This window comes from Osmerus mordax, chromosome 2 (genome assembly GCF_038355195.1).
Source record: "Osmerus mordax isolate fOsmMor3 chromosome 2, fOsmMor3.pri, whole genome shotgun sequence".
Classification (NCBI taxonomy): domain Eukaryota; kingdom Metazoa; phylum Chordata; class Actinopteri; order Osmeriformes; family Osmeridae; genus Osmerus; species Osmerus mordax.
In genome coordinates, this window is record NC_090051.1 from 7,470,921 (window position 1) to 7,592,816 (window position 121,896).

At 41.4% G+C, this 121,896-nt stretch overlaps 2 protein-coding genes across 18 annotated transcripts; both read right to left on the reverse strand.

Moving 5' to 3' along the window:
- Positions 1-5,617: 5,617 nt before the first annotated feature.
- lss (lanosterol synthase (2,3-oxidosqualene-lanosterol cyclase)) lies at positions 5,618-85,413 on the reverse strand. Of its 6 annotated transcripts, none has more exons than XM_067262018.1 (22): positions 85,277-85,413; positions 75,362-75,527; positions 54,464-54,602; positions 54,044-54,152; positions 53,757-53,878; positions 53,456-53,552; positions 48,327-48,462; positions 45,920-46,028; positions 45,688-45,806; positions 40,196-40,293; positions 39,234-39,261; positions 39,044-39,100; positions 38,777-38,848; positions 30,718-30,768; positions 30,397-30,549; positions 29,272-29,368; positions 25,787-25,892; positions 25,466-25,531; positions 23,922-24,002; positions 23,606-23,776; positions 6,677-6,755; positions 5,618-6,572 (listed from the first exon to the last, which is right to left on the reverse strand). In XM_067262018.1, the coding sequence occupies exons 1-22, from the start codon at positions 85,288-85,290 to the stop codon at positions 6,414-6,416; spliced, it is 2,229 nt and encodes a 742-aa protein (XP_067118119.1). In that variant the 5' UTR covers positions 85,291-85,413; the 3' UTR covers positions 5,618-6,413. The 6 variants fall into 6 exon arrangements, with proteins under 6 accessions (XP_067118119.1, XP_067118118.1, XP_067118117.1 ...); XM_067262017.1 differs by lacking the exon at positions 85,277-85,413 and adding an exon at positions 84,480-84,524 and having other exon boundaries at positions 23,606-23,773; XM_067262016.1 differs by lacking the exon at positions 85,277-85,413 and adding an exon at positions 84,480-84,524.
- Positions 85,414-85,704: 291 nt separating this feature from the next.
- Positions 85,705-120,992, reverse strand: mcm3ap (minichromosome maintenance complex component 3 associated protein). 12 transcript variants are annotated; one of them, XM_067255064.1, is made up of 30 exons: positions 120,850-120,992; positions 120,231-120,298; positions 118,489-120,022; positions 117,816-118,063; positions 117,544-117,625; positions 117,254-117,398; positions 116,950-117,143; positions 116,465-116,604; positions 116,091-116,288; positions 115,398-115,666; positions 115,135-115,297; positions 114,524-114,684; positions 112,159-112,403; positions 111,567-111,838; positions 111,385-111,485; positions 110,981-111,112; positions 110,631-110,744; positions 110,256-110,408; positions 109,918-110,142; positions 108,264-108,332; positions 100,791-100,925; positions 100,399-100,552; positions 100,040-100,304; positions 91,997-92,094; positions 91,305-91,695; positions 87,642-87,923; positions 87,163-87,292; positions 86,842-87,030; positions 86,500-86,653; positions 85,705-86,311 (listed from the first exon to the last, which is right to left on the reverse strand). In XM_067255064.1, the coding sequence occupies exons 3-30, from the start codon at positions 119,894-119,896 to the stop codon at positions 86,141-86,143; spliced, it is 6,288 nt and encodes a 2,095-aa protein (XP_067111165.1). In that variant the 5' UTR covers positions 119,897-120,022; positions 120,231-120,298; positions 120,850-120,992; the 3' UTR covers positions 85,705-86,140. The 12 variants fall into 12 exon arrangements, with proteins under 12 accessions (XP_067111165.1, XP_067111124.1, XP_067111151.1 ...); XM_067255023.1 differs by having other exon boundaries at positions 118,489-120,083; XM_067255050.1 differs by having other exon boundaries at positions 118,489-119,566; positions 119,699-120,298.
- Between the last annotated feature and the right edge of the window lie 904 nt (positions 120,993-121,896).

Here is a 121,896-nt window from a genome sequence, read left to right on the forward strand (position 1 = left end):
CCAACAACCGTTGCAACAGCATCCCATTCCCAACATAACGTGGCAATGTTTGGCTTTTGTTGCCGTAGTCTTTGTAAAATACGTGCTGTGGGGCATACAACTCCATGTAGGACTAAGCTACATTTCATCTTCGATGATTAACTTTGTGTCGTCAATCTTCACAAATTTCTCTTCTGCTTGATTGGGGGCTATGACAGATCGTCTATCTCGCTCTTGCACACAGGACAAAAATGTTGGTTTGACAATCAACAATCAGGATTTAGTATTTTTAAATGTTTACATTTTGAGAATTGATCGGATATCGTTTTTATCGGGGTAAACACATGGTTGGCCGGTCAGCGTAGTGAAGTTGGGTGTTAAGTGATACCCCACAACTAACGTAGTCAATTCTTTATAACATGTTTGTTTATCCAAATATCATATGGTGAATTAAATCTTTGTTTTCAACGAGGTCGGCCAGCCTGGCCATGTAGGCTATGTTGTCCATAAAAACGATATCCGCTTCGCAGCCAGTGTGTCACGGAGCGCACGGCGACGGTGCGCCGGTCTGCGTCACCGGAGTTCTAGTGCGCACCTGTTTTATGTTGGGACTAATTAGGACGGCTATATAAGCCGAGATGTTTTCCACTTCGTTGTGGAGTCTTATTCTTTCATGTTATGGCCGTGTGGCGTCTGACCTTTGTTTCCTGACCCTTGTTTTTGTTAAACCTTGTTTATTCCAAGTAAAGACGGAAGTGTGTCCCAGGCGTTAGCTAGATTGAATCTATGGCTCTGGATTGATTGCAATGTCTGAACGTCAGTTTCCACGCCTACTGGCCTCCTCTCATTATCATATTGGGAATAATGAATGAATAAATAAATGAATAAATGAATAAATCAATGAATATATCAATCAATCAATAAAAAATAAATAAAAAAAAAGAATAAATAAATGAATAAATAAATGAATACATACATAAATGTAAAATATATGTAACTATTGATTGACAATTGTGCATTAATTAATACATATATTCGTTTATTTCTGTCTAAATGCATGGATGTGGAAATGTATTTATTCATTCATTCATTTGTAAATATGGCAGGTTTGGTCCTCCATAGATGATGTGGTTGACGAATTTGTTACATTTCGTAGGCTACTATGTACCGTGAGCTGAGCATGGAAAAACATGAACTAAACACACACAGCATCCTACCGTTTCTCATTGACAATGACATGGACCGTGCTTTCCCCAACCTTTCCATTCTCTATCGCATTTACTTGACAATTCCGATAAGCAGTTCTATGGCAGAGAGGACGTTCAGCCGTCTGAAAATAGTTTCTTGCGATCAAGCATGGGAGAGGAACGGCTGTCCAACTTAGCACTGCTGTGCATCGAGAGGGACGTCGAGATTGACATTAACAAAGTAATCGCCAGATTTGCTAACGATAAGAACAGACAGATGATGATTTAAATAGGCAACAAGGGCATTTGTTGTGGCCTATGTTTCATGTCTGCATAGCCTATATTCTGCCTTTGTAAAATAAAGTTAAATAATGTGTTTGTGTTTTGACCTGTGTGTAGGCTATGAGTTTGCTGGTTTTGAATATCCCAATACATGTCAGTTCGGAAAAGAAAATGATTATAGTCTAATGGAATTTGAGTTCAATTGTAGCATGCTGGCTGTAGGTGGCCTACTGCAGTGTGCGTCACGCGTGTGTGTTTTCTTTTCATGGGAGCTTGGTTCGCGTGTGTAGCTCGACCCAAATTATTGCTGAAAGAATTGTTATATAGGCCTATGTTTGTTTTTTATAAGTTGTCACTGTTAGGATGACTATAGGCTACTGTCTTTAACTTCATTTTGGGGGGCTTATGACCTCTTCGTTAAATTTGAATATAATGTATTTGGTAAATGGACAGATCATTAAACCCATTTTATGCATGGATTTGTGTAGGCCTACAGTATACTGTGTGTGAGAGATTCTAATGAATGCTGAATGCGAGCCTACTGGCCTACATTTTGTTCGCACATTATGGGCTATGATGACTGAACACATTTATTATTGGCTAATATGTGCTGTTCACAATAGAGGTTGCTATTGGTTACTTTTTATTGTTATATTTTATTGCACTGCAAAATATTAATAACAGGGGGCCCCCCAATCAGTTTCCGCCCCCCCTGAGACACATCCCTTGCTCCGCCCCTGGCCTATTGTACTGAACGAGAGGCAGATTTGCGTACCCCTCCTGGACCTCGCGCCCCCACATAACCGTGGGAGACATGACCGGTAGAGACGGATGCAGTCGGCTTGTCGTTTGGAAAACAGGGGATGAAAAATAAATAAAAAAAGGGGGGGGGGGGGAGCCTGTATTTCTGTAGACTTCTGTGAGTCCGTAAGGCTTGACAGAGAAATGAACCACTGAGAACCTGAAAAAACAGGAAATAAAGTGGGGCTGTCAGGGAACGAAGCCTGGAAAAATCTGTAAAAAAGTCACGCCGTCCCCAGTCAACTCGTCTCATTGAAAGACTAAGAGCACTACTACATAACTACTACCACTACTAGTGCTGCTATTACTACTGCACCTGCTGCTACACCGTACAAGTTACATTTAAAAACAGCAAAAATAAAGAATACAACAACATTAAAAACAGCAGAAATAGGCAGAGTAATTGACATTTAAATGGAATATGCAGTTTTAAACAGATGAGTTTTGAGTTCCGATTTGAAATGGGGGAATGAGTCAATATTTCTGAGTTGGGGTGGTAGTGCATTCCAGAGACGGGGAGCAGAGCAGCTGAATGCTCTACTCCACATGGTAGTGAGGCGGGCAGAGGGTACAGACAGGTGTATGGAAGAAGAGGATCTGAGGGAGTGGGAGGTAGTGGGACCCTGGAGGAGATTAGACAAGTACTACTAAAACTAATATTATATGATGTATTATAATATGTTTACTGCTTCTTCAAGTACTTCTAAAGTTTAACAGTGCAGCTTATGGCTTCTTTTGCATTGTATTTAAGCTCTTAGCTTTGTTAAATGCTGCAGTTCATCTTCCACACTGCCACTTTTATGTTTTCCTGCTGTGCTGGTCTTGACTTTTTGGCATTAACACTTTTTCAGCAAAGCCATTGGAATATTCAATATTTTCTGCAATTTAACTTAATTTCATCTTTGCGCTTGCTGGTACTTTGTCATTTCTGTATTATGAGCTTTTTAAAATTCATTTAAGTTTTTCGGCTTGCTGGTACGTTTTCGGATTTCTGTATTTTCAGCATTAAAAAAAAATATTTTCAGCTTATTACTTCTGTATTTTCAGCAATTTTCTGAAATTAATTTCAGCTTTTAGCATTCCAACGCATTTTCAGCAGGAAATGCATTTTCTAGTTGGTAAATGTTAGTGTGATAATAAATGACAATTTTAAATCATACAAACTGTCATGATGCATTATTTTAATGCAGGAACTTCTTTTAAAATAGTATCTGCTGGTTTACATGCAGTAACCTACATGAGAATATGATAAACGTTTTATAGCCAGGGAATTGGCTATACATTTTTTAGCAACCCCCCCCCCTCCGTTGAAATGAACGAATTACTTGAAAAAAGATTTTTCCTTTTAATGAACGAGATTCCAAGAACCGAGTCCGTAAAAGGATCCGAACTTCCCATCACTGCTAGCCAGTAGAACAAAAGTAACAATGCCATGGACCGGTGCAGTAGAGTGCCACCTAATGCATTGGAATCACAAAGCATGCAATTGACACTATCAATTGCATACATAACACTAATCATTTACAAAACATCAATATACATTTGTAGTTGATCAATAAGTGCTATGTAAATATATCACAAATGCATTGTAAGTCATCGATAAAACTTGAGTAAATCATGAAATGATCATAAAACATCTATAATAAATGATTTGTAAATAATTAGTAGATATATCATGAATCACTTGTAAGTCATTCTATGATATTAGGTTTAGTCTGTAGTATCAGTAACTCAAATTGGTTAATCATGAAGAAATGATGAACAATAAGAAAACAATCAGAATAATTATAAGTTATAAATAATAACTCGAGAGGCCCGAAGCTGAAGACCTTTAACACAGTGTTCAAATGCCTTAAGCAATGAGCCTGATCTTTTGTCAGAGGTTGAGAATTTGAAAACTAATTCAAAGCTTCTTCCCCTAATTAAAAGGAAGTAAAAGGTGGGGCAGGTTGCCAGTTCTGGCAGTTCCGAATTATTAGGTGCCACAGTGTGTTCTAATGTTACATTTGAACTGAAACTAATACTGTTCAAAAAAAACGAATTTCATTTTGGCACATATCCTTTTGTAAGTTTTGAAAGATGTCATTTGCACATGACAAGTAAAGGTTTAATTTACATTTCCTTTGTAACAGGTGAGGAACAGCATAAATTCTATACTACACGTGTAAACAGTGAACAGTTTACACTTTAGATTAGGGGATGAATAAAGGTTTGTAAATGACTTTGTGAATGTACACATATACACAATTTGTAACAGGAAAGGAAGATGTACAAATAATATGTAAAACATTTTCATGTGATGAAGTTTTGAACACTTTAGATTAGGGGATGCAGAAAGCTTTGTAAATTAGTTGTAAATGTTTTAGCTATATGTTTACACATACATTATAAAGAGTGAGGAATACTTGTCAATTTGTACTGCAGTGCTTGTAAGGGCTGACTGCTTCTGTGGGTGGGTGTAGACAACTGTATTCTCTGACATAAATGGAGTTGTTAGCCCCTGTTCACCTGCATGTGAGGAGCTTCACTGGTAAGTCATACCTGGTTCAGACGTTCACATTATTGCCAAATCCTACCCACTCCACACAGAACCCAAATCTTTGTTGTGGCTAGTTTATGACGTGATAAAACCAGCATTTTCAAAACCGAGCGTTTTAGCTTTCATTTTCTCAAAGGCGGAGAAGAATACCCAGGGCTTGGTTTACACCTATCAAAATTTCTAGCCACTGGGGGACCAAAGGCAGGCTAGGGGAACTCATATTAATGTTAAATAACCTCCTAAAGTGAACATTTCATGTCATGGAACCTTTAAATCAGAGCTAGAATGGTGAGAGTACGGTTAAATTAAATAGATATGCTAACCCTGCAAATAAATTAAATCAATTACAAGGCAAACATGTTACAAATGAAGATTTTAACTCTTACCTACAACCTACATAGAAAATGAGACAGGGAAAAAAAGGAGTGAAGACACTCCCTTATGGATAGTAACATACAGACAACACAGAGGAGTTGGGGTTGGTGGAGGGTGGCAGCAGCACAATACAACAACCGGGGGTGAGTGTACATTGTGGCAACCCCAAAGAGAAGGGGCTGCCATGGCCCGAGTAGCACCACGGACTGCTTGAGAGGGCGCGTCATCAGAGGTGTCTACATGCATTTCCCCACACGTTCAGCGAGCACGAAATGCGGCTAGACCTACTCAGCTAACGAGGGAGCTGGCCAAGGAATAAAATAGGCCAGCTCTCTCATAACAGGGAACTAGGCAACTAGGTGAAGGTGAGAACAGGACTCCGGCAAATCAGTTCTACTACTGATTCACAGTTCCCGTCTAGGTACGAGAACTGATATTCCCGATGCCCACGAGAAGAAAATCCTGAGATAACTTATTTTTTGCTTTTTCTGTTAAACTTTTCTTTGTGGATAATATAACTAAAACTGCCGCCGACTGCACTGTTTAACTTTACTTACATGCGTACTTTCACAGTAGCTGTCTTTGGTTGCCACAACGTGTATCTGTGTGGTATTTCTACTACTGCCATATCAGACATGGACCTATGGGCTTGAAGTTACACAGGTGTAGTTGATGAGTGAGATGATGTGTGCTGTCCGACTGCTATGCCTGAATTAGGCTTTGCTTATATGGCGTTTGTGTTTCCTCTGAGTGTGAGTACGTGGTGTAGTATTGATATATTGGTCCTAGTCTTGAGTAAGTCGGTGGTCAGTCCTAGATTTATTGCACGTTATAGTCATTGCATGTTGGACAACATTGTTTCTAAAAGGGACAATCTCCAAAGACAATGTGGCATTTAAAATGTCAAGTTGTGACTTTCCTAAATTCTGTGATAAGTCAGTATTTTCTCATTTCGCTATCTAAGTTTCACTAAGACATTAGAAATGTGAAAGGAAATAAACAAGTTGAATTTCACCATACCAGAATTTTCTCATTCTGCATTAAATATTGTCAAATAACAATTAAATTACAATACCAAATGTGTTCTCTTTGGTGGAGGAACCATGACATATTTATATTTCTCAGATGATTCTCAGATGATTCAATCAGTCAATGTCAATAAGTGTACATCATAAACAGCAGTTCAGAAGTGTGAAACAGATGTTTCTTTTAAATTGCATAATTTTACATCGAATTTAGGAAATCTCTTTTCAGTTAACTGTTTCAACCCTCTTTGAGCTTGATTTTCCAGTGAGGGGACTGTAGGGGTATAGGTTTGAAAAGCGTCCTAGTGTCCAAATCGGGAAGATATTCCTGTAGGAAGTGTAGCTAATAGCACAGCTCTTATTGAACACCCCTGAAATGTTCTCCTGAAAGAAAAGAGAGACAAAAAAGAAAATTTTAATTAAATATTTTAAATTGTATTTAAAGTTGTTTTATCAAACTAACTAACTATATAATGAAGAGGACTCACTTGTGGCCAGTCTCCATTTGGAAGTTGCTTGTCAATCAGCAACTGAACTCCTTTCTCAATTGCCTGGCCATCTGGATGCCTGTCAGGTACAATAACAGAAGAAACTATCACTCGACCAGTGGCGGCTGGTGGCAAATTATTTTGGTGAGGACAGGAGGAAAACCAACCAATGGCGTGAGGTTTGTAGCAATAGAGCAATAATCGACTAGCAATCAAATGGAAATTTACTATATAATTAGGGTAGTAATGAACATTCTATCATCATACTTTATAGCCTATCAATCGTATTAAAACACAAAGGATGAATATAAAAAATCTAATCACTGTGGGCTCTATGTATGGGAATGACATGAACAACACATTTTACACAACAGCACCCTCTGTTTAAAAAAAAGAAACGAAGAAAATAACTATTTATTCATCACCAGGTAGGCAAATTTAGTCTATGGGGTTTTTCATCAGAAACTTGAATCTTATGTCGACATTTACTGTATGTTCCCTGCTTTTGTGATGCTGATGTTCCTAAGGTAACATTATGCTACAGTACCCCTCGAACCTTCGTACTTATAACACTTATAACGTTGTTAACTGTGTCATCCAGAAACTAAAGAGGTTCTTCATGAACAAATCCACAATATTTTCAGCAGGGTTAGTTATTCTGGTTGCTAAAATGCTTGCTCTCGGACACTCTGCTAACTACTAGTATCTAGCTAGCTACTAGCTGCTACTGATGATGGCAAGGCAAATTTAATAAATTACAGTAACTGAACATAATAATAAAAAAGTAATATATATATTATTATTATTGTTATTATTATTACATATAATATATATAATAATTAGTGTTGTTAAACGATAAAAATATTTAATTGCGATTAATCGCATTAATGGCATAGTTAACTCACGATTATTCGCAATTAATCGCACATTTTTATCTATTCTAAATGTCCCTTGATTTATTTTTGTCCAATAATTTTTTCTCATTTTAATGCTCTTATCAACATGGAAAAGTGGATCGGATTGCTTGGTGCAAATGTTTTTTTAAATTGAAAACAACATCAATCGCCTGGCTTTGACGAGGGGGCGGAGAATTTGCATCAGCTGTGTGCTTGGCCATCAAGTGGTATTTCAGACTGGACGTGCTGCGATGGTAGCTCAGTTCACAACGACAAAACACACAGATCACTTTGGTCTTGTCAATGTAACCATTTGGCAACTTTTTAAAAGTAAACTTTCCATTCAGAATCTTATTGGCATCCATTTCGGCGTCTCGCGCTCGCCATCCACTCAAAACGTAACGTTAGCCTACTACTCTTTAGCCGGCTCGCAAGCCCAAACAAGTGAGTGCGGCGTGCCTGTTGTTTTGTTTCCGGTCTAGCTAGATCCGGTGTGGTGTTGTAGTTTTTCTAACGTCAGTAGTTGTTGCAACAGCATGTGAAAAAAACGACAACGTTTGCTAGGCCAAAAAGAACGTTAATCGCGCAATAAAAAAATTGACGCCGTTAAAATGGGTTTCTTATATACTAGTGTAATAATTGGACCAATACGCTGTTCCTATTGGTCTAGAAGACGTTCTCAAAAGTTAATAAATCCGTTTATATACCTCCTGAAAGTTCGCAGAGGTAAATAAACGTTTTACGGACCTAGCAACAAGCAGTTGCTTGGAGATGTAGCCATTGACCTTAACAACATTGCATCTGCTCGGCAACAAAGTAGCCTAAAAAGCCAAAAAAAAAAAGCATAAAACAACCAAATAAGTTTTTTGCACAGGTCCGCAAACGCCCCACAATCGCTTCCCGTTTTAAAGAAGCATCTGAAGCAGACAGAAGACGAATTGATGTTGATATGTTGCGTTGGAGATGTAGTGACGTCACCAGTGCAAGTGCAGCTGATTGCTCTGACAATTTGGCGTCTACTCCAGATTCGACGTGTTTGATTTGGGATCTTCCCACGTATTGTGGGAAGATCCCAAAGATCCCTCGACCTACGGTCTCGGTTAACAAACGTTTTAACAAATCTCGGTTTACAAAGGCGTTTGCAGACCTGTCGAGGAGTAAACATTTGCTGTTTGCGTTAACGCCGTTAATAACGCGTTAAACTGACAGCACTAATAATAATATATATACTGTATTTATATATGTAGCTGGAAAAACCTCATTTGAATCGAATATTACTAAAATGCTCAACCATCCCTTTCAGTCTCTATCCAACAACAAATGTCACAACATTTCTGAACACATACAGAACACCCCAGAGCCATTGAAGAGTTTTTCTCCCCCAATAATGCTCTGTGAATAGTATTTCATGATTGGATGAACAGCATGTCAGGCAATACTGCAAAAACTTTGATTGGTGGGAGGACGTCCTCTGGAAGTAGTATTAAATACCATGCATGGTATTTCTTGTTTTGTTGAGAATTCACCCCCTTCCCTGGTCCCTGGACTCATAGGTAGGTATCATGGTAGGTATCGATTCTTCCATAAGTTAAATGCCTAATTTATCCCATGCCCAGGGTTGACAAGCTCATGGAATGACTGGGCCCAGCCCGATTCATCTCCACACAACTTGACGAAGAGCTACTGGCAGGTGCCCTTCACCCCCCAAGCTAGGGGTGGGCGGTATGAACGGTATGGAAATATACCGGTATGAATTTGGCCTAGGATATGGATTTTGACTATACCGTGCAACCACGGTAGAGCCTTCCAGAAATAAGATTTGTCACAGCCCCATTCAAATATGCAATCAATATACACAAACATAGCAAGCAATCTTCCGCATACTCATAAACAGTAGGCCTATTGCACAGAAGAAGTAGAGTATTGTTTTCGGCCTTTAACGTATACATGACACAAATTCCTATGTTTACAAAGACTTAAATGCAAAAATGTGGCATGGAATAGTGTAGCCATGCAAGCATTGATGCCAGGTTGATTAGAATTGTGAAATGTTTATTGTAGGCCAGGGCTGGACTGGGACAAAAAATCGGCCCTGGCATTTTTGGCCCAGGCGGCCCACACCCATCGTGACTGGTCAGACACATTCCCTGCAGACAGTCCTTAAAATATGCGTGTATTCTATAATACGAGTTGCCTAGTGTTCTGCGTTCATGTGATGGTTTTGGATCCTTCAAGAAGGGTCTCAAGGCTTATCTTTTGATCTGACACTTAAATAATTAATTGTTGGAATGCTGCTTCAGCATTCCAAGTATTGTTCTTTGAATCTTTAATCAACTTATTATTTTTCTTCTATTTCTTCCGTGGCACCTTTCAGGGCCTTCAAATCTTCAGCTATTAAAACCGTTCAGCTATCAAAAAATTCAGCTGTTTCAGGCCATGGGTGCTATGACTTTTCAGCTTTGTACCTCTTATGCTTGAATTAATATAAATCAATATTCATAATATTTTTAACATGGGTTTCCAATGGAGTTGTCTTTCAAATCCTCTCAAACTTCTTTAAACTTCTTCAACTTCCAAATCCTTCTTCTTCCTCAATCTTTCAGCTAGAGCCACCATTTAAACTTTTAAATGTTGACAAAACCCTAAACTATTTTTAAATAATTCAGCTTTTTGATATTTATTCAACTTTTTTCAATATCACTGATTATGTTTCATGACTTTTTCAAGCCGTTTCTGAGATTTACATGGGTGTGTACGTGAAACCCTAGAGTGCAGACTGAAACGCTTAGAGTGGAGGGGAGCTTCGGATGTCGTTGAAAAAATATTTCTAGTTTGCCAGCATTGCCACAATTTTTGCTCTTCATGCTTCATTTTTGGATCAATAGATAGCTAATTTTGTGCTGGTCATAGACAGTTGAATCCAACAGACGTACACATTTGTTCAGAGCCCCACGAAAGCGAGACAAAGTCCAACTCTCGCCCCATAGAGACCAATGCAAATCTGGTGACAAAATCGTCAGAGAAAGCAAAAAGAACAAGATTTTGAAACTGCCGGTAGAGTCGTATTTCTGACCGCACAGACATATAAAGGACATCTCTGGTTTCGGCAGAGTCTTGGTCTCGGAAAATATCCTTTTTTATTTTCTTTTTTTATTGGACGTATAGTTTTGCGTCTAGGTTAACTTGTTTGAGGTGTGGATTCTAGCTACATTTCTGTTATTCTCTGCCCTCAGCGCGTTAGCAATCATAGCTGCACCATCACCGTGGCAACACCGTGGCCACTCAGTCTCTCACACAGGTGATTGGTGCGTTTACTTGACCATGAGAAACCCGATTACTAGCAATTGTCGGTTTATGCCAATAATACGATTACTCCGTTTACATGTGTAATTAGTTATGCGATTACTCAATAAGCGCGTCTACATGATTCTTTTTATTAAAGATCCTGTAAAGTGGACCTGGAAACGAGTTTTAAGTTTGCCACACCACATAATAATGTGTTATTAACTACCCATCCAAATTCGAATGAAAAAATAACACCGACAAGTCTGTTAAATTAGGCTTTAAAATTGTGAAAAAATCAGCAGTCTTCTCTGCTTGAGACTGGGGGGGCGTGTCGCCTGACGCAGCTGAAGCTCCACCCCTCGCTGCCTAGTGCCTACCTCCGACCCAGATAATGGACGCTATGTCAAGCCGAACAAAACCGTATAGAATTAGAATTTATTAGTTCAATGAGTGAAACATACAGATGCATACAGTTAGGTCCATAAATATTTGGACATTGACACAATTTTCATCATTTTGGCTCTGTATACCACCACAATGGATTTGAAATGAAAAAAAAGATGTGCTTTAAGTGCAGACTTTCAGCTTTAATTTCAGGGTATTTACATCCAAATCAGGTGAACGGTGTAGGAATTACAACACATTTGATATGTGGCCCCCCCCCCCTTTTTAAGGGACCAAAAGTAATTGGACAATTGGCTGCTCAGCTGTTCCATGGCCAGGTGTATGTTATTCCCTCATGGGAGTTCGTTATTTCATTGACAAGGAGCAGATAAAAGGTCTAGAGTTCATTTCAAGTATGGTATTTGTGTTTGGAATCTGTTGCTGTCAACTCTCAATATGAAGTCCAAAGAGCTGTCACCATCAGTGAAGCAAGCCATCGTTAGGCTGAAAAATCAAAACAAACCTATCAGAGAGATAGCAAAAACATTAGGTGTGGCCAAATCAACTGTTTGGTACATTCTTAAAAAGAAAGAACGCACTGGTGAGCTCAGCAACACCAAAAGACCCGGAAGACCACGGAAAACAACTGTGGTGGATGACAGAAGAAGGTGAAGAAAAACCCATTCACATCAGTTGGCCAGATCAAGAACACTCTCCAGGAGGTAGGCGTATCTGTGTCAAAGTCAACAATTAAGAGAAGACTTCACCAGAGTAAATACAGAGGGTTCACCACAAGATGTAAACCATTGGTGAGTCTCAAAAACAGGAAGACCAGATTAGAGTTTGCCAAAAAACATCTAAAAGAGCCTGTACAGTTCTGGAACAACATCCTATGGACAGATGAGACCAAGATCAACTTGTACCAGAATGATGGGAAGAGAAGAGTATGGAGAAGGGAAGGAACTGCTCATGATCCAAAGCATACCACCTCATCAGTGAAGCATGGTGGAGGTAGTGTTATGGCGTGGGCATGTATGGCTGCCAATGGAACTGGTTCCCTTGTATTTATCGATGATGTGACTGCTGACAAAAGCAGTAGGATGAATTCTGAAGTGTTTCGGGCAATATTATCTGCTCAGATTCAGCCAAATGCTTCAGAACTCATAGGACGGCGCATCACAGTGCAGATGGACAATGACCCGAAGCATACTGCGAAAGCAACCAAAGAGTTTTTTAAGGCAAAGAAGTGGAATGTTCTGCAATGGCCAAGTCAATCACCTGACCTAAATCCAATTGAGCATGCATTTCACTTGCTAAAGGCAAAACTGAAGGGAAAATGCCCCAAGAACAAGCAGGAACTGAAGACAGTTGCAGTAGAGGCCTGGCAGAGCATCACCAGGGACGAAACCCAGCGTCTGGTGATGTCTATGGGTTCCAGACTTCAGGCTGTCATTGACTGCAAAGGATTTGCAACCAAGTATTAAAAGTGACAATTAGATTTATGATTATGTTAGTTTGTCCAATTATTTTTGGTCCCTTAAAAAGGGGGAGGGGGGGCACATATAAAATGCGTTGTAATTCCTCCACCGTTCACCTGATTTGGATGTAAATACCCTGAAATTAAAGCTGAAAGTCTGCACTTAAAGCACATCTTGATTGTTTCATTTCAAATCCATTGTGGTGGTATACAGAGCCAAAATGATGAAAATTGTGTCAATGTCCAAATATTTATGGACCTAACTGTATATAATGCTTCACAACGTTCAAACGTATTTTGTTTTTATGTTGTAGCTATTCGCACCGGTGTTCATGTAGGGTCGCAACTGCACTCTTGGTTTTCAGCATTGCTTGTGGCAGGACAGAAGGGGACTCAGTTGGGGGTTAATTTTGTTGACGGAAGCATTGTTTAAGTTTCTATTGTTGAACTCGTTTTATATGTGTAGTGTTGGATGTTAGTTTGGTTAGTTTGATTGTTCACAATCAAACTAACCTTCAACTAATCTTGTTGAAATCTCAGAAAAAATAAATGTTTCCCGTTGCAAGTAATGGTTTGTGTCAAGGCCCCACCCCCCTGAGCTTGTTTCCATTACACACCTGCTCCTGATCATCGTTACCACTACTTAACCTGTGGCCTGACATCCAGTCCCTGCCGGATCGTTAGACGTACCAGTACGTTGCGCTTTAGTGCCTGTATTTAAAGTATACCACTAGTCATCCTGTTCGCTTTGCAAATTTTTCCTTATTTTTCTGACCGGACTCCTGCTCCTCTGTTTCAGCCTCTGCACCCTGGAGACCTATTCACTCCCGCCTAGCCACCCTCACCACCGACCTGCACGTTTGTTACCACCATCACCAATAAATACCTTTTTTTTCACCACCTACCAGTCCCGGTCTGCATTTGGACGCTGTGCTCCATGCCGTCTCCCAACAAGGCAATATGTTGGGCCAACACAGCACGGCTTTGCAGGAGATAATGGCATTAGTACAAAACCTCTCTACCAGCGTGTCCAGTATCCGGGACCAGCTTAGTGCTCCAGCGGACCCGCAACCACCTGCACCTTCCCCCGCACCTGCCGAAGCAGGACCTGCTTCCATGTCTGTTCTGGAGCCCAAGGTTCCTACACCTGAGAGGTATGAGGGGGATTTGGGAAAGTGTCGCTCGTTTCTCATGCAGTGTGGATTGGTGTTTGACCTGCAGCCCCGTACCTACGTATCGGACAAGGCCAAGATAGCCTGTCTAATTGGGCTGCTCCGGGGAAAGGCCCTGGAGTGGGCGTCAGCTGTTTGGGAGCGACAGGACCCCTGCAGTGCCTCATACCAGGAGTTCACGGCTGAGAGGAGGAAACTATTCGACCACCCCGTACGAGGAAAGGACACTGCTAAGCGTTTGTTTGCTATTCGTCAGGGAACCCGCAGCGTAGCAGAATACGTGATCGAATTCAGAACACTGTCTGTGGAGAGTGGATGGAACGAGGAGTCCCTACAGGCAGTATTCTACCAGGGTTGACCGACCAACTCAAGGACGAGTTGATTTCTTATCCTGAGCCTCAGGGTCTGGACGACCTGGTAGCCTTGTCCATCCGGGTGGATAACAGGTGCCGGGAGAGAAGGAGGGAGAGACGATGGGGGTCTCCTAACCAGCCGCCACACCTGAGACCGACCAAGCCTGTAGAAGGAACAGAGCACCCTGTTCGTTCAACACCCCAAGAATCCAGAAGAGAGGTGAGGCTGCCTGACCCTGAACCCATGCAGGTGGGAAGACACGGGTTGTCCACTGAGGAGCGCCTGCGTAGACGGGAGACCAACAGCTGCCTCTACTGCGGACGCACGGGCCATTACATCTCCTCCTGTCCTCAGCGCCCGGAAAACTCCCAGGCTCGCTAGGTATGGGGGGTCTTCTAGCGAGCCACCTTCCTCAGTCTCCCTCACCCCGAGCCAGAACCCTTTTTTCTGCCACCCTCATCAGGGAGGACCAGTCAGTAGAGGTTAATGCCCTCGTTGACTCTGGAGCGGATGACAGCTTTATGGATGCTGACCTGGTGGAACAGCTGGGGCTCTCCAAGGACCAACTCCCGGAGGCCATAGAAGCAACTACCCTAGATGGCAGACTGCTGGCACGTTTGACCATGAGAACGGAACCATTTATGATGCTGTTATCAGGCAACCACTTTGAAGTCATCTCCTTCTACATCCTGTCCTCACTACGCGTTCCCCTGGTTCTTGGTTACCCCTGGCTGAGGAAACACAACCCCACCTTCGATTGGGTGACAGGCAAGGTAACCAGTTGGAGTGTTGAATGTCATGCTAACTGCCTCAAATCTGCCTGTTCCCTGTATGTTCCCAGCCAGAGTAAGCCCTCTGCCCCCCCGGATTTGTCCCTGGTGCCGGAGGTCTATCACAGCTTGGGTGAGGTGTTCAGTAAACAACAGGCACTGTCACTTCCCCCTCACCGACCTTACGACTGTGCAATCAACCTGATTCCTGGGGCCGCCTTTCACAAGGGATGCCTTTATAGCATCTCTCGACCGGAACGTGAGGCCATGGAAGCCTACATCAAGGATTCCTTGGCGGCAGGCCTCATTCGTCCCTCGTCATCCCCCCTGGGTGCAGGATTCTTTTTTGTTGGTAAAAAGGATGGGTCCTTGCGGCCTTGTATCGATTACCGGGGGCTAAACGACATAACCATCAAAAACAAATACCCTCTGCCATTGATGAATTCTGCCTTTGACTCCCTGCAGGGTGCCACTGTGTTCACCAAGCTCGATCTACGCAATGCCTACCATCTCGTCCGTATAAGAGAGGGGGACGAATGGCTAACCGGATTCAACACACCCATGGGCCACTTCGAGTACCTGGTCATGCCGTTTGGCCTCACCAACACCCCTGCAGTATTCCAGAGTATGGTAAACGATGTTCTTGGAGACATGATTGGTCGCTTTGTGTTTGTCTACCTGGATGATATTCTCGTGTTCTCTGAGAACATTCTTGTCCACACCCAGCATGTCCGGCAGGTCCTCCAGCGTTTTTTGGAGAACCGCCTTTTTGTGAAAGCAGAGAAGTGTGACTTCCACGCACACACCACCTCTTTTCTCTGATACATTATTACGGGGGGACAGGTGAAGATGGATCCGGAGAAGGTGAGGGCGGTTCTGGACTGGCCTCAGCCTGGTACTAGACTGCAGCTCCAGAGGTTCCTGGGGTTCGCAAATTTCTATCGACGGTTTATCCGAGACTACAGCCGGGTGGCCTCCCCTTTGACAGCCCTGACGTCTAGTGTCAGGCCCTTCTGCTGGAATTCCGAGGCAAACAGAGCATTCCTGGATTTGAGGAACCGGTTCACAGATGCACCCATCCTCACCCAGCCGGACCCCTCTCTACAGTTTGTGGTGGAGGTGGATGCCTCGGATGTGGGAGTTGGCGCCGTCCTGTCCCAGCGAAGCCCCGCTGATGGTAAGCTCCACCCGTGTGCTTTATTTTCACGTCGTCTTTCCCCAGCCGAAAGGAACTATGACGTAGGGAACCGGGAACTACTTGCCGTGAAGCTCGCCATGGAGGAGTGGCGCCACTGGCTGGAGGGAGCGGAGCAACCGTTTATCGTATGGACCGACCACAAGAACCTTGCATACGTGCAGTCGGCCAGGCGACTCAACTCCCGTCAGGCCAGGTGGTCTTTGTTTTTTGGGCGCTTTAACTTTACCCTCACTTATCGACCAGGCTCTCGGAATGGCAAGGCAGACGCCCTATCTCGTGTGTTCTCTAGGACAGAGGAGACAGGAGCCAAACCCGAGGCCATCCTGCCCCAGGACATCGTAGTGGGGGCAGTTGTCTGGAAGATCGAGGAAGAGGTTAAAACGGCCCTTCTAGATCAGCCTGGTCCAGGTAACGGCCCACCGGGCCGCTTGTATGTGCCCAACTGTGTCCGTTCTGCTGTGCTCCAGTGGGCACACACTGCTAAGATTGCTTGTCACCCGGGCGTTGCCCGTACCATGGCTCTATTGCGCAGACGCTTCTGGTGGCCTGACATGGGAAGAGATACCCGGGTTTTTGTTTCTGCCTGTCCTGTCTGTGCTCAGAACAAGGGAACCAACCGACCCAGTGCAGGACTTCTACACCCTCTACCGATTCCCCGGCGGCCCTGGTCTCACCTGGCTCTGGACTTTGTAACCGGTCTGCCCCCGTCCGAAGGTAACGCTGTTGTTCTAACCGTGGTTGAGAGATTCAGCAAGTTTGCACACTTTCTGCCCCTCCCGAAGCTTCCTTCGGCTACGGAGACTGCTGCGGTCCTTGTCAAGGAGGTTTTTCGGATCCACGGTCTTCCTGGAGACATCGTATCAGACCGAGGTCCCCAGTTCACATCGGCGGTATGGAAGTCCTTCTGTACAGCCATTGGAGCTACTGTCAGCCTCTCGTCTGGATTCCACCCCCAGTCTAATGGCCAAGCTGAAAGGGCCAACCAGAAGATGGAGACGACGCTTCGCTGCCTTGTCTCCTCAAACCCCACCTCCTTGACCTCCCTTTTGCCTTGGGTGGAATACGCCCACAATACGCTTCCTACCTCCGCCACCGGTATGTCCCCTTTCCAATGCCTTTACGGTTATCAACTCCCCTTGTTCCCCTCACAGGAGAAGGATCTCGCTGTTCCCTCTGTCCAAGCCCACGTCCGCCGCTGCCACCTGACCTGGCAGCGTGCCAGGGCTTCCCTGTTGAAGGCCTCCGGTCGATATCAAGTCCAGGCCAACCGTCGCCGTACTCCTGCACCCTCCTATGCTGTGGGGGACAAGGTCTGGCTGGCTACCCGGGACCTTCCACTGCAAACGTAGTCTAGGAATCTGAATCCCAGATCGGCCCGTTCGTGGTGGAGAGGATCATCAATCCCGCAGTCGTCCGGCTAAAGTTGCCCAAGGCCCTCAAGGTACATCCTGCCTTTCATATTTCCTGCTTCAAGCCTGTCCTCCTCAGTCCCCTGCTTCCTCCTCCCCCTCGGCCTCCCCCTCCTCGGATGATCGGCGGTGGTCCTGTTTACACGATGCGCCGCATCATGGACTCCCGTCTGCGGGGCCGGGGATTCCAGTTCCTCGTGGACTGGGAGGGCTATGGGCCGGAAGAGAGGTGCTGGATCCCTCGGCGTCAGGTCCTGGACGCTGGCCTGCTGCGGGACTTCTACCGTCTCCATCCAGGTGCGCCGGGTGGTCCGCCCGGAGGCGTCCGTCGGAGGGGGGGTACTGTCACGGCCCCACCCCCCTGAGCTTGTTTCCATTACACACCTGCTCCTGATCATCGTTACCACTACTTAACCTGTGGCCTGACATCCAGTCCCTGCCGGATCATTAGACGTACCAGTACGTTGCGCTTTAGTGCTTGTATTTAAAGTATACCACTAGTCATCCTGTTCGCTTTGCAAATTTTTCCTTATTTTTCTGACCGGACTCCTGCTCCTCTGTTTCAGCCTCTGCACCCTGGAGACCCATTCACTCCCGCCTAGCCACCCTCACCACCTCCCTGCACGTTTGTTACTACCATCACCTGTACCCACCTGTCACCAATAAATACCTTTTTTTCACCACCTACCAGTCCCAGTCTGCATTTGGGTCCCATCACTGGGATTTGTGACAGTTTGAGCCTTTTCGGGTTCTATAATTTATTTTCACGTAGCCTAACTGACAGCTGCAATATGTTCAAAACATAGTCTGTATGTCTATGGTTAAAACTCGGTCGCTCCCGTGCGCCCTAATACTTTTCCATGCTCGCACACATGGACGCACTGTAGAGCCCTGCCTTTTTGCTCTTAAATGGACACAATATGCTTATTTTATTGGTGCAATGATCACCCATCTGTTGATTATTATATGTTTTCACTTTTTAATGATACAACACAATTCTACAATTTTATAATTTATGGCAAATTATTTCGCGGACCCCCTGGCTATGGCTCGCGGACCCCTACTTTGAGGTCCGCTGCATTAGCCAACAGCTCGTGTCTCAGGGCCTGCGGGAGGCGATATTATGAATCAGGGGAAGGGGGTTCCTGGATTTGATTGGGTCAGGCCAGTGCCAATAAATAAAATTAACCAATGGGCCGCTGTCAGTTCTCTTTGGGCCGGCCCAACCGAAACATTTTTTACCAATGGGCTGCTGTCAGTTCTTTATGGGCCGGCCCGACCACAAAAAAAAAAAAAGCTAAATTCTATCGGCGATTCGCCCTAAAAATGTGTCGGCCCACCGGGCAAATGCCCGGTATGCCAGATGGCCAGTCCAGCCCTGTTGTAGGCCAACAGGATCGAGTATTCCTCCATGTAACAATTTGCTAGAGCTAGTTCACTACAAATATTGAACAAAGTTTTTTTGCGATCCCATAAACATATGCTACTGTTGAAAGTTACATAGTAGCTCTTCTGTGGCAAAGCATAGCAAAATGAGTTGGATAATTCAACTCATGCGACACACAGGAGTTGCCCAATCCAAATCCAGCCGAGTGCAGTAGATTAGCAGCGGTAGTGCGGATTGCATTTTCAAAATTTACAAAAAAATACTATATTGTGATATATACCGTTAGCCAGTAGCGGCTGGTGATAATTTTAGGGGGGGGGGCAATAAACAGAAAGCAGCACTTCGAAACTGGGCAAAACAACCACCACTACTTTATTTAAACAACTATGTATTTAAGAAGAGCAAGACAATACGATACAAAATTCAAGTTACAAACATAACAAGATAGTGAGGATATCGTTTTTTTTTTTTTACTATATCCTCCCATCCACTACCAAAAAGCACGTTAACTAGCTACTTGAACATCCAACCAACTCCGTTTCGCATAAAGAGCAGGTAAGAAGCCCTGGTTGTACTAGTAGTAGCTTCGTCCCCGGTCTCTAGCCTGCTGCTTCGTCCTCGGTCACTGGCTTGCTGCTGAATTTGTAAATCGTGTTGGTCCTCTTTTTTTCTTCCAGCGAACGTCTTGTGAAAGGGTTTTTTGTAAATCAATGACAGAATTTGTTTTGACGCACCGCCACTGATTCACAAAACCAAAGTTTCTGCTAGCAATGCTGCTCTCGTAGATGCTTGTTCTGGTAACTAGGGGAATTTTAAAGGTCGCTGATGGTCACCGAATCATTCCAATCGCGTTGAAGTAAGAACGATAGGAAACCATGTCATTGGTTAGGGCGCAAAGATTTTCGCCCCAGAATCGAACTTTCAATCCGCCAATGAAAAGCTATTCCTGCTGAAATGACAGCAAAAAGTTAACTAGCTTCCATAGACTTTGCTGTTACCGGCGCCCTTCACCTGAAGGAGGAGCTTTTCTCAGTAATGACGAATGGCAATATATTGTGTTTGGTCACATTTAAGTGGTTGTTGTCAGGGCTTACGGTCTCCCACACACATTTAACGCGTAAACACGGTACATTTCTTATTTTTATTATTTTGTATTTAAAGTTTTTGGACATGACTTTTGACATATTTTCATCTCCACATTTTAAGTGGGGCGGCGCACTTGCGCCCACTATTGATGCACCGCCACTGCCGTTACCGCCAGTGCTTCAGAATTGTACCGCAATGTACATTTTAGGCCATTCCGCCCAGCCCTACCCTGAGCAAAAGAGAAAACCGCCTTTGTAACTCTGGACGGATTGTACCACTGCACTGTACTCCCCCCATGCCGGCTGTCCCTTTTAAACAGACGTTCAACCGCAGCAGGCAAGCCAGCACCACCAAAGAGAGGGTGCATTGTGCGAGGTATGTGGCTTTGCCTTGTGCCTGTCTGCCGGGAGCGGACACACCTGTAGCGAACTGGACAATTAGAACACAGATAAGAAGGGCCAGCTCCAAACAGAGAGGCAGAGTTTGATGTGCAGTAGCGGAGCCAGAGGGGTGTCCGGGGTGGCACTGGACACCCCTGACATCTGATTGGCCACCCCGGGTGCCACCCCAAAATGTAATTCGCTACTGGAAATTTGATGCTGATTGACATCTCATCTCAAGAAGCATTTATTTTGCTGCGTTGCGGTGCATTATTCAAATCTTTTGCGATTGAGAAAGGCATAATATTTGAAGAAAGTTTTAAGGTTTGCATTGGGTTTAGGTTTCCTGATTTTTTTTTTTACGAATGTTGATTAGCCTACAGTAGCTGTGTAAGTTAATGTTAGAACTTCGACTCCAATAACAGACAAACTGAGACAGTCAGTAGGCTTGTACTCCGATTTTACAGTTTTCTTGTGCTTGTGCGGCTTATATTTCGAAGCAGTTTATAATCCGGTTTTAGAACAAAAAAGTGGCTTTGTCTCAAGATCTCTACAGACCGTGCAGCTAATTTAATGCTCAACACTTGAACGGGGGCTTATTACTTGAAAGATAAATTATTTAGGCTACCTCAGTAACACTATCAGGGCTTGGAAATACAGTGACTTGCTAAAGTAGGCAAATGGCTAGTAGAACATAACATTTCATAATAATTTCAGTTAATCAAACAGCTGCAAGACCCAGTGAAATGTTATAGGCTAGCTAGCTCTAGCAAAATAACGCTAGCATCGCTAACAACATTACTAATTCATTTTTGGTAGTGTAACCGAGCTCTTTGTAAGTTCGTTTTAGATCTAATTGTATATGATCCTGTGGACAAAAAGACACAGACTCTTTTCATAACTTGTATTTTACCACTGCTCTTCTTGACATCGCTATTCGAACAGCCCTCACTGATTTCACAAATGCGTTTCTCATCAAGCCTACGGCAATTCCCGAGGGACTAAACACCCTTGTCCGTTGTCACGTAGAAAGGTCTGCTACAGTAGGCTATCCTCAGGATTTGCAAGTTAGCTAAACTTATACTATATCTAAAATAATTTTGTAAACAACAATGGATTCTGCCACTAAATGAGTGACTTGGCTTTATTTCTGGACATACTATCCACAACCGAAGTGTGTTACACAATGCTGTAGATCGCCTATACTCGTGCATTGCTCTTGGTACCCAGAATGCCCTGTGGCAAGCTGAAACGCTACTAAGTTAAGGGCATTAGCTTAGTTAAATAAGCATTGTTTGGAGTTCTATAGTTGTGTTCGTTCTGTTTTGAAATGTGTAATGCTATGGTCTTTAGATCATTTGAGTGTTCACCCTGATTGGGAATGTTGTCTAGTTAGATGGCAAGTAATCAATCGTGAGCAATGGCCCGCTCAAAGTTAACCGGCGCAACGGTAACATTGTTTGCTTTCGAAGTGCGTCTTATATTCCAGTGCAGTTTATACTCCGATTTACAAACAGAAAGTGCTCATTCTGGGGGGGTGCACCTTATACACGATGCGGCTTATTTTCCGAAAAATACGGTAATCAGATTGACGAGAGATCGGTTCCCAATTTAGCCTAACATTGTGTTTACATCTGTGTTAGTAGGTATAATAAATAATACCTGCACTGTGTACTAGCTTGTACACTGACATTCTAAAATTATACATCCAAAGGGTTTCTTATCACACAGATTTAATTTGGTCTTGTTTAGGCCAATTCCAAAACTTTTCTTTGCTATTAGTTAACATAATATATATGAACATAAATATTATACTGTAAATTTGTAATGTGGTTGGGCACCAAGTTATTTATATTTTTCAAGTCCATTTCTGCTTGATTTCTGCTACCTGTCAAGTCAAATTGCAGTGTTTTTTGGGGTGTGTAAATTCACTTTGTTTTGTAAATAAACTATGCACTGTGTTATTTCTGTAACACAGAAATGCTATTATAAGTCCCTGGTGCTTGAGCTTTTTTTCCAAAAAATATTTAGGATGTTCCAGCACTTATAGACCCAGATTATACTGTATATATTAATGAAAACAGTGACCCAAGACTCTGGACTATGGACCCCCTGAAGTAGCCTTGGCCACCCCATGTATTAAACTCTAGTTTCGCCACTGTTGATGTAGTGACTGAAGCAAGGAGAGGTGAGCACCAAAGTTTGGCAAAGCAGCTAACCTGTATTGCTAATTGTGCTGTGCCTGCTCCACTAGGCTGAAGGCTTGCCGGTGTAAGAAATGAGATAAGTGACGGCTTTCCCTTTGAGAGGACAGGCTTTAGTTACATTTTGCCATTCAAGAGGAAGCTATTTTTGTCTGCTGTTGTTTCTTTTTTACAGAGACCTGTTTGTTTGTCAAAATTGCATCATTTAACTTTTTAGAGAATATAATTACTTATCTAACTAAGTATTGCGCATAACAAAAAACAATGTATAGAATGTACATTCAGTCTAAAGCAGGGGTGTCAAACTCATTTTAGGTAAGGGGCCACATACTGCCCACTTTGATGTCAAGTGGGCCAGACCAGTAAAATCATAGAATAATAACGCATACATAACCACAATATTTCTTGTTTAAATCATTGGTGAAGTTTTTTGATGATAAACCCTATTTTAAGGTCTTTCTACAATAAACTAGAAACATATAAAGACCAAAAACTCAGTGTTAATCTGCCTGGGCTCTCCTCTACTGATTCCCTTGCTTTGTGACGCGTTTGACGTCAAATGCGTCACAAAGCGAGCAGCGAGCGCTGCTGCCTGTGGCAATGAGCGCTTCTGCCTCCGGAGCAGACATCGCATTTACGCTGTTTTTGAAGCAATTACTGGATCGCAAAAAAAAATTACTAAATGTTTCTACTGATAAACCTGCATATTCTTAATAGACATTTGGATTTGGAATATTAGTTACTTTTATAGAAATGCGATTTATGTCTTTCTGTAATTTTCAAACTTAGCAAAGACATCTGACGGGCAGAGCTGGACGCCCTGGCGGCCCGCCAGGGCCGTATGTTTGACACCCCTGGTCTAAAGCCTACATGAAAGCCCCATGAATATTTAACAATCAATTGTTACATTTGCCTTGAGTTCTTTACCTGGCAGCCATAAGGCCTAGCAAGGCCCAGCATGTGTTGTGGATCTGACTGTTAGGACTCTGGATATAGCAGCGTTGCTCACACGACTCAAAGTCCTCTCCCCAGCCTCCGTCTTCCATCTGCTTGGCCAACAGGAACTCACATGCCTTCTGTACCTCCCCGCACACACTACTGGGGGTGACAAGATCAGCAACCGACAATTATGCTTAAAACTATGATGTTCACTACATGTCTGTTGTAATTGGTCTAAAGTTAAAGAGAAAAAGGTTGTGTATATGCATGTGCACGTGGCACTTGTTTTGAGAGGGGTCCTTACCCATGTTTGTAAGTATGACCCATACAGGCAAAGGCCTCAATCCCAAACCAAGTTCCATATGTGAAACACACTCCCCAAGACCTGAGGAGATACAGAATGTTTGTAACACTAGAAGCGTCGCCCATGTAAGAGAAAACTAATTCTATCTTCGAACTCAATACATTTCCTGGACCCTGCTTTCTTGACTTTTCCTAGATTGTTTCATCACCCAGTATTTTTTTATGTTAAAATTAACACCTGGGAAAGCTAATTTAAGGCGAAACTGTTTTGGTTTAATTGTGCTTTCTGCCATTTCTTCCACTCCCTTTCAAGGCTGCAATTCACCTTTCTATCAGCAGATGTCGTAAGGGTTCCCTGGCACAATTACTCTGTAATTCAGACAACAGTCATATAGCGTAAATAAGATATGTCTAGCAAAATATGTAAAGTTTATATATAGTCTATAATTATGTTCAAAATGATGACAAAAATGTAACTGAATTCTATGCATTAGCTTCACATGGGCGTGTGTGTGTTGACTGGTAGGCGCAATTCTTATGTCATGAACAATGTCAGGAACAATAACTGTAATCATAAAAGGCAAATATGTTTTGTAAAGCGGATAAACATAACTAAGAAATGAGTAAGCTAGACAACAGAAAGGAGCTGTTGAATCAAATGCATTGATTCACTACGCGATCAATCATTAGAAGGGGGGAATGATATCGCTCCTTTAAAACAGCCTGAAATATGCATTCACGGTTTACCAGCTCAAAAAAACAGAAATTCTGAGCACAAAGCAATACCCGAGATGAGCCAATTTATTCAATTTAGTCCGTAGATGTAAAGGGAACAAAACATAGGCTATTCTAAAGTATCTGTCAGGCTAGTTGTAGTAGATAGGTGGCTACTTGATTTATCAAATGAAACTTTTGTTGCGCTACTGCCCTTGCATAACCTACCATCCACACTTCAAACTGGAGAATAAAATAAAAAAATATATATACAATGTTGGGCTATTATAGACCAACTGCAGTGTAACCCACAACGTGTTTGACATTACATTACATTTAGTAAGTACAGGGACATTCCCCCTGAGGCAAGTAGGGTGAAGTGCCTTGCCCAAGGACACAACGTCATTTTGCACGGCCGGGAATCGAACCAACAACCTTCTGATTAATAGCCCGACTCCCTAACCACTCAGCCATCTGACATCCTTTAGCCAATCAATTACATTTAGCTGAATCATTGAAGGGCTCGACAACAAACGCTCTAATAAAATAAACAACCAACTAACAACACGAAAATAAATGACAGATTTACAAAGGCACGTTCATTCTTCGATCGTGCCTTTGCTCCGTGCAAGAAGCGCCATCAGGCGACCATTACGTGTCAGTAACAATGTCTCTGTCTGAAGATCCAGGGGTAATTTAACCCCTAACTGCACTTATAGTAGGTAAAATTGGCTTTGCGCTTCTAGTGTTGAGAGACAAAGGAGACCATTTTCTTAACAGCATAAAGCATTGTCTTTGTGAACTATGAATACCAAGATCACTGAGACTTACCCTTCCCATGATCCATCAGGCCGTTGCACCTTTCTGCAATACTCAAGTCCTTTTCTCAGTGTGGACCTGTGTGCAAAGGTTACAACCAAGTATGACATTAGCTTTGTATAGGTACAAAAGAAAAGTACTAATGAGCCCTGTGGTTGTCGTTATATTACGTGCCTATGATTTGTATTGCTGCAATTAGGCGGATTGTAAAAAGGATGTAATTAAGAATCTAAAACACTGGATGTGTAGATACAATAGCAGTTACTTTACTGTGACTAATTGCACAAATGACTGCACCCTTTTCAGAGAATTCTCCTGACTGGTTAAAATTACCGGATTTCTTCAACACGATGGCTTGGGTATGCCGTCTGGAAGTGTTTCAGAGACTGCATGACTGCAGAGGTGCATTCCACATAGGTGTAGTCTATCATAATGTCACCTGAAAAGGGGAGAAAGATCATTTGAACGTTGCCATTTTGAGTACATAAAAGACGGAGTGAGGAATAAAGCCATCCTCATTATTTAGTTAACCTCCTCTTATTGCCTTCCCTCTTCCATGCCTGGTGCTGCAGAGGCTGTAATCAGAGGGTGCTACACTGCAATGTTAGGTAGTGGTAACACAATTTGTAACACAAGTCAAACTTTCAACACGATGATAAGCATTATATGATGCCTCATACAATGCCTCTCTGGAGGAGCTTCAGAGGGTTGATACGAGACCCTCTGTCTCACTCTCCACAGGGGGAAAGGGGTGGGCAGCCCACTGGCCAACCTTCCTCAACCTTTCCTTACTCATACTGTGGAAGAAATTGTGATTTCCTGTGTGCTTACATTATTCACTAATCAATAGAACTAGTCATTGGATACTAGTTAGTATGTTCTCATGTAAGCTTGCTATTAATAAGAGTATATTGTGTCTATGTGTCAGGGTTAATAGATGTTCGGGGTCAAGAGAAAGTACTGGCTAAACGTTCCTTGTCATGACTACAAGGAGAGCTCCAACTATGAACTCTCTAGTCTGAGAGTTGTCATGTGTTGGGAGCAGTGAATCTCTTTCTCTGAGACTGTTGATCATTACTGCCTGACTGTCACAATCTATGTTTAAATTCTTGTGCCCTATAAAAGATGGTCCTCCGGCTTTCAGAGCTGAGAGAGACATGATTGAGACCTACGCCTGGTGTCGTGTTGTCATTTTATTGTCAGGGGTCTGGTTTTCTCTCCCAATCTGCAGATTGATAATACTTATTAAAATCCAGAACTCAACTGAACTTAGTCACTCTGTTTATGAAGAGACGGACAAAACACTTTCTTCATCAATACCTGCAAACTCAGAAGGGCTGAAAAAGGTGACACATTTTATACAGCCCCCCCCCCCCCAAAAATAAAATTAAAAAAACATTTATTAACACCACTGAACACAAAACAACCGTAAAACTGGTCGAGTTCTCTTATATACTTAAATACTCTTTTAACCTGGGCAGGTGTTTCGATCTAGCCTGGCTCTGCCCTCCTACGTACTTCCGCTCAATTTTCATTGTGCTTCTGTACTGTGTCTGGGCTTGAGGTATATTGGTATCCGGTAAACTTTTTACCGGTCAAATCAGCAAACAGAGGGAGTGGCTGAGAACGACGTTGATGTTGTGCGCTAGTTTGAGTTGTAGTTACGTAATGGCGGCGGAGAAAGATGCGAAGCCTTTCGGTCCGTTGTGGCAACGCTGCCGAATATCCAGAAGTTAAAGCCGGAGCAAGAACAATCCTTGCTGAGTTTTGTTGGTGGCCATGATGTTGTGGCCCTCCTCCCCACGGGGTTCGGGAAAAGTTTGATTTTCCAGCTACGGCAGCTAGCTCCGTTACAGTAGTGGTGAAGGAGTTGGCAAAGGCGAACGCTAGCGATTGGTTATGGCAGATCAGAGTGGCTCTGGGCAGATCCAATAGTTTTAAACTTAAGAGTACCCGCCTTCAAGGAAGTCAACGCTTGTCAATGGAGCAATGCCAGACCCTTGTTCATGACCCTACAAATGAAATGTATGAGGGTCTGGTTAGGACCAGGCTAATGTACGGTGTCCCTGAAGTGCAAATCACAACAGCAAATTAAAAAACGCAACAGCAAATCATAAAACACAACGGCAAATAGGAAAACAAAACGGCAAATAGGAAAACATGACAGCAAATAGGAAAACACGACAGCAAATATAAAAACACTTCAACAAATCATCAAACACAACAACATTAACTTCTACCGGAAAAGGTAGGGCCTATCTAGAAGAGGACGGACCCTCCTGATTGGACAGACGGACTGTCTCGTAGGAAGTAGAGCTATGAGCTAGCTACATGTAAGGTGGCTCAGACAGAACGGCCGATTAAAAAGGACACACTCCCATCGTAAATGTAGCGAACATACCATTGCCTATAGTTAACATAATGTCCCTGGCAAAAAAAAGTTGGGTTGCTGGAGTAACATTTAAGTGGAAATGGCCTGTTGGTAGAATCATTATCGTTTTGGCTGTTAATTTGAAAATGTGATCAACCCTAGTGGACTGTCTGTTTGGGATCTATTAGGTATCGAGTATCGAATCAGTATCATTTCAGTTTCAAGTATCGTTTCGGTATCGAGTATTGTGATACTAAACTTGGTATTGGTATCAAAGTCAACATTTTGGTATCGTGACTCTATTGTAATCTACTAACAAAACAATGTATTAATGTGGTGTAGATACATTATGAAGTATATGCAAGGTATAGACTCCGCTTCGACCCACAACTTCAACACACCGGCAAAAGTATATGCGACTAGCTATATTTATTACTTAAATTGGCATGAAGTGATATTGTGTGTTTGATTAGACTAAACATAAAACAAACTATTGTTAGTTTACCACTAGAACCTTCCAGTTTAGACAAGGCCGGATTATTTCCCCCTCTTCCTGCTTCTTTCACCTTTCCATTGTTCCAATTGTTAAATTTGTTATCCAACTCTAATTCTAAAACAATAACATATCCAGTAGTGTTCATTATATGTCCATTTACTTCAATAGATCATTGTGTATAATCTTTGAAACTACGTAATTTGTTCCCTCATGTTATCTGATATGGTCTACTCTTACAACAAATTCATTCCTTCAGAATACTGATTATTACATATTACCCATAAGGTTTCCTTGGTTCCTAAACCAAATATCAAGGTGATGCCCCGATAACTCAATACTTGATTATATATCAAGTATATCTATTCTGAAATAGGCTCATATTGAAACACTGCCCTTTGCACTACAATTTGAAAAAGTCTCAGATGTATCATGGGATTGTATTTTTATATTGTAATTTGCGGCAATTTATATTTTATTTTATTGTATATTTAATTATATTCTAATCCCACTTAGTACTGCTAGTTTATGTACCCTTAGTATAGATAGTCCACATATTTAAATTTTAGGTCCCTATATGTTTATTGTATGCACCTTCCTTCCAAAGCAAATTCCTTGTCTGTGCAAACTTTCATGGCGAACAAATCCCATTCTGATTCTGATTCTGACTCATGTGAAACACCAAACTTACCTACCACAATGCAACTCAGAAATATGTTTGTTGCCTGCTGAATACTGCTATTATGTAAAAAAAACTCTGATTGCATCTTTCAGCAAGTCTTTCTTGTTAATACTTGTAATTCTTGAATACATGACATGGTAAGGACACCACATGCAATGAAGACAGTGCAGAATTATTTCTTAGTTTCAATCTTGAATCTTCTACTATAGTTAGTCTAGCTCAAAATATTGCCTACTGCCATGTCTGCTCAAGGTAAGATAATGTAAACTCACCAAATACTTCTGAAGGATTCAAGAGTTCCAGTAGTCTTCCTCCTCTTTTAGTCTCATAGGTGGCAAAGCCGCCGTCTGTGTTTCTCATACTCAGCAACTACAACAGAAAATTATTTACTTTAGATAGCGTAGGGGACCCAAATGCGTTCCATTTCCAGGGACAGTGATGTGCAGTCCCTAATTTGATTATTTTTTGTTTATTGTTTGCATGGTGTCAGTTTGTTCCGAGTAGAACCAGACTCCCCACAAGGTACATAAAGTCCAGGGTGTGAAAATAAACGAAGGCCCCGTCCACACTAGCCCGGGTAAATTTAGAAACGCATACATTAGTCTGTGTTTGCACCTCCCGTCCACACTAATACGGCGTATTCGGACACTGAAAACTGAGCTTTTCGAATACGCTCCCCTAGCCGGAGACATTTGAAAACGCCGGGTTCGTGTAGTAGTGTGGACGGGGTCCAACGGAGCTTTTCAGATACGATGGCATTCAGTTGCCATGGCACTGGGGGTAGCTTGCGCTCTAGACTATAGCTATCATGTCAAGATGAACATGGAAGGTGAAAGAAATATGCTGCTCCATCTCTATAATTTATTTACCAGTTTAGTTAGTGTACTTCAGGTATTATCACTTAATAGATACGCGTTACTCCTACGCAGAAGGCGAGCGTTGTACTCGGTGTGCCTGAACGATAGGGGGACAAGTCAGAGAAGACGGTTTAAACCAAACATAGAGCGGCGATTCTGGGTGAGACCTGGCTGAACAGCTAGCTGGTGGGAAAATTTTAAATTATACAACACCAAATAGTATTGCCCGAGGAATATGTAAACAGAGCAGCGTGGCGGGAGGGAGGGGCAGGAGTGGCGTAACCATGACAACAATTGTCATGTACCCGTGGACGGCAAACATTTGGAACACGATATGAAAACGCTAGTGTGGACAGAGATCGTTTTCAATTAGAATACGCGTATTTGTATTTACCCGGGCTAGTGTGGACGGGGCCTAAATCTCACAAAGTATGCTCATTCTGTTATTCGACTTATTCAGAGTGAAATGTTCAGTGAAATCAACACTCTAGAACTGTTTGGCCTTCATTGTCATACAGATGTGGGCTCAGTGTCACTCACCACATTCACAGCATCATAGAGGCACTCTGAGTTGGCATCCTGACTTGTGATAGAAGGACAGAGCTCCTGAAGCAGCATCATTGACTTCAGCCCTTCTGCCGTACAGTCAGCTACAATCCAGCCACAGTCACGTGTACTAAAAGGGAACCCTCCCTAATACACACATCGACCAAGGACAAACATAAAGGATTTAGCCTACATTGAAACATAATCATCGAGTGACTCATGCATAAACACAAACCCATATATTATTTTACATCTGCAGATGCTGAATTATTAAACCACATACACTTCAAATGATTGTTAACAATGAAACTTGACCTTGTTCATCTGTCTGTAGTACTTCTGATATTGGGGAGGGTTGTCAGGTATCTGAAGACATTAGAAAACTGTCAGTTTCATCAGTTTCATGCAAAAACATTCCATAGCCATTATGTGTTTCTGTGTGTATGCTGTTTTAGAATGTGTCAACAGGTACAATAAATGTATTGAAGATCACAATAGGTAATGTAGTCAATGAAGCTTTTAGAGAACATAGAGGATGCGGAAAAGGAACCACAAAGGCACCGTGGTACCACTAATGGCAGGAATCCACTGACTGCAAAGCACCGAGAAGCACCCCACTGTTTAAATTGAGGCAGTTTTCACTAGAAGCACATTTCTCAGTGCCTGTCACCATAGCGTTTCTGCTCCTCTGCACTTTTGTCATCACATTTAAAGCTGACACAGTAGCCTACATAAACATGGCATAGGCTATACTTAGGCAAGGCTACTTTTTCCTACAACAGCCGATGCAACAGCTACTCAACATTTGTATTTTTGCTATTACGTACATGCAGGGGGTGCTACAACTCCCTGAAGGCCTAGGCTACTTCTCAATGACTTTGACTAACTTTGTGTCATCCATATTCCAGTATTCTCAGCCGGTTTGCAATGCAGGGGTTTGGTGTCTGAACTTTAGGATATGTGTACAATTAATGTGTTTTAAATGTGGTTCATTGATAAGAAACATGCTGGAACAACAACTTATGTTGTTTGCAGAAAGGGGAGATAATTAAGCTGAGTTTGTAGAAAGTTGAGAGGTTGTAAAGTTTTAGGAACTGTTGGGGGATTGTTTATGATAGGACAGTACTAACTATCTCTGAGGGTGATGACCCCACAATGGTAAGTTGACCATTTTGGATGGTCAACTTATGGACTTTTATGACTTCCTGACTTACCGAGAATTGCAGCATGAGCTTATCACCTGGGGGTAAGGAGCTTTGGGACAGCAGGTTCTGAGGCTATGTTGTTTCAACTATGATTGTATTGTTTTAGGAGTGAGCCAATGAAAGGAAGAGACTAAAAACAGATGCATGTCTGTTCTCTAGTCCAGGAGATCATTGTGTTAGAGAATATGACTGATGTTTATATTGATTAACTGTTGCCGATACCGATACGAATATTTGGTGATCAGATATAAATCAGATATTAACTACTTACTAACCTCGACCGTTCAGTCATGCCTGGAAATATCAAACTCAGGCAAAGTCGAAGTCGATATTGTTGTTCAGCTCTCAAGTCTTCTCACAGTGTGTTTCAGGTGTTGCCTATAGCAACCAATCTGAAATCTGAGCAACCAAACCTAGCAATCTGCCTAGCGCTTGTCGTTTTTCTCTCTGTGTTCACACTTTTCTGCTCTTTTAGAAAGTTAATAATTTTCTCGTTGTTGTTGATGCCTCTATTGTCATCTGGATAGTAAAACTCCTCGATATCGCTCATTTTGAATATGACGTCAGAGGGCAAGAAGTATCTGCATTAGACCTCAGATGACGTCAGAGGGCAATAAGTATCCGTACCAGACCGCAGACCGGCGAGGAGGTCAATACACGGCTGGCATGACTACCCATTAGCCAATCAGAACGCTCGTACTGTCGTTGCCATATAATAATCCTATATATCGGCCGATACATATTTTTTAAATCCAGAAACGCGTAACAAAACAAACAGATTTCCCTAACATTAGTTAGCCTCCCTGGGAAAATCTATTCAGGGGTTCTGAAGAGGAGGGGCCATAACCTATATGGACAGAATTTCTAGGCGCAGCCTAGAAATTGAGGGGGTCCGGTTTGGTGACCTCAGGATCGGGTCGCTGCTTTTTGCAGATGATGTGGTCCTGTTGGCTTCATCGGGCCATGACCTTCAGCTCTCACTGGAGCGAATGCGAAGCGGCTGGGATGGGAATCAGAACCTCCAAATCTGAGGCCATGGTTATCGACCGGAAAAGGGTGGAGTGCAATCTCCGGGTTGGGGAGGAGATCTTGTCCCAAGCGGAGGAGTTCAAGTATCTCGGGGTCTTGTTCACGAGTGAGGGAAGGATGGAGCGTGAGATCGACAGGCGGATCGGTGTGGCGTCCGCAGTGATGCGGGCTCTGCATCGGTCCGTCGTGGTGAAGAAGGAGCTGAGTCGAAAGGCGAAGCTCTCTATTTACCAGGCGATCTACGTTACTATCTTCACCTATGGTCACGAACTGTGGGTAGTGACCGAAAGAACGAGATCGCGAATACAAGCGGCCGAAATGAGTTTTCTCCGCAGGGTGTCCGGGCTCTCCTTTAGAGATAGGGTAAGAAGCTCGGTCATCCGGGAGGGGCTCAGACTAGAACCGCTGCTCCTCCACGTCGAGAGAATGTAATGTGTTTTTGAGTTAATGTAATGTCGTTTCCCATTTGGGGGAGCGTGTCCTTGTATTGGGGGGAGGTGAGAAAGTCATCCTATTTGGGGGGGGAGTTGACTCGTATTTGGGGGGAGTGTTTTCATTTGGGGGATGCACTCATGTTAGTGGGTGTGATTTGCACTTCAGGGCCACCGTAGTCCTCACTAAAATAATATGATAATGCAGTTTAAAAATAAACTTGTTTGTTTTATTGTCACAACAGAACAGAGAAACATCAAAATATATTAAAGTTATGATAAATACAATTTATAAAAATATAAACTTAAGATATGAAACTTAAAGTCCTTTGAACAGGGACATTGTAGAGTGCCCTCTGGTGGACAAACTATGCAACGCCAACATGGTTGAAGGGTGTTTCGTCCGTTTTAATTTAATTTTTTAAATATTCATTTATCTGTATATATTTCTATGTGTATATATATCTATATATATATATTTTTTTTACTTCAATATTGTCTTTATATGATATTTGACTGTAAGAGTATCTTGGGTTTATATATATTAGGGTGGGCATAGATTATTTTTTTAATTCTAGATTAATCTCACTGTAATCTTGGCGTTAATCTAGATTAATCTAGATTAAAATGGCTCATTTGAATTACGCCGAAGGCATTCAGAATATGTGTGCTACCCAAATAATGACTAAAAATAAGTCTTTGAGAACGGGTTTCTCAAGCCAGGTGGCGCCTTAGACCAGGAGCTCATCTCCTGTTTCCAAAATGCATCACAAACTGCTTGAGAAAGCTGTTCTACTATGATAATTGGTGATGAAAATAAATTATGTTCAATAAGAGGTACTTGTGTTTATTAACTGTTTATTAGATTAGTTAGCTTGGCTGATGCTGTGCTGACGGGCTTGCCTCGGTTGCACTCAAACATTGTAGTTTGACGACGACTCTTCCCCTGCGCTACATCAGTGCTTGGCCCGGCATCTTCCACATTAGCTAAGGGATGCTTTGCGTTTAGGTGGTATTTGAGACTGGAAGAACTCCTACAGTAAACTAATTCCGGATAGCACAAGGTGCAAACAACCTTAGTCTTGTCAAGGTTTCCATTGGGAAGCTTCTTAAAAATACATTTTCCCTGAAGCAAACCAGGCGGCTTCACAGCTGCATCCATGTTAGCACGTCACGTTTGATGTGATAATTTCATACACAAGGCATACACACAGGTTCGAAGACTCGTTCTCTCCCCCTACAGTGCAATTCGGCTAGGTATACATCCGCGCTAAAATATCAAGGTGAAAGTCATCATAGCTTGCGCAGTATAGACCCAGCTCCCTGGGTCTATACTTTGAGAATAGATAAACGGCAATATTTTTTTTATCGCCCGATAAGAGCCCCACGTTAACGCAGCGCATTAACGCCGATAACGGCCCACCACTAATATATATACTTGAATGTTTGTTCACTTTTGTTCTTGCAATAAAATTTTTTTTAAATCATTTATCGGCCATTATAAATGCCGATACCGATGGTTTGGAAAATGCCTAATATCGGCCGATAATATTGGTCGGGCTCTAGCCTACACCATCATAAATCTTTTTTGTTTTTTATTGATCAGATATAGATTTTATGAGTTTTTATTGGGGGAAACACATGAATTGTCGTTTGTTACCTGTGTTGTGTAGTTACGTCTGTAGCTTAAAGGCAGAATAGGCAGGTTTTGTGAACCTAGCAATTTTTGCTTGAGTTTGAAAGGATTCAAACCAAAATATCCCACTCCCTTAAAAGCCTCTGCAAAACACATGAACTACTGCCTGACTACTGCCGGGAGGCAGACAGACAAATAGCCCGTCCAATTATTACATTCGGTCCGAATGCTAACCAATAATTAGTGCTGGTCTGACCTTAATGATTGGTCGTGTTTATTACAGTCCTGCGATGCCCACAGATATCGGATTTATTTAATTTTACCTACCCTACCTGTTATATAGGGTGATTACTGGTAAATTGCATATAAAGTATTATTTCTGAAAGTGTCCCAAAGTATATCAAATTTGCAAGCGGCTTGCGTAAAAAAATCTATCACATGCCGAAACAATCGCTGCAGAAAGCAAGCCAGGGGCAGAGCTTCGCAATGCTTCACAGCCTGTGGACAAGGTCCAATTGGTTGAAGTGGGTGCTGAAAGGAATATGGCTACACTTCAAGGGTTTTCGTGGCACTTCACAGCCAGTGGATTCCTGTCGTAAAGGCCAGGATCCACTACAGTGTTGTTTTTTCACTTAAATTCACCTGCTTCGCTCCCCGCTAGTGGCTTCATGAGAATAATGGGTGTGGAGGTGGGCCTACCAGATACTTCCTTGTGCTAGCTGTGTTATGCTAGCTAGTTTTGTTGGCTCTGATATTGCTCATCTACAAATGCAAATGCATAGGACTTACTAATGTAAACAGAGCTACAAATGTGTGCTGTGTGTTTTTCTTAAATATTGGAACAGGGAATGTGATGCGGCAATTATACAATCAAAGCAATACTCATCTAGGGGAGTCAGGTGGCTGGGCGGTTATGGAATCGGGCTAGTAATCAGAAGGTTGCCGGTACGACTCTCGGCCGTGAAAAAATTACGACTAGGTCGAAAGTCAACTAGGACTATCCACTGCAGGTACCCTGTATAAGAGGGTGCCAGCCTGCTGCTCATTCTCCCAAAACTATTGAAAACAGCCAGGTTGAAATAAGGCGAGCTGGGCTAGCAACCCTATGGAGCTCTGATCCATTCATAGAACTGGAGTTATCTCCATTACCATTATTCTACATCGTGGAGTTCTGCCCCATAGGGGGGCTCTGCACTTAGTGGTTTTGGCAGATCGAGCGAGGCCAGGTATACTTCTGACAAGACCAGGTCCTAAGACGCAGAATTTCATTGGGGCATCCAAAGGTACGTCTTCCATGTTTACAAGTCAAATATGACAAAAACAATGGCCACCACTCAAGAGTAGTCACCATAAGGGGCCAGCTCGAAGTGACACACCCGCAGCACCAGCTGAGGATAGAGTGAGCAAAGGAAGAGGAGGAGACGTCCATCAGGAAATATTGTATATTGGGTGAGGGTGACGACAATGGCACTGTCTCACAGATCTCCTCCACTACAACGCTACCGAAGTCGCAACTGTGGTGGAATGAGCCCTAATGCCAGGTGGCACGGGACATTGTGAAATAAATTATGGTCATATGTACAATGAATGGGTTTTAAAAGAAGTTAACAGTTGGTTAAGAAGCTTGATACAATGAATGTTGATTCAACTCCATTTGGTAGAGATGCCATTTGCAGTTTTATGACACCTAACTAGGAAACGTAAAGTATAGAGACGGGAAGTCTAGAGACGGGACGTCTGGGTGACCTGGGAGAGTTCTTGTCACCTGGGGAGAAGAAGCAGTTGGTCTGAAGACATGTGGATGTGGATTCAACTGTATTGTTCTAAAGGACGATTTATACTACTCCGTTTTCACTGACACGGACACAGGGAACGCCCTTCTCCGATGTGAAACGCCCTCTCCGAGCCCCTCGTGGAGCTCTACGTGCACCTCCTGATTTTCCTGACTATCCGTCTGTCATTTTACGGATACCCCTTGGCTGTGATTGGTCCGTATTAAGAACCGCTTGCGTCAGGGGCGGGGTTGCCGTGACCAACAAGACGAACAGAATCCTTTAACTGCCATTGCTGTAAGTTTACAATTCATATTTCAGCTAAACAGTACATGTAAATCAGCATCTGAATTAAAATGTGACGAGATATGGGCAGTGTAGTTGCTGAAAATTTGCTTATTTTATTGATGAAACGGCTAATTTGTAAATTTGCTCCGACTTTTCAATAACCTAGCTAGCATCGCAGTGCAGCACCACCTACTCTTCTGGCAGTGAATTGTTTTCAGCACCCACAGCCTTCGGAGTACTATAAATTCAACCAATCCGTCCGACTCCGTCCGTCTGTCCGTAATGGAGTCGGAGAAGTATAATTCTGCCTTAAGAAGAGGGGGTTGTGGTTGTTTTAAGATACTGTGTGACAAGGACTAGGTGGAGACGCAAGGTCTGGTGACCATTTGCTCGACACCTATGTGAAGGAGCTTTTACGACCCCAGGACCGGAGATCCTGTTGTTATGTTGTTGTGCAGGGTTGATGTCGTAAACATGTACACACGTAAACACGCACACATGCGCGCCAGGTCTATGCAAGGGAGCCAATGAAAGAAGAGCCATGGAACATTTGCATGCCTTTGTTTTAACCAATGACTGTCAAGAGCGGGTCTGTTTAAATAGCTAGCTAGCGCAACATGCTAGCAGACAAAACTTTGTAGCACAATGGCGTGTGATGTTTTTGTCTCCTTGTGGGCCGGCCGCAAGCAATAAAGCTTTCTTAAACTTGTTCACCGACTGACTGTGCAATGCTTGATAGATTAATATTTCTCACAGACAGAGACAAGACCAAGACTTTGAGGGGTCCACAGACCAAGTCAAGGCCAAGGCCATGTAAAAATTTCCCTGGCCCCCCCTGTGGCTCCCCTGAGCTGACAGAATTTTTATTTTACACTTTGTTTTTCTTCTTCTAGTAGTCATCATGAAACGAGGAAGGGACATTGCAGCCTTTTTTGCCCTAGTAAATAAAAAAGTGAGAGAAACATATCAAGGTATTGATAGAGCTGAGGAGCTGGAAGAGGGAGAGCCAGAGCCGTTTGTATGATTTTAATGTAAAGCAAAATTAAAGTATTTAATGTTTAAATATCATTTGTTTCCGTTTTTTAATGTGCCCCTCTGATTGAACACTGCCCCCCCCCCCCCCCCCTTGGCCCCCCCAGTAAAATTTGTCTAGAACCACCACTGGTTGAGAATTAAGGGTTAAACTTGTCCCACTATATACAATTAATGGACGAGGCGCAGACATATGGAGGTAAGTTTTCTGCCAAGTTAAGTGCTGTATCGAGTTATACAGAGTTTAATGCCACCTAACAGCCAAGTTGGTGTCCCGCCCCCCCCCGCCCCCCCCCCCCGGAACACCAACTCCCAGTGGTCCCCCTTTAACAGTCTGGGTACAACACATACATTGCTACATCACGGGTGTACACTGCGATTTACACTTGTCGAACCCGTTTAACATTTGTGTAACAGATTTTATGTTTGTGGAATGGGACTTTTTTTTACGGTTTTACATTTGTGACATACTCTGGTGAAAAGGGGCGGTTTTCGGCATGGGTCAATTCTCCGTTTTTTTCAGACAGGGTGTAATTGTTTTTGTGTTAATCATTAAGCGCCAAGCGCCGTTCATTTCACCGCAGTGAAAAGAAAAGTATATCAAATTCCAGGATCCTGCTTTCTTGACTTCTTAGATATGGGTGTTTTATCACCCAGTTTTTTTTTTTTTTTTTATCGCACAGGGAAAAGCTAGTTTACAGCTTTTTTCCTCCTGTTTCTGTTGCATTGCTGCCAGCGGCACATTCAGCCATTTTGGCCCTGCCTTACAAGACTGCGATTCAATTTTCTATCAGCAGATGTGGTATGTGTTTCGTAGCACAAATATTTAATTCAGACTGTTATAACCTAAATAATATTTATAGGAATAGCAAACAATTGCTTGTAGCTCAATGACACAGTGGCGAAATGTACGCACAATTTGCATAGAATTGGCCTTGCTCCTCTTGCTCTGTGGCCTAAACTGCTACTGTGGATTCTCACCTGGGTGACCATAAGGAACTGGTAGGCCTGTCTAAGGCAGTTTGAAAGCTTGGGGTTGTTCTGGGCTCCTGCCTAAAAGAAAACACATGCTTCAACAACCAGAAATATGCATAAAATAGTTTGCACTAGGCTATATTAAAAACATAATTTCAAAACAAATACACCATCAATTGCCATTGATGCCATAAAATAAATTCAATGGTTGCATTTTTAGAGTCCATTTTAGATTTTTGTCTTAAAGAGGTCAAGTTGATATCAATACATCACCTCTAAGAAGGCCTGTACTGCAAAAGTTGTGTCCCATAGCTGTGATCCATTGGTTCCCTTTGAAACATCATGCAAATAAGGGTGAGGCATACAAAAAGGGTGAGTATACTGGAGGAATGTGGCAAAGTGTTTGAATATCAAATAAACAAAATCAATAAAGATTTGACTCTATGATTTAATAATTGCATACCTGCATTTTCATACCATCCAAACCCAACCTAAACAATTGAAGGCCATTTGTTAGTTTGTGAGTTCTTAACAGTAAAATTCTGCTGAATTTGTTTAAGTTCCGTTTGTAAACATGTACATTGTTTAAAGAGTTTAATGGAGTAGAGACTGATTTTGATTGACCACAGGTCCGCTTAACACCTCCCATGTGTAAATAATTTAGCTTTCGAGGCTTATGACCACATACATGGCTTGATGAATCTGGCCAATACATACCCACAATTGGATGTAGTTCAGGCTATTCACCTTGTTATCTCTTTCTCTATTCACGTTTATCGCTGAGCTTGCCTGCACACTATCCAGCACACATCTAAAGGCCACCACACACGGGTGGAGGGGGGAGGTGGAGTCAAATCAATTCTGAATAGGTCTATATAGGTGGCAAATAGTTTCTGCATAGGTAGGTCTATTTCAATATATATATATATATATATCAGTGTTTCCCATACCATTATATTGGGGGGGCCGCCCCCCCAACGGCACCCCCCACCCGCCAAGGAAGGTCAAGTTCAGAATTTAAAAAAATTATATATTTTTTATATATATTTTTTTTTTATATATATATATATAGCGCCAGATCACAAAATAAGTCATTTAAGGTTACCTTTCCTATACAACAGGTCTATAGCTTGCTCTTTTATTAAACAAACTAAATGGCCTCATGTTATTTATCTTATTTACATGACGGCATGTCATTTCTGTCTCTACATGGTTGCCTGCAAATCGCCTGTCGTATGTGGAGGCCTTAAGGTAACAGTGTTGTTCAATCACAAGGTAACCAGACTAGATTGACCAGATGTTGGGTGTATCAGTTTTGTCTCACACTGTGGGGTTGGAACTACCATTATGTATTTGTGATTATGCACACCTCAACTGCAGTCCCATTCATAATATAATGTGGGAATTAATTTTGGAATGACTGACCAGAGGTAGTCTGGAATTCTGGCCACATGCTCTTGGAAGGCAGAGGAAAATGGTCCGTCCACATGCCAGCGCACAAGCATGTTGATAACCTTGGAGATCTAAGGGGGAGACAACAAGGTCAATCATGGTGTAGGGGGTTAAATATTGGCCAAACAACCAAAACTAATTCCCCTATGGTTAAAGGAAGATGGGAAACTGAACAGTGTATTAGCATGAACCAAATAATGGCAATACAAATAGAACTAGAGAGGATACAATTTCTGGGGAAATTGTAGGGTGTGCTTGCTTGCGTCGGTTGCACAGGGGTCTGTATATTTTATATAAAAATGCATCGGGCCTACTTATTATTTATAAAGATTACATAGATTTAAAAGCATCTTTTTTTTGCTGCTCATTTACAACTCAAAATACGAGTGAAGTGTAGAATGAAATATGATGTCTTCTCATTTCCCCTGCAAGAGGCAGCTGACAGGCTGAATCAAAACAAATACATTTGGCAGACCGGTGTAAAAATGGACCTAATCTCTATGACTTAAACGTCCTTTTAAGTTTTCCCTTCTCGTGATATTTTCAGGAATTTAGCCTACTCATATTGCATTCATTCATGAATAAAGAACCCCCTTTGAAGATTATTCTACGACGTTACCGGCAGAAGATAGAATCGCGATTCAAACAGTACCATCTGCTAACTGAAAATATGCCCCCCAAAACGTAAATAAGCTTGACATTTATTTAGTGGAAAATCGCTCATTCATAAAAAGCTCACTGGTAGCGATCATTGTCAGTAACAACGCAAAATGCGATATAAGGGGAGTGTCGAACATGTTCTGTCGCCGTTTGACTTCCTACAGCTGTGTAGATGTTTTTGTAGTGTCTCGCGTAGGCTACAGCGTTGCAGTGATACACTGGATTGAAACCACAGGTAATGATAATTTCACCCACAAGTCGTTTACTTGTAATCTAATGTCATAATAAATCCTACAACGAAAATGTATATGTGAGGAATGTTTATTTTAACGATTGAAAACAGATACATCATAGACCACTGTAGTATGTGTTGCCCGGGCAACACAGGCTAATGTCATGATGCTAATACTTCAGTGAAATAGTAGACTACTGTTTCCGAAAGTAGATGTACTTCCTTAATAATATCAGCTTATATTGTACATTACACATCACAATTGTGTGTCATATCACAAAGTAAAATGAGTAAATAGTTATCACCCTGGCCTCTTTTTTTGTGGCGTTTCTGCAGCTGCCTTGCAGTAAAGCTATAGTTAGCCTAGCTATCCCCCAAGTTAACAGATGCGAAACGAATGTTCTGCCAAAGGTAGTCACGCGTGTTTTCGTGACATTAGTGCAGACCGGTGTAAAAATTGACCTAATCTCTATGATTTAAACGTCATTTAAAGTTTTTCCCTTCTCATGATATTTTCAGGCATTTAGCCTACTCATATTGCATTCATTCATGAATAAACAACCCCTTTGAATATTATTCTACGACGTTACCCGGCAGTAGAAGATGGAATCGCGATTCAAACGGTACCATCTGCTAACTGAAAATATGCCCCCCAAAACGTAAATAAGCTTGACATTTATTTAGTGGAAAATTGCTCATTCATAAAAAGCTCACTGGTAGCGATCATTGTCAGTAACAACGCAAAATGCGATATAGCCCTGTGTGGAGAAGCTGCCCCGGTAAATTGTACTACTACGGTACAGTACTAGACTACTGCTGTGTTCGTCTTGGTAGCGATTGCGTTGGTTGAATTGGATTTAACGTTCCGTTGTACGGTTTAGGCTGAAATTAATTATTTTCATGAACAGATTGACAACGTTTAGGCTGTGGCAATGAAGTTCAGGTTAGTAGTTAGATAGACTTTTGATTTAAGTAAGGGGAGTGCCGAACATTTTCTGTCGCCGTTTGACTTCCTAAACAGCTGTGTACTGTAGCTAGATGTTTTTGTAGTGTGTCTCGCGTAAGCTACAGCGTTGCAGTGAGCTACACTGGTTTAAAACCACAGGTAATGGTAATTTCACCAACAAATCGTTTACTAATGTCATAATAAATCCTACAACGAAAATGTATATGTGAGGAATGTTTATTTTAACGATTGAAAACAGATACATCATAGACCACTGTAGTATGTGTTGCCCGGGCAACACAGGCTAATGTCATGATGCTAATACTTCAGTGAAATAGTAGACTACTGTTTCCGAAAGTAGATGTACTTCCTTAATAATATCAGCTTATATTGTACATTACACATCACAATTGTGTGTCATATCACAAAGTAAAATGAGTAAATATTTATCACCCTGGCCTCTTTGCTTGTGGCGTTTCTGCAGCTGCCTTGCAGTAAAGCTATAGTTAGCCTAGCTATCCCCCAAGTTAACAGATGCGAAACGAATGTTCTGGCAAAGGTAGTCACGCGTGTTTTCGTGACGTTAGTGACGTAGTGACGTTAGTAACGTCAGTGACTGTGGCTAGCAAATTAGCTACCGTTAGCTTCACTTTTCGCCACAAAAACTTAACCTACGCCCAAACCATGCAACGGAACGTAAATTCCAATAGAAGCAACTCAATCGCTACCAAGACGAAACTTTTGACACCTACGTTGTCTATGTAGGCCAAGTATTTACTGAGTTTTAGAAAAAAATAAAAAATAAAAAAAAAAATAATAATATATATGTGAGAGAACAAAGGTTGAGAGCACACCCAACTAGAGAGGGTACAATTTCTGGGGAAATTGTAGGGTGTGCTTGCTTGCTTGCGTCAGTTGCACAGGGGTCCGTTTTTTAATGACATTTTTACAACTGATATTTGGTATATTTTATATAAAAATACATAGGGCCTACTTATAATTTATAAAGATTACATAGATTTAAAAGCATCTTTTTTTGATGCTCAGAACTGCTCTTTTTCAGAGCTCCTATCAAATTGGGAGCCTATCAATTCGACGTGTGAGCGTATTCTTTTGTTTTCTGATTGATTATTTACAACTCAAAATACGAGTGAAGTGTAGAATGAAATATGATGTCTTCTCATTTCCCCTGCAAGAGGCAGCCTCATAGCCGAATTAACAAATACATTTGGCAGACCGGTGTAAAAATTTACCTAATCTCTATGACTTAAACGTCCTTTTAAATTTTCCCTTCTCGTGATATTGCAGGCATGTAGCCTACTCATATTGCATTCATTCATGAATAAAGAACCCCCTTTGAAGATTATTCTACGACGTTACCGGCAGTAGAAGATGGAATCGCGATTCAAACAGTACCATCTGCTAACTGAAAATATGCCCCCCAAAACGTAAATAAGCTTGACATTTATTTAGTGGAAAATTGCTCATTCATAAAAAAGCTCACTGGTAGCTCATTGTCAGTAACAACGCAAAATGCGATATAGCCCTGTGTGGAGAAGCTGCCCCACTAAATTCTACTACAGTACAGGACTAGACTACTGCTGTGTTCGTCTTGGTACCGTAGCGATTAAGTTGGTTGAATTCGATTTAACGTTCCGTTGTACGGTTTAGGCTAAAATTAATTATTAATTTTTATTAATTATTTTCTTGAACAGATTGACAAAGTTTAGGCTGAGGCAATGAAGTTCAGGTTAGTAGTCAGATAGTTTCACCTATTGAAAGACTTGATTTAAGTAAGGGGAGCCGTTTGACTTCCTAAACAGATGTTTTTGTAGTGTGTCTCGCGTAGGCTACAGCATTGCAGTGAGCAACACTGGTTTGAAACCACAGGTAATGATAATGTCACCAACAAATCGTTACTTGTAATGTAATGTCATAATAAATCCTACAACGAAAATGTATTTGTGAGGAATGTTTATTTTAACGATTGAAAACAGATGCATTGCATTGACCACTGTAGTATGTGTTGCCCGGGCAACAGAGGCTAATGTCATGATGCTAATGCTTCAGTGAAATAGTAGACTACCGTTTCCGAAAGTAGATGTGGGCCTACTTCCTTAATAATATCAGCTAATATTGTACATTACATTTCACAATTGTGTTTCACATCAAGTAAAATGAGTAAATAGTTATCACCCTGGCCTCTTTACATTTACATTTTAGTCATTTAGCAGACGCTCTTATCCAGAGCGACTTACAGTAAGTACAGGGACATTCCCCCGAGGCAAGTAGGGTGAAGTGCCTTGCCCAAGGATACAACGTCAGCTGGCATGACCGGGAATCGAACTGGCAACCTTCGGATTACTAGTCCGACTCCCTCACCGCTCAGCCACCTGACTCCCCTACCTATCTTTACCTGTGGCGTTTCTGCAGCTGCCTTGCAGTAAAGCTATAGTTAGCCTAGCTATCCCCCAAGTTAACAGATGCGAAACGACTATTCTGCTACAGGTAGTCACGCGTGTTTTCGTGACGTAGTGACGTTAGTAACGTCAGTGACTGTGGCTAGCAAATTAGCCACCGTTAGCTTCACTTTTCGCCACAAAAACTTAACTTGAGCCTAAACCATGCAACGGAACGTAAATCCCAATAGAAGCAACTCAATCGCTACCAAGACGAAACTTTTGACACCTAGATTGTCTATGTAGGCCAAATATTGACTGAGTTTTAGGGGGGCGAAAATAAACAATAATAAATATATATGTGAGAGAACAAAGGTTGTGCTCTCGCCGAAGGCTTGAGCACACCCAATTACAGTTATTTGACTCTATGGGTTAAATCAGAGCAAGAATGGTCAAAGTAAGGTTACATGAAATATACATTTAATGACATTGCAAATGAATGAAATTAATTACAAGGCAAACATGTTACAAAATGAAAGTTAACTCTTACCTACGCTACCATGATTATTGTAAATCAGAGAGACAGCAAGAGCTGAGCAAGGAGAATGAGCACAAGGACAAGACAGAACTGCGGAGAAGGTCTCAGGAGATGAAGAATCCACAGGACAATGCATTAAAATTGCCTTTATACACAAGACCAACCAATCAGACCAAATCTTTACACAATGGGGTGTGAGAGCCATCAAGTAGAGTCTGTCCAGAAACTCCCAACTTTAGCATATGAGAGGTGGGGCCAGGTTGACACCCACCCTTACAATGGCATCACAATCACTCCCAACTCACTATTTACAAGCATGAAGCATGCACTGCTCTTAATGACGCAAAGATGTTTCAGAGTGAACCTGTCAAATATACTGTGATCTTTTCAAATTTTCGTATGCTTTTATTTGAAAGGTAAAGTACAGGCTTGTATAAGCTATTTCAAAATCCATTCCTTAATAAAGATTTGGGTCTGGGTAAAAACCAACTGAAGGCATGGATTGTTACCCCTAATAATGCCACTGATGTGCTGTACAGTTGACACTGTTGTCCTTGCCTAAAAGCATCTTTAATGGTAGTAATCCATATACATTATTTATACATCTATAAACTTAATCTGTGTCTATGACAATATATTTGACCAAATTTCCACTAGCGGAACATAGCTTCAACCTTAGTTTTCTCTTACCGGGCCGATACTGATAAAATTGGTAAAGCGGTCGTCTGCCTGGATATGGTCGTACAGCTCTTTGATTGCCCTGCCTCGCAGTGCAGTGCTGTGATGGGCCTCATATACGTTCATGACCACTAGTGAGGATCAAAAAGTATAAGGTTCAGAGTGAGATTTTGTCATGTAAATTGTTATGGTGGATGTTCCATGGAGTTCTATCTCTCCATCAGTGAGAGTGCTGATTACTTACTGTAAGCCACTGTGAGCAGTGTACTGTATGGTGTGTACATGTCACAAGTTGCTACATTGTTCCTTTGAGCAATCCAGTTGATTGTGGCATAGTCTTGAACATAGAGTTCCTGTACAATAGAGAGAGGGAGAAGTTATTAGTCAAAACATGCTAAATAATTTTTAAGATTGTATCTACACCATAACGCAAGGAATCTCTGTCTGTGTGTCTGTCTGAGTTTTTAGTGGAACAATTAGGTCGAGAACCGGGACTGTGCAAAGTTGTAATTGTTAAGGTTTTCATCTCAAGACCCAAGGACGTGTGGGGCCACAGATGACATTGTTTGGATGAGTGCTTTGCATTTACGAAAAATAAATATCCTTAAAAGGTTACATGTGTGTTGCATGATGGGTACTAAAGTTAAGGAGAACACTGATTGGAAGAAAGCCATGTATTCCAGGTTAAACTGGCTTTAGTGCCACATCTTCTATTCTATATTACAGGTAGGTAAATATGCCTTCAGTAAATATCCCTAAAATTGAGTGTACATTCTAGATTTTACAAGGTGAACATGTTGTTTATTAGAAGTAAACGTGCAGTCTATTTGAGGTGAGCAAGCCATTTATTAGAGATAAATGCCATCTTGCTAATGTTAGAATGAACTTGTGTAGTGTGGGTGAATGAATTACCCCAACAAAATTCACTGATCGACTGTATACTGAAAAAAAAGTATCCACTTTATTGACTTGCTGTTATGGAGCTGGCACTGTGGATACCAGTGGAGGTTGGTCCATAGAGGCAGAGGAGGTTACTCCTCCTCAATTTTTCAAAAAAATTGAAAAATGCAAAAGTAAAGTAAATAAACCATTACCAAATCTTAGTATAATATATCAACTAATTTCTCTCTTTGGGAAAAATCCATTATTGAAATTCTGATTAAAATGCTTTAACCTGTAGGCAGAGGGCAAAGGGGTTGCGTGGAGTAAGGGGGCAGAGTAGGACGGGCTTCTGTTGTCCTCTGCGGGATCTCATATCAATTTAATGCAATAATTAATACATGTTAATCTGTTATTGGCCAAAACATGTCAAATGATGCTCCAAGGGAGGACCTCCTCCCTTTCCAATCAACAACCAGAATACCACATTGACATTGCGTTTGTCCAATTATAATTTCCAAATTTCATCTTGAATTCTCAACCACTGTAGTTACTGTACCATGAGTGTGGTGAGCTTGTGGTAAAGTGATAGGGATAATAGCAATAGATACAGCAATGGCGATAGATACACATTTAGTCATTTAGCAGACACTCTTATCCAGATACAGTATCATATCAGAAAATAGAAATGATAAATGCAAATTGCGAACCACTTAGATTTCATATTCAGATTTACGTTTCCCTTTTTGTATCGAGAAGTAGCTAGTTAGAGTTAGCTTGTGGTGGCATGCCTGAAATAGCGTTACGCTTGGAACACACTGCCTGCGAAGCGCCGCAAAGAGTCGCGATCAGCTGGCGCACTGCAGCAATCGTTTCGGCAGCTGGTGAAATGTTTTCGTGTGACGCATGTCATCGTCATTGTATGTCTTCACGATCATCGATAATTCCAGGAATCTCTGTGTTTGTGTGTCACAGACATCTTCATCATCGACTGCATCGTACAATGCTAATAAATATCTATGATCCTGAAAACTGACAATGGTTGACATTATCTTGATTGCATCTTTTATTTCAGTAGCCTGACCTCTCTCAAATTCAGGAACATTTTAGGACTTATGACAACATACCATGCTCCCAACCCAGCTCCTTAGCTTGAAGCAAAGGCCCAGATTGACATTGGTGATATTGCATTTCCGTTTTGGCACCCGGCTTGTTCTTGTAATTTTATTGATTTATTGAATAAAACTACAAAATATCCCAAACTGGGTTATTTAGCTTATATAATTTAGATAAGACATTAGAATTCAAAAGGCTATATTAATGACAACCTTGATGCAATACATTAGTTATTAGTTTTATTCCCCTCCAGCTATGCTTTTGTTTTCCTAGAGCTTGCATGTTCACGAGTGGTTGTTAGTGTTGCAAAGTTTGATGTGTATAGGTGGTTGTGAGCGTGCATGAGCCTTGGAGCCAGGAGCACGGTGAGCTACTCTACTGCGCAACTTCTGGCTAGTTCTGTTACTCTGTTTTGCAAGCTTCAATGCACCACTGAGCAGTGGTGCCCCCCTCCCCCATTATTTTAGCTATATGTTTCTATAAGAGCGCTATACAAAAAAAGCCCCCTTGTGGAAACCAAATGCCCCCACCCTCCATCCAATTTATTCTGGAGCCTAGCCTGTCTTGGTCTACTTAATGGTCTACTTAATGGTCTATGCAACATACCCAAAAGAGTAATCATGTTGCTTCTATGTGCACTAATACAGGTACTGCACCTGTTGGAGGCTTAGCACCAGGGGATCCTCTTTAGCTGTCAGCCTGACAGCGTAGCAATAGCTCATGGGCAGATACACTTGACGGCAGTGGCACCACAGAGTGGCTGGGTGCGCCGGCATCCAGCTAGGAAACAACCTGAAAAGTGTTAAAAAGACAAACAAACATGTTCAATGGGCTGGAATTAGTCTGAAGTAAAATGAATGTATGAAACAATAAGAGACCACTTTAGTTGTTCAGCATTGTAAATACCCCATTTCCAGAAAAGTTGGGATATTTTGTAAAATGCAATAAACAAAAAATCTTTGATATGCCAATTCTCTTGTACCTTTATTTAACTGACAAAAGTAAAGAAAACAATTTTTTTCACTGATCAATTGAATTGTATTTTGTTAATATAATCAAATTAAAACACCAAAAATGTATTACCACTGTGTTTATCACCTTTCCTTTTAATTACACTTTTACATTTATTCACTTTTAAATTTTTGGGGAAGTAATTGGTGCAGTTTTACAAGTGTACTGGCATGGACTGGACAAAGATGTAAAGGATTATGTGTGATTCTACTGCAGGTGGGTCTTCAACAAGTCACACGAGCCTGAGGCACAGGTCCCCTTCAAGAGCATCACTACATCAAGACCTCTCGAGCTAGTTTGCACAGACTTCTGCTCTGCTGAGGATTCCTCCAACAAGTCAGTGGATGCCCAAATGTATCCCTGCTCCAACTAGTCTTCGAAAGTAGTAGCGCGGCAGCTCTGGAACAATTTATTTTGCATCCATGGGTTTCCCGAATCCACTTTATTTTGTTCTGTTAACTAGCCAGCATTTTATCCATAAAGGAAACCCTTTGAAAGCAGCTGATTCAATGTTATGTAATTGTAGCTATAATAACCTTCCTGCTATACCTACTGAAATAAATCCTCAACTTTAAATATTGTCTAGTTAGCTAGCCTTGGGTTTTGTGCACCGACTTCAATAATATTCTTCCTGTTGGATGCCTGTTTTCTATGGAAGCAAATCAGTGACATACTGTTTTGAATTTTAAAAAGGCATTGAATACTTAATATTTAAATTTAAACAACACCGAATTCACATATGAATATATATTTCAATGTAAAAAAAATTATGATCCAAAAATTCAATGCTCGGAAATTCAGGTTGCTCAAATTCTAGCCAAAAAAATTCTAGCTTACAAATTTAGATCCAAAACAATTCGAGCCTATCAAATTATAGCTGAAAAATTTCGAATTTAAAAAATTCGAGCCAAAAACATTTTTTGTTCCGAATTTGATAGACTCTAATTTTTTGGGCTCAAATTCTTTTCTCAAATTTGAGCAATCTGATTTTTTTTTCTTCCATTGAAATATATTCATGTGAGAATTCGGTGTTGTTTAAATTTCAATATTAAGTATTCAATGCCTTTTAAAATTCAAAACATTATGTCACTGATTTGATTCCTCCGTTGGATTATAAAAAGGACATCTGCAAAATATTAACTTTGCAGTGCCCGGTTCTCTAGATAATTGTGGGAAACTCGCTGCCCTTAAAACCCATTTTAATATGCGGATACCAGTGGCAAAAATCTGCTATCAACTTTAGGGGGGACAATTATATATGACAAAATATATGACATTTTCTCAAGAGCAATTCCTGAGGGGGACACCAAAATTACTGCTCTAACACATTGTAATATGTTAAATGTACTGTATATTGAGGAACCATAATTAATACTCCTGGATAATTGATAGTAACTGAAGGGTTGTCTCAACTTGTTCAAATGTAGTTATAGCAGTGGCGGGCCGTGCATTTCACGCATAAGCCTTCAGTGACGTCATTCTTAGTCATACCTATATTAATACACCTCATAATGCCATCAATATGACACCACGGCTCGAGAATCCATACAGAATCACACTTACACATTACATCACCTAATAGGCTAGTCGAGCAACACTTAATCTCTGGAGCATTTAAAATCAATAAGCTCGCATTCACAATTAAGAGTAGGAAACCAAGATCACGGATACTGTCAAAACTCAAAAATAAAAGGCGATTTTAAGAGATGAGTCAACAAAGTTTGTCCACCAAAAATACACTATGTGAGCTTAAACAAGTTTGTCCAATAAACAGCGCATTGTCGCAGTTTCATATAAGTCACCAACGAGACGATAACGAAACAAACTATTTATTGAAAATCGAAGTAAACTGATTATTTGCATTTGTTTTGGAGAATATGCAACAGCAAAACAATTGAACATGTTGGCGCAGCTGTGACTGAAGTCACTTCAGTCAGCTGTGCCAATGCGCCACATTATTTATCTCTCTCGCTAATGGATTGCCCTCTTTCAGGATCTCACAAGTACTTATCCAATCACAGGATGCGTACATGTCAAGTTCAGCGTAAGACCTTCTAGCTGGCCTTGGTGTCGCAGACTCGAAATCTGATTGGCTATCGCAACTGACTGTCTCCGTTCACTTACAGAGCACGGGAGCCTGCTCTGTTGATTCTGAAGGCCTCAGGCAGATTTCATAGAACCTGACAACACAAGCTAGCTGAAATATGATTGGATATAAACTCTACCATAATATACAACACTATATTTATTTATTTATGCCAGCGTATTTATTGAATGACATTAAGATGGGGGGAAATTATGAAGAAAAAATATATAACCGCAACATAAAAAAAGCATTATTATTATTCTCAATGGATTCAATTGATTCATTGGAATCAATCAACGTTGTTGCTTTTTCATACAGTGCAAGGTATCTTTCTTCATTTCTCTTACCCCTAAGAGATGTCTGCACACACTCGACTGCAGCCTGCATACCAGAGACAGTCTGGGTTTTTTTCTGCAGTGAAGTGTTTAGGCATTCAAGTTCTCCAAGAACAGCAGAGGCAAGTGTGAGGCCCAACACAGTCTTGCCTTTGCTGAAGTGCTCAAATAAGCCACTGGCAGTTGATGCTGTCTTGGATGCACTTTTTGCCATCTCCTCTAGGCTTCTTAGTACCCGCTCATACTGCCCAAGCACAGCTCTAATTGCAATATTCCGCACAGTCCACCTTGTTGGACATAGGGGTTTCAGGGTGGTCCGAAGTGTATCTCCGGTCATGGCAATTCAGAATCAGAATCGTGTTTAGTCGCTAAGTAACTGGTCACAAACAAGGAATTTACTTTGGTGGGCAGGTGCATACAGTGAACATTTAAATTTACAACAAAATAAAATACTAGGGCTATACAATATAATATACGATAAATAAAATAATATAGCAAAAAATAATACAGAATGTGTTAAAGTGACAGAGTGTATGAGGTAAAGTGACAGAGTGTCAGTTTGGGGCCTTGTTAATAAGGCTAGTAGCTGAAGGAAAGAAACTGTTCTTGTGGCTTGAGGTTTTGGTCCAACTAAATCCTGTCGGAGGGGAGTGGTTGAAACAGAGTGTGTTCAGGGTTGGAGGAATTAGCCACAATCTTCCTCGCTCGCCTCAGGGTCCTCGAGGTGTGCAGGTCTTTGAGGGTACGCAGATTGCAACCGATCACCTTCTCAGCAGTGCGGATGATACGCTGCAGTTTGCTCTTGTCCTTGGCAGTGGCAGCAGCATACCAGATGGTGATGGAGGGAGTGAGGATGGACTCAATGATGGCTGTGTAAAAGTGCACCATCATTGTCCTTGGCAGGCTGAATTTCTTCAGTTGCCGCAGGAAGTACATCCTCTGTTGTGGTTTCTTGGTGAGGGAGCTGATGCTCAGTTCTCACTTGAGGTCCTGGGAGAGGATAGTACCCAGGAAGCGGAAGGACTCCACAGTGTTGACTGGGGAGTCGCACAGACTGATGGGGGTGAGTGGGGCTGTATTCTTTCTGAAGTCCACAACCATCTCCACTGTCAGACAGGAAGTCTGTGATCCACCTGCAGGTGGAGTCGGGCACGTTCAGCTGGGAGCGCTTGTCCTGAAGCAGGGCGGGGATGTTGAAGGCAGAGCTGAAGTCCACAAACAGGATCCTGGCGTAGGATGCTGGGGAGTCCAGGTGCTGTAGGGTGAAGTGGAGGGCCATGTTAACTGCGTCATCCACAGACCTGTTGGCTCTGTAGGCAAACTGCAGGGGGTCCAGTAGAGGGTCTGTGATGGCTTTGAGGTGTGCCAGCACCAGGCGCTCGAAACACTTCATTACCACAGAGGTCAGGGCGACGGGTCTGTAGTCATTATGTCCTGTTGGCCATGGCTTTTTGGGCACAGAGATGATGGTGGAGGACTTGAAACAGGCTGGCACATGGCATCTCTCCAGGGAGGTGTTGAAGATGTTGGTGAACACCGAGGACAGCTGGTCAGCGCACTGCTTGATGGTGGCAGGAGAGACAGAGTCCGGCCCAGCTGCTTTGGGGGGGTTCTGCCTCTTGAACAGTCCGTTCACTTCTCTCTCCTGAATGGAAAGAGTCATCACTGTGGTGAGGGGGCGGGGGGAGTCCACTTGGGTGGGAAGGGGTAGTTCAGGACAGTCCCATTGTCTTTCAAATCTGCAGTAGAACTTGTTCAGGTCGTTGGCCAAGCTGGAGTCGTTAGTGGTGTGGGGGGCTCTGGGCTTGTAGTTGGTAATCTGCCTGAGCCCTCTCCAGACAGAAGCAGAGTCGTTGGCAGAGCACTGTTGTTTTAGTCTCTCTGAGTACAGTCGTTTAGCCTCTCTGACCGCCTTGCTAAACCTGTACTTCGACTCCTTGAATCTGTCTCTGTCCCCACTCCTAAAAGTTTCCTCCTTCTCCAGCCGCAACCGTCTAATAAGCGGTGGACGATGGATGGATGAATATTCTATACACTTTTCAGTCTTATTTTGCCATTTTTTGTGTGTGTGTTGCAGTCATCAACTTCTGAATTTGTTTATATTTACAGAATACAATTAAGTTGGTCAGTGAAAACAATGAATATATTTTCTTTGTACTTTTGTCAGTTAATTAAAGTTTCAAGAGACTTGACAAATCACAGATCTTTTAGCAGCATTTTAGAAAACATCCCAACGTTTTTGGAAATGGGTTTGTATATATGTATGGTTTATGGATTTGGTCAACTAAATCAGGGCACTACTAATAAAAAATTAAGGTAATCTGTGAAATTCATTCCACTAGGGCAAGCATACCACATTTCTGGTAGGAGTGTATTCAGTCCTTCCCAACTGTACACATTCAGAATGGCCAACCAAAATTTACCCCAGGAGGGAATGCCCACAGCACCACCTATTCAACAGACAGCATAGAAACTAAAGGCACGTTTTCTTTTAACTTTTACACGGCTTGAATGCATGTTTGTTAAAAAATAATGTACATAAATGTTTTTGAATACTGTGTTGCCGCCTCTTTACAGGAATACATAATCTATTCAAGACAATAAGCTCACATGATCTTGGAAATAGAACAAAACCATTCATATTTGGACCTCACCCTTGCTGTGCAGTTCATTCCTGGCCCGTACCATGTCAGGATCATCTGGTCCTAGTCCAAGGATTCTCAGGGCAGTGTAGTTTAGTGCAGTGCCAAACACTGTAGATTTGTCTTCAATGTGTCTGACAAATATACAAAGAAATGGATATATAGTTGGAAATTGTTAGATTCTATCACCAGCAAACTTTCAAATAACTTGCCTATTGAGCTTAACCTTGATCACAAATGCACACAGTTCAAAATAAGACAGGACCCTATAATAGAGTAGAAGTACACTGTACACTCACAGGCCCCAGCCTCCGTCAGGTAGCTGAACAGAACGTAGATATCTCACCATCTCTTTCTTCCAAGCTTCTGGCAAGGGAATTTGAGCCACGTGGCAGGCAATCAAGAGACCTGAGGAGTAATGTGGAGGGTAAATTGGTGGCCTTTGGCAGACATGTTCTCCATTACAAGTCAGGGTTTCCCACAGAAAATGTGTTAGTTAAGGTGGTAGGGTAGGACAGAGTAACACGGCGGATATCGCTATAAAAAGGGGGGGGGGGGGGGGGGGGGGGACAATGTAGTTAAGGCAGCAGGCATGTCTTGCTTAGGCGGCCGCCTTAGCTGAAAAGTGCTGCGGGAAACCCTGCAAGTGAAACTCTATTCAAATTTTATGAAGTATATGCTACTTGTTGAAGGCAAAGGAATGGCAAACCTGTCAATACCTGGGAGTAGGAAGAGAGGTCCTCCATAGTCTCCGGCCCAATGGCCATCCTCTGCCTGTAGGTGGCTGTAAAACTCCATGCCCTTCAGGGCTGCTCCCATTACAGTTTGTGCTGAGGGAGAGTCAGAGATGAATTGGCTCTGTAGAAGGGGAAGATAATACACGTTTCAGAATCAGAAAGGCTTTTAATCGCCATGAAAGTTTGCACAGATAAGGAATTTACTTTGGCAGGAGGGTGCATACATTCAACATATAGGAGTAAATATTAAAGGGATGATTGACTGTTTTTTGGGGGTATTTCACACTGTTACTTAAGGTCTCCGAATAGGGTATGTAACATTGGTTTTGCTGAAAATGGCCCGGGTGCTGTTCTATGCCCCCTGATACATCCTCTGAAATTTTCCCGGGAAAAAACGATAGGTTTTCTCCTTTTATGGTATGCTCATTAATATATAGGTGAGCTACGCGCTGATTGGTTGGTTTACAACGAGTGAAGCTGTAGAGCAAAGACGCAACATGGCCAACACTCACTGAAACATTGAAGGTGGAGACTTGAAATAAAAACGTACAAATAAATCTATTGTGTCTACACAACACTGTTTTCAACAGATTGACTAAGAGTGGCGGCTTGGCCACCTTAAGTGTTTATACGTATTCTTATTGGGTGTGCTTACGCCTTCGGCGAGCACAACCATTGTTCTCTCACATATTATTATTGGGTGTGCTTTGCCTTCGGCAAGGGCACAACCTTTGTTCTCTCACATATATATTATTGGGTGTGCTCAAGCCTTCGGCGAGAGCACAACCTTTGTTCTCTCACATATATATTATTATTATTATTATTTTTATTATTTTTGCCCCCCTAAAACTCAGTCAATATTTGGCCTACATAGACAACGTAGGTGTCAAACGTTTCATCTTGGTAGCGATTGAGTTGCTTCTATTGGAATTTACGTTCCGTTGCATGGTTTGGGCTTAAGTTAAGTTTTTGTGGCGAAAAGTGAAGCTAACGGTGGCTAATTTGCTAGCCACAGTCACTGACGTTACTAACGTCACTAACGTCAGTAACGTCACGAAAACACGCGTGACTACCTTTGGCAGAACATTCGTTTCGCATCTGTTAACCTGGGGGATAGCTAGGCTAACTATAGCTTTACTGCAAGGCAGCTGCAGAAACGCCACAAGCAAAGAGGCCAGGGTGATAACTATTTACTCATTTCACTTTGTGATATGACACACAATTGTCATGTGTAATGTACAGTATAAGCTGATATTATTAAGGAAGTACATCTACTTTCGGAAACAGTAGTCTACTATTTCACTGAAGTATTAGCATCATGACATTAGCCTGTGTTGCCCGGGCAACACATACTACAGTGGTCTATGATGTAGCGTTATCTGTTTTCAATCGTTAAAATAAACATTCCTCACATATACATTTTCGTTGTAGGATTTATTCTGACATTAGTAAACGATTTGTTGGTGAAATGACCATTACCTGTGGTTTCAAACCAGTGTAGCTCACTGCAACGCTGTAGCTTACGCGAGACACTACAAAAACATCTACACTACACAGCTGTTTAGGAAGTCAAACGGCGACAGAACATGTTCGGCACTCCCCTTACTTAAATCAAAAGTCTATCTAACTACTAACCTTAACTTCATTGCCACAGCCTAAACTTTGTCAATCTGTTCATGAAAATAATTAATTTCAGCCTAAACCGTACAACGGAACGTTAAATCCAATTCAACCAACACAATCGCTACCAAGACGAACACAGCAGTAGTCTAGTACTGTACCGTAGTAGTAGAATTTACCGGGGCAGCTTCTCCACACAGGGCTATATCGCATTTTGCGTTGTTACTGACAATGATCGCTACCAGTGAGTTTTTATGAATGAGCGATTTTCCACTAAATAAATGTCAAGCTTATTTACGTTTTGGGGGGCATATTTTCAGTTAGCAGATGGGACTGTCTGAATCGCGATTCCATCTTCTACTGCCGGGTAACGTCGTAGAATAATCTTCAAAGGGGGTTCTTTATTAATGAATGAATGCAATGAGTATGCTAAATGCCTGAAAATATCACGAGAAGGGAAAACTTAAAAGGACGTTTAAGTCATAGAGATTAGGTCCATTTTTACACCGGTCTGCCAAATGTATTCGTTTTGATTCAGCCTGTCAGCTGCCTCTTGCAGGGGAAATGAGAAGACATCATATTTCATTCTACACTTCACTCGTATTTTGAGTTGTAAATGAGCAGCAAAAAAAAATGCTTTTAAATCTATGTAATCTTTATAAATAATAAGTAGGCCCGATGCATTTTTATATAAAATATACAGACCCCTGTGCAATCGACGCAAGCAAGCACACCCTACAATTTCCCCAGAAATTGTATCCTCTCTAGTTATTATTATTATTTAATAATTAGGTCAATTTTGACACCGGTCTGCCAAATGTGTTCGTTTTGATTCAACGATGAGGCTGCCTCTTGCAGGGGAAATGAGAAGACATCTATTTCATTCTACACTTAACTCGTATTTTGAGTTGTAAATGAGCAGCAAAAAAAAAAAAAGCTTTTAAATCTATGTAATCTTTATAAATAATAAGTATGCATTTTTATATAAAATATGCAGAAATATCAGTTGTAAAAATGTCATTAAAAAACGGACCCCCCTGTGCAACCGACGCAAGCAAGCACACCCTACAATTTCCCCAGAAATTGTACCCTCTCTAGTTGGGTGTGCTTTGCCTTCGGCAAGGGCCCAACCTTTGTTCTCTCACACATATATTTTTATTATTATAATTTTTATTTATTTTTGCCCCCCTAAAACTCAGTCAATATTTGGCATACATAGACAACCTAGGTGTCAAAAGTTTAGTCTTGGTAGCGATTGAGTTGCTTCTATTGGGATTTACGTTCCGTTGCATGGTTTAGGCTCAAGTTAAGTTTTTGTGGCGAAAAGTGAAGCTAACGGTGGCTAATTTGCTAGCCACAGTCACTGACGTTACTAACGTCACTAACGTCACGAAAACACGCGTGACTACCTTTGGCAGAACATTCGTTTTGCATCTGTTAACTTGGGGGATAGCTAAGCTATCTATAGCTTACTTTACTGCAAGGCAGCTGCAGAAACGCCACAAGCAAAGAGGCCAGGGTGATAACTATTTACTCATTTTACTTTGTGATATGACACACAATTGTGATGTGTAATGTACAATATAAGCTGATATTATTAAGGAAGTACATCTACCTTCGGAAACAGTAGTCTACTATTTCACTGAAGTATTAGCATCATGACATTAGCCTGTGTTGCCCGGGCAACACATACTACAGTGGTCTATGATGCATCTGTTTTCAATCTTTAAAATAAACATTCCTCACAAATACATTTTCGTTGTAGGATTTATTATGACATTACATTACAAGTAAACGATTTGTGGGTGAAATTATCATTACCTGTGGTTTCAAACCAGTGTTGCTCACTGCAACGCTTTAGCCTACGCGAGACACTACAAAAACACTTCATTGCCACAGCCTAAATGTTGTCAATCTGTTCATGAAAATAATTAATTTCAGCCTAAACCGTACAACAGAACGTTAAATCCAATTCAACCAACGCAATCGCTACCAAGACGAACACAGCAGTAGTCTAATACTGTACCGTAGTAGTACAATTTACCGGGGCTTCTCCACACAGGGCTATATCGCATTTTGCGTTGTTACTGACAATGATCGCTACCAGTGAGCTTTTTATGAATGAGCGATTTTCCATTAAATAAATGTCAAGCTTATTTACGTTTTGGGGGGCATATTTTCAGTTAGCAGATGGTACCGTTTGAATCGCGATTCCATCTTCTACTGCCGGGTAACGTCGTAGAATAATCTTCAAAGGGGTTGTTTATTCATGAATGAATGCAATATGAGTAGGCTAAATGCCTGAAAATATCATGAGAAGGGAAAAACTTAAAATGACGTTTAAATCATAGAGATTAGGTCAATTTTTACACCGGTCTGCACTAATGTCACGAAAACACACGTGACTACCTTTGGCAGAACATTCGTTTCGCATCTGTTAACTTGGGGGATAGCTAGGCTAACTATAGCTTTACTGCAAGGCAGCTGCAGAAACGCCACAAGAAAAGAGGCCAGGGTGATAACTATTTACTCATTTTACTTTGTGATATGACACACAATTGTGATGTGTAATGTACAATATAAGATGATATTACATGAAACCCAGGGAGTCAGGTGGCTGAGCGGTGAGGGAGTCGGGCTAGTAATCCGAAGGTTGCCAGTTCGATTCCCGGTCATGCCAACTGACATTGTGTCCTTGGGCAAGGCACTTCACCCTACTTGCCTCGGGGGGAATGTCCCTGTACTTACTGTAAGTCGCTCTGGATAAGAGCGTCTGATAAATAACTAAATGTAAATGTAAAATGTAAATCTCACATTGAGCTAGAGGAGTAGGCTAGTAAGCCCTGGAACCCCCTGAATTAATAAATTATTTCAAAAAGTAAAATTGCTTGATTGTGTTTAATCCATTCTGAGAGTGATTTACAATGATATAAAAATTTTAGGTAAAGGTTGTTTATGTCAAACAATTTCAGAGTACGTCTGAAATGCCAGGTTTAATTTTGGCGGGTAAAAAATATTATTGGCTGGTAATTTTTTTCATCTACCAGCCATTTTGGCTGCTAAGCCAAAAAGTTAATTTCGAGCCCTGCTCGTGATATATTAGTAGATCCCGTGTCTGACACGTTAACTTGTGACTGTGACCAGCCAAATTGATGTGGCCGCCATTTTGAATGAATATTTAAAAAAATCGCTACCCCTCCTATAAAGTTGTCCAATCTTCACCAAATTTGGCACAGATCCTCTTCGGTCCAAGCCTCACAAAAGACATCATGTCGTCAACCAAGCCACCATAAAAGAAGTGAGGTCATATCAGCACCTCTTTACTGCATTGACACCAAACTTGGTATAAGTTTGGTGTCAATGCAGTAAACCTGTTCTAAAGAGGTCCAATAGGTCATGCCATTTCACCTCTAGGTGGCGCTGCAATAAGCAAAAATCTGGCACCAATTATCTTCAGATCAAGCCTGGTTTTTGATTTTCAAAACTGTTTTTCCGGTAAAGCTGATCAAAGTCGGCGATGAAGCCGCCAAAACAGGAACTGAGATCATATCTCAGGAAATATTTGCTGAATTGACATCAAACTTGGTACAGGTGCTCGGGACCCTGTTCCAAAGAGGACCACAAAGGGTTGTGTCATCTAACCACTAGGGGGCAATCCCTTGTCTGACACATGTTAACTTGTGATACCAGATGAATTGATGCGGCCGCCATTTTACGTTTTATAAAAAGTTTTTACCTATTCCTCCAACAAAATGTTCTAATATTCACCAAATTTGGCACAGATTATCTTCAGACCACAATCACATTGACATGTCAAAATATGACTGAATTACAGCTGTTTAAACTTGGGCCAAATCTGACAACCGCTTGCCAGTTGAAAAACTGCTTATATTTTTACACAGTAACTGAACACAGTAATTTCCAGCACTGAGAATAGCTCACTAGGATAAATGTCATGTGTCATGTGTTCGATGCACGCAGCAGCGCAGCTAACGTTCGAGCTTCATAAAGGTGAGCTAAACTCCTAAAAAGTGATCACAACCACTTGTCACTGTGTGAAGCAATTTGCCTTTATTGTGTGTAGTCGATCAAGTTATCTTCTGTCCCGTCGTTTGAAGCATACATTTTTGCTCCGACATTCGTCTCCCATTATTGATCACTTCAGGTTAATTATCGGAGGGCGTGTGTTATCAGCAAACGTTCGGGTTGTCGTGTTAACCCAATATTAGCTAAACTGAGCGACACTGTCATATTATATGATTTGACCTTGGCTGAAAATGGAAGATTCTATAGCTAAGCTAGCGTCGCTATAACTGACATAGCTTAGCTATAGAATCTTCCATTTTCAGCCAAGGTCAAATAGAAGTGTAGAAGAAGAGCAACGACAAAATGTAAATGTGTATGTATACATACTGTATATGGTGTGTAGCATTATAGAAAATTATATAAAAGAACATTTATGTAAATTAACCCGTTTGTGCTCTTTTTTCCCCCCCTTGCCCAATAAGAATCAATAATAGAATCAATAAGAGAATCGAATCAATAAGCAGGAATTGATGGAATAAGAACTGTTAAAATCTTATCAATACTCATCCCTAGGCACAACGCAGTTGCTAGCTACCTGTAGTCTAGCTGTATATAGTCATGGCAATCCTCACACAAACTATCAAAATTATTTTAGATTTTCGAAACAGTTTGATCGGTACAGCCAATCAAAATCTGCGACAAGGCCGGCAAACAGGAAGTTGGGTCATATCTCAGCAAATCTTTGATGGATTCAAAGCTGCATTTACTCAGAACCCTGTTCTGAGGATGTCTAAAATGTTTTTTGTTCATTTTACCTGCTTTACCGGTTTGGCCACCTCATTGCTGCTTGCAGCTATATTTTGAAATTATTACGTTAGTTGTTTCCACTTCTGTTGTTGAAGCAAACTGGATCGACTTAGCGTTAGGTGGGTAGAACGTTACAGCTTAGCAACCAAACTATATCGTGATTCAACTCAGCTTCAGTTAGCTAGATAAAAAATAACCTGCCAAAGATCTGGACAAACATGCTTCGTGAATTGTAGATTTACAAGTACGGGTTGATTATTCGAATGAAACACAATCAGGAACATGAAATAACGCGTTAGCCCCATTGCTAATAAACTAAATCATCACACATTCTACCGATGCTAGATACAGGCAGGATACGTTAGCATTGCTAATAACTGTTAGCGACAACATCATACAGCTTGCGGTTGTGATGAACATAAGGTCGGAACAGCACCTTTTTTCAGCAACAGCTTCATAGCAAATCCTGCTTAACATTGTCCCAGGTTTTCAAAACTCTCCTCGGTGAATTGGTCCGAGCAAATTAATACTTTAGCGTCGTACTTAATAGGGCTATTCCCATAGATAAATATCAGCCATGCCTGTCTAGTGTCTTGTTCTTTGGGAAGATGGTGAAAAGTGTCAGGATTCCCGGTAGCCTACAGCCTGGAACACTGCATTTACGGCGCTCCATTTTCAATATCTTGAAAACCTATTAACTTTCTTATTTGTAATTTCTGTGGAAGTACAGAGCAGCGCGCAGCTAGATAAAAAAGTGTCGGAGATCTACGCGACCTCCGTTTGTTCCTGGACCAGAAAACCAGTGGGTGGGTAAATGTAAATTTTGTGGCGTGACAAAGTTGATGCTGCAAGTTGACGTCACAACTTGCACTGTTTCAAAATCTAGCGTTTGCAAGTTGCAGTTTCAAAAAGTGACATTTTGATAGGAAAGAGGTTTCAATGTACTTTGAGGTTCACTGTATGTCTATTTTACACACCAAACTGTCATTTTTCAACTATGACAAGGTAAAATCGGTTTTGCAATCAATCACCCCTTTAAATAAGTGGTGTAAGTTTAAACAAGTCTAACTATACTATACAAAAGGTGCAAAGTCTAATGAACTAATACTAAGGGGACAGGTATGTAGAATAAAATAAAGTGGAGTGGCTGAAACAGTGTGTCCAGGGTGGGAGGAGTCGGCCACAATCTTCCTCGCTCGCTTCAGGATCCTCGATGTGTGCAGGTCCTTGAGGGTAGGCAAATTGCAGCCAATCACGTTTTCAGCAATGCGGATGATACACTGCGGTCTGCTCTTGTCCTTGGCAGTGGCAGCGGCGTACCAGATGGTGTTGGAGGAGGTGAGGATGGACTCAATGATGGCTGTGTAGAAGTGCACCATCATTGTCTTTGGCAGGTTGAATTTCTTCAGCTGCCGTAGGAAGTACATCCTCTGTTGTGCTTTTTTGGCGAGGGAGCTGATGTTCAGTTCCCACTTGTGGTCCTGGGAGAGGATGGTGCCCAGAAAGCGGAAGGACTCCATAGTGTTGACTGGGGAGTCTCACAGGGTGATGGGGGTGAGTGGGGCTGTATTCTTCCTGAAGTCCACAACCATCTCCACTGTCTTAAGAGCATTGGGCCTCATTCACCAATATCTTCCTAAGTTATTTCTTACATTTGTTCTTAAGAAAGTTCCTAAGAAAAGTCTATGTGTGATTCATGATGTGTTCCTAAACAGCAGAATTGTCTTAGAATGATAAATCCCAATATGTCGTAAATTAAAAGCTTGTGCCCGTTGCTCCTATTTAGCATAGGTAAACACCCGTTAATTCCCATAAAAGGGCATGAGATGGCAGGGCCGTGTGCACACTCAGAGAAATGTCGAAAAGACGTGGTAAAGACGGTGGAGGCCTCGAATCCAAAAGAAAGAAAAACTTTAGTAATTCTGAAGTGGAGGTACTGCTGCAAGAAGTTAGCGACAAACGACACATCACATTTGTCGTCAGTGGTGGATACAAAGCAGTAGTGAACGCTGTATCTGGAGAAGGGCGCAGAACTGATGAAGTGAAAAAGAAATGGTTTGATCTGAAATCTGAGGCAAAAAAACATATTTCAAAAGATAGAAGATAGATGACTGTTACAAATATCCATGAGGACTGCTCTTGGTAGCCTAAAGCGTCCACACACGTAGCCTAAATACGCCATTGTGTGGTGTAGTCCTAGTGTGCGGAATATAAATACTGTTATAAGTCACTTATTATTGGATGGCAAGGTTCCCCATTTAACATAATTGATGTGAATTGAAGGCAAAGCAAGGCTAGTTTATTTAAATATGCCTAGCACAATTCATACACGATGGCAATTCAAAGTGCTTTATAAATGAGCAGAAGTGTAAGTGTAGTGTGTATTTATTAAAACAAACTAAAATAATGAAAATTATTAGTTGCAAAATTATAAAGGACAAAAACATTCAATTTTTTATTTGAACGGGCAAAAACGGTATCACTACTTATTTTGCGCAAACATGTCAACTCTCAATTGTGGGTAAGAGTGCTCTTAGGTGTGCGTCAATTCTGTTCTTACCTAAAAACAAATCCCAAATAAGAAAATATTGGTGAATGCCAGAATCTTCGTGAAAACTGCGTAAGTGGGGTTTAAGAACAGATTTGTTCTTAATAACATTTGGTGAATGTTATTAAGAATGAGCTCTAAGTTGTTCTAGCTACACCAGGGGCCTCATGTATAAACGTTGCGTACGCACGAAAATATTGCGTACGCTGGTTTTCACGCACTCGGTGTGATATTTAAACATTTAATTGACGGGTTTTGTCTGGCTTTGTAACGTGGCGAATTCTAACTGAAAAGTGCCGAAACTCACCAAACATTACAAAATAAAGTTTCCACTACAGTTACTGTCATACGTCTATGACGTTGACTATTTAAAAAACATAACAATAACAATTTGATCATTAATGTGGATGATCACATCAAAATGCCAAAACCCCAACGGGAAATTCTATATACTATTTAATCCGCCACCACAGCTTCTGTTAAACTTGAGGGTGTCAAACGAACGCCAAAATCCCTAGCCTATGCACGTCACGCTAACCCTATAGCTGCCATGCTGTTACGATGCGCCACCAGTCGTTTCTTAATTTTGTGTTTTACATCGGACCATTTCTTCTTAATTTCTGACTGCCATGGTCCGTTTCTCCAAACCCACAGCATCTACGGCCCTATAATAATAATAATAATTTGTAATGCATTTTATATTTAACTAAATCTCAAAGTGCTACAGATTAAAAACAAGAAAGGGCGCAAATAGTGTTTTCCACTCCGCCGACTTTCTTTTGTTGCTAATACCTGATGTCAGGCCGTCAAACAGGACACATTTTCTCGCCTTCACCTCTGTTGTTAGAACCTCGATATCACAGTCTGTGAATGTTTTCTTTTTTGAGTGTTTAGCCATTTTAATTCAGACAAAAAATGACCTCAGGAGCGCATTTATAGTCATCTGCATATTCATTTATGGGAGGAGGCAAGGCGGGGTCAGTGGCTCATTCACGTGCGGTCAATCTCACGTTGATTGTGATTTATAAAGGAAAGGTGCGCAGGTCCTGGCGTACGACTGGTTTTATGCATGTGAATATTTCTGTGCGTAGGTACTTTTCAAGTTTTGGCCGTACGCCATCTTCTGGTATGAAAGCTGCGCAATCTTTTATACATGAGGCCCTAGGTCACCAGGTTGTCAGCTTCCCACCTGTAATCAGACTCGTCAGCGCAGTGCTTGAGAGTGGCAGGGGAGACAGCGTCCGGCCCAGCTGCTTTACGTGGGTTCTGCCTCTTGAAAAGTCTGTTTACTTCTCCCTCCTGAATGGAGTCGTCTCTTATGGCGGACCAAACCTGCCATATTTATAAATGAATGAATGAATAAATAAATCACATCCATGCATTTAGACAGAAATAAATGAATAAATATATTAATTAATGCACAATTGTCAATCAATAGTTACTTATAATTTACATTTATTTATGTATTTATTTGTGTATTTATTTGTGTATTTATTCATTTATTTATTCATTTATTTATTCATTTATTTATTCATTTATTTATTCATTTATTTATTCATTTATTTATTCATTTATTTCTGTATTCATTTATTTCTGTATTCATTTATTTCTGTATTCATTTATTTCTGTATTCATTTATTCATTCATTCATTCCTGTATTTATTCATCTCAGTATGTTAATGAGATGTGTCAATCAAAAATAGGTAGGCAGTATTTGACACAACATACATGTAAATAGAGCAATTGCCAGAGACTTGGCCAGACTGGCCGACCTCGTTGAAAACAAAGATTTAATTCACCATATATGATATTTGGATAAACAAACATGTTATTAAGATTTTACTACGTTAGTTGTGGGCTATAGCCTATCACTTAACATCCAACTTCACTACGCTGACCGGCCAACCATGTGTTTACCCCGATAAATAGATATCCGATCAATTCTCAAAATGTAAACATTTTAAAATAAAAAATCGTGATTGTTGATTGCGTTGATTGTCAAGCCAACATATTTGTCCGTTGTTTCTGAACAGTGTGTTTAAGAGCTAGATAGACGATCTGTCATAGCTCCCAATTAAGCAGAAGAGAAATTTGGGAAGATTGACGACAGAAAGTTCATCATCGAAGATGAGAAGTAGCTTAGTCCTACATGGAGTTGTATGCCCCACAGCATGTATTTTACAAAGACTACGGCAACAAAAAGCCAAAGGTTGCCAGGTTATGTTGGGAATGGGATGCTGTTGCGACGGTTGTTGGAGCAACAAGTTGCCTATAATATAGCCTATGCCATGTTTATGTACCATGTCAGCTTTACATGTAAAAAAGGAAAGCTCAGAGAATGGCTTGGTGACCGGCGTGGAGAAATGCGCGTCTAGTGTGAACAGCATCGCGCCATTCGTAGCTGATTGTGGCGCTTCAGGGCACTTCGCAGCCAGTGTGTCCGAGGTGTTAGCTAGATTGAGTCTATGGCTCTGGATTGATTGCAATGTCTCAACGTCAGTTTGCACGCCTACTGGCCTCCTCTCATTATCATATTGGTAACAATGAATGAATAAATGAATAAATAAATGAATACACAAATAAATACATGTAAATTATAAGTAGCTAACTATTTATTGACAATTGTGCATTAATTAATACATTTATTCATTTATTTCTGAATGCATGGATGTGGACATTTAATTATTCATTCATTCATTTGTAAATATGGCAGGTTTGGTCCTCCATAGTCTCTGTGTTGATAGGGGGGAGGGCGGGGGAGGGATAGTTCAGGACAGTCCAAGGCCGAATCCAAATACTCTGTCTTACAGACACAGTGAACATTTAAACATATAAACAATACCCCTTCATCTATACCCCTTCGTCTTAGCCCTACCCCTCGATCAAAAAGAGTATTGGACACCAATTACTCTCACAGGAACGCGCAAAACTAAGGGCTAGGGGTAAGGGGTAGGGTCTCATTTTATTTCATTTGTGACACAGTCTGATAAAAAGGGGACGTTGGCGGCCGAGGTCATTTCTCTGTTTTACAGATTGTGAAAGTGCCAGTGTTGGGGTAGTTACTCAAAAAAGTAATAGATTACACATTACTAGTTAATTTTTTTTAAAGTAATGCTTTACTTTACTAGATTACTCACTGCTGAAAGTAACTAGTTACACTACTAGTTACATTACTTTTGGATTACTCCCTAACATCACCTGAGATACACTTGCCAAAAAACAATATATGTAGGCCCTACCATATATATGCCCAAATCAACTCAAATTCTTATTATAATGAGAACACACACAAGATCTCTCTTTTATGCTTTTTAATACCACAAAGCTGACAAAAAAGTTGTGAACATCAACCTAAAAGTTGTCAAGCATAACAAGGCTACAGTACTGGAAGTAAGCAAAATGTCTGAAAATAAAATAATGTTTAAAACTTTAAAGGGGCGATTGATTGCAAAACCGATTTTACCTTGTCATAGTTGAAAAATTACAGTTTGGTGTGTAAAATAGACATACAGTGAACCTCAAAGTCCATTAAAACCTCTTTCCTATGTATTGAGGTCAGCAAGACCACATGGAGCCAACATCTTGCCACACCTGAAGAGTGATTCAATCACATTAGACAATCCTACTCAGCCCTCGTGACACCCTCAGTATGCTGATTACCCACCAAACGCCGATGCAAAGGAACCATAGAATTGGGGGGGGACCTCCCCGATCTACCTAATCAGCCCTCCTGCGAGCTTGCAAGCTTCAAAGGGCCTGCTTGAGACAACACGTCTCCAGCAACCATTTGCTATCCGTTTTGGCGGCAGTTGAACAAAGAACATACCTTAATCAGAACTTTTGAGGAAAGTTCTTCATACTTCACCTTTACCACAAGAGTACAAGGTGGAGAATTATGAGAGGGATATTTGTGTCATGTTTGTTACTTTGTTTTAATGTTGTGTTCACTGAAATCTTGATTCTAGTAACAACTCCTTCTTCCTGAAAGATAACCATCCATCCATCATCTTCCGCTTATCCGGGGTCAGCAACCTAAGCAGGGAGGCCCAGACTTCCCTCTCCCCGGCCACTTCCACCAGCTCTTCCTGGGGGACCCCGAGGCGTTCCCAGGCCAGCCGAGAGACATAGTCCCTCCAGCGTGTCCTGGGTCTTCCCCGGGGCCTCTTCCCAGTGGGACGTGCCCAGAACAGGGAGGCGTCCAGGAGGCATCCTTATCAGATGCCCGAGCCACCTCAACTGGCCCCTCTCGACGCGGAGGAGCAGCGGTTCTACTCTGAGCTCCTCCCGGATGACCGAGCTTCTCACCCTATCTCTAAGGGAGAGCCCGGACACCCTGCGGAGAAAACTCATTTCGGCCGCTTGTATTCGCGATCTCGTTCTTTCGGTCACTACCCACAGTTTGTGACCATAGGTGAGGGTAGGAACGTAGATCGACTGGTAAATAGAGAGCTTCGCCTTTCGACTCAGCTCCTTCTTCACCACGACGGACCGATGCAGAGCCCGCATCACTGCGTACGCCGCACCGATCCGCCTGTCGATCTCACGCTCCATCCTTCCCTCACTCGTGAACAAGACCCCGAGATACTTGAACTCCTCCGCTTGGGACAAGATCTCCTCCCCGACCCGGAGATTGCACTCCAGCCTTTTCTGGTCGATAACCATGGCCTCAGATTTGGAGGTGCTGATTCCCATTATCCACATCATCTGCAAAAAGCAGTGACCCGATCCTGAGGTCACCAAACCGGACCCCCTCAACGCCCTGGCTGCGCCTAGAAATTCTGTCCATATAGGTTATGAACAGAATCGGTGACAAAGGGGCAGCCCTGGCGGAGTCCAACCCTCACCGGGAATAAGTTCGACTTACTACCGGCAATGCGGACCAAACTCTGTCACCGGTCGTACAGGGACCGAACAGCCCCGATCAGGGAGTCCGGTACCCCGTACTCCCGGAGCACCCCCCACGTGAGCCCCCGAGGGACATTGGGTTGAACGCCTTTTCCAAATCCACAAAACATGTGTAGACTGGTTGGGCGAACTGCCATGCACCCTCCAGAACCCTGCCGAGGGTATAGAGCTGGTCCACAGTTCCACGGCCAGGACGACAACCACATTGCTCCTCCTGAATCTGAGGTTCGACAATCCGACGGACCCTCCTCTCCAGAACCCCTGAATAGACTTTCCCAGGGAGGCTGAGGAGTGTGATACCTCGGCGATGAAAGATAACCACTATACAATAAAACAATCATTCAACTATATTTTGTAACTGTACCAAGATGTCCAGAACAATATTTGAACAATCTTATGAACCAGCCAGAGATCAGATCACACCTTTGGTAGGTGTGAAGGAAAGAGGGGGGAGTTGAGAACCCAGCTTCCCCCAATCAACGTCTGACCCCAGACAGGTCCTCCCTAGAATACTGAACTGTATAAAGCTCCAAGATGACCATCAATTTCTGACTCCAGCGAAAACCAACCATGGCATTAACGCCATCAGGATTGGCGTTCCAAAGGACGTCGCCAAGCTTCTCCTGAGATTCAACTTTATAGTGAACGCGTTACTATCTGGACGTTTCAACAGAAGAACCAAAAACGCAATTCTAATTGCGACTTCACTGAGATCCCGCAGACTCAGTCACATGACCCAGCGCAGCTGCGCTTTGACTTCAGATTCTTCAAATGGACCTTTGGCGCAAACCGCCCTCAACCTCATTGATCAACCCCTGATCAAACGTAACTATGGCTAACACTCTTTCCTCCCCGACATGGCATTGGCGTGAGCTCTGTTTATGATTTGTAAGGATGTAATCATTGACTGTACAATTTTTGTCTTTCTTTAAGTTAGACCATTTCATTCTGTTCATTGAAACCAATCTCTCATATCAAACCCATAATCTAACTTGTTCATAAGATCTGTTTACCTTACTTGAATAAATTCATTGTAAAGATATTTTGACGTGCGTGTTCACTAATGTTACGATTGGCTCTACACTTAATTAATTCCTAAAGATGAGACTGATTATTACATATTAAACATCCCTAATGTCCTAAACCAATATTAGGGTGGTCCCCCGAGACTTTATGATAAATTAAGTATTTATATCTTTAAACGAGCAAACCCCGCTACACCTATCAACATTTCACTTCTCACTACTATTTTGAAACTGCAACTTGCAAACGCTAGCTTTTGAAACAGTGCAACTTGTGACGTCACAATCAACTTTGTCACGCCCCAAAACTTACATTTACCCGCCCTCTGGTTTTCTGGTCCAGGAACATAAACGGAGGTCGCGTAGATCTCTGACACTTTTTTAGCTAGATGCGCGCTGCTCTGTACTTCCACAGGAATTACAAATAAGAAAGTTAGTACATTTTCAAGATATTGGAAATGGAGTGCCGTAAATGCAGTGTTCCAGGCTGTACCGGGAATCCTGACACTTTTCACCATCTTCCCATAGAACAAGACACTAGACAGGCATGGCTGATGTTTATCTATGGGAATATCCCTATTAAGTACGACGCTAAAGTATTAATTTGCGGACCATTTCACAGAGGACAGTTTTGAAAACCTGGGACAATGTTAAGCAGGATTTGCTATGAAGCTGTTGCGGAAAAGAGGTGCTGTTCCGACCTTATGTTCATCACAGCCACAAGCTGTAGTATGATGTTGTCGCTAAGTTATTAGCAATGCTAACGTATCGTGCCTGTATCTAGCATCGGTAGAATATGTGATGATTTTGTTTACTGGCAATAGGGTCTAACGTTATTTCATGTTCCTGACTGTGTTTCATTCAAATAAATAACCTGTGTTGTCATGTAAATCTACAATTCAAGATGCATGTTTGTCCAGATCTATTTTTCAGCAAGATAGCTAGAGCTAACTGAAGCTGAGTTGAATCACGATAGTTTGTTTGCTAAGCTGGAGTGCTAACTTTACTGTGCTATTTAGTCAATCTGTTGAAAACAGTGTTGTGTATACACAATAGATTTATTTGTACGTTTTTATTTCAAGTCTCCACCTTCATGTTTCAGTGAGTGTTGGCCGTGCCAACCAATCAGTGCGCAGCTCATCTATATATTCATGAGCATACCATAAAAGGAGAAAACCTAGCGTTTTTTTCTGGGAAAATTTCACTGGATGTATAAGGGGGCATAGAACAGCACCCGGGCCATTTGTTGTCACCACAAATCTAGGACCTAACTGTCCCATCAAAAGCTTTACATAACTCTAATTAAAGGCTTGCAACTGTCTTGCTTCTTGTAGCTCAATACTAGTACTAGCACAATATTTACTGCTGGTGATTTGTACATGCAAGTCTGTATGTGTACATCATCATCATCTCTGCTGGCCAGTACCCTCACAAAAGCCTCCCTTCCCTGTCAGTCAAATCTGCTGGCCACAAACCTGGGTCAACATCCTTTTTATGACTTCTGTCTTCTTCCACCATGCATCTCTCATCCTCATCATCACTGTAACTTTCTTTCCCTTCTTCCTGTGCTTCCACACTCCTTCCTCCTTCTAGCTCTACCTGAGAGGGCCCTGGCTCTGTTGGATGTACACAATGCATGTGATATATACATATATACTGTGATATATACAGTATATATAAAAATATGCCAAATACCAATAAATGACACTAACACTACAGAACATTGACCCAAATTACCTACAGTTCTGTATCACCACCACTTGATTACATACATTAGATCGAATAGATTTTTTGGTGTGTGTGTGCAAGCTTCTCAAATAAATTGCCCTTCAAGATGGGAATAATAAAGTCTGTATCTAGAGATGTCATTTAACGGCCATAATTCTATCTAAATGAATGTATCAAACTGGATTATTTTAATATTGTCGGTAACTTACATGCAGGCTGAGGTAAGCTATTCACTGTTTCCAACTGTCCATCATCCAGTACAGACAGTAGTTTATTTTTTATTATTTCATAATGATCATTATGTGAGAAAATAATTCGTTTGAATTTCTGTCATTAATAAATATTTCTTTTTCTTTTTTGTTATGGTAAAAAGAGCGAGAGAGACAGAGAAATCCCCACAGACTCCCTGGGATGATGCTAACTGGCATGTCGTTAACACAATGTTGCTCACCTGGGACAGGGAGGGGTACAGTTATGGGGAGACTGGGGTGCTGCTGACTCATCTGTTGTTAAGTCTGCTAAAAGGGGCAGGGAGTTGGGACAATGATTTAATATGAATATCTTGCTTACATTTCCCTGTACTGATTAAATGTTGATGAAATGTAGGCTAACACTAGTCTACAGCTAGCTTATTTCACTATGGACATTAAGCCAACAGGTTAATACCACAGACTACTGGATACCCACCTTTTTTGGTGATAATCTGGGTTACAGATTGAAAACCTCTCCTTTGTCTTTCCTCTCTCTCTTTTTTCTCTGACCTTTTTTGAAAACCAGATTTATTTTATTAGGCGAAATTGTGATCACTATTTCTGGCGACAAGCACGTCTACTGACTGCAACTAAACACCGTCAGTGATAATTGCGCTAAGGCAGGAAGAAACCATTTCATGCTGATACAGGGGGGTGGTCGGTCAATATGGATGTTTACTTTTTGGTCAATGGGGATATTTAACTTGTATTGCCAAACACAAGTAAAAACAAAGAGATCATTAATTGTATTATTATATTTGAAATATATATACAGTTAGGTCCATAAGTATTTGGACATTGACACAATTGTCATCATTTTGGCTCTGTATACCACCACAATGGATTTGAAATGAAACAATCAAGATGTGCTTTAAGTGCAGACTTTCAGCTTTAATTTCAGGGTATTTACATCCAAATCAGGTGAACGGTGTAGGAATTACAACACATTTCATATGTGCCCCCCCCTTCTGCCGGAGGGGAGTGACTGAAACAGGGAGTGTCCAGGGTGGGAGGAGTCGGCCACAATCTTCCTCGCTCGCCTCAGGGTCCTCGAGGTGTGCAGGTCCTCGAGGGTAGGCAGATTGCAGCCAATCACCTTCTCAGCAGTACGGATGATACGCTGCAGTCTGCACTTGTCCTTGGCAGTGGCAGCAGCGTACCAGACGGTGATGGAGGAGGTGAGGATGGACTCAATGATGGCTGAGTAGAAGTGCACCATCATTGTCTTTGGCAGGTTGAACTTCTTCAGCTGCCGAAGGAAGTACATCCTCTGTTGTGCTTTCTTGATGAGGGAGCTGATGTTCAGTTCCCACTTGAGGTCCTGGGAGAGGATAGTGCCCAGGAAGCGGAAGGACTCCACAGTGTTGACTGGGGAGTCACACAGGGTGATGGGGTTGAGTGGTGCTGTGTTCCTCCTGAAGTCCACAACCATCTCCACTGTCTTAAGAGCATTGAGCTCTAAGTTGTTCTGGCTGCACCAGGTCACCAGGTTGGCCGCTTCCCAGCTATAATCAGACTCGTCTCCACCAGAGATGAGCCCAATAAGGGTGGTGTCGTCCGCAAACTTCAGGAGTTTGACGGACGGATGACTGGGGGTACAACTGTTGGTGTACAGGGAGAAGAGCAGAGGAGAAAGGACGCAGCCCTGAGGTGATCCGGTGCTGATGGACCGGGAGTCAGAGACTTGTGTTCCCAGCTTAACGCACTGCTTCCTGTCAGACAGGAAGTCTGTGATCCACCTGCAGGTGGAATCAGGCACGTTCAGCTGGGAGAGCTTGTCCTGAAGCAGGGCGGGGATGATGGTATTGAAGGCAGAGCTGAAGTCCACAAACAGGATCCTGGCATAGGATGCTGGGGAGTCCAGGTGCTGTAGGGTGAAGTGGAGGGCCATGTTAACTGCATCGTCCACAGACCTGTTGGCTCTGTAGGCAAACTGCAGGGGGTCCAGTAGAGGGTCAGTGATGGATTTAAAAAATATGATTGAATTAGAGCAGTTTCAACATTGGCTGAATCTAACAATGCTTACCACAGGAGAAACAGCTTACTTTTTTATACAGTAACTGAACATGACAATATTCAACACTGAGAATAGCTCAATGGGCTGGGATGGTGACCTGTAAAGTATAAGGTAGTAGGTTGGAATCCAGCCATTATCTTTTAGCCTGTCATCATTTTGATTATCTGTTTAGCTAAACAGGATGACATCATTCTGAAATACCATGCACAATTTCATGCAATTTCACCTTGAAATGTCAACTGTTTATTAACCTTTGTCCCAAAGCTGACCAAAGCTAATACTCTGCCCTTTCTATTCATACAAACTCAACAGTTGGTGTGTAGCAAAGAGGATAGAGAGACTGACTTGTAACCTTATGCTCATGAGTTCAAATCCCCATTCAGCCTGTTGTTGGCCAAACATGAAGTAGTTTTGCTGTCTTGTTCTCCAACTCTCGATCTTCGACAGTGTACATGTTTATAATATTTTGCTATTTTGCGGAATAACCCGCATCACTGCTTGCAGCTATATTTGGTATTATTATTATTCTTCCGCCATGGGTTCCTATGGCAGGTCCTAGAAGCGCTTGGTCGAAAGTTGTGAAATTTGGCACACATTGGGGACAGTCCCCTGGTCCAATTCACAAAGTTTCATGTCTCATACTTGGGCACTCTAGCGCCACCAACGGGTCAAACTTGGAGTTGCGTTCACACAAGTAACTTTGGAACCGCATGTCTGATTGTTAAAAATGAGATACCGTTGGATTCCTTGGATCAAGCCGAGTTCAATGCACACCATGGCGTTAATTTCCGGTTATATAGATCTTCCGCCATTTCCGGTTTTATCAAAAAGCTTAGGCATTTTTCATAGGTCACAAATTGTGTTCAATCATCCCCAGATTTTGCACACATGATCTTCAGATCAGGCCTCACAAAAGCTATTGAAAATAATCATCACAACCCTTTGTCCGTGACAGCCAATCAAATTAAGCAGAAAAGCTGCCAAACAGGAAGTGAAGTCATATCTCAACAGTTCATTTTCAAAAACGTTTGTTCGGTAGAGCCGAGTAAAAGCGGCGGCGAAGCCGCTAAACGAGACGCAAGAGCATATCTCAGCAACCATTTGTCCGATTGTCACCAAACTTGGGTTCCATCGTTCCCATGAGGAGCAGAGGAGGCCTGCAGTGTTATACCAGAAAAATAACTTTGAACTCTCAGTACTCTTGAAAGCAAACAGATATTTCGACCAAACTTGGTGTGTCATGAGTGCAACAGGTTGTTGTGACTTAATTGTTGCTATGGAGGCCATGTCCTGCTCTGGACTGCTTGGCCCCTCCATTGCTGCTTGCAGCTATATTTGTATTAGTAACTGTAATGCGATTACTAAAGTTATCAACAGTAATGCGTTACATTACTGCGTTACAGACAAATGTAATCTGATTACAGGAACACTGGAAAGTGCAGATCGTAAGTTTTCAAATTATGTGTCATACATTGAAATCTGAAAATAGTTGATAGAAGACACATGTGTCTGAATGTTGATAAACCTGGAAAGCTCTAGCCCAGATATTCAGCTTCAAAGATTTTACACCTTTCCATGCCTTAAGAGAGGTGTGATTGTTTTTGTGTTAAACATTAGAAGCATTGAACGCCGGTTCTTTCAGCACAGTGAAGAAAAGAACAAGAAAACAATATTCTCACTCAATCAAATTCCAGGATCTTGCTTTCTTGACTTATCCTAGATATGTGTTTTATCACCCAGTATTTTTGTACTGACTACATTGCACTGTACCTGGCCCGATTATGGTTCATGTTGTGTGTTAAGTTGTTGGTGAAAATCGCATCTTCCGAAAACAGCCTATTCATTCAATTTAGTATGTGGATGCAGACTAAAATGAAATTATGACAAAAACTATTAATGGTTTAGCTAAGATGCTCATGCCCAATTCCAGCGGTTGTGCATAGGATATATTTGTACCGTTACTAAACCCAGAGAATGGGCTTCCAGCATGTTCTGTTGTCTGTCAGGAATGTTGTCCTCCACATAGTGCCAGGTCTGCCTTCCCTCCACATTCCTTAGCCTCCACCGCCACAGCTCTGTTTCAGGTTTGGTCTTATAGGGACCCCCCCGTCTCCGCAGGCACCTTAGCAGGGCAAAGTGAATGTAAGAACAGTGTTAAGCACCCTTGTAATATTTCAACAACAAACACAGAATGAACACAATTGTGAACACACTCACGCCAGTGAGTGACCCGAGTCTGACTGAGGCTAAAGTCAAAACAGTGTAACGGGGGACCAAGACATGGCTGCCGCCTAAGACTATGCGGGCAACGCATTCTCAATCAAATTCAACCCAAATTCAATCCAAAATTCAAAATTCGGATGCGATCAATGGGGAATCGCTTTCTCTCACAAAGGCTGTCCTCTTCAATCTTTTTGATGCAGAATTCTCTGAGATGATATCAACTTCACCGAAACACAGAGGAAAAAAGCTAGCTAGCTACTTTAAAATCGGTTAAATAGACGAGTGGCACATAACATGGCATTTTATTGGGTGTGCTTTGCCTTCGGCAAGGGCACAACCTTTTTTATCTCACATATATATTATTATTGTGAGAATGCTTAACAGCATTCTCACAATTGTTTTCCTGTTTCTCTTTATTATTGTGAGAATGCTGTTAAGCATTCTCACTATTGTTTTCCTGTTTCTCTTTATTATTATTATTATATCAACTTCTTAGTTCTTCCGCCGTTTTTTGGCCTTTAACTAGTTCTGCATACTTTCACCGATTCCTACAATTTTTGTATCAAAACGTTCAGCTCCTTCAGGAGATGTTGGCTATGACTTTTGGTATTTCTCACTTTTATACTTTTTAAGACATTAAGGTTTTTGTGCAAATTATTCTCCCATTAAAAGTAATGGTAAATCCTTTCAAATCATTAAAAAGCTTCCTCCTCTTTCAAACGTAACTACTTCAGCATACTTTCAGATAGACACCATTCAACCTTTAAAATGTTCACAAGACATTCAGCTATTCCCAAATGATTCAGCCTTTTCAAATATTCAGCCAATTTTGAATTATGACAGTTTGAAATACATTAAAATGTTTGCTCCTTCTTGATTTTTATGAATGAGCAGCCAGCAGAGTGGCACACTGCTGGCTGCTCTTTTTCTGATATTCAACTAAATTGTCAAACAAATTCCTCTAACGTTCATATAGTTTAACGTACAGAAACAAGTTATACCTTAAAATGTAGGAAACATTGTCCTCTTTCAGCCAATGTAACTACTAAAGAGCTCACATTTACAGATTTTCAGCTATGGGCCTTGAAGCGAGAGCAGCCTTTCAAATTCTCTCACTAACTTCAATGGAGAGGTGGGTAAAATCCGTCAGAGAAAGCAGGAAGGAAGACGATTTCGAAACTGCCGGTAGAGACATATTTCTATATTATTTTCGCACATACATATAAAGGACATCTCTAGTTTCGGCAGAGTCTTGGGTCTCGGAAAATATCCTCATTTTATTGATTGGACGTGTAGTTTTGCGTCTAGGTCAACTTGTTTGAGGTGTGGATGCTAGGTAAATGTTTCGTTTTTCTCTCTGCCTAGCTCGTTAGCGATCACAGCTGCTCCATCGCCGTGGCAACCAAACAAACACGCACCAGTAAAGCAAAAGGAACACGTTTTTGAAACTGCAGGTAGAGTCGTATTTCTGACTGCACAGATATATAAAGAATATCTCTGGTTTCGGCAGAGTCTTGGGTCTCGGAAAATATCCTTATATTTTGGATTGGACGTACAGTTTTGCGTCTAGGTTATCTTGTTTGAGGTGTGGATTCTAGCTACATTTCTCTTATTCTCTGCCCTCAGAGCGTTAGCAATCATAGCTGCACCATCACCGTAACGACAGACACGCACCACTCAGTCTCTCACACAGGTGATTGGTACAGTACGTTTACTTGACCATGAGAAACTCGATTACTAGCAATTTTTGGTTTATACCAATAATACGATTACTCCGTTTACATGTGTAATTAGTTATGCGATTACTCAATAAACGCGTCTACATGATTCTTTTTTATTAATCGTTGTATGCTCCACGGCCAAAACTTGCACCATCATCCTTCTGCAACAAAGTGTCGCCGTGTCTTCCTGTATCGGCTCTACTGCTGTATGTTTCATTCCATCAACACATTGAATCCTACTAAGAAAGCCGAGTAAACACACTCAATGGTAGGCTACATCTGGTACTGCTATTACTATCCCAACTATAATTTCAGCTAAAACGATAATATTCTTGTTACGACTAGCTAGCCTACTTCTTCTGTTTAACAGTTCAACTTTCAGCTTCTCCCGCATTGTAGGCTATTTTAGCTGTTAGCGTTGTTAGATGATGCAGTTCAGATTCCACACTGCCTCTTTTGTGTGACTCACACATTTTTTAAATTAATTTCAGCTTTCAGCTTGCGGTTATTTTCTCATTTATCACTTTTATACTTTTTTAAATATTAAGGTTTTTGTGCAAATTATTCTCCCTTTAAAAGTAATGGTAAATCCTTTCAAATCATTGTTGGAATGCTGCTCCAGCCCCTTTCAAAAATACCTTTCGGTTGCTTTTAAGCTTCAGCTTATAACTTTCTACTAAAGTTTCACAATTTTCCGCTTTTTTAGCATGGTCAGCTATCCCCATTCAGGTTTTCAGCATTCTCACTGCTGTTTCGCAGGAACAGACGTTTCTAGTTATTATTCTTTTTGCCCCCCTAAAACTTAGTCAATATTTGGCCTACATAGACAACCTAGGTGTCAAAAGTTTCGTCTTGGTAGCGACGTTACTAACGTCACGAAAATCTCATTGCATCTGTTAACTTGGGGAATAGCTAGGCTAACTTTACTGCAAGGCAGCTGCAGAAACGCCACAAGCAAAGAGGCCAGGGTGATAACTATTTACTCATTTTACTTTGTGATGTGAAACACAATTGTGAAATGTAACGTACAATATTAGCTGATATTATTAAGGAAGTAGGCCCACGTCTACTTTCGGAAACGGTAGTCTACTATTTCACTGAAGCCTTAGCATCATGACATTAGCCTCTGTTGCCAGGGCAACACATACTACAGTGGTCTATGATGCATATGTTTTCAATCGTTAAAATAAACATTCCTCACAAATAAATTTTCGTTGTAGGATTTATTATTACATTACAAGTAAACGATTTGTTGGTGAAATTATCATTACCTGTGGTTTCAAACCAGTGTTGCTCACTGCAACGCTGTAGCCTAGGCGAGGCACACTACAAAAACATCTACACAGCTGTTTAGGAAGTCAAACGGCGACAGAACATGTTCGGCACTCCCCTTACTTAAATCAAGTCTTTCAATAGGTGAAACTATCTGACTACTAACCTGAACTTCATTGCCACAGACTAACCTTTGTCAATCTGTTCATGAAAATAATTAATTTCAGCCTAAACCGTACAACGGAACGTTAAATCAAATTCAACCAAACCAAATCGCTACCAAGACGAACACAGCAGTAGTCTAGTACTGTACCGTAGTAGTACAATTTACCGGGGCAGCTTCTACACACAGGGCTATATCGCATTTTGCGTTGTTACTGACAATGATCGCTACCAGTGAGCTTTTTATGAATGAGCGATTCTCCACTAAATAAATGTCAAGCTTATTTACGTTTTTGGGGCATATTTTCAGTTAGCAGATGGTACTGTTTGAATCGCGATTCCATCTTCTACTGCCGGTAACGTCGTTGAATAGTCTTCAAAGGGAGTTCTTTATTAATGAATGAATGCAATATGAGTAGGCTAAATGCCTGAAAATATCACGAGAAGGGAAAAACTTAAAAGGACGTTTAAGTCATAGAGATTAGGTCAATTTTTACACCGGTCTGCCAAATGTATTCGCATTGATTCAGCTATGAGGCTGCCTCTTGCAGGGGAAATAAGAAGACATCATATTTCATTCTACACTTCACTCGTATTTTGAGTTGTAAATGAGCAGCAAAATCTTTATAAATAATAAGTATGCATTTTTATATAAAATATACATAAATATCAGTTGTAAAAATGTCATTAAAAAACGGACCCCTGTGCAACCGACCCAAGCAAGCACACCCTACAATTTCTCCAGAAATTGTATCCTCTCTAGTTTTGTTAGAGGTTGAACTTGTCCAGTGGGGTAAGTACATTTCTCTTCCACTTGCCCTACAAAAAAATCCACTTGTCCTGGACAAGCGGACAAGCCTTAATGTCGAGCCCTGAAATGGGACTTGTTAAACACGTTTTTTTTATTCATCAGCCCACTTACAATTGACTACGTTAACAACATTTATATTTGTAGTACTTGATGCAAATTGAATCTAATCTAGATAGCAATCACACCAGTAACTGCTCAATTTAAGACAAGGAGTTTAGAACAGAATATAGAAGGCAACCAATTGCATTCCATAAAACATTTTATTATACAATATGTCCAGTGAGAGGGTCAAGTTTGTTTTTTTGTGAGTGGACCTGCAATTCCTGCCGAGCGTTAAGAGCTAGCTGGACGATAGGGGACCCCTTAATCTGCAATTCATTGTTGCTAGCACTAATCAGATGTACTAACTAGGCTAATATAACTTTGTATGCCAACGAACACCAATAACTATAACTAATTTGACAGACTATAAACCAACTGACTTCTGGTTATGGTACACATGCTCTCTAGCTACCTTCAGTAAAAGTTACGTTAGATACTAGACCAACTGCATGTAGAATCTAACAAGCTATAATCTTACGATAAACTTGATCTAAAGCTGGCTATATGAAATACTACTAATAACAATTGATGTGGTGGTAGAAATATAAAAAAATGCAGGATTTTAATCAATTTACCAGCTAACTTGCTTCGGAGACACTGACAATGAATGGGGTTGAACGGTGGAAAATACAATGTGTGGAACTATAGGTCGCATGTGACACGCTTTACTTCCACATTCTTTGATAACAATGGGAGTCTATGGAAGAATCGCAACTCTATTTTTATATGGCTCTGGGGCAATCTTAGCCTGGCTCTGTCCTCCTATGTACTTCCGCTCAATTTTCATTTTGCTTCTGTACTATTAGGTCTGGGCAGAGCCTGTCTAAAGGAGAGCCTGTTCACTCCCTATTAAGCCCCATTGTACCGAATTTTGTTGCAGTTACACCAGAGTTCCACTGGGAGTGATCCCGGTCCAGTGCAAAATGAATGGGAGTCTATGGAGCTAAACGGCTAAATTTGTCTCTTTCGCCCGATTGTCATTGAGAAATCTCAGATTTGATTGTAGTTTTTGCATGTTCAACATGGATTGCAGGTCAAAAGTTGAATGAACGAGTACTTATGTCCTTTCGATTTCTTACAGGGTGAGTCGTTGTCAGTGATTCCGGTAACGCGTTACTCTAATCTGACCACTTTTTTCAGTAACGAGTAATCTAACGCGTTACTATTTCCAAACCAGTAATCAGATTAAAATTACTTGTCCAAATCGCTGTGCGTTACTATTTTGTCATTAATAGTAAAATATATATTTGATTTCTTCTTGCGTCTCTGGGAGTTAAGCCTATGCGACAATTAAGTCAAGTTTTCAGCAGGGTCACGTACATACATAGACCTAACACTCAGCGACACAAACAACAGTGTAGCAGGAGAGAGAGAGTTGCGCATTTTCGAGTTGGAAATACAATCACTATTGAGTATTTTTCAGCTAAAGATGGAAATATCAAGATTCGTTGTACACTCTGTGCTGGTGGCGACAAAGTGCTATCAAGCTACAAAAACACGACGTCAAATTTGAAGAAACATTTGGAGTCGCAGCACTGCACAGTCAAATTTATAGAGACGGTTGTCAATAGGTGTGTTCGACTTCATGCACCGGCGGCTCCAAGCCAGCAGGCAGCCGGCTGCCTTGGAGTTGAGAATGCCATTGGCTGCTTCAAGTCAGCCGGGCTGCAGGCGGCTGCCGCCAACACCCCCGCCAACACCCGAAACTAATAAAGTAATGTAACTAATAAAGTAACTTGTAATCTAATTTAGTTACTTTTAAAATCAAGTAACTTGTAATGTAACTAAGTTACTTTTAAAATCAAGTAATCTGTAACGTAACTAAGTTACTTTTTCAAAGTAACTGTGGCAACACTGGTCGTTGTTGCCCATAACACGCTAGCATTCTGCTAATGAATGCTGATTGGCTAGTGAAGGACTGACTACAACCAGAGATCCCGCTTGATGGTATCCGAAGCAGAACCAGAATGTCAGAGCATTAGCAACATTAGCAACAACATTAGCAAGCCAAAACTCTTTCTAGCATGTGTATTGACAGGGAGAGCCTAACCCAGTGTTTCAGTCATGACACCCTTAGAAAAGTTTCAAAATGTTGTGGCACCCCCTCCCAGGTCCTCCCTATGTGAAAAGCAGTGAGTGGATTTCACATGTGGGGTTTGCGCTCTGACTCTGATAATGAAGCCCATCGTAGCCTACTCCCCGTCATGGCAGCGGTACATAAACTGTGACAGTACTTCCAATTCAACCCCCCCTGTTCAAGATACTCTGTTGTCACACAATATATTTCTTCTCCCGTTGTTTTGTCAGGCATTGATTTACAAAATAAAAAAGTTTCTCTAATGCTGTCGCCATCTACAAATCGAATATTTGCCAGGAGATGAGCGTGCGTGCCCATGTCAGTCGACTCATCCAGCTACAAGGAAAATTTGTTGAAGGCAGGGACGGACTGGGAGTAAAGGGTTAAAAGTCCCTGGACTTTTATCCAGACTGGCCCACCAGAACTGGCCCCGTATACGCCACCACAGCTGCCCTGCCAATGCATCCACATTCTGTGTTTGATGTAATGCAAGTTAGGGAGTTTCACAGTTCATGCGAGCACGCATGGCGCGCAAGCAAAGTTTTTGGGCCTTTATTTGAGCGTTTTTCAATTGGTAAAACGTTGTCTAGTGAAGATTATGTGTTTTTGTCTCTTATTTTTCAGCCCCTTATGTTTCTTAGCCTGGTTTTCGATCGTTATATAGTCTCTACTAGCTAGCTTTCGATCTCAGTGTCACTGTCGAGTGTAACGCCTGGGACACACTGCCTGCGATCGGCTGCGATCTGCTGCGACGCGCCTGGAAGCGCCTCCTTTTTTCTTTCGGCGCCCATGTTATCAAATGGGACCGACCACACTGGCTGCAAAGCGCTGCGATTGCCTGCGATCTGCAGCGATCGTTTCGGCAGCTGGTCGAATTTTTTCGCCAGACGCTTGCGAAATTGGCTGCAGGATGATGAAATACACCATATTAGTTGATATATTTGAATAAAAAAACGTGTTAAGATTTTACTCCATTAATTGTAGACTACGGTGAACATTTGTAAAGTTGTAGACTTTATAATTTACATTTAGTCATTTTTTTTTGTCATTTAGCAGACGCTCTTATCCAGAGCGACTTACACAATGTTTTGTGTAACAATAATAATACACAATAATTACACAATGTTGGTAACGAACGTCCTTTACATGTGGTTACCCTGATGAAAACGAATGAAAATAAACGGATAGATCCGTTGAGCTAGCATGCCCGTAGTTGTTTTGTTTGAGAGAAACAAGTTGTCACGCGTTGCACACAACACACGCGTGCAGACATAGCCTACCGAGAGAGAACCCCCAAGTCGATTTCTAAAATCAGCATCAAATGAATTCTCGAAGTTGAAAAGCACAGGGAGTTGTTGTATGTCAGCAACAATTTTACAAGGACAACGTAGATAAGGATCAATGCTGGGATATAGCCAATGCCATGTTTATGTACCATGTCAGCGTAAACGAAAGCTCAGAGTAGCTGAAAGGCTTGGTGACTGGCGCGGAGAAATGCGCGTCTGGTGTGAACAGCTTTTGCTCAGTCGTAGCCGATCGTGGCGCTGCGCGTCCAGGCGCTTCGCAGCCAGTGTGTCCCAGGCGTAAGCGAGACAAAGGGGGCGGGGTAATGGCTGCACATACGTTCATTAGGAATAGACCAACCGGCCTTGGGGAAATGGAGGACGGCCAACCGTGTCACTCAATCTTCTGCCGACATTTTATTAGTAGTTTAATTTTTTTTAATGAAAAAATGTATTTATGAATATGAACCAAACCGTTTCAAAATCGGTTGAAAATGTAGCAAGTTATGGTTATTTAAAAAGTACATGTAGCACCAATACAATGGGTGTCTATTACCGAACACTTTACGAAGTACACTGCAATACAGTGCACTGCAATACAGTGCACTTACATCTGTAGTGCACTTAGTCGCTTGTTTCAAGGGGGGTTCTTGAATAGGCTAAATGCTAGAAAATATCACTACATGGGAAAAAAGTTAAGGGGACGGACCCACCTGCAACCGACGCAAGCTAGCACACCCTACAATTTCCACAGAAATTGTACCCTCTCTAGTTCGTTTTGATTCAACTATGAGGCTGCCTCTTGCAGGGGAAATGAGAAGACATCTATTTCATTCTACACTTCACTCGTATTTTGAGTTGTAAATGAGCAGAAAAAATATGCTTTTAAATCTATGTAATATTTATAAATAATAAGTATGCATTTTTATATAAAATATACAGAAATATCAGTTGTAAAAATGTCATTAAAAAATGGACCCCCTGTGCAACCGACGCAAGCAAGCACACCCTACAATTTCCCCAGAAATTGTACCCTCTCTAGCTTATCATTGTTACAACAAAACCAAAGACTTATAAGTTATGTTATTCTGTTAACATGTTTAACCATTTATTAAACACATCCTGGATATAAAAAGAACAAAAATGAAATAACATTTCTAGTGATAAAAAAAATTAAAAGGTAATCGTCAGCAAAACAATTGACTTTTAACCTCAAACATGACGTGCTCTCTTCCCTGCTGACAGCCATCTCTGCACAACTCTGTCTGGCTGAAACTGAAACGTCTGGTCCCTCAATGCTAATATATAAAAGCTTCCATAGCATTTCATCAGTATTATACTAAGTACCCAAGTCGACACCATTCTTCTGCTGCAGTTCAATAGCCCGGGAGAAGGAGGCGAACGGCTGGCCCGTCTTAATTACGTGATATGCCGTTGTCTCAAGTCTTCCAATAACACGATGGGCATCTGCATTTAAATTCCTGACGAGCATGGTCAACGGCCTGGAACATGGATTGTCAACCATCCGCTTAGCTGTCACGCAAACCAGGTGCTGTCTGCTAGCATGGCTGGTCAGGGATTGTTTTCGAAAATTGTCGGTGCCTGTGTAAAAAGATCCACTTTTGTCTGCTTTAGACGGGAACATACGACAGACGACACAGTGCATCTTAGTTCCATAAAAAAGTTGCTTCCGTTTGAGCTCGTAGCTCTACTTTGCTGCCATCTTCACTTTATTGTCTCGCGCCAGTTGTTAAAAAATGTATCGAGATTAGAGAATTACAATTTGACAACCACTCGTCACTCACTAGTCAACTCTTGATTTGCCAACTGTGCGCCCCACGAGCTGCAAAGTTATTTATGCATTTAGCAGATAGCAAAACATATGAAGTAGCCTATGTTAACTTTTACAATGGGAATGTTTTTTTCAATCAATAATTTGCAGTGAGTTACTAGTTTAACTGTCCCGACGTTACTTTTTACTGGCCCCGGGCCATCGTTTCTGTCGAGCCCTGCGCGTAGCAGGCGATTTCACCACTGCCTCACGTGTAGGCAGCTGTGTCCACCAGTGTTTTCATTTACAAAACCATTTATTCAAGAGAAAAACATCCACACGCCACACCGGATTGATTAAAACTATATAAAAAATTAGTTCTCCTTTTACATTTCCCCCCATTACATTTGTCTGTTGCTAATAAAATACATTTCTACTAATTAACTTACGTTGGTTCAGTCATAGTTGAAACTTGTTAGGCAACGTCTTACTAAGTCCCTAGAAAAGCAGTTATTTTTATTCTGCTGATCCTACTGAATGTCCCGGGGAAATATAGCTATTTGCTTAACTACGTCAATCTTCCAAGTGTTCTTTCCCTGTATTCTGAGTGGTGCCACCCGAAGACGTCTGTATGGAGAGACATGGGCAGACGAACTATGCTCCAATCACGAGTTACATGGGCGGGATTTCCACAAACATCGTGATCTTCTAGACCAATAGTAAGCGTTCATCCTCTACAGATGCTGGGTGTCGATTATTCCTTCAAGTGTGCACCAATCCTGCTTAAGCGGCGATATCGGAATTCGACAACTCATTTAGAGCAATTTATGCAAATAGCGTGAACTCCATAAGGCTATTACAAATGAATGCAATTACATTCAATTTGGCATTATGTTTATTGACTGGATTGATTGACCACAACCGTGGTGTAAATCTAAAGCATATTTCCATGAAAAATAGAAACGTTTTATCCACAGCACTGAAATGCACACTGTTCAACAAATAAACATGGGTCACACAAACTAAGCAATGGTCTTTGGGTTTGAAATATGCCAAAATGCACAATTTACAATCAGTAAGATGTTCAAAGTGACACCATCATTGTTCATAACTGCTCATTCATTAGTGAACTCAATTTCTTATCAGTACGTCAGTAAACACAGAGGTGTACATGTCTAGTAACTACTGTGATGACCCCCCCCCCCAAAAGGTACATTTTATGCTGTTTTTCCACCAAAAGATTAAAAGACAAAACATTTTCATGAACAAGTCCTCAGTCGATTAATTAATTTGCCATCAGTAGGGCAAAATTATCAGTCCTCTACAATATTCAGCAGGCTGGTTAGCTTTAGGCTGCATGCCAAATCTTCCTCTTGACTGGCCAATATCTGCATTTTCAATTCCTTCATCCGCTGTGCTATGGAATATGGTTCACTCTTTAGCCAACCATGCTCTGCTCTCTCTGATTGGTCATCTGTGTCCTCCTCATAGAAACAAGGAAGAAAATAATTGTTAAATTTCTTACAAGAACTGGATAAATTAAAAAGAATGCAGGTGGAAAGCTTTGTCAAAAACCCACAAAACCTCAAGATTTCAGGTTGTGCAAATGAATGTGAAGCTTCTCCAAAATTGATGAATTATTTGTTGTGCCTGTATGGTGACAGCCGTGTACCTGGATAAGAGAGAGGGGTTTCGCATAACCAGCAGCTGTGAGTTGAGGCACCATGATTGCAGGCATGGAAAGTAGGGTGGAGGGCATGAAGAGGGGCAGGGAAAGGGAATCCATGCAGTCCACATCCAGCCAACACTGGAGCTGGTCCACACACCTTCAGAGGATGAGGGAAGACACCTAGTATTCCATCTGACCCAGTTTAAATGCAACAAGCTAATCAAATAGACATTACCCAAGGGTTTATTTGTTTGAAAGGACCACCAACAAACATGTCAACCTAAGTTAACATTTGGCTGTTATTGATATTGAAAGAAAAAACGTGATGAAGTGATGTATTTTTACCTTTGGCTCTGGGCCTTTTCCTCCTTAAGATTTTCAAGGACCCGGAAGGGTAAGAGCTCCATAGAGGGTCTGTGTGTAATGTCAATGGTAGGTGCAGTGGGTTCAGGCACTTCACACACACTCTGAAACAGTCTTTGTCTGAGGGAATAGGGAAATTGGTGTCCCATACCATCTGGATTGGCCCTTTCACTGCGGTAGTGAGACAGAAAACTAGATTATAAAAATTAAGAGACAGGAACATACTTTATAAACACTCCAGATTGTAATGCCAGAGTAATGAATGAGTGAACAATGAGGAAGACAGGAAAGGCTTCTCTTTACCCATCTGTGTTTTGCTGTTCCTCCGGATGAATACATGTAACCGCTTCCTTCCACTGGACGGGGGGCTCAAACACCTTTTGTTTTTCCTTGACAAAATATACCAGGATTTCCCCATCCTCCGTCACTGCATCTGAAGAGAACACATGGCTTTCACATTGCAGTCCCATGGAGGGCCATATGACAGCTTACCACGTCACCTTGAGTGGGCACTGTAAAGACCTATAAAACGCCATCGGCTCCCACGCCTTTGTACCAGTGCATCCAAACCTACAACTATGTTCACCTGCATATGATATGGAAAACATACATTGTGTGTGCATAAAATCTAAATTCCCCTAGAATTTTTTGTAATACGTTTATTAGTAAATTGACTGATTGTGGTCAACCATACAATGCAGTCAACCATATAATGTGGTCAACCATACAATTATTAAAAGCAAATAATAAATATAAAGCTAAACAATTTTTAACCATCGTACCTGCACACACAAGGTCTTCTGGTGGCTGCCAGTCTTTCAGCTTGTGGTCTATGCATTGGGCGACAACTTCATCCCAAGGGATTTGATGGAAGGAGGAGCCCCATTTCTCCTCCTCTTCCTCCCACTCCCCCAAGGCCATAGACGAGGCCCTGCATTGGCTCTGCCACCGAACCCTCTCCAGGAGGTTCTCTAATTTGGACATGAGAAGGGGCTGGCTGGAGTGGGAAGCTGACATCTGAGAGGCGTACTGGAATATGGAGGAGCACAGCTGTGGCCACGAATCTGGAAAAGAGGAAGAGCATTTGTGCAGTGTAAAAATTAACTCTACGTATTTTAATAATCCATTTGGATACCTGACTCAGGAAGGGAGATGGAGTAGTAGAGGTGCAACAAAATATTGTGATACAATATATCACATTTACATTTATTCATTTAGCAGACGCTTTTATCCAAAGCGACTTCCAAGAGAGAGCTTTACAAAGTGCATAGGTCACTGATCATAACAACAAAATAGCCACAAAAACATTGCGAGTAGCCAAAACATGAAGCACACATTGTGAACAACCAAAGTAAGCGCCAAAGGGAAGAACCATAAGAGCATGTAGTTAAACAAGTTACAATTAAACAACATGAACCGCTATAAGTGCATATCACAATGCAAAAACTTTACAGCATGTATCATAGAGTTATGGCAATGTTTGTACGATAATGTGTTTATTTTATCCTACTAGTGCACACTGCCCGTAATCCATTCTGTGATTAAGATGTCAGTGAACCACACAAATACAGAAAACTTTAACTATAGATGGTGCAGTGCCCATGATAAAATTGGTTGCACATACACACACAGATTCCTGGAATTATAGATGGGGCAAAGTGCCCGCAATGATGTCGGTGACACACAGATTTCTGGAATTATTGATAGTGCAGTGCCTGTGATGCAGCTGGTGATGACAGTTCTTCTCAGTGGCTTTGGTAGGCTACCTATATTTCCATATAGCTAATTGAAATTGTCTGTCATCTCTGAAGTACTTATTGCCAATGCTCTGGTACATTCATGCAAATGATTATGTAGCCTTCATATGTCTGCCGTTTCCTACGTTATCAAATGCTCATGTTATGTTGATCCGAATGTATTACATTGGTTCTCTGTTAAATGGTCTTACATCTAGAAATTTAGTTCATAACAGAAGTCATTAGGCCTACATGCTCACTGGTTGAGCCAGTTGTCATAATTGTAGGTCTAATTCACCATACAGCGCCTGAATGTACAGTTCTGCCTAAGGGGTGTTTGCTGTTTACATTCATGTTTGCATTTTTTACTTCTGTGCTATGCAATGCTGTAAAATAGTCTTGTATTTTCTGTATCGCATTAGCATAAGACACGACAACTGACCGAGGCGGCTAAATCGCTATCCATGCCTCAAGGAACCGACCATTGAGGCTAAAGTGGTAGGAGTAGTATGTGATGCAGCTTGTGATAATGTCTTAGTTGATTTGGTGATAAGAGTTTTGTGCACATTTAAACTGTTGCAGGCAGTTTTGACATCAGTAAACACATTCATTTATGTAACAATTCTCTGATCTATACTGAAAGTATTCACTTTATATTGTTGTTCTGTAAGCTAGCGAGCATTTCATCCATAAATAATATTAGGTGTGTTTGACATCGGCTGCATGAAACGACCGGCGAGAGTTGCCGCTTGCAGTCGGGGAGGAGTTAAAAACGGCTCTGTAAAGTCGGACATTCCTACTTCTTGTGGTTTGTGTACTTTCAAATTCAGTCTCTCGTCACATTATGTAACTTCGTTCTGTGGTATCTAGCTATGGAGGATTATAGGGGCCAAAACTAAATTAAAAAAAAAATATATATATATATTTTTTATTTTTTTTTATTTTATTTAGTAGTTTTACTAAGTAGTTTTATTTAGTAGTTTTTTATATATATATATATATATATATATACACACATACACACACACACGTTTTAATGTGTTCACATTTATTTATTTATCCTTACATTTATTTATTTATCCTTACATTTATCCACGGTGTAACTTGCTGCAGCAAAATAAATCCGTGGTCTACGTCACCAAGTCAGGGGGCGGGTTTAAGCCTCTGATTGGTGGTTCAACTTGAATCGACTGCTTTTGACTCATTCAAGATGGCAGCACCTAGTGCGGATTCAATGAATGAAATATTGCATGCTACAGTGGTCGAAATGTTGTCGGTAGCTGAAGAGATGGAGGCTACTGCCAATTCAGTTTTGTATTTACATCATATTGAGAGCTTCGCTGAAATTATAGCAATGATATCGGCCCCGACTGACAGACATCAATGAAAATGTGTTCACGATCCTCGGCGAGATGGTACAGCATAGGGGGTAGGCGAATCGATCTCAAGACCGATAGTATTGATACCAACGTTGGTATCAGTAGCCTATTGATTGATACTGGCGTGATCGATACTTAAGTTTCAATTTCTGTTCTCTACATTCAGTACACAATTCCCTTTACATCATAGTGGTTGTAACTTGTGCAAACGCCGTCTAACTTCGCCCCAGCTCACTTTGCCCCTCCCCTGCTAGGCTGTGAGTTGTTGCCGGCGTGTACGTGCAGTAACACGACTCAGCGGCACACACTAACAGTATTTTTGACAAAACTCTTTGTCCTGTGTTTTATTATGACCATAATCACGAACAAGTAATTAAAGGAAAAATCATTAAATGATCATGAAAATTTTAGTGTGTGACATCCTTCATTTTATTTTTTTATTACAGTCCAACACTAAATTTCATAACATGCAAGAAAAGAAAAAAGTTTTAAAAAAAGGATCGGCTTGTAGCGTAAAAAGCGGAATGTGGACAATTGCGCCTTTTCACCAGTTCGTGTCACATATAAATACAGACATGCACTGCCCTACAAAGGCAAAAGACCTTAACTCACCGGAGTGCAGAACTGAGTAAAACGACTTCAAAGTTTTTGTAGTTGTCCTGCCAAATGTATTTTAGGTAGGACACTGGAAATCTAGCAGTTTGATGTTTTAGTGATTACATTTATATACATTAAAAAAAAATGGATCTTAAACTGCACTTTTGAGCCCTATTTTGAAGTTACGGTAGTATACAGTACTATAGTCTAGTCAGTGGTCATGCCAAGGTAAAATACAGTAACTTCCATTTCTTCGCTCACTTAGTTGCTTATCACAATATAAACTCTGTATATTATAAGCCTATGTAACATACAGGTGGTTGACTGTCACAAGACTCGTGTTTTTGATTGAACTGCCAGGGTAGGATACTCAAGAACGACTCATATTTGGGATGTTTTGTGTTGAACACTAGCGAGTAGGCTAGGCTAATGCTAGATTGTTGTTGCTAAGTTACCTATTAGTTAAAGTGAAACCGTAACTCAATTTGAACGTTTTTGAGTGCCGCAAAACAAAAGGCAAAGAACCGCAACTGATGTTACGGCATTCTGCATTGGCTTCTCTAAAGCCAAGCAGGCTTTTGGAAGTTACGGTGAAGACAAAATCCTATTTTCTCAGAAAAACATAAGAGTTAATTCAAGATATTTGGCCACATGATAGCAGACCTTAACAATTTCCGACAAAATTGAAGTTACAGTCTTTTGCCTTTGCACGGCAGTGGTGTTCGCCATTTACCTGAAGCAGACGGCAGGTCCCAGTCAGGTACTTGCAGGCTAAGGATGGTGGCTCGGAGCCAGTCAAGATGTCGTCCTGTATTCCAGCCCATATGGGGCACCTGGTCCCGGGTATCAGGCAGGGCAAACTCCCCCGGTGGCCAGGAGAGGCTTGAGAAATGCTGTGAGGAAACCAGCTCTGCTAGGTAGGCCAAAACAGCATTGTAAAGCTGGATGACAGCCATGGGGTCCTGGTATGGCAGGCCTGCCTTTACTCGTTTCTGCTGGTTCCTGTAGAGCCTGCTGCTAAACTCGCTGCACAGTCCGGCCTCCACAAACTGTACCAGGGTCTGAGATGAGAGGAGGGGGGGCGTTGGGGTGTGGGCTACAAGCCAGCTCACTGCCTGACTTACCTGTTAGAAAGGAATAACAAAACAACTGTTCACCAAATTGAATAGATTACCAGCTTCAGCCCTGCTGTCCAGGCAAGCTAAAAGTCAGAGGAGCACTATGGTCCCTTTGGCAGTGTTGCAAGCGTTGATGTTTATCATTACAACAGGTCTACAACCATATAACTTTTTTTCTTTTACCAGTTGATTGTAATTGTCTTTTTTCTACCATCGTGATTACTTTGCATGACACGAAATGAGGGTAATCTGGATAAGTGGAGCAGATAAACCTGAATAATAAAGATGCATCTGGCCTGAGCTATACCTGTTTTGAACCTTGCAGGTCACTAGTGGTTTCTGGGATATGGATGAACACATACTTCGATATCAAACCATCCTCAACCAAAGAAAGCAGCATCAGATCTAATCAGGAAAAAACAAATGTTAAAATAATATATGTTATCACATATTTTCATGTGTAATCACATTTTCACAGATTGAAAATGTGTTAACTTTCAAAATCCTAGCTATTATATTATATATGTTATATACAGTGCCTTGTAAAAGTATTGAACCCCCCTGGCGTTTTTCCGATTGTGTTGCCTTACAACCAGGAATTAAAATGAATTTGTAGTGTAATGGACATACACATACTAGCCCAAATTGGTGATGTGAAATGAAGAAAGAAAATAGATATATTTATAGATATAGTTACTAATTATGTGACTTCTGAAGGTAATTGATTGCACCAGAACTTTTTTCCTATAGGAAAAGTGGTGTGTGGATATGTATTCAACCCCTTTGCTAATAAGTCTCTAAAAAGGTTCTGGTGCAATCAATTACCTTCATAAGTCACATAGTGTCACAATCTGTCACATGATCTCAGTATATATACACCTGTTCTTAAAAGGCCCCAGAGTCTGAAATACCTCTAAGCAAGGGTCACCACAAAGCAAGCGGCACCATGAAGACCAAGGAGCTCTGAAAACAGGTCAGGGACAAAGTTGTGTAGAAATACAGATTAGGGTTTGTTTATAAAAAATACCCAAAACTTTGAACATACCACTGTAGCACAGTCCACAGACAAAACACGGTACCATCACACCTTCTCCTACCCCCGACAAGGAGAGGGTCTTTCCCCTTTGTCCTTCTCCCAGAGGAGAAGCTTCAAAGCTTCTGGCCCAGCATGGGGTCAGAAACAGAGGCCACACGGCCTACAGTATCAGACAAAGGATTTATAAGGAAGAACTTTCTTATGTGGATTTACAAACATATTCTCAAGGACTACATGGCTCATGGACACTATTTCAATGACAGTAGTTGATGTGTTATAATGTGTGTTTTTCTCATTTACTTAGAACATTGTTTAATTGAGGTTTGATTATAACTTCCCTTCAAGGATAGTTAAGTCAGCCAATCTTGATATCAAAATGATTGTACCATACTAACAAAACCATTTATGAATGTTGTATTGTTATATTCTGAAGTTTAAGCATTCCATGGACAGTTTGAAATAACAGAACTCAAAAGGTACAGATACTTCACACCTAGGCAGATATCAGGACGACGCCTAGGTGGGGGGAAACTGACCAATGAAAGAGGTCACCTTCACGGAGACCCCCCCCTTTGTTCTTTGGATTATAAAACCCCCAAACGTACAATCACCCTCGCTTGTTCGCAGGATTAAAACTGAGGTGAACCGGTCACTCTCTAACCTATTCCTCTCAATCGGCACATTCACTGAGCGCCCGGAACTTTGACGAGAGATTCCGCTTTCTATTCGTTGGACATAACGAACCTTTGACTCTTTCTTCAAACCGACAAAAGTAACTACGATTTGCAATATTTCTTACTTGTGATATATTGGCATGTTGTGATTAAATTGTTGATGTTTGTTTGTATTTTACAATTTAGCTAACTTAACCCTTGCTAAGTCAGTTACCCTTGCTCGTCCATTGTTACCCCAAAGGCCTACCTGTCCCTCTCTACCCCTCTCTCTCTCTCTCTCCCCCCTTCACACGCGCTCTACACAGCCATTGTGTTGCTCGCCCTCATTTGCATACACCCACTGTACTACTCTGACTAACCCATAACTTACCTGGTATTTGTTCATTATAATTACATTCTCCTAAATAAATCATTGTGTATAATCCTCACGTATCACTCCCGTTATCTGATCTGCTCTACTTTCATAGAATTCACTACTTAAGATTAGATTGATTATTACGAAGGCTATTATTTCAATATTATTCAATAAGGTTTCCTCTATCCCTTTAACAATAAGAGGTGGTGCCCCCAAGAACTACATGCTTTATTATTAAATTAAGTATTGCTAATCTTAAACGAGCAAACCCCGCTACACCACGGAGCACCATTAATTATATATATATATATATAGCTGTGAAAAATAAAGCGTTATGATCAAATTATAGGATTAATTAGTTTATATTTTTTACACATTTAACGTAACATACCCACAAATCTGCACTAGTCGCCGCTCTAACGCAGTCAGACGGCAGCTGTTATCCAAACAAACAAACATGGAACCTGAGGACCTTCTGGATGGGAAGTTTGTGTTCCAAAAAAAACTAGGATGGAACATTCAATAAAACCGAAGTGATAAGCACACTGCAGGAAGACGTTATCGTTTCAGCGAAGCAATACCAGCCTAAAGTACCACCTCAACGCGAAGCATGCGTTGGTCGGCGAGGGGAGTTCAAGTGGAATGCGCCAAACCACCCTCACTGTACAAGATAGGCCCCTCACCAAGTCTGCCTGTGACAAGTTGACTAGCACAGTTGCCCAATGGATTGCAAAAAGCTGTAGACCGATTCATATTGTTGAGGACGAGAGGTTCACCGAAGTTTTGCGAGTGGCAACGGGGGACTCGAGCATCAAAGCACCGCAAAGACGCACAATAATGACAAATCCACGAGATGTATGAAGCTGAAAAGAAAAAAAAGGAAAATTACTTGGTTGCTACAAAACATGTGGGGCTGACGGGATCACTGGACCTCTGAATAACAATAACTACCTGGGTGTAACTGCACATCTAATCACTGACGAATGGAAGTTAAAGTTGTTTACACTAACGTGCATGAAGAGCGCCACTTTGTCGGCCACTTCAAACACAGCCCTGCAAACACGTCGGAGCTAAACACTGAGCAAGAGAACCGCATGCAGGTGCAGCAGCCACTGATCCAAGATGTCCCAACACGCTGGAACTCAATGCAAATTTGTAAGTTTTCCCACCAAATTATCAGTCTATTATTTTTTTTAATAATTTATAAATTGATTTGCATTTTAATGAGTGAAATACGTATTTGACCCCTCTCAATCAGAAAGATTTCTGGCTCCCAGGTGTCTTTTATACAGCAGGTAACAAGCTGAGATTAGGAGCACACTTAAAGGGAGTGCTCCTAATCTTAGTATGTTAACTGTATAAAAGACACCTGTCCACCAGTGTTGCCACAGTTACTTTGAAAAAGTAATCTGATTACTCCTTTGAAAAGTAATTTAGTTACTTTTAAAATCAAGTAATCTGTAAAGTAACTAAATTAGATTACAAGTTACATTCGGCAGCTGCCGATAACACCCCCGCCGACTCAACAATGACAACCGGTTTTGCCAACACTCACTTTATTAGAAGGGCATTTTTAACAGTAATGTACACAACAAGTTTCTTCTGAAAATGTTGACCTAAGAACGCACTTGGAAAAACGACAAGTCGTAGGCCTACTTGGGAAAAAAAAAAACCCATAAAAAACGCTCCGAGTACAGTAAATCTGGAGATAATTTGCGAACCATTACTTTTAGAAAAAACATGGATTTAGTTGCGGTTAGTTGCATTTGTTCATGTAATAATTTATTAGTCTTGTCTTTCTTATTTGTCACATATAATCAAATTGAGATGGCACTGGAGCAAAGGGGCTTGAGGAAAGTGGCGACTCAGTCACTGGGAGGGAGTGGTAGGTCTATGTATATACACATGACATGACCCTCATGCTGAAAACGTGACTTAATTGTCGCATAGGCTACATGACTTCACTCCCAGAGACGCAAGAAGAAATCAAATATATATTTTATTATTAATGACAAAATAGTGACACACAGTGACTTGGACAAGTCATTTTAATCTGATTACTGGTTTGGAAATAGTAACGCGTTAGATTACTCGTTACTGAAAAAAGTGGTCAGATTAGAGTAACAAATTACTCAGTAACGCGTTACCGGCATCATTGCTGTCCACAGAAGCAAACAATCAGATTCCAAACTCTCCACCATGGCCAAGACCAAAGAGCTGTCCAAGGATGTCAGGGACAAGATTGTAGACCTACACAAGGCTGGATTGGGCTACAAGACCATCGCCAAGCAGTTTGGTGAGAAGGTGACAACAATTGGTGCGATTATTAGCAAATGGAAGAAACACAAAAGAACTGTCAATCTCCCTTGGTCTGGGGCTCCATGCAAGATCTCCCCTCGTGGAGTTGTAATGATCATGAGAACGGTGAGGAATCAGCCCAGAACTACACGGGAGGACCTTGTCAATGACCTCAAGGCAGCTAGGACCATGGTGACCAAGAAAACTATTGGTAACACACTACGCCATGAAGGACTGAAATCCTGCAGCAAGGTCCCTCTGCTCAAGAAAGGACACGTACAGGCCCGTCTGAAGTTTGCCAATGAACATCTGAATGAGTCCGAGAACTGGGTGAAAGAGTTGTGGCCAGATGAGAACAAAATTGAGCTATTTGGCATCAACTCAACTCGCCGTGTTTGGAGGAGGAGGAATGCAGTCTATGATCCCAAGAACACCGTCCCCACCGTCAAACACGGAGGTGGAAACATTATGCTTTGGGGGTGTATTTCTGCTGAGGGGACAGGACAACTTCACCGCATCAAAGGGACGACGGCCGGGGCCATATACAGTCAAATCTTGGGTGAGAACCTCCTTCCCTCAGCCAGGGCATTGAAAATGGGTCGTGGATGGGTATTCCAGCATGACAATGACCCAATACACACGGCCAAAGCAACAAAGGAGTGGCTCAATAAGAAGCACATTAAGGTCCTTAAGTGGCCTAGCCAGTCTCCAGACCTTAATTCCATCTGTGGAGGGAGCTGAAGGTTCGAGTTGCCAAACGTCAGCCTCAAAACCGTAATATCCCGTTGGAGAATATCTGCAAAGAGGAAAATCCCTCCTGAGATGTGTGCAAACCTGGTGGCCAACTACAAGAAATGTCTGACCTCTGTGATTGTGGCAAAACCCTTGTTGGCAAAGTACAAAGTCATGTTTTGCAGAGGGGTCAAATACTTATTTCACTCAAATGCAAATCAATTTGTAACAATTTTGACATGCATTTTTCTGGATTTTGTTGTTGTTATACTGTCTCTCACTGTTCAAATAAACCTACCATTAAAATTATAGACTGATCATGTCTTTGTCAGTGGGCAAACGTACATAATCAGCAGGTGATCAAATAATTTTTGCCCCTCACTGCATAGTAAAATCAGTCACACTATCAAATGCTGACAACCATCTGGTAGTCCCACCTCTCAAGAACACCCACCTCCAACCCAAGCTCTTCTCCTGTCTGGCCCCCCAATGGTGGAATCAATTCCCCATCTCCATCAGAGACACTGAGTGTCTCCCCACCTTCAAGAAATGGCTAAAGACGCACTTGTTCCGGGAGTACAATAAAGATTTGCTGGATCTGATGTTAGTTTATTTCCTCCAGGAACACTGACTTATTGAGGGTCTTGTTGCACTTGTTGGTTAGTTGTAACTGATTTAACTACTTGTACTTGCTGTCAATTATATTACTGTTGCTTGCTTTCCTACAGGTACACTCTGATACACACTGATACAGGTGCACTTTTGAGGTTCATGTTGTTTAATTGTAACTTGTTTAACTACATGCTCTTATGTTTCTTCCCATTGGCACTTATTTGCTTTTCACAATGTATGCTTCATGATCTCATTAACCCATATGTTATTCACAATAGAACATGGAAAACATATCAAAGGTTTAAACTGATGAAATGGGACCATTATAAGGAAAAACTAAGGTAATTTCTTATTTAATGGCAGCAACACGTCTCAAAAAAAGTTGAGACAAGGCCATGTTTACCACTGTATAGCAATCCCCTCTTTTAATAACAGTTTGTATTTGTCTGGGAAGTGAAGAGACCAGTTGCTGGATTTGTGGGAGGAATGTTTTCCCTTACGTGTCCGATACAGGATTCTTGCTGCTCAACGGTCCTGGCTCTTTGTCATATTTTTCGTTTCATGATCCACCAAATGTTTTAAACTGGTGAAAGGTCTGGACTGCAGGCAAGCCAGTTCAGCACCCAGACTCTTCTACTATGAATCCATGCAGTTGTAACAGATGCAGTATGTGGCCTTGCTGAAATATGCTCGGCCTTCCCTAAAAAATATGTAATCAAATGTTGAACCAAATGTTGCTAAGCATTGATAGTGCCTTTCCAGATGTGCAAGCTGCCCATTCCATAGGCACTAATGCACCCCCATACCATCAGAGATGCAGGCTTCTGAACTGAGCGCAGATTTTCAAGCTGGATGGTCCCTCTCCACTTTAGTCCGGAGGACGCATGGTTTCCAAAAATGACAACAGAACAGGTTTCCCACTTTGCCTCAGTCCATTTTAAATGAACATTATCCCAGAGAAGATGGCATGTTCACATATGGCTTATTCTTTGCATGGTAGAGTTTTAACCTGCATTTGTGGATGGCACGGCAAACTGTTCACAGACAATGAGTTCTGGAGGTGTTTCTGAGCCCATGCAATGATTTCCATTAAAGAATCATGCCTGTTTTTTATGCAGTGCCGCCTGAGTGCCTGAAGATCACAGGCATGCAGTATTTAATTTTCCCATGTGCCTTACACAGATTTCTCCAGATTCTCAGAATTATATTATGTACTGTGTAGATGAGACATTCAAAGTACCGTATTTCTTTGATTAAACGCAGCCTTCAAATAAACGCCACCCTTGAATAAACGCCTCGAAATCCTCGTCTCGTAAGCTTCTCCAAATCCATCGTGAAACTAATTTAAATTGTCCGTGCTTCGCTTGCTGTTAGCTTATTGACTCTCACTCACGAGCGTTCCAAAAGGCCTTCAAAATAAAGGCACTGTACTCTTACCAAATAAAGTCACTTAATAATGCTGGATGCAGTTATATAATTCTAAATTATGACATCGGTTGAAAACAAATAATTAGTGCTGTCAGTTAAACACATTATTAACGGCGTTAACGCAAACCCATTTTAAAGGCGTCAATTTTTTTTATTGTGAGAGTAATTAATGTATTTTTGGCCTAGCAAACTTTTTAGTTTTTTTCACAAGCTGTTGCAACAACCACTGACGTTAGAAAAACACTACAACACCGCACCGGATCTAGCTAGACCGGAAACAAAACAACAGGCACGCCGCACACGCTTGTTTGGGCTTGCGAGCCGGCTAAAGAGTAGTAGGCTAACTTTACCTTTGAGTGGATGGCGAGCGTGAGACGCCGAAATGGATGCCAATAAGATTCTGAATGGAAAGGTTTTTTTTTTTTTTTTTTTGCCAAATGGTTCCATTGACAAGACCAAAGGGATCTGTGTATTTTGTCGTTGTTAACTGAGCTATTATCGCAGCACGTCAAGTCTGAAATACCACTTGATGGCCAAGCACACAGCTGATGCGAATTCTCCGCCCCCTCGTCAAAGCCAGGCGATTGCAATGTAAAAAACAAAACAAAAACATTTGCACCAAGCAATCCGACCCACTTTTCCATGTTGATAAGAGCATTAAAATGAGAAAAAAATGGGACAAAAAGAAATCAAGGGACATTTAGAATAGATAAAAATGTGTGATTAATCGCAAGTTAACTATGACATTAATGCTTTATGATTAAATATTTTAATCGTTTGACAGCACTACAAATTATACATTATAATAATGTAATTTCAACAATTACATGTAGCCTACAATATAGCGCGGTAGCTGACAATCCCAGTGTCTAGATGTGCAAAGCTTACAGATACATACCCCAAGATTGCAGCTGTAATTGCTACAAAAGGTGGCTCTACAAAGTATTGACTTTAGGGGTTGAATTGGTATGCATGCTCTTTCTTTTTTGTGTGTTATTTATTGTTTGAAGAAGCAAAATATTTTTTGATTGTGAAACAGTGGTATGTTGTGTAAATCAAATGATAAAACTCGCTCCAAAAATCCTTAATTCTCCGTTGCAAGGCAACAAAATATGAAAACTACCAAGAGGGTTAAATAAGTTTGCAAGGCACTGTATGTATATAGAAGGATTATATTCACGTCTGTATGGGTGTGTAGTAGCTGTCTCCCACTACCTTGCTCCAGTTTTTGTGTGTCGTCTAAACAGCCCTCTGGTCCTGGTACCAATATGGCAAGGGGCAGCGAGCAGTGCCAGCCACTGGCATGCTGTAGCTGCTTTAACTGTAGCAGAGCAGAGAGGAGGGGAACATCCTGGTCCTGGCTGCCAGGCTGGGGGGCATGTAGGGTGGGCAACAGCATTAGCAAGGCCCCTGTACCCTGTAGCTCTGTCTGCTCCTCCATTTTAGACAGACCCTCTTCAGTCAGTGGGCCACAGGACACCTAGGTGAACATTATCCCCGGAAGGGTAATTTAAAACCAAATACAAAATATACTTTTGTGGCAGAGCAGGCTAAATCAGTATTCATAGTCATACCTTTACACAAACATGGACTTTGTGTATCTGCTGTTCCTTCTCCCTGAGTCCATTACCAATGTACAGAGTCCTTAGAGAACTGTCTGGCTGCTTCTCTGTGTTCTCCATCTCTTCAAGTCTGCCCAGTTTCACTTCCAACCAGTCTGACAATATCCTGCCACAAGGACACACACATATCTCACCTTCAGACATGGTCAGGTGTTATTTAGGCCAGAGCACAATGACACAAGAAACCATTTGACAATGATATACAGTCCACTTAGAATTTGCACTGGTAGAGCTAAAGATCATGGTAGTACAAAACAAAGGTTACCCAGCAAAGAACAGCCTGGCTTGTATTTTCCAATAATTTAGTCTATTGGCTCATGACTTTTGCAGTAGGGGCCACTCACCAGTCCGCAATGCTGGTTACACTTTGATGGACGCTGGGCAGGAGTAAGGTGACCTTCCAATATATCCAGTCTGACGGGTTGGGTGTGTTCTCTGCGACCAACATGGGCAGGTCTAATGGTGTCCACACAGACTCACTGAGAGGGAACATTTTTATTTATTTATCTTACAGGAACCTCTGTGTTCAAAGTTTTGGTGGCACAATTAATTCGAGAACCAGGCACAGTATGATGTTTAAAATGACCCCTTTTCACCAACATGCTACATGAAACAGTCAATCAGTTGTTAATTGATCAAATCAGCCATATTTGGAATATTTTATAAACTGTGCAAGAGAGCCTTCTACAAACATTGCAAAGCAGTCGGAACGAGACATTTTCACATCGTTCATGACTACCCAGTCCATTAAACTGTAGGAGGAGTTAGGTTGGGAATAATAATAAGAAATAATACTAGTGCACAGTGCCCATGATGCAGTCAGCAATTAAGATGTCGATGAGACACACACAGATTCCTGGAATTATAGAAAGCGTTCTCTGTTGAATTGTCTTACCCCCACAAACATCTAGACATTTAGTTCATTACGTGCACAATGGTTGAGCAAGCTGTTATAATTGTAGCCCTAATTCACCAGACAGCGCTGTACAGTTCTGCCTAAGGGGAGTTTTTGCTACATGTTCATTAACATTTATAATTTTTGCTATGCAATACGGTAAAATATTCCAAATATGGCTGATTTTATCAATTAACTGATGTTTCATGTAGCATGTTGGTGAAAAGGGGTAATGTTAAACATCATACAGTGCCTGGTTCTCGAATTAATTGTAAAAAGAATTGTAGACACTCCAACCAAACTATAGCCCATGCCTGTGTTGCAGCTGGTGTATTTAATGTTGGTTAGTTAATTTGGTGTTATTTAGCAAAAATGTGTACAAACTCCAACCAATGGGCAGGCAGTTTTTACATCAGTAAACATGTTAATCCATGTAACAAAATGTACTGATCTATACTGAAGTAAAGTATACCCCCCCACTTTAGCTTGTCTGTTAGCTAACCAGCATTTCATCCATAAAGAAAAACCATTGAAAGAAGCAGATTCAATGTTATTCCAGCAGTCAACACAGCTCACCTGCCCATATTGGCATTGTAAAAGCAATATGAAAATTAGCTCCTAAATTACAGTACACCCAAAAAAACATATGTGAACTTGTCCAGCAAAGCTTGTCCAGCAAGTAGGCTTAAATTCTTGTTGATCATTGATGCCTAAAGCGGGTAAAAATAAATTGGCAGAGTAAATTATGGAAACTACACGCCACATTGGCGGGTAGAAAGAAATTATTTCCTACACTTAAATCTGCTGGTTTGCCGTCACTTCAATCTGCTGAATCTAAAGTGCTGCATGTCTTGTGCGTAATACCTAATGTTAACTGCGTAATACCTAATGTTAACAGCGATTTTTGGTGTGGGGTTTTAGCTACTGTAGCCCGAGTTAACTTAACATGATTGGGCGACTATGACAACACGGAAGTAAAATTACAGTGCCTGTTCACTACACTTGCCTTCCCACAGTGCACTTCGCTCAGGGGGGTGTCAGACAGGTGAATTCAGAGTTGTAGTTCTCTAAGGTCACTGTTGTAGTTCATATAACGTTGTCATGGCCAAGCGTGCAGACTTGGGTCTATGTACTTTATGTATTGATCAAAATACAACTTTTACACACAAATAAATAAATCTGATGCCCCAGCTAGATGTAGCATGATGCCATCTACTAAACACACTAGTTCTGGCTTTTTTTTGCTGCATTTTAAATGTGAATATATCTTACAGTATGCCACGGGGCACTCTAGGTAACCAGTCATGTACCGGCGGGGTAAGCTAGCTAGCACCGAACAAACAAACAAAAAAATGTTATCTTACAAGACTAATTCTTACAAGAATTTAAAAGTACAAAAACCCCACCAGGAACACCGACAACATAATTGTTGCTGCACAATGCCTCATTTTTGTTGTTGTTAACGTGTCTGTATACACACACAGACGATTAGTTTCTCCATCTTGAAACTGTGAAAGCTAGAAATGTTTACCAGGACCAATGGTTGCTTGGTTACAAGAAAGAAAATACAATTGGCCACCCCTCGCACAAATCGCTCCTCATTTACATAAAGTTGAGAATCTCTTAAATCGAATTGCTTGGTTCGAGTCGCTTGCCTTCCCACCATGAAAGCTATTCGCCCGCTTCATTGAAAATTAATGGAAAGCTTTGCTTCGCTCAAATCGCATCGCTGCGAATAGACACGCACTGTTATGCTGTGTTCACACCTAGTGTTACTCTATCAATTGACCGCAGGACCACTTGTGTTTATTCGCGCAATTCACCCTTCTCTTCAGAAAAGTAGGAAGAGCAAACTTTTTTTTGTTGTTGTCAACCATGTCCGAAATGACTACTATAAACAAATACGAAGTAGTGTCATATAGCAGAGAATACCCACAGACAGCTACAATAATTTTGCAATAAGCTTTCGCGACACAGTGTCCCGTGAATTTCTCCACAATATATTGATACATTGACTGGCACAAATTTGCGTGTTTGCATTGATATATGTAGCCTGGCAAAATAATTGGCTTTGGTTTCAGTGTGAACAAAGCATTAGTCATTTTGCTGCTGCTCAACAACAAAAACACAGATTGCCAAAGTAGCAAAAAGTTGTACAATTTGTTGCTAAATCTAGTGACAAAGTCTCTAAAATTGGCAACACTATGCTACCGCTAAGAAGATGACCATCCTTTTCCAAATCACATACTCCACTGCCAAGAAAGCAAGACCCTATTCAGACTTTGAATACTGCGTTTACTACTATACTGCACACTACTATAACATTGATTGAAAATTGCATAAGAGACCAAGCTAAATAGTAGAGGTGTGAATCACACATAGACTTTCCCAAAGAAAAGCTACGCTAGGACAAGCGCCATGCCATTTCATTAGACATACCGGTCATCATCACAAACAGAAAATGGCATGGTAAAATGCATGGTTACAAACCTGAAACTAGTGTTAGAAGTCACAGAACTATCCATATTCTTCCAACAGATTTATCTACCCCTGTTTTATCTGTTAATACCCCACAGATGAAACTGGCCCTTCTAAATGTTAGATCACTAAATAACAAAACATTTCTAGTTAATGATCTGGTCAAAGACTTGACAAACTTAGACTGCATCTGTCTAAGAGAAACCTGGCTAAACAATGACACGGCAACAGCAAACTTGATAGAAGCGTGTACGCCCGATTACAGCTTTCACCAAGTTTCTAGGAAATCAAAAAAAGGTGGAGTCGCCGCAGCTATTTTCTCCTCTAAACTGTTGTTCAAAATCACTGAGCTAGGTGAATTCACATCATATGAATATCTTGCTATAGAGCTCAAAACAGAATCAATACTTTTTGTTATTATATATATCGGCCACCCAAGCACTCGCCAATATTCATACAAGAATTCTCTGAACTATTATCACTATGTGTCACTAGATATGACAAAGTAGTTTTAAACGGAGACTTAAATATCCAAGTAAATAAAAAAGCAGACCCAAGAACTATTGAGCTCTTAAATCTCCTTGACAGTTTCAATCTAACTCAACACATAACAGACCCAACACACCGGCACGGAAACACACTAGATCTAGTGATAACAACTGGACTAAATATCAATAATATTTCAATAACTGATCTACCCCTCTCAGACCATCATTATATACTTTTTAATGTGGAAATTATCCTAACAAAACCAAAAAAGAATTCTTAGTCCATAGAAGATATTTAGACGATACAGTTGTGATGACATTTTCTGAACAATTTGCTCTATATGAGCCGACTAATCATGATTGCTCTCTGAATTAAATGGTAGAGAACCTCAATGATGCACTATTATCTGTGTTAGACTCTGTTGCGCCACTGAAAACCAAAAAGAAGTACACAAGCAGAACCTCCCCATGGCTGAGAAATAAAAATGTTAGTGAAACGAAAAGAAAATGCCGTGCAACAGAGAGAAAATGGAGGAAAACAAAGATAACTATCCACTACAATATCTACAAAGATACGCTAACCACCTATAACAAAACCATCCGTCTAGCAAGGAGAGAATATTTCTCCAACATTATTACAGAAAATGCCAGAAATTCCAGAGTTCTTTTCTCCACCATTGACCAGCTGCAAAACACTGTCCCTGCCCCACCTCCATCCTCAGCAGTTAAATGTGAAGAGCTTGCTTTGTTCTTCAAGAACAAAATAACTTTGATCAGAGCTAGTATTATTACTAGTGGGGTCGAAACTGACATCAGTAGATTCTGCAACGTAACCATGAGCACATTTACCTGTATCACACTCAGTGAACTTTCCAAAATTGTCAACAAATCTAACTCCACAACCTCAGATATTGATCCTATACCCACAACATTCTTTAAGCGAGTGTTTGATAGTGTCTCAGGTCCGGTGCTAGAGATTATAAACATCCCTTAGAACTGGTGTCTTCCCAGATGCCTTCAAAACAGCTGTTGTAAAGCCCCTATTAAAGAAACCCAAATTGGATAACAGTCTACTTGCAAATTACAGACCAATATCAAACCTTCCATTTATTAGTAAAGTACTGGAAAAGAGTTTTAGTCCAATTAAATTCTTTTCTTGAAGAAAATGACATCCTGGAAGTCTCGCAGTCAGGTTTCAGGAAATATCACAGTACTGAAACTGCTCTCACCAAAATAATTAGCGACCTCAGACTAAACTCTGATGCAAATAAAGTCTCTATCCTTATCCTGTTAGATCTCAGTGCAGCATTTGATACCATTGATCATGACATCCTAATCAATAGACTGGAAAAGCTTATTGGGTTCACGGATAGTGTATTGAACTGGATGAAATCATATATCACAGGAAGGAAGTTTTATGTTAGTTTAGGTGACCATAGGTCCAAGAAACATGAGAACTGCTACGAGGTTGCTCAAGGAAGCTGCTTAGGTCCATTACTTTTTTCTCTTTGTATGTTACGGCGACATAAGAGAACATAACATAGATTTCCATAGCTATGCGGATGACACACAACTATATATATCCACTGAACCCAACGATGCAACGGCCATCAATTCCATTACCAACTGCCTGTTGGCAATAAACACATGGATGAATGATAACTTTCTTAAATTAAATGAAGACAAAACCAAAGTCCTACTATGTGGCCCCAAATCCAAAAGAGAGATGCTTATTAAGAATCTTGGAGGCTTAACCCCGTCTTAAACCAGAGGTGACGAGTCTCGGTGTAATCCTGGACTCAGATTTGAATTTCAACTCTCACATTAATAAAGTGACCAAAACAGCTTTCTTTCACCTGAGAAATATAGCAAAGGTACGACCATTCATAAACCAAAATGATGCAGAGAAGTTAATTCATGCTTTTATATCCAGCTGGCTGGACTACTGTAACACACTTTTCACTGGTCTTCCCAAGAAAACCACTGAAAGACTACAGCTCATTCAAAATTCTGCAGCTAGATTATTAACCAAAACTAAAAGGAGAGAACACATTAGTCATGTCCTAGCTACTTTACACTGGCTCCCTGTTACCTTCAGAATTGACTTTAAGGTCCCTTTCCTCACATACAAAGCTGTACACGGACAAGGACCTAGCTACATTGCTAACTCCCTTATAAACTACACACCAGCTAGAACACTGTGATCATCAAATGCAGGCCTATTAGAGGTCACCAGACGCAGTCATAAGAAGATTGGGCCTTTGTCAATTACGCCCCAAAACCATGGAACAAATTACCCATAAATATTAGGGAAGCAAACTCTAGACATTTTTAAAAGACAGCTTAAAACCTACCTTTTTACTGAAGCATTTAAGTAATTTTATCTCAGAAGGGTTTTACTACTTTTATTCGTTATATATTATTGTTTTAAATAGATTTTCCATTTTAATTATTACTTTTATCACTTGTATTATTGTTTTTATTGATTTTATGTGAAGCACCTTGAGCTACAATTCTTGTATGAAATGTGCTATATAAATAAAGTCTTACTTACTGGTCTCCCGAGTCGATTCCGATTATCATGTCAGCGATTCGATATCTCGATGCGTCAAATAAATTTTTCTATTAAAGCCATATAGAATATTTGACTTGACAGAATGCATTAAGATACTGTATAGTTCAATATAATAGTTTTCTATTTTACTTTATATGGTTATGTTTTCATCCAAACATACCAAGATATACTAAGATATATCCATAAAGTACATTTACATTACATTTAGTCATTTAGCAGACGCTCTTATCCAGAGCGACTTACAGTAGAGTTACAGTAAAGTAGTAAGATATAAACAATCTTTTTTATTTAACAAAGTCTGAACACAGCAGACAGAATTATTAGCTAGCAGTATTGAAAACAGAGTCGCATCAATCCTCTAAGTCGCTGGCCCAGAGTTTGCATTTTGTTGTTGCTGGCAACTCAGGATGGAAACCGTTAACGTTATTCCTTAAGTTGGTAGTGTTCCCAACGTATTTAATTTTGGTGTGACAGGCTTTGCATATCGCATGCGATTCATCCAGTTTGTGCTCCCCAGCCTGTTGGTAAAATCCTAAATGAAGTTCCATATCTCAGCTTTTAAAACTCCTGGAGCGTTTTTAAGGACGATCTCACAACCACCCTCAGCCATTTTGCTCTGGCACGTATGCGAATCGCGACAAAAGACGTCAGGTAAATGAGACCCAGATGAGACTAGAGTCCATCATAGGTCTAGATGAAACGGGTTAGGCTACTGAGAATGTTAATTTTCATTTGAATGTTTATGCCGCAGCCGGAAAATTAACGAACGACATTGCGTTATAATCGATCACGGTCGGCCACTGCATCGATGCAGCACCGTCCATGTCCGCATCACGATGCATCGATTATTTGATTAATTTCACCACCTCTACTAAATAGGTAGACTTAATTTTGGACGCTGCCTGGCCGCACTGGAGTTTTGCCAAGTCCCGCTTGTCTGTTACGGATCCTGTTACCGATCTCTGCTTGAACCTTGACTGCCCTGTGATTAGACAACTCCTCTGCGGTTGGATCCCTGTAGGAGTATGTTCTTGTTACAGCAATGCAGTAAAATAGTCTTATATTTTATGTATTGCATTGACCTGCAATACATTGCTGAAAGAGTTCCATATCAAAACTGGAGGCAAATTATTTTGGGGAATCTTGAAGCTATCCAAACAATGTTAAACGCAGTACCGCACATCCTTGGATTCTGAAATGGACACCTGAAAAATTTCAACTTTGCACAGTGCCCAGTTCTCAAGATAATTGTTAAACAATAGTTGCTCTAAAACCCCACTTTCTCACATTATAGCATAGAGGATCAGATTCCAACATAAAAACGCATAAAACATAACTGTCCTATTCCATTTTGCAAATGAAAAGTTGGAAAAAGACATACTTCAACAGCTGCTGATGGTTGATGTGGACTCTCATCTGATGGATAGCGTCTTTTCTCATTTTCAACAATCTGGGGAAAATGGTAGATTACATTTCAATATGCGGATTTTCAAATATGTAGGCTGGGAGACATTGTGACTCCATTTCATTATGTTTAAAACCTCAATTTGTGGCCTGATGTATTTGTAGTCATCTATGTTGATAAATAGTCAAGATGTGGTCTGATGTGTTGTTCTTACAGATGATGGTTGTGTATAAAAAGGGAAAGTAAACTATTGTTCCGTCCTTGGCTCTTCTTCCTCTAGCCTTGACCAACAAGTCTGGATTCTTTATCTCCAATTTACAATAATCATGGAGTGGGTAAGATTTAAAATCTTAGTTTTGTAACATGTTTGTCTTGTAATATTCTTGCCCTAATTTAACTCAAATAACTTCAATTCCAACAGATTTGGATGACATAGATAGAATGTGCAGTTTACTCTTCCATCAGACCAAGGGCCATAGTTTTGTCCTTTCTATTTATTACATTTTCAAACCAGGCTCGTTACTTTAGTTTTAATCTGTATTTGGTAGCATGATAAATATGATTTCTTTTCATTGTGCGCCTTTTTTCCATTTCCTTGCTATCATGCACAACAATGTAAGCTATTCTATTAAGCAACCATGGAGCAAGGCAGAAGACAACTAGAAAAATGGCTAACGTTATGGATGAGGCAGAGGGAGTTAGCAATGTCGACATGACTGAGAATAGAGGCATTCCTGATCACCCATGGCCATAGATATGAGGGAGATGTTTGAAATTGTCGGCGTCAAAAAGGATTCCTTGGAGAATGAAATACATGTCTAGTGTCTTTTTGTATTCTATCCTGTGAGGTTAGGGTTGCCAACTGTCCCGTATTAGCCGGGATGTCCCTTATATTGGGCCTAATTAATTTGTCCCCATACGTGACCGCCCTTGTCCTGAATATTGACTGCTAAGCTGATCTAACCATTGACTGATACAACAGTGCTGATCACAATAGAAGAGAATGGATGATGTGAGGTGTCGTGATCAATCACAGCCCCCCCACGTGCATCAGTATACGTTAAGTAAATGCGCCAAATAGCTATCATTATAAAAAATGGCTTAAAACTGTCGGCATATATTCACACAAAACCTTACCCGCACTGCTGCGGCAGGCCACCTTTTGTCCCGTATTTTATAGTGACAAAGTTGGCAACCCTACGTGAGGTCCAGTTAACAGCGTGACACTAAAAGAAGCAGTAGAAATGGCTACATTTTACTGAAGTATATGTCAGAGCCTTCTTTACTTTTACTTGTGAAAAGGTGTAGTCAATACTTTTACGAGAGTATTTTTCAACATGAGTATCGGTACTTCTACTTAGGTGAATGTATACTTTTGCCATCTCAGATTTTTGGCCAATATATCAAAGAACTTATATACTAGAAATGCATATGTTGTTTGAATTTGTTTGTTGAAAAGTTCAATTTAAAGCTTAATATACAACAAAAAAGTTCTAATGAAGTCTGGTAAATAAAATATTAAATTCAAGCAACGTTCCAAGTTCAACACTGAAAGCAAGTCGTCAGCACTGATGAACTGAAGCTAAACGTCATGAAGGCTGAACGACATGGAGGGTGAAAGACTTGGTACCTGGTGCTAGACAGGGCCATGTAGCCGGTGTTTCCCAGGTTGACCAAGCCTCGGGCAAGATGCTCCATGGACGGCCTGGAAGGGGCGCTGGGGGCCAGGGCTTGGAGTTTGAAGTGGGGGTCTACACAGCATGGGGCTGCAGGGAAGCCTCGCATCTGTCTCTTTAACTGTCTGCGCACAGCAACTACATCATGCCACCTGAGGAAGACGGGCCGAGGTGTATTACTGTACCAAAAAAAAAAAAACTTTGACAGAAGTCCAATTCACAACAATAAAGTAACACAATTAGTGTGTTACTTTAGTCTATCAATCAAATGCAATTTAGAATTCATGATTGCCTTCTGATGTATTTGTGTATACGCTGTAGCTCCACTTGCAAAACTTCCTCTACCAAAAGGACAATCTCTTCTTTTAAAGTCTCGTCCACCAAGTTGGTACACACTTCGTCTGAGCAGCGAGCAACACATGTTGCCTTCTCTTCCAATGCAAGCCTGACAAAACAAAGACAGATATCACAAATTCAAAAGACAAAATGTTGAACGATTTATTTGAGCTAATTTCACAATCTCCATCACTCTTTATGTTTATGTCCCTCAATTTGTGACACCAAAACACACAAATTAAAATATCCTCCTATCTTGGGGGGGATGGAGGTTGGACACCAGTTTGGGATTTGACACCAGCATTTGACCTGGGTTGAGGATGTAGCTTACTGTATCTCCAAAGCAGCAGTCTCATGGATGCACTCGGTCAGAATCTCTTGACTGATCTTAGAAAAGAGGGAGTCGCTGAACTGGGCAACGAAGGCCTCATGCTCCTGCTTCTTCCTGACAGGGAGAGGAAAATGAAATAATAAAATATTAGGTTTTGAATTTGATTAGTATTAAGATTTTGCATGTAATGTGACAAAGATAGATACATAAACACCACAAGTACAAACTGCTCAGGTCAGATTCAATCACCTTTGGTTACATAACAGCCATTAACATAGCCGACAATATAAATTTGTTTCAATATTATACTATTACTACTGAATAAAAGGAAAGATGATTATGATTTCAACCTGACTTCCTCCATCTCGAGTTTCTTTGCTGTAGTGATCTCTTCTTCCAACTGAATCTCAAATGCAGACACCTCTTTGAGGACCTGCTCCACTACCTCACTTACCATCACTTCCACCTGCCCACTGCTCTCACTGAAAGCACAGATTTTGTATTAATTCAACAGATGCTGTTGCCAAACCTGACATACAAAATTGCATTTCGTGAGTGCAGCAGAAACTCAAGGCTTACAAGTGCACAGTTCCAAAAGTATCACAGTGACCAATGCTAAGGAACAAGTTACAAGACACAATGCAACAGAATGTCAGGATAAAATGCTACTTGCTGATACTTGCTGTGATTGTCTTTTCCTTTTATTGGTAAGGGTTTACAATACACACCATAGTCTGTGGAAGTCTGCACTTACTTGAGAGCAGACATGGCATAGTCTGCCCCTGCTCTGGCAACCTCAGACACCACAGCCTCAAGCACTTCCTCCACCACACCCTCCAGCTCAACTAGGATGTCCTGGAGAAATTAAATGAGAAATATAAAAATATAAACAAGACAATGTAGACTATTCACAAAACTTCAGTCATATTGTCTTGCCTCATCAGAGTACACAGGCTCAGGTTTTGGTGGGGGTGATAGAGGTTGTATGGGCTGCAGCTGAGCCGCAGGCTGGACCAGCTGCTGGGGCTCTGAAATGTGGGTCAATGCACTGAGCTCCCCGTGCTCCCCCGTCTTGTCAACAACTGCAGGCTTGAGGGGCTCAGGGACGAGCTGGGGCTCCCCAAACAGCCTGGGCTCAGCCAGCATCTGGGGTCTGATTTCAGCCTCAGACTGGGCCTTGACCTCTGGCTCCAGGGCTAAAATTGGCACTGTCAAAACACAATGTGGTCACAGTGAGAAACAGTGAATAGTTTTTTAAGGTTTATTTATTAATCATTTCCAATGTTGATGTTTTTAATGTATACAGTTATTTTTACAGTTTATATAATCTACATTTTCTACAGTCTATATTTTTTTAATAGTCAGGCCATGGTTGGAAAAGAATTACAGCAAATGAAAAGGGGACAATTGTGTTATTGTTTTAAAAGCAATCAGCATTCTAATTATACGAGTTAATTTACAATTGGTTGGACAATACAAGACCACAAAAATGTACTGTGCTAGTTTATATTTTGCATAAATCCTTTACCTGCTGATCTCATGTGGCTGGTCCTGATGGTGGAGGTGGTGGGTTCTGCCAAGGGCCCAGTTCCCCGGTACTTATTGTGGGAGTCAAAGCTGCAGACTGGAGTGTGTTGGGTAGGATTAGGTAGTGGACCTCCGTTCACCACCTCCCCGATCAGCACGGTCCTCTTCCTCATGATGGCCTCTGACTTCCTCTGGAGCAGCGAAACATCCGGGTCCTGGAAGGTAGTCCGACTCAGCTCCACCATGCTGTGGGGTTCATATGCCCACAAACCATGGGTCAGCTCAGTTGAAGAGATTATTCCTCTAACTGCAGGGCTCAACGTAATTTTTTTTTGCCACTGGCCCCACTGAAACTTACTGGCCCAAAGACAATTTTTACTGCCCCCCCCCTCCAAAAGTTGTAATTTATCATTGTTACAACAAAACCAAAGACTTATAAGTTAGGTTATTCTGTTAACATGTTTAACCACTTATTAAACCCATCCTGGATAAAAAAAAAAAAAAAAAAAAAAAAAAAAAGGTAATAGTAGGGATGAGTTTTGATAAGATTTTAACAATTCCAATTCCTTATCAATTCCTGCTTATCGATTCGATTCCTTATCGATTCTCTCATCGATTCTTATTGGGCAAGGGGGGGGGGGGGGGGGGGGGAGAGCACAAATGGGTTTATGTACATTAATTTTTTTATATAATTTTATATAATGCTGCACACCATATACAGTATGTATACATACAGATTTACATTTTTCGGTTGCTATTCTTCTACACTTCTATTAGCTACGCTAGCTTAGCTATAGAATCTTCCATTTTCAGCCAAGGTCAAATCATATAATATGACAGTGTCAAACATCGGGCATTCTGTTAAACAATAAAAATGCTAAGTTTAATAATGGATTAAAAATCGATATGCTCAGTTTAATAATGGGTTAACACGACAACGCAAACGTTTGCTGATAACACACGCCCTCCGATAATTAACGTGAAGTGATCAATAATAGGAGAAATGCCATAGCTAAAATGTATGCGTCAAACGACGGGACAGAAGATAACTTGATCGACTATACACAATAAAGGCAAATTGCTTCACACAGTGACAAGTGGTTGTGATCACTTTTGAGGAGTTTAGCTCTACCTTGGATAGTTAGAGATGAAGCGCGAACGTTAGCTGCGCTGCTGCATGCATCGAACACATGACATTCCAGTAACTTCATTCCTTCACTTCATTCGTATTTGTTGTATTTCCTCCCTTCAACGAAATATACTTTTTTACACGCGTTACAAGTGGTGTTGTCATTTTGTTGTGTGAAATACAACCAAACTTTAGAACGCTTCTGCCTAGTTGCCATGTTTGCTGCAGTCTGAATAAACAATCAACGCTTGCGCATGCGCAACGGCACAGAGAACAGTTAGCAGAATCGTTAGAGTTTAGCTGACGATTCCAAGGTATCGGTTCACTGGGAACCGGTTGATACCCATCCCTAGGTAATAGTCAGCAAAACAATTGACTTTTAACCTCAAACATGACGTGCTCTCTCCTTGCTGACAGCCATCTCTGCACAACTGTCTGGCTGAAACTGTGAAACCTCTGGTTCCTCAATGTTAATATATAAAAGCTTCCATAGCATTTCATCAGTATGATACCGACTACCCAAGTCGACACCATTCTTCTGCTGCAGTTCAATAGCCCGGGGGAACGAGGCAAACGGCTGGCCCGTCTTAATTATGTGATATGCCGTTGTCATAAGTCGTGCAATAACACGATGGGCATCTGCATTTAAATTCCTGACCTGCATGTTCAACGGCCCGGAAGATGGATTGTCAACCACCCGCTGAGCTGTCACGCAAACCAGGTGCTGTCTGCTATAAGCATGGCTGGTCAGGGATTGTTTTCGAAAATTGTCGGTGCCTGTGTAAAAAGATCCACTTTTGTCTGCTTTATACGGGAACATACGACAGACGACACAGTGCATCTTAGTTCCATAGAAAAAGTTGCTTCCGTTTTAGCTCGTAGCTCTACTTTGCTGCCATCTTCACTTCAGTGTCTCGCGCTAGTTGTTAAATGTATTGAGATTAGAGAATTACAATTTGACAACCACTCGTCACTCACTACTCAACTCTTGATTGGCCAACGGTGCGCCCCACGAGCTGCAAAGTTATTTATGCACTTAGCAAAACATGCAGGATGTTAAGTTTTACAATGCGAATTCTTTTCTTCCAATTAACGCTTTGCAGTGGCCCGATCGGGACAGTGAGTTGCTAGTTTAACTGTCCCGACGTAACTTTTTACTGGTCCCGGGCCATCGTTATTGTCGAGCCCTGAACTGGATGGGGTGTCTTTGTGTGGGTAGATGGGGGAGTTGACTAACCCGTCACTGATATTAAGTCCATGCTGTTGGATGAAGTCTGTGGCCTCAGCTGTGTTACGAAACATGAGCATCCTCACCATGTCCTCGATGGGGAATATGGTTGACCTCTGGGAGCCCACGGTGTGAGCAATGTTAAGAGTCCTCAAAGCTTTACCCCTGACCTACCAATAAAAAAAACACAAACACCTGGAAAATGAGTGCAAAATACCTTGCGATTGATCATTTGTACAAGGTTGTGCCCCTGTAAAGTGGGTTCATAATTCTAAGTCTTCTACACGAATAACAGTCATGAAAAACAAACAATATGGTTTTCAGTAAATAAAGATGGAATCAATGTTCTGTTATTTGTCATATGGAGCACAAACTCTTTTCTTTATGTATAGTGATATTATATCATCAGACAAAAGATATCAATAAATCATTGCTTTTTTTTACTACTCTTAATTAAACCACTGCCCCTTACTTCGAGACTATAGGCAAGAACAATGCTCCAAATGTGCACTCTATGCTCAAAGATTCTGCTAATGGCAGTGAGGACTCCACATCTGGAAAATAAGCCAGTAGCGTATTAAACCACACAACATAAATGAGTGTGAGGGCTTGGTTCTGACCTGATTGAAATATCTGTGGAGGAGACAGCCGGATAGGTACGAGGCAGATTTCACAAGCTTGAAGAAGCGCACAAAGTTGTTACTATTAAGTGTAGCAAAGGCCTGGACCGCAAACTTCACCTCGGGAGAGTTCCGGACCTCGTCACGAAATTGCTGCACCTCCCTAAGTGGGAAAATAAATAACATGTTGCCAAATAACCACACACCGTGCCAGACATGAAACTCAAATCCAGCAAAAAGGTGTTGTCTTATTTGTGACTGACCGGAGAATGTCTCCATCATTTAGTTTGAGCAGAACATTGTACTGGCGGAATTCAGCCTCTTGGGGGCAGAAGACACCCCGATTGGCTAGGTCCTGGTACATCTCTTTAAGGCTCTGCATACACTTGGTCAGATTTTCGTTATTGATCTTAGCGTCAAAAGACATCATGGGCTCCTCGCACAGGTGGTGAGCACAGTGCACATGGAAGCGGGCACACTTCTCAATCAGTGACACTGTCAAAGGGTCACACAGGTGCTGTTGGGTAATGTCCTAGTAGGTAGAGAAATGATTTAGAGATGCATCAATACATGGGCCAAAACTAGGAGTAGTGGACAGGGATCTGAATTTAATAGCAACTTAATGACTTTAAAAACATACCATAACAGAAGATATTTTACTTTCACGTGAAGTGTATATTTTTTCTCCACATTTATTATCTGACATACAATTGAAGTTTCTACACATCACTTTTAACAATAGCAGAACTACAGTTTATTATGCAGAGCAGCCAAATAGGTTACCAAACTACTTTTTATAACATCATACCACATCCATGCCAGATGTGTTGATACTTTTTTATTATTACAAAGAACTATACTATAAATATATCCTCCAGTTCAGCATGTCTACAGAATCCAGTTACCATATGCATAGTATGCAAAGGCCCTGATGAGACTAGCCTATGTGGGCTTACCTTACGAATACCACGGGTCCTGTTCCACACAAAGTCATACCAGTCACGGTAATTGTCATGGCTCTGGTCCATGATCTGGCTGACCAGGTACTCCATGGTCATGCTGAGGACAGTAAGGGGCCGCAACTCATAGGGCAGGGGCTCCTCTTGGTCAGCTGACGACCGGCTGTATTCTTTGATGGCTGCCACGTGGTCCACCTGCTCAGGATGAGTAAGATGGCATGCAAGACGGCACACAATAGTATATTACAAAGACCTAATCAACTACAACTGATGAGGTAGGCTTAGATAATGGAATAGAATTTCTATAATTTAATCATTAGTGATTTGACTAAGTTCTGTCGTAGAATTTCCAGTAGGATGAATCACTTCACCATCTCTGTGTTGGGGATGACCTCATAAGCGCTGAGCTGGTTGCGCGTTTCTCTCATGTAGCGCTCCTTCTCTGGACACATGTCTGGACACGTCCCCACAAACACCTTTGACAGGTCCAGGTCTGTCCGTTTGGGCCGACCTGAGCCACCACACAATAGATCAGCCACATCTTCCTCTCTTAACTAGCATGACATGCCCACTGGTCACTAGTGCTTTGACATCAAGTCAACCAGTCCACCCAGGATGGTTACTTTGTGGGCATTGTTACTAGTGATATGGTGCAGTTACAAATTGTGCTCTCCCGATTAGCTACAGACCATGTGAATTTTATTTGCATGAACAGATTTCAGTGTTTTTTCTCTGCCCTTACTGAAGATGTAGAAACATGCAGTCAGCCAATGTAATGATTAGTTAAATTATATCATGGTCCTATAAAACCTATGACCAGTGAACTGGGAGCGTCGCAGAAGACAGACAAATTTACCTTGACGCAGGATCTTGTCCCTTTGTTCCAAGAGGCGGTACTTCTCCTCAGCTGTGTCTGCCTGCTGGCCAATCAGGTGGAGGAGGGAAGAGGGAACGGAGCAGTTTGAGACTTGTCCCTCTGAACTAGTTTCCAGTTGAGGTTCACTGTCAAACTGGAAAGACTTGGCAACAGATGACTTCTTCCCTGGTGAACTGAAAAGACGAGACCTTTTTGTGATGTACAGATATTTTTTTACAATAAACTGCTGTCTGTCAATCTCACAAAACAAATTCTTGAAATCAAACTATGTTTATTTGGTTACCTGAAATTGATGGATGCAGTGCTGCTCACAGTGGGAACTTTGGGTGGGGGTCTTCTCAGTGGGGAAGACAGTAAGCCCCCCAGTCTAGAGCCTGTGGTCTGTGGCTTCTCTCTTTCTGGTGGTCTCTCGCCTTTGTTCCCTGTAGCTGAAACAACAATGAAATGCATGACAAATATATTTGAAATAGATAGGCAGGGAGGCAAAAGCTTTTCCAAAATAAGTCCTTATTGACACGAAACACTGATTCACTGTCATTTTGGTAAAAAAAAAAAAAAAGATATTAGACTTACTTATTTTTTTTCTTTGCCAGAAGATAAGTAGCTCATGTTTGTGCAGAATTTTGCCTTTCTTTTTTGCCTTTGCTGCTGATGTCTAAATGCAAAATGTTCCAGAGGAATGTGTGAGGAATTAGTGTGCAATAAAATGGTATGATTCATATAGTCAAATAGCAGAAAAAACAAAGAAATGTGCAATCATTTACTGTAAATGCAATGTAATATTGTCATACATAAGCAAACATTTTGGTTATAGCTAGCTCTGAAGGAGACAACTTTGCTCTCACATGATCTTGGAAGTGCACAGTCGCCAGATTCTTTTGAGGCCGGCACATAATCCTACAAATTTTCCCAAAGCGGCCAAAGTGCTTTTCAAGAATGTCTTTCTTGTTGAGGTTGGCTGGGACATTCTTGCACTGGATGTTAGTGGCATCTGTAGGAGACAAGCCCCCTAGGCTATCAATGCTGTCCCTACGTTGGGCTCGCCTCACAGGGGTCTTGGTTTCAGGCTCTTTGTCAGGGGTTTCCACTGACCCTTGAAAAGGATAAAACGTAAAACAATTATAATAGCACAACAGCATTGTGTTTAATATTCTTGTTAAACATTGAATACAATCCTTTTAAAAGTAAAGCCAGGTAAATTATCCTGGATCTAGATCTGTCAGGCATCAAACCTATTCACAAATATTGTGTCCTGGAGTGGTCTTTAGTCTAACTATTGGATTTGTCTACATGATTTAAAATCTTGGCTATCAGACATGTGGGAACTATGTAATTTAATTGTGCAAACTTGTTAAAAATGCTTTAGGCCAGACTGACAAAGGAGGAGAAACATAAACCACACAGACAGCTATATTTATGACAAACTACAATCCTCTAGCATTATTAGAAACCACATCTCCTTCTGCTACAGAGGGCAGTAAATATGTAGCAACCTAAAATATATATATTAGGGCTTACCTTTCTCCTCCGCTTTCTCTTTAGTCTCTCTCATGAGAACTGATCCACTGGCCTGCGTTGCGGTTTTGTGGGTCCTCAGGGCCAGCGTGTCTGCAATCTCCTTCTCCCCCAACTCTGGTTGCTGCAGCTCCCCCTCTTTCAAAAGCTCCCCCCGCACCACATTGCCCGTAGACTTCATTAGCCCTGACATGGCGCTACGGAAGAGCCCACCCATCGGAGCACGGGACCTCAGGAGGGGTCTTTTTGGAGGGTGTCTGGGCTCGTCTGTACCAGCCTGTGAGTACTCTGCATTGGTTGGATTTCCTGCAGAAGTACCAGGACCCACAGGCTCCTCCTTTCGCTTGGTCCCTTTCCCTAGCCTGCTGAAAACAGTCGGCTCAAAAGCACTCTCTTGGTCATCATCTCTCTCCTCAGTGCTCACTGGGCCCTCCGTTTTGGCTTTGGAGTCCCTAAATGCCAAGGTGTTATCTGAAATGGCTCTTCCAAAATGAGCCATCGGTGGTATTGGTTGGGAAAGGATGACTTTCGGCACAAAGCTGAAGGAAGATGGGGTTCTGGGGGCTGACTGCTGGCAGCCAGCTTCTGTGCTCACATTGGTGTTGGTATTGTATGGAGTGCCTGGTTGGGAGAAGGTGAACTGCAGCGTGCTGGAGGTGGCAGTGGTGGTGAGGGGGTCATTCTGGCCGATACCACCGCTGGGAGCAGAGATGGTGGGAGCTGCCGCTGGCTGTGAGAAGCTGAAGCCAACAGGATCATTGGTCAGCAGACAGAAGCCAGAACTAGTGGACCCACTGCTGTCCATTCCATTTGATGATGGCTGGGAATCACTGCTAATGGGCATTTCTGATGCAGCAGTAGGCAGAGGGTTGGCAGGCTCAGGGCTAACACTGAAGATGGGCTTGAACAATGCCTCATTGCATGGTTTAAAGCTGAAATCTGATGTCCGGAATCCTATGTTGTGAACTGCACTGGGAGCTGTGCCAAAGGAGATGGGTGTGGTGCGTGGAAGTCCAAAGGGAGTCTGACTGCAGCTCATGGGCTGCCCGGACCCAGAAGAGGGGGTAGTTCCAGATGACACCTGGGAAGTTCCAGATGGGAGGCTGAAACCTTGGGTCTGCTGCCCAAACTCAGAGGGCAGCAGACCCAAGGCAGATGTTTGTCCAAATGCAGGGGTCTGTCCAAATACAGAACTCTGAATGTTCCCAGTTACCTGTCCATATGATGGCGGAGGACCACTAAATCCAGTGCTACTCTGTCCCAACAAGGTCTGGCCAAAGGCTGGAGGTTGGGTCATTGTGGAAAATGTAGAGGATGGTGAAGAAGCATGGTCAAGCCCACCCCTGTTCTCAAATAGAGAGCTCTGCCCCAGAGACAGTCCCTGCCCAAAGGCAGGTGATTGCCCAAACATGGAGGTTTGTTCTGAGGTCAGACCAAAGGCTGATGGCTGACTGAAGGCAGATGACTGCCCAAACGTCGCAGTTTGCCCGAAACTTGTCCCCTGGGAAGAGGTAGTGGATCCTGGCTGTCCAAAAGACTGGAACATGCCCGTCTTGTTAGGGGACTGGAAAGCTCCACCTTGTGGTCTTCCAAACAGACTGTTATGATTCATTATAACAATTAAAGTATTTCCGTGAGGACTTAAGGCTCTGAAAAGGTGGTGGCTATTGTTGATGGAAGAAATTATGAATGTATTTTTGTTAAAAGGCACGTAGTTGTGCAAAAACACGAGTAGAAACACCAACCAAAATGTGTCACACCATCCAAGTCAACCGAATCTTTCAACGTTTGGAGTCAGCAAAATTCAAAGGACCTGAATTCAACGGCAGCAAACAATTGGTAGAACAAATACATTTCATCAATGCCCAAAGTAGAGATACATACAACAACAAAAATTCGGCTAAATGTTTGTACTCAAAATGATTTGCAATTGACGCACACGTTGTACAGGCGCACTAGCCTAATACGTTTCTTGAAACATCTAGCGTAACACAGCATTTTGATTCTAAGGCAACAAATCTCACCATGCCTAAACCAGCTTCGGAATCGTTAAGCTCAACTACTAAAGCCATTTTGGTTTCTTGGAGCGGTAGGCTTTCGGTACAGTATGCCTACTAGCATCTGAGCTAGCGAGCAAAAAAATAGTAATCTGGTATTCGCGAATAGTGATTCAGTGTAGCTAGTACATTAACATAATATATCGTAGTACATTTCTAATTTAAAAAAAGGATTACTTAACCTCATACGATGGCCCTTCGCAACGTAACGTTAGAACATAGCTCCTGATATTTCTAAATCCTCCACGAATCAAATGTTCACGATAGAATACATAAACATGGCGTCCGCGATATTTTGAAAACTTACGGTAGTTTTTGTCCAACTTTCCAGCTTTAGATTAGCAACCTATTAAACATGATCATTTTTGAATGACATTGTTCTACTTTCACGTCACTCTCCTTAATTTAAATCCCTTTTATACCTTGTAAGGCAGGGAACTACAACTTTGAATCTCATTAACAACCCAGTAACGGAAACGTTGCTGTATATAGGCCATGTTTATAACTTCCGGCCTCGAGTCCTAAAAAGCATTTCCGGTTTTGCCGATTCGCATTCAGAATAAGAGCAAAGAGTGTGCTTCTAGGTCCATGTAAATCCGTGTATCATTCGTTCTTTCATTTTTCAATTGATAAACCAAAAACCAAAAATTATTCGTTTTTCCGTTATTCAATTGAGAAACCAAAAACGAGAAACCAAAAACGATTGTTTTTCTTGTTGAGAAACCAAAATCCAAAAACCAAATCCAAAAACGGGGCACTGACCGAAATTTTGTTTTGGGTGAACCGGAAGTTGTGACCCAAATGACTTCTTCGTGTATTCCACTAATGTCTCTTAATCTAGATAGCCTACTCAAACAATCATGGAGAGTTTTATATTGTTTAGAGCAGGGGTCGGCAACCCGCGGCTCTAGAGCCGCATGCGGCTCTTTAGCGCCGCCCTAGTGGCTCCCTGGAGCTTTTTCAAAAATATGAAAATGGAAAAAGATGGTGTGAACATATGTTTTGTTTTAATTATTAAAACAGAAATGTTGAAAAAATATTTATTATACACATTTTTACAGCAAAATGTGTATGTGTATAATAAATATTTTATTTCAACATTTCTGTCAACGAAGATTTACGTCATAGCCTACGACACACGTTTCTTTCAGCTCGGCGTAGTGCCAGACAGGTGGCTGTTGCAAACAAACCGGCGGGTGTGTCATGGGCCATGGATCCCAAAGGGAAAAAGAGAAAGATAGCTGAGGAGAACAGAGGATTCAACCGTGTTTGGACCGAATCATTTGCTTTCATTGTCAATGCGGAAGGATTGCCTGCATGTTTGCTTTGTAATGAGAAGTTGTCAAATAACAAA

Excerpts from the sequence above, each read along its gene's own strand:
- lss (XM_067262016.1), bottom strand. The coding sequence starts at position 84,523 with ATGCCCATCGTGTTATTGGAAGACTTGAGACAACGGCATATCAC. Across the intron at positions 30,550-30,717 it reads ACTACAGACAGATGAACAAG|GGAGGGTTCCCTTTTAGTAC; the intron begins GTCAAGTTTCAT and ends TGTGTGTATTAG. Across the intron at positions 6,756-23,605 it reads CTAGGCCTTATGGCTGCCAG|GCATCCAGATGGCCAGGCAA; the intron begins GTAAAGAACTCA and ends TGTACCTGACAG.
- mcm3ap (XM_067254997.1), bottom strand. The coding sequence starts at position 120,097 with ATGAATCATAACAGTCTGTTTGGAAGACCACAAGGTGGAGCTTTCCAG. Across the intron at positions 92,095-100,039 it reads CACACAAAAACTGGAGCAAG|ATCTGATGCTGCTTTCTTTG; the intron begins GTAGTGGGAGAC and ends TTTCCTGATTAG. Across the intron at positions 91,696-91,996 it reads ACCTGCAAGGTTCAAAACAG|GTAAGTCAGGCAGTGAGCTG; the intron begins GTATAGCTCAGG and ends CCTTTCTAACAG.